The sequence below is a fragment of the Myodes glareolus genome, chromosome 13, assembly GCF_982192425.1.
Source record: "Myodes glareolus chromosome 13, mMyoGla1.1, whole genome shotgun sequence".
In the NCBI taxonomy this organism is placed as follows: Eukaryota; Metazoa; Chordata; class Mammalia; order Rodentia; family Cricetidae; genus Myodes; species Myodes glareolus.
In genome coordinates, this window is record NC_142038.1 from 66,269,001 (window position 1) to 66,413,179 (window position 144,179).

The window sequence follows — 144,179 nt, forward strand, 5'->3', positions numbered from 1 at the left end:
CTAAACTGGGACCAGTGCCTGAGTATTCATCAACTACGCAAGTGAAAGGCGGTAACACAGTGTTCCTCTGGGACAGTGGGGGAAGGGGCACACTGACAGTCATTTTTAGACAGCAGTTTTAAACAAAGTGAATATTTCTTTCTTTTTTTTAAGTTTTTATTTTAGGGGTGGGTTAGAAAGATGGTATGGTGCCTAACAGCAAACACTGCTCCTCCTAAAAACCTGAGTTTCATTCCTAGCACCCATGTCAGGTGGTTCACAACTGCCTGTAACTCCAGCTCCAGAAGATTCGATGCCTTTAGCCTCTGCAGACACTGCATGTCATACCCATCCCCACAGAAGCTCACAAGGTAAACATGATTAAAAAAAGGAAATGTCTTTTAAAAACATTTTAATGTTTAAGTCTGGTTTTTCAAGACCATATTTCTCTGTGTAGCCTTGGCTGTCCCTGAACGCACTCTGTAGACCAGGCTGGCCTTGAACTCAGAGATCCAGCTGTGTCTGCCTTCCCCAAGTGCTGGGATTAAAGACATGCTCCACTTCTGCCCAGAAAACTATTTTTTAAGGCAGGATCTCACTCTGTAACCCTGACTGCCCTGGATCTCACCATCTCACCACATTGCTCACACCAGCCCGTCTATTGTCCTGAAACTCACAGTACTTGCTGTCACCAATTTCTCCCTCGTTAAAACAACAGAGGTGTGTGTGTGTGTGTGTGTGTGTGTGTTAAATACCAGAGAATGCACCAAGCACTCTGAACTCTTTAAATTTTTATTTTTGAGACAAGATCTCACTAAATTGTCAAAACTGACCTGAAACTTACTACAGCCCAAAGTGGGCCTTGAACCTTGGTGTCTCAGAGCTGGGCTTACAGGTATGCGCCACCCAGTCCTGGGATTATAGGCATGAACCACCATCTCCCACTCCTTATTCCTTTTTGAATAGTGTTCTTTTTCAATTTGATGGTATTGTTGGAAAGTGCAAACTAGGAGGCAGGCCCAGCTGGAGGAAGTAGGTAACTAGGGGGTCCCTGGGCACTCCTCCTTACTCTGCCTGCTTCCCAGCTGCCTCGAGGTGAGCAACTCTGCTCTGTCACACCCTTCCCACCATGCTGTTCTGCCCCATCTCAGACCTAAAACAACGCAGCCAACTGACCATGAAGGAATCTCCCTAAACTGTTTTCTCAGGCATTTGTCATTGAGATGAAAGTATCTAATAGAATAAGAATACAACATAATCATGAGTCACGCTTTTTGCCTTTTTAAGGGGGCCAGGAGGCTCTCCTGTAGCTCATTGTGTATCTGAGGATGACCTTGGACATCTGATCCATTTGTCTTTGTGTCCCAGGGACGGGAATTGCAGGTGGACACCATATGTGTTTTCTTCTTTTTGTTTATCGCTTTCTGAGATTCTTCTGTGCTCAGTATGACTTGAATGAAATGTCAGTGATTGTTCTCACTTTCCCCACTCTGTTATCCAGCTTTGTCTTCACTGATCACATTAGCAGGTAATACTGCACAGCTCCCAGGTAAAAGAAACAGTAAAGGAGAAGAGAGGAGAAACTTCTGAGTCACACAGCAGTATCTGTCAAAACAATGTTTTCAACTGTAGTTCATGACCTCTACAGTTGTGAAATCAATTCACGAGTTTTAAAATCCAGTATATAATAGGAAAGGAGGAGCACATAAGAGAATAGTGTAATACAAACAGAACAAAAGCAAGGCCTTAGCAAACATTTGTTTCTCTTGTACACCCAAAAGTATGTGTGTCTTGGTGAAATATATCCTAAACTGAAGTCACGGGGAAAGGAAGGGAAAAGGAAGGGGAAAGGAGGCCACTTATATCAGTCTGTTTGTGTGATTGCAATGCAATGCTGTGGTTGGGTAACTTTATGGAGAAGAGGTTTATTTGCTCTTGTGGAAATGATCCAAAGTCCAAGGACTGCCTCTGGTAATGGACTTTGCCTTTGTGATGGCAAAGTCCCAATGGTGGCAAACAGAGTCACATGGCAAGAGGCAGAGAATGTGCATGTGTCCATTCAATCTCTTATAAAGCCACTGAGAGTCAACCATGTTGGGTCCACTACCCTAACCTTCTCAAATTGAATTAAACTTTTTTTTTAAAGACAGGGTCTCTCTGCACAGTTGGGGTGGAGGGGTAGGGAGGCAAACTAGGAACTTGAAGCAATTCTCCTGCCTCAGCCTTCTGAGGGCTAGATTATAGATAGAAGCCACCACACCTTGTCCCCTTCTTCAAGCTTTAGATAGGGTTTCATGGATCCTGGCTGGCATCCAATTTATTGTGTAGCCAATGATGATCTTGAACTTCTGATTGTCTTGCTTCTGAGTGCTAGGGTTACAGGTGCATGCTACCATGCCCGCTTTACGCTGTTTGTGGACTAGACCCAGGACTTCTTGCACGTAAGGCAAGAACTGCCATGGAGCTACTCCCCTATCCCATGCTCAGCTCCTGCTGCTCTGTTTTGCAGAGCTGGTGACCTAACCAAATGCCCCACGTATCTTGAGCAAGTGCTGGACCACTGAGACAGCTAACTCCTGCTTCTAAATTTGAATTTCTGTAGTCTAAGGCAGATTAGTATGAAGTGAAGATCAAATATATCTATGCAGAGAAGCATAGGCCATTGAGAGTGAGGCAATAAGAACATGAGATTTACTCAGTCTTACTCCAGTATTTAAGAGTAAATTGCTCAACCACAGCTTGCATTTAAAAACTGTTTTTGTTGGGCATGGTATATGCCTTTAGTCCAAGCACTGTGGAGGCAGAGGAAGGTGTAGCTCTGTGAGCATGAGACTGGCCTGGTTTATAGGAGTGCCAGGTCAGCCAGGGCCAGAGAAGCCTTGTCTCAACAAACACACAAAAATCATTTTTAGTTCAATCTGCTATATTTACAATTTCCTTTGTCTATTTGTTTACTTTTGTGGGGTGTGGGTATAAAGGAGTGGCACACATGCCACGGGACACAACCACTCAACTCCTACTCCAGGGATCTGGCGCCCACTGTTGGCATTTTCCACTCACAGTCATGTACTTAGCTACTTTTTGACCCAGAGGCAAAAACTACACTCAGGCCACCAGCAGGAAGGAAAGAATGATGAAAGGCTCACTTTGTTTCTTTTAGGATGGAAGGCTTCCCCTCACAGCAGATTCAGTTCCTTAAAAAAATAGGCTACATTTATTGATTTTTGGGTGACTATGAGTTGGGGATCGAGCTTGCCATGACATCCATGTGGTGATCAGAGGAAAACACACAGGAGTCAGTTCTCTCCTTCTGTCATGTGGCCGCTGTGGTCTAGGCTCAGGTGGGCACCTTGGCAGCAAGAGCCTTACCTGCTGAGCCACTTAGTCTCTCCAGCCCCCACAGTGGATTCTGAAAGCACATCCTCCAGTAGGCCATGTACCAGTGGGGTATCTTTTGACCTGTTATCCGTTTGGTATGGATGACCAACCTGGTAGGGCTCATACACGGGCATAGCACCAGTAGGAAGGCTGGATAGAGTTCAGCCAAATAAACCTCTTTAGTTATAAAATACTCAGTTTTAGGCATGTTTTACAGCAAAACAAAATGAGCTACTGTAGCCAAAGACCCAAGAGAAACTCTAAGACAATTTCTCAGAAATTGTCCTGGGCAATTTCTCACACCAGATGATGGGAAGGGAGTGTGAAATCAGATTAGCGGATGGCCGGCAGCCGACTTTCTGGGATAGCACAGCAACAGGCCTGCAACCAAAGGTTCCTTCACCCCTGGTAGCGGGGGCTCACTCTCATGACCAGCTCTTTCCTTTACTCACTGTGGATTTGAAGGCAGCCTACTTTTCATGATCCCTAGCATAACGACCTTCTTCTTTTTCTCACTCCCTCCAGTTTGACCATGATAAAGTAACTAATCTAGAGCCAGAATGCTCAATTCTAGGGTCTACCTGTGATGACACCCAGAAAGTTGGCTACCAGCCATCCCCAGGTTGTAAAGTGGGCATGACAGTATAGTCTTATAATCCCAGTGCTGGGGAGGTTGAGGTAGCAGATCTGGAGTTCAAGGGAATTCTGGGCTGCATAAGGAAATGACAATAACAAATGGTAAAGTCATGATGACTCTGGATCCTGGCTGAGGTATTGTGACCTGGAGAGTTGCTTACCTTTCTTACATATGGAATGAAGAAGCCAGACACTCATTTTGAACTTCTCTGCCCGTATTTGGTCTTTATGTGGCATTCTAAAACTTCTTCCCTCACTCTCCTTGATCTTTCTCCCTTTCTTCCCTTCTTTATTTTGTGTACTTTTGTAGTCTCCTATGTAAGGACTTTTTGGGAGGTCCTCATGGAGGAACACAGCTATGAGGATACCCTCCACAAAAGAATAGTCTCTTCCACCATGCACACAGCTTTGGGAGCAAGACACAAAGTGGAGAGGAAGGGACACCTGCACAGCCAGCCAGATTAGCTGAAGTAACCTTGTTGATACACATCACAGCTAGATGGCCCTCTATCCTATTTGTTTTGTTTTGTTTTTGAGACAAAAGCCAGTGTAGCCAAGACTGGTCTTGAACTTGCTAGGGAGAATCTGTTTCTGTTTTCTGTTCTCATCCTCTCTTTCTTTCTATCTCTCCCTCACCCCCCCCCCCGTGTGTCTGTGTGTGTGTGTTTACAGATGGACCCATGTGCCTCTGTGTGGACTAGAGAACTCTATCTGAACTTCCACTGAACTGGGAGCTAATCTGGTGTGTACATGATCACATTTGGCTTCTTATGTGTGTATTGGGGATTTGAATTCAGGTTTTAAAGCTTATACAGCAAGCATTCTTACCCACTGAGCTACTTACCTTGCTACTCAGAATCATGGTATCAACTGCTAGAGATATGATAATAAACATAGTTTCTAAGCCTTTTTTTTACATTTTTACTTATATTCTGAGTTTTGCTTGCATATCTGTCAGTGTATGACTTGTGTGCCTCGTGCCCAAGGTAAGGAGAAAAAGGCATGGGTGTCCTGGAACTGCAGTTACAGAGGGTTATGAGCAACCATGTGAATGCTGGACACTAAATTCAGGTCTTCTAGAAGAACAGCCAGTGCTCTTAACTGCTGAGCCATCTTTCCAGCCTCAGTCTTTATGTCTTATTCTCAGTGAACACCAGCTTGAATCTTATGGAGTTCAGGCAGACCTCAAGCTTGCTATGTCACTACAGATGATCTCAAGCTTCTGATTCTCCTGCTTCCACTTCCCCAGTTCTGGGATTACAGTCTGTCTGTATCCCACCATACCTTCCAAAATAATGAATTATCACTCTCCATTTAGACAAGGCATTCTTTCACATGTCTTATAGAAAAGATACATTTATAGGAAAACTTCTTCTTCTCAAGTAAATAGCTCACATTTGGGACTCAAAAGATGGCTTGGTGGTGAAGAGCACTGACTGCTCTTCCAGAAGACCCAAGTTCAATTCCCAGCACTCACATAGTAACTCACAACCAATTGTAACTTTAGTTTCTGAAGATCTGAAACCCTCTTCAGGTCTACAAGGGCACTGCATGCCCATAGAGGACAGATGTACATGCCTGCAAAACACTCTTACACATAATACATGAAAATAAACAATCTAAAATCAAACCTCACATTTGCAGTAGAAAACAGATCACACCAGCTTCCTGTTTATTAAAGTCTTTCCTCACAGGGACTAATGTGTGTTCTCCTTAAGTGCTATTGCCATGCAGCAACAGCTAGCCAAGATTCATGTTCTGCCCAGGCTCTGTGTCCTATTAACATATGGAAGTGTACTCGGATAGGACTCGCCTCCCGATAATACTGTGCTTTAAAGTAGAGCTAAATAATAGTGACTGTTGATATTGATCAACACTCAAAAAGGGTCCAATGTTCATGTTAGCCCTAGAGAGCAAATGTACTGATTTGGTTTGTACAGAAGTAAACATTTAGTTTATTTTGCAAGTTTATTTTTTGTCATCCCCCTCCCTTGTAAGCTTTAAAAACAAAACCAAATGACATACAATCAAAACACCTAGTCTTTCTTTCTCTCCCTCTCTCTCTATTTGAGAAAGGGATTTTTTATTTATTTTGAGCAGGGTCTCAAGTATCCCAGGCTATGACAGAGGATGGCCTTGAATGTGATTCTTCTAGCTCTGCCTTCTAAGGACTGGGATTATAGGGTATTTATTACCATGCCTGGTTTATGAAGTGCTGGTGAACAAGTTTAGGGCCTCCTGCATGCTATACAAGTAATTTATCAACTGAGATATATCTCCAGACTTTATAGTTTTTCTCTTTTTAGGCATGGTCTCATTTTGTAGGCCAGGCTATCCCTGTAACTGGAAGGAATCCTCCTGCCTTATCCTGTCCAGAGTTGGGATTGCAGGTGTGAATCACCATGCCAACTTTTGCTTTGCATTTAACGACATTCAGAAATAATTTCGCATGCACACCACTCATTGTACACTTTATTTATTAATTCATTTATTTATTTTGTTTTTCTAGACAGGGTTTCTCTGTAGCTTTGGAACCTGTCCTGGGACTAGCTCTTGTAGACAAGGCTGGCCTCGAACTTGCAGATCTGCCTGCTTCTGCCAGAGTGCTGGAATTAAAGGCCTGTATCACCACTGCCCGACCACTGCACACTTTAAATTTTTCCCTTTTTGTTAAAAGCCACTAAAAAGCCTACCAATGAGGGGTGGCCAATCAATAAAGTGCTTGCTACTACTCAAGGATGAAGACCTGAAGTCAGATTACCAGCACCCAAATAAAAAGTTGGGCCTGTGGCACATGCATGTAATCCTAGTGCTGAGTATGTGAAAATATGAGAATATTTGGAGCTTGCTGGACAGCTGTAAACATAGACAAATAAGTGAGCTCCAAGTTCAGTAAAAAAAACCCTGCCTCAAAAATTAAGGTGAGGAGCTAAAGGAAAGGACAACTGACATTGACCTCTGACCTCCAAGTAAAGGGGGGTGGCACTCCCCAGTAATTAGAAGGTAAAGGTGGCCTTGAATTCTAGAGTGATCACATCCACATAGGGTATACAGTATAAACATTCTTTTATTTTTATGGAAACACAATCAAATGAAAGTATTCATAGAGAAATAAGAGAGAAATGAATATAAAACTTAATACCAACCCCCAGCACTCCAGAAGCCAAGGCAGGATGATCACACATTGCAGGCAAGCCCAGACTACACAGTGAGAGTGCCTGTCAGAAAAATGTTACATAACCTTAGCCAGGCATGGGCTAGTGGTACATTCATCTTCCTAGGACTCACAGGAAGATCAAGGGGATCACAAATGTACAGGCAGCCTGGTTACACAGTGAGTTCAAGGCCAGCCTATCTTGTATGAATCCATACTAACAAAGCCCAACATGGTGGCACTGGCCCTTAATCCCAGTACTGGAGAGGCAGAGGCTGGTGAATGTCTGTGAGTCTGAGATCAGTCTAGTATACAGACTGAGCGCCAGGCCACCCAGTGCTACACAGTGAGACCCTGTCTCAAAATAAATAAGTAGTTAGAAGAACAATTAATAAATGAAGGGTCACAGTGGCTAACTTGCTCTCTTCAAATATTTCTAAGGAGGCAGCACTCTCATCCTGTATTGCTCTGGAAAACAAAATCTAGACAAAGGGCAGAAGCCATAAGCAAGCACATTCTAGCTCAACCTAGGGTGCTGACTAGGTCTTTGCTCTCCTTAGTGACCTCTGGATAAACAAGGATCATTTTAGAGGTTTGAGTGAGAAATGTCCCTCATAGGTTCAGGTGTTTGACTATCTGGTTCCCAGGAAGTAGGACTATTTGGGGGAGGCTAAGGCAGTGTAGTCTTGCTGGAAGAAGGAGCCACTGGGGCAGGCTTTGAGAGCATGTAGGCTTGTCCTGCTTCTGTTTGCTCTCTGCTTCACACTTGCAATTAAAGACGTGATCTCAGATGCCTGCTCCTGCTGCCTTGCCTTCACCTTACTGCTGCACTTTTCCTTCATGGTGGATCTTGTCCTTCTGCGGCTGTCAGCACCAGTAAACCCTCCCTTCCATAAGCTGCCTTGGTAGGGTGTTTTATCAAGCAACAGAAAAGTGGCTAACACAGTCATCGAGGTTAGGTTAGAGATCACTTGGCTGGAATACTGTAGCCTATTATGCTACTTTGAATATCAGACTTTCCTGTTCTTTGTTGACCTTCATTCCATCCAGAACCTCAGCAAGGAATAAGATCATGTTTTTGCATTTCTATGAAAGATTTCAAAACGTTCCAGGCATGTCCACCCCATGGTCAGGATGGTTATGAATTCAGACAGATACATTTGGGGATACCAAAGTCATGCTGCAAGGTCAAGAGGGCAACACCCGGTCTAGCTGATGTCATTGGATGCAGAGCCCAGGTCTTTGTTGGAACCCTGTTATGCTCTACAATAACTGCCAAGTCCTAGCTGATCCCATTCATAGTTCTGATGGATATTTCTGAGAATAAACAGTACAAAATATCCCATGGTCTCAAGGACATAATTTGAAGATATGTCTTACTTTCAGAACCATAAATGTCATGTTTCTACTTCTTGGAAATTGAGACTGAGAGTATATTCTTAAAATGGACTGAATTCAACTTGCACTACAACTCTCTAGAAGAAAACATGTTATTGTTTTAAGACATTCATTCTGGGATGGAAATATAAAAAAATGTAAGATCATAGGCCAAGTAGCATGCAGAGCATACTACGAAGGAGTACACATACTCTGAGTTAGGAATAAGGAAGGAAGGTGGTAAGGATAACAGAATAGAATCCATGGAATGGGCAGAGAAGAGAGAAATTGGGGGGCAAAGCTGAACAGATGGAGAGAGCAAGGACTGGTGGGCACAAGAATGAGCACAGCAGAGTGGCTGAGACCCTGTCCATTTCAGAGGGCTCTTAGGTAAATGAGAGAGATTCTCTCAGATTCCAATCCATTTGTGTTGGAAAACAGACAAACCTATAGATCTGAGTGATGGCAATACTACTTTATATTTGAATGACACCTTCTATTTTTCAAAATGCTATCTCAGTGAGAGACACTGTCTTGAAAAACAAGGTGGGTGGCTCCTGAGAAATAGTATCTGAAGTTGACTTCTGGTTTGCATGTGCATACACTTCATACACACACACACACACACACACAGAGAGAGAGAGAGAGAGAGAGAGAGAGAGAGAGAGAGAGAGAGAGAAAGAGAGAGAGAGAGAGAGAGAGAGAGAGAGAGAGAGAGAGAGAGAGAGATATCATTCAGAAAGTTAAACATAGTGGTACATGTATATGGACCCAACACTTGGGACACTGAGGCAGGAGAATCCCAAGTTTGAGGCCAATCTGGACTGCATAGCAAAACTCTATCTCAAGAAACCCACAAAAGGGAGGGGGCTGGAGTGCAACTGGGTTGGTAAAGCACTTGCCTAGTGCTGTGCTCTGTGTGGCTCCAGGAACCGATCTCACTGGGGTGGCAGGGAAATAAGAACAGATTACACACAGACATACTTACACAGAAAAGCTGGGGTTGGTGATCCGGATTCTCAGATAGAGAAGCCATGGCATCCTATAAGCTCAGTGAGTTTACTATATACAGTCAAACAAGGAGATAGGATACTGCAGACAGATGAACAAAGGGTATAATATACAGCTGAACAATGAGGCAGGGTTAGCTAATCTTGTAGCAATTCTGTAGGAGAGCAGTCTTCAGGCTATAAACAATCAGCGGCAGAAAGCTAACACAGACATTTTCAAACACACTGTCAACATTCACACTCAGACTAGAGGAAGGCTTTACCACTCACTCAAGGCACTGGGTCCTTGACACGGCTGTGCTCATATCAAACATACACTTTCCCTCGGGATGTTACTAGCATTCAGGAAGTGCTGAGTTCAGTCCTCAACAACAATACCAGGCAAGGTAACACATGCCTGAAATCCAGCACTTGGAGGGCAGCAGAAAGCTCAGAAGTTTAAAGCATCTTTGGACTACATAGCAACTTTAAGATTAACCTGGGTTACATGGAACTTGTCTCCAAAAATTAAATAATAAAGTTCTATTGAAATGGTAAAGCTCTTGGCTGAATTCTCTAGTACACCTTCTTGATTCTATCCAAATCAATTTTCAAGTATTTATAAAGGATACTATCAGAAAAATACAATTTATGGTGAGTAGAGCAGCTCAGTAGTGGAGTACTTGGTTGTATCTCAAAATAATAAATATTAGGAAACAAAACCAAAGAGAAAAATCATCTGGGCCCGAGAGAGAGAGATCATCCATTTACTAAAGTGCATGCTGTACAAGCATTAGGACCTGCCTTCAGATCCCCACCACCCACGTAGAAAGCCGACTGCAGCGGTATTCATCTATAATTCTAGCCCTGGGAGCTAGAGACAGGAGGATCCAGGGAGCCTGCTAACCAGCTAGTCTAATTGAATCAATAAATGTCAGCTTCAGTGCAACCCTGTCTCCAACAGTTAAATATAGAATGACAAAGGAAAACAGTGGCATCAACCTCTGGACCATATACATATACACACAAACATGTACACACAGACACACACACACAGACACATACACCCCCGAAATGATGACAACAGAAGGAATATAATAAGATCCATTAAGACTAAAACCTGGCTCTAAAAAGTCCCAAAGGATGAGGCTCTGGCATCCAGAAATTCAGATAAAGAGAGAAAGGATAGTAAAGGGAAGAAAGGTGCTTCACTGGGAAGAGCAGAGGTCTAATAGTGTAAACTCTGTTTTCCAAATGCTTACAGCAATCTTATTGTAACACAAGAATAAGAAATGTAGGCAAGAGTGAGTGTTCCTATGGCAGCAGCTCAGTTCCTGTTGACCTGGTTGATTATCTCTTGGGTCATTATCTCAGTCACGTGAGCTACGTCTGGGACTGTCTCCGTGCTTAGGAAATTGTTTTTATCCCTTATCTTAAGGTGTGATCTGTGGGAAAGAAAGGCTTGGGAGAGCTCAGAAGGATAGATGGAACAAGATGGAGCTAAAAAACACTAGGCAATGATTATGCCTCACTTCATATCTCAGATGTCAAACCATATTTGCATTTTCTATGGTAAAACTATGTTTCATTTTATGTGAGACAGGATCTTACTTGACAGTTCAAGTTGGCCTCGAACTCACAGTAATTCTCCTGCCTCAGTTTGAGGCCTAGGATTATTAGAGATGTGAGTCACCATGTATAGCAATATCCTTATACTTTTGTAGAAAGACTACTTCTTGTTCTTAAATTTTTAAATCAATAAAAACTTGATATATATTTAGATGTGTTATCATCTTATCTATTTACTTATTACTTATTTATTTTGCTACCCATAAACTAGCTATGTAGCAGAGATTGACCTTGAACTTCTCCTCTTTCTGCAGCCACCTCCCCAGTGGAACCTCCACACCTAGCTTTATTTGGTACTGGGTATCAAACTTATATTTCACTCTCATTTTTTTTTTTGTATTGCTAGAGATTGAACCCTGCAACTTGTTTACCTTAGGCAAATATCCAGTCACTAAGCTGCATTACCTGTGCCAGTATCATCTCTGAAATTAGAAGGTTTAAGCCTGGTGTAGTGGCACAACCTTTGATCCCACAGGCAGAGGCAGGTTGGTTGATCTCTGTGATTCAAGGCCAGCCTTGTCTACCTGGAGAGTTCCCGGGTCTTCACTTGGAGACCCTGTCTCAAACAAACAAACAAACAAACGAAATTAGACAGCTTAGTGCTCTGGTTCTAGACCTGTTAGTACAGCATTGTAAAAAACAAACAAAAGAACACCTAGATAATTTAGACACTTACGGATTAGGACATTTGTCCTAGCAAAGAATGAAGAGGCCTGGATCAGCTTCTGCTTCAGTCTTTTGATAAAGTCCAGAGTATACTTGAATATGCAAATCATAATCTCCAAGGTAAATAAAAGCCCAGAGCCAGTTTTGGATCATAGATATTGCTACTGCTTATCTAATCTTTGTGGTTTTTATAAACAAGGCTATAGACGCACAAAGGGTAAGGTCAAGTCCAAAGTGAGTGAGCTGTCATTTGGCTTCACAGGCTAGCTTATGACCACATCTTTCAAACAGGATATAGACAAAAGGAAAGTCCAATGACTGCAGTGGGGAAAACAAACCATGGAATTCCAACTGAATGGCCCTGTTTGCCTGAACTATCCAAACAACCGTGACTACATCACTTGCTTTTTGTTTTTATTTTATTTGTTCTATTTCGGAAACTGAGGGATCATCAGTTAAAAGGGGCCAGGCTATAGAGATGGTTCATCAGTTAATAGCAAGCACTGCTCTTCCAGAGGACGTGAGTTTGCTTCCCGGCTCCCACGCTAGGTGACTCATAGCCACTTGTAACTGTAGCTACAGGGGACCAACATTCTTTTCTAGTCTCAGAAGTCACCTGGTCTCAAGTGGCAGATACACAATAACACTGACACCTACCCATAAATAAAAGTAAAAATATTTCTTAAAACAAAATAAAACCACAAGAAGCCAGTAATTGCAAAGGTAGGAGGATCAGAAGGGCAAGATAATCCTCACTACCTAATGAGTTCAAGGTCAGTCTACGAAACACAAAAATGTCTTAAAGGAAGAATTAAATCATACAAACAACGTATCTCATTTTCTACCCAAGGACAGTTTATGTCAATTTTAAAATAGATAATAGGAAGTGGTGTTTTGTTCTAAAATAAGAACTTCATCTCTTGTTGTTTAATATTGTGTTTAATATGTTCAATATTATAAATTCTATCTGAAATTTACATTTCATGGCTGAAGAAATGGCTCCGTGGCTAAAAGCACTTACTGCTCTTGCAGACTACCAGAGCTTACTTTCAGCATTCACATCAGGCAGTTCACACTACCTGTTAATCTAGCTCCAGGGATTCTGACACCCTCTTCTGTCTGCCACAGGCACTGTACTCACCTGGACTTTACCACACACACACACTATACCACAACACCCACCCACCTTAACACAATACCACTCATAAATATACCACACGTATACACACCAACACATACACAATACAACACACACACACACACACACACACACACACAGAGTCTTAATTAGGATTTCTATTGCTGTGATAAAACACCACTGCTGTGTGATAATTCCCTTATACACTGTAAAGTTTTATCATGCTTATTGTCTAAATAAAATGTTGATTGGCCAGTAGCCAGACAGGAAGTATAGGCGAAACAACCAGACTAGGAGAATTCTGGGAAGAGGAAAGGCAGAGATGCAGTCACCAGCCAGATATAGAGGAAGCAAGATAAGAATGCCTTACTGAGAAAAGGTACCAAGCCATGTGGCTAAACATAGACAAGAATTATGGGTTAGTTTAAATTGTAAGAGCTAGTTAGTAATAAGCCTGAGGAATAGGCCAACTAATTTATAATTAATATAAGTCTCTGTGTATTTATTTGGGATTAATGGATTAGGCAGGACAGAAACTTCCATCTATACACCACAACCAAAAAGCATGCCAAGGAGGAAAGGTGTTAATCAGCTTAAGCTTCTACATCACAGTTCATAATCAAAGGAAGTCACGACAGAAACTCAAGCAGGGCAGAAACCTGGAGCCAGGAGGTGATGCAGAGGCCATGGAGGAGTGCTGCGTATTGGTGGGCTCAACACAACTTGTTCAGCTTTCTTTCTTATAGAACCCAGGACTACCAGTCCAGGGATAGCACCACCCATATTGGTCTACCACCCCCTACATCAATGACTGTCTTATTCAATGTTCTACTGTTGAAGAGACACCATGACCATAGCAACTCTTGAAAAGGAAAGTATTTAATTGAGGTTTGCTTACAGTTTCAGAGGTTTAGTCCATTATCAGCACAGTGGGAAGCATAGTAGCACACAGGCAGACATGGTCCTTGAGGAGCTGAGAGTTCTACATCCAGATCTGCAGGCAGCAGAAAGGAAAGACACACTCTTGAGCATTTGGAGCCCCAAAGCCCATTCCCAGTAACACATTTCCAACAAGACTATACCTCCTAATCCCTGTCAAGTAGTGTTATTCCTTACTGACCAAGCATTCAAATATATGAGGCCATGGGGACCATTTCTATCCAAACCACTGCAATAACTAATAAAGAAAATGCCCTACAGGTGGATATTATAGAGGCATTTTCTTAACTGAGGTTTCTTTCTCTCAAATGACTTTAGCTTGTGTCAAGTTGACATAAAACTACCCAGCACGTACACCACGCATACCACACAGACCCCATACAGAACCATACATAATACACCACACATATACCCTCCACCACACAGATACACACATATCACAATACTCCCACATACACATGCCACACAAATAAATGATTTTTTATAAGTTGATGTATTCTTTATTCAAAGTCAAAAAGTGTACCATATTGTACATTATTGCAAAAATTCACTGGTACAAAAGACTTTGCAGCTGGTAAGAAGGCAACAAAAGGTTGATTTTAAAACTCATCACTACAAATTACTGTTACAGTACTTTTCAAATTCAGAATTCAAACTGCATTTTCTTTTTCTAAATTGCCTACAGTATTCAAGGTTCCTGAAGTTTAGGTAGCTGTTTCAGGAGGAAGAGAAGAGATACTGAGGTCAAGGGATTTCTATTTCTCTTTCGATGCTCACATACTTCAGGGCATCAGCCTGGCTAGAAGTGTAACCCAAAACCAGCTCTTCACCAGCCTGAGGGCTCTCAATAAAGATGCATACCCTGTGACCAGCATTAATCATGGTAACTTTTTCATAGCAGTTTGGATTTACTGAATGGTTAGCAAGATGATTTGTTGTCCTTGTGGGTTATGTCATTGTTTAAAATGATCAGGAAGCTGCACATGTATTTGTCATATACTTGCCCTCTTCTGTCTGCTTCATTCTGACAAATAATCTCTCCACAGTATTCTGAGATGGACTCATTTTTTTTTTTTCTGCACAGGATCTTTGATAAAGATCCCCACCTGCCACATTAGATGGTGACAGCAATAAGTGCTTTTTAGAGTCCCACCAAATACTGCAGTCCTTGTAGGACATGTTTTTGCTGTCCCAATAGTTAGCAGCTCCACATGTAAGACAGAGGTCAGTGTCACACTCTCAGGTAGCCAGGGTTATACTGTGCTTTGCAGCAATGTCCAGGAAAGCGGCTTTGATCCTTTTCCAACTGCATCTTCCTGCAGTGTGCAACCCACAATTGGCATTTTCTTTTCTTCTTTTTTGGAAAAGTATCCACATCCTCAGTGGGGACACATGCTGACACTGGAGTGTTCATGTCTTAGTCAGGATACATGCCGATAGCGGAGTATCCATGTCCTCAGTGGGGACCCATGCTGACACTGGACTCTTTGACTCTGAACTCATACACTTGTTTACATGTTTTGATTCCAATTAGCCTAGCAATGGCACAGAAGTTATTCTCAGAAGAACTGATGAACACCCTAAATAAACCCAGAGACTCTAGCACTACTCCACATAATATTCTCGGGAGCTTCAGTATTTGGTTTCATCTTTATTGGTGTTTGACATTGAGAATTTGCTTCTGAGGAGCTGCAAGTTACTTCTTTTCTTTCTTCTTCTTCTTCATTGTTCTCTCCCCTTCCAGTCCCCACTTCTCTGACTCTAGCACACTGATGGTGGAGGTGTGGGATGTGCTATTACTGTTATTAGGAAGTTTTCCTCTTCTGTGGCCCCTGGATATTGGGGTGGTGTCTTTATCCACTCAGTAGTGAGGGTAGGAGCAACCTCCTTAGCTCTCTTCAGATGCTGGTAACACTGTTCCATGAAGCTTGTTATTCAGACCTGTTTCTGTGTTCTGCTCTTATGTGTTGGGTGTTGCATGGGAGGGATATAGGAAGCAGTCAAGCTTAAAACATCATCTACAGAAAAGTATATGAAGTCAACGTAAGCTTTGCTCCCTCTGAACACATTTAGCATTTGTTCCATCTATGCTTGGGGTGCATTTAGGAGGCAGAGCACCTGGTAACTGCTGCCTGCTGAGTGATGGACATATATATTTCTTCTGCTGTACCCTCATCTGGAAACATTGAGGAAATAGCTCCAAAAATTTAATTAGCAGAAGATTTCTGAGGTGGGCAATTTTATCATCTTGACTATCCTCTAGTTATTTCTGGGTTTTCTTTCATCAGGATCATCTCCATCATCATTGTCATCATTATCATTAAGAACATTTACCAACTCCACAAAATTCACCATTTATAAATCTACATTCTCTGTCTCCATGCATTTTTCCATCCCAGTTTTCACTAGTTCTTTGGTTTGAAAGTGCCATCCTGATCTAGAACTTCATTCCCCATACAAAGAATAGTTTGTAAAACAGTTCCATCTTCCACTATAAAATTCTGCTGTCAGGGAGACAAGAATATATTATGGGCCCGATGCAACTGCATTCAGGGTGTTTAGCCAGATGACTTGTGCTGGAAAATCCAGTCCCTGGGTCATTGACATTCTTGTTCATGATGTGTGTTGGTTGTATCCTTCATTGCTTCTATTCTTGGTTTAAGGCTTCCATTCTTTTCAAAATTTTCTGACAATTGTAAATAAACAGGTCTTACTTCATTAGCTCTTTTAAACCTCTTGAACTGTCTAGGCTCATATAGTCTGATTTCACATATAGTCTGAACCAGCATGGTTCCTTCTCAGATTTCTTCCCAGCCTGGTCCATGATGACTCTGTCCCACACACCAGCCCACACTGTCCCCACTGCCAGGACTTCACTGCCTTTGATGTCCCACTGGGTATTGGACGTAACTCAACTGAATGCCAAACACAGCGACCTGCATAAAATAATTCTTTTTTTTTTTTCATTTGGTAATTACAGATCTGAAGTGATTCTGCTTTTATTTCTTTCACGTTAAGCCAATCATGGAATTTCACAGTGATTTCTGGGGTGGGGCAGAAGGAAAGTGTATTCAGAATGATCGAGGCCATGGCCTGGTTGGCCTGAGAAGGTGCAAGCAGGGGGACCTCACTGGGGAAGCTGGTGGAGCACCGACTGCCCCGCTGGCAGGTAGGTGATGTTCCGAGAGCGAGAGAGCTGATAAGCAATGTCCTCAGCTGCTTCCAGCTTCTGCAGCTCAATCAGGTCAGGAGTTGGCAATCAGTTCAGCTGCCTTGGCGTGGCCCTCAGCAGAGATGATGGGTGCCTTCTTCTATTGCTCAGCCTTTTCTACCGCAAATCTGGCCCTCTCCGCTTCCTGCTGAGCCACCTGTTTGGCTTCCACTGCTTCTGTGAACTCCTTCCCGAAGGTCAGATATGTCAAGGACAAGTCATCCAGGAGGAGCCCAAATGTTGCTGCTCTCTCTGTGAGGTCATCACTCACCTGCCGGGAGACCAGCTCTCGCTGGATGATCAATTCTCCAGCATCAAAGCGAGCCACTACTGACCGACGTGAGGATCTCTGTGGTGATGGAAAGCAGCACCCGCTCATCATAGTCCTCGCCGATGCTGGTGTAGATACGAGGGAGCTGGCTGGCCACCGGCTGGAAGAGGATGCGTAGTGTGATGCTAACGTTCTGCAAATCTTTGCTACCAGTGATAACTGGTACATTCCGTGGTCGCGAGCAGCAGTCAAAGATAATTGGTTTCTGTACCCAAGGGATGAGAAAGTGAGTCCCTTCCCCTACCACGACGCCCTGTACTCCATGGAATCGGTCAAAGATAACAGCTCTGTGCCCAGCATCCACATTATACAAGGCGGAGTTCACCACGCCTCCTGCCACTGCTAAAGCCAGGCCAAACTTTCCGATGGACTCAAACACTTAGGCAGCCATGATTCCTTCTGTTGCACCCACTCACACCTGCTTTCACTCTGACCTCCACATGAATTCCCCCCATAAAATAATTCTTAAAAAATAGTTTGCTTATTGCTGACCCAGCCCATTTCTATAAGAGAAAGAAAAATCAGATCCCCAATAATGCATGCCCAACTAACAGATAGTATAGACATTTTCAGATTGACTGGAAAGACTGACTGTTGAGGCTGGGCATTGCTCACCTCTGTAATGCTAGTACCTCCATGGAAGCAAGCACAGGGCACATACACATATGTAGCAAATTCATAGGCATAAAATTAAATAATTAACTTTCAAAAATTAAAAAAAATTCTCCAGTAGTTTTTTTAAATGGGTATGAATAGGGGATATAGGACTTAGTTTGTTGTAACTTTGACATTAGCTAGAACTCCCCACCTCAAGGCCTCAAATAGCCAAGTCTGACCTCAAACCTTTTGAAGCTTGTGGCAATGATGTATTCTGAGAATATCTCTTATATTTTAAGAGACTGGAACTTTTGCTGATCCTCACAGCCAGAGCTATTAATACACCTAGGATTTTTAGACTACTAGCCTACTGTGTACTCAAACTGCTTGTTAAACCTGAGGTTAGCAGAACAATATAACAAGCAACATTACTTGTTTTGGATTTCCCATGTAATCAACTTTTACAACCTTGCCTAATTACAGTTAAGGCATACCTATAATGTTATGTACTCTTCCATACCTGGCCCAGATACTGCACATGTGTCATTTGCTGAAAGCAGTAAATACAGAAGTTGAAAGCAATCTAAAATCTAGCATAAACAGATGCTGGTTGATCCTCAATGTTTATTTCTGAGTCAGTTGGAAATAGTGACTTAATTCCTGGAATAATTCTGTTATTATATATTTCTGTAAGTTTCCCATTCCATCCCCATGTGATGCTTTTTATGTTGTTCAATAAAGAAAGAGAAAGGCCTTTGTTAGGAACAGACACATAGAGGCAGAACAGACACACCGGGATACACACAGAGGCAGACACAAATTCAGACTCATGCAACAGACAGACAGTAGACAGAAGACAAAGGGAACAAGAAACAGAGAATTCAAATCTGGATGCACTCTTGGTTTAATGGCTCCAAGGGGAAGTGCTTTTATTTCTTTCCTTAATTTAACACTGGTTCATCATTGGTAACTCAGAGCTAATTACTAATCCTTGAAGCAGCTGAAGATGAGCTTTAACTTTTGATTCACCTCTTAAGTATTAAATTACAGGTGTGTACCACCACAATTAGATAACTAAAACTTTTTGTTGTTTTTTAATTAATTAGTTAATTAATTAATTTGAGACAAGATTTCATCAAGTAACTCTATGTGGCCTGGAAGTTCATATGTTGACTAGGTTGGCCTTGAACTCACAGAGATCCAACTATGTCTGCCTCCTGGGACTAAAGAAGTGTACCACTGGGCCAGGCTGGATAGTATTTCAAAGTATTTGAAAATCTCAAAGTGAATTTCCCCTTTTTTTATACTTGAACCTGTAAGTAATTATCCACTGTACTTATCTCCCTTCTTCTGTTTTCTCCCTTTTTCTTTTGTTGACATTTTTGTCTTACTTTGCCTGCCAGCACAGAAGGATTTGTGCAGGAACATTACTAGAGAAGTAGGCTTGAGTCTTGATGAGTGAGCCCGGTTCAGAACCACGGAGAGCAGTCAAAGCCACCCAATTTGAGAATCACAATTTGTGAATATCATGGTTGGCTTTGTTCTAAGGTTTTTAAATTGAGTGTGTGTGTGTGTGGGGGGGGTGCCACATCTATTCCTGTCCTCATGGAGACCAGATAAGGGCACTAGATTCCCTGGAGCTGGAATTACAGGTTGTTGTGAGCGATCAAATGTGGGTGCTGGAAACTGAACTGTAGACCCCTTGCAAGAGCAGTAAGCAGTCCTAACCACTGATCCAGCCCTGGCCTTGTTATGAATAAGGGTTTGGAGCAGTATCTGATGTATGTGAAGTTTCTGGAAGTATCTGCCTGTGCCTCACTGTCTGACTTTTGTATGAATGGGAGTGCCTTTCCTTACTGAATCATCTCACTAGCTTAAATAACTTAAAAGTCTCTCTCTCTCTCTGTATCTCTCTCTCTCTCATGTGTGTGTGTAAGTTGTGCCATATGTGTGCAGATGCCTTCGTTTTGGAACACAGTCCAAGAATGGAGTTCTGTGAGGAGAATTCTGAGTACTTGTGAAAAAACTTCAAGAAAACAAGGTAAGAGTCTTGTACCTCAATTTGTTCAAAATACAGACTTGTTTTTGGAATATGTTTTCATGTTCTACCCTGGTAGAACAGACAGAAATGAGTACCTGGCTCTTGTTATTTGTTTATATGCCTTGATGGAAAAACATGGTTTTTGTATTATATGACTTGTTCTTGTGGTTGTATACAGATTAAACTCTTGAGAACTTTACTCATATGACCTTTCTTAACCCTCAGAATATAAATTGTTTGATGCTCCAAATAAAGTTGGCTATTGCATGAGACTTTAGTCTGCCTCACATATTGGCTCCACTCTCTCAAGTCCCACTACCTCTAGAACAGTAAGCCCCAGCATAGGTCAGAAGAGGGCTTTGAACCCCTTAGAGCTGCCATCTGAGCCAGGTTCTGGGAATCAAACTCTGCGTCTTCTGGAAGAGTAGCAAGCACTCTTAGCTGCCAAGCTGTATCTTAATCTCCTCTATAAAATGTTAACACTTGGGAAGTGGAGGCAGGAGGATCATGACTTCAAGGACAGCCTTGGCCACGTGAAGATCTGTCTAAAATAAAACAAAAGATATGGGCCAGAGTTAACGTTAGCACAGGAGGAAAGGGCTTGGTCTAGTAATAATAAAGTTGTCTGATATTAAAAGCTGCTAAAGAATATGAATCAACACATAGTATACAGGTTTACTGTATGTGAGCATATAACATGTGCATATATCGTGTGTGTATATGTATGTGTTGGGTACTGGATTGAACCCAGAGTCTGTACATGCCATTGCAGACACAAACATTGAGCTACACACGCCTGTCCTGACATATCTCTCAAGCTACACAGGCCTGCCCTGACATTCTCTCTCTCTCTCTCTCTCTCGTGGTTTTAGGGATTAAACCCAGGGCCTTCGTATCCTAGGCAAATGATTTACTACTGAGCTACATTCACACCCCATAAATTATATATTTAAACCTTCCTTTTATTTAAGTTAGCATATTACAAAATATTTGAGTGTAATTAACTTAAAAGTTTTCCCCTCTTATTTTATGTGTATAGGTGACTTCCCTGTATGTGTCTGTGCACCATGTGTGGTGGTGTGTAGAGCCCACAGAAGGCACTGGATCCCATGGGCCTGGAATTATAAATGGTTGTGTGTTACTATGTGTGTGCTAAGAACTGAACCTAGGTCTGTATGTTATAATTATATATTTGAGATTACAAATTTTTATAATTACTAATTACTATGTTCAACAGCACCATCTACTGTTGGAAGAAGTGAAAGCAGTTACAGTTTTGTTGTACACTTCATTTGATTTAGAATGATTCGAAGTAATTACAAAGCATTGAACAGTAGACTTAGGTCTTCAACTTTAAATGAACCCCAAAATTCTAGCATCAACATAAAATATTTACTATGAGTATATGGTGTGTGAGTGTAAGTGCAGGCATGTGCGTGTCACAGTGCACATGTAGATATCAGAGGGCAGCTGTGTGGAGTGCTTCCTTCCTTCTACTACGTGGATCTTGGGGACAAGCATCCTGCCCATCTTACTGGCCTCTAGTCCCAATTTTGTTTTTTAAAAATACTTTTTAGGAGCTGGAGACATGGTTCAGGAGCTAAAAGAACATACTCTTGCAGAGGACCAGTGACATTCAAACACATATAACGAAATTTAAAAATATTTTTAGGGTTTATTTTTAGTGTTACCCTACAGAGGTCAGAAGAGGGTGATGGATTCATTGGAGCTTGAGTTATATGTGGGTTATGAGATCTCAGACATGGATGTTGGGAACCAAACTTAGCTCTTCTGGAAGAGTGGTAGTGCTCCCTTCAAACAAAACTATGTATATAGACACTTTGCCAGCATGCTTATGTCTGCCTGGTGCCAGAAGAGGGTGAAGAAGCTGAAGAAGGTGTCAGGTCCTGGAGACAGTCACTGGTTGTGAGCTGCCATGTGGGTACTAGGAATCAAACCTGGGTCCTCTGGAAAAGCAATCAGTGCTCTTAACCACTGAGCCATCTCTCTAGTCTTACAGCAGTGTTCTTAACTATTAAGTCATCTCTCTAGTCCCTAACACCAACTTTCTAAGCATAAAAAACATAATGTGAGACTTCAGAAAGATAAATATCTTGTAAAATGACAAGCATCTTGCTATAACACTGTTTTAGTTAGGGTTATTATTGCTATGATGAAACACCATGACCAAAAACAACTTGCAGGAGGAAAGGGTTTACTTTCTTCACAGTTCTCTATAACACATCATCAAAAGCAGTGGTGGCAGGATCTCAAGCAGGGCAGGATCCTGTAGGCAGGAGCTGATGCAGAGGCCATGGAGGGGTGCTGCTTACTGGCTTGCTCCCTATGGCTTACTCATCTTGCTTTCTTATAGAACCCAGGACCACCAGCCTAAAGATGGCACCAACCAAAATATGCGGGACCTTTCCCCACTGATCACTAATTAAGAAAACGCTTTACATCCAGTTTTTGAAAACATTTTCTCAATTGAGGCTCCCTCCTTGCAGACAATTCTAGTTTGTGTCAAGTTGACATCAGATTAGCCAGCACAAACATTATATATGAGTGTAAGCCAAAATGTCTGTAGGTGTGTTCAGAGCAAGAAAGCTTGGTGGGAAAGCAACTTCCTCACAGTGAAGCCTCTGGGATGAAGGGAAGCTAATTCTGTTTCTAACTTCATGTTGATTGTCCAGGAAAGTTAATTGCCCCATCATTCACTTCCTACATCTGAACATGGTGACTGAAGGTGGTATAGGGAATTTCAAGTTTGCAGCTTTCCTGTGTCATCACTCACACTGCTGACTGGCAGTGATCTACGCATCTGTAAGTATCCTGGTTCACTAAGCCTGGTAGAATGGTTCCTTTGGTCAGTGTGGTGGTTTGACTGACAATGGCCCCAGAAGCTGATAGGGAGTAGCATTATTAGGAGGTATGTCCTTGTAGGAGTAGGTGTGGCCTTGTTGGAGGAAGTGTGTCATTGTCAATGGGCTTTGAAGTTTCAGATGCTCAAACAAGACCAAGTGTCACTCTCTCTTCCTGCTGCCTTCAGATCCAAATGTAGAACTCTCAGTTACTTCCCCATCACCATGTCTGCCAGCAAGCTGCTATGCTTCCTGCCATGGAACTAAATGGACTAAACCTCTGAACTGTAAGCAAGCTTCCAGTTAAATGTTGTCCTTTATAAGAGTTGTCATGGTCAAAGTGTCTCTTCACAGCAATAGAAATGCCAACTAAGACAGTTATCAGCAATGAGTGGATATTTATTCCCATCTCACTGGGAAGATATCGCGTGGATTTGTATGAGTATACTCTGTGACATACAATGGTGACGGACTTGCCTAATGACTCAGTTTTGAGGTGTCCCATCATTGAGCTTTGTTCAACAAGTGTTTACTCATTTGTGTCCAACTTTGTCCCTTTGGCTTTGAGGGTAGGATATGACCAAGCTATGGACACAGTGAGTTATTCAAAATACATGTAATATAAGCATAGTCAGTGTCCAGAGGAGGCATAGAAACAGGAGAGCATCAGCTAGACCTGCAAACAAATCCTGCATAGAGTCTCATTCCTAGCACAGTGTGGAGACACCTAGTTATTGACTTGTACCTATTCTCTTCATTCATTGGTTCTTCTGACTTAGCAACAGAACCCTGGACCTTAATATTTCCAGCCCCCTTGGGAGAGAGGGGTAGTCTAGAACTTACTAGGTTCAGTGAGTTGTGAAATTATTGAATGACAGTTTTGTGATTTGATTTTGTTTCTAACAAAGAAAACAGATTTCTTTATTATATTGCAAAAAAATAGTGGGCATGGCACTAACTGAAGAACCAATAGCTTGATTTGATACCCTCCCTCTTCTTTCTCACAGTACTGGAGACTAAACCGAGAGCCTTGCTCATGGTAAGCGAGCACTCTACCTCTGGGCTGTATCCACACCTATGTCTTCACTTTAAACAGCTAGAGGCCAGGCATAGTGTCACATTCCTGTAACCCCAGCAGGAAGAGACAGGAGGATCAGGAATTCAAGGTCTACCTCTACTACCTGGTGATTAGTAGGTAGTTGAAGACTACATTAAATTCACCTACTTTCTATATGTATGTATGTATACCTAGGAAGATGCTGGCTGCCAAGCCTTATATCCTGAGTTCTATTCTCAGAACCCACATGGTAGAAGGAGACAAAGGTTGTCCTCTGACCCCCACATATGTATAATGTGTATGGGCACATAAACAAATACAAATAAATAAATTCCTGTAATAAAATTTGAATATTTGGGTCTCTATGTAACAGTTCAGTCGGTAGAATTGCTGCCAAGCACAAATGAAAGCCTGCTTTAAATCTCTAGGACCACACAAAATGGAGAAATCCTAGCACTGGGGAAGTGGAGGCAGGAAGATCAGAAGTTCAAGGTCATCCTTGACTGTATAGTGAGTTGGTGGCCAGTCCATAAATAATAAACAAACAGAATGCTATTGGTTACAGACATGAAGAACCACATCCAGATATCCCTGTGTTGGGATTAGCTATGATGGTTTCTGTATGGCTGCCTCCAGGTAGACGATGAGTCTGTTTTCAGTAGTAAAGGGGATAATTATTGGATAGGGGCATTCTTAAAATCGTAGCTATGGAAGAAGGCAATGTGTGGTTATACAGAAGCCAATGATTAGCTTGTGGTGGGATATATGATTTTGGTATTTGGCTGGTAAACATTTCCATCTCTAGTCTGATAGTCTTAAATCCTATCTTCCTTCCTAGAAGAGAAGCGCGATCTATGACCACGATTGGCCATGGCTAACAACATCTAACCTCCCTGGAGCTTGATTGACTCAGGGCAAGGCAGATAGTCTGAGTGGAACAAATCACAAGCATTCCCTGGTACTGACAGACTGATTCTGGGAATGAGAAGTTCCATTTTTGTTTAATTTGTTAAAATGAGAGTGTGGGATCTGGGCATGTGGGCAGGTCCTATACTGCAGAGAAAGGCCCCGAGTAACGAAGATGAAAGCAGAGATATGAGGGGAAGTATGGGGCCCACCCCTTTCCTATGAACTGTACTTCTCCTTTACCTACACTTTAAGCTAGTATAACCTTAACTTCTGGTTTATTTTTGTTTTTTTTTGAAAAGGTTTTCTCTGTGTACAACAGCTTTGGCTGTCTTGGAACTTGATTTGTACACCAAGCTGGGCTCTAACTCACAGAGATCTGCCTGTCTCTGCCTCCGGAGTGTTCGGATTACAGATATGCCCCATTACCTCCTGGCTAATTTTTTTTTTTAATAACTGGGGATCAAACCCAGAACTTCATGAGAGAGAAGTGCCCTATCAGCATGTTTTATATTTATTTTTTTAAGACAGGGTCTTATGTAGCCCAGACCTTTCAGAAATCATCCTGCCTTAGCATCTCAAAAGATGGGATTACAGGTGCGAGTCAACTCCCTCTCTGTCTCACAGACACACACAGACACACACACACACACACACACACCACACCCCTTTCAAGGCTGGCCTTGAACTTGTGCTGGTAATCCTGCTTCTGTCTTCCAGTTGTTGAGATTATAGGTGTAGTTACCACTGCCTAGATATACTTTTTGATGTTGTTGTTAAATACAGAGTCTTATGTATTTACAACTAACTTGTTGCAGAATATTATTTTAAGGTGTGTTACATTTGTTTACGCTCTGGAACATTTATTTAATGATGTAAAGATGTGTTGCTTTTGTTTATGCTGCATTTGTTTAACTCTGTGAAGCTGTGATTCTCTGCCTGTCTAAAACACCTGAAGGGGCGAATAATGAGCTGAATGGCTAATAGCATGGCAGGAGAAAGGATAGGCAGGGCTGGCAGGCATAGTGTAAATTATAAGGAAAGATCTGGAGAAAGTGAAGGAACAAGAGGACAAGGAGAGGAGGATGTCAGGGGCCAGCCACCCACAGAATAAAGTAAAAGTAAGATATGTGGAAGTAAGAAAAGGAAAAGGTCCAGAGACAAAAGGTAGACAGTGTTTTTAAAGTTAAGAAAAGTTGCCTAGAAATAACTCAAGCTAAGGCCGGGCATTCATAAGAAAGTATAAGTCTCTCTGTGTGTGATTTGGGACCTGGTTTGTGGGTCCCCTCAAAAGCCAAAAGGAGCCAAACAGTAATAAAAAAACAAACAACAACATGCTGGCGTCCCAAGTGTGGCTAGAGTAAAAGAAAATCCAACTAGACTAACCTGGAACTTGCTACGTAGCTGAAGATGGCCTCTACTTTCCCAGTGCCAGGATGGCAGGCATGTTTTACTATGCTCAGCTTACATATCCCCCAGGTAAGGTCTTGTTTTGTACTTCAGGCTGACAATCTTGTTTCAGACTGGATTTTTTTTGCGGGGGGGGGGGGGGCTTGTGTTCAAGACAAGGTTTCTCAGCATAACCCTGGCTGTCCTGGAACTCACTTTGTAGACCAGGCTGGCCTCGAACTCATACAGATCCACCTGCTTCTGCCTTCTGAGCGCTAGAACTAAAGGTGTGCACCACAACTGGCAGTTCCAGCCTGGAATTACTCGGTTGGAATTACTGACATGTGTTACCACATCTGATTTTGTTTTTCTTTCCAGATTTATTTATAGTATGCATGCTCATATCTATGTGCACATAAGTACAGGTGCTCTTAAAGGTCAGAAGAGACTGTCAAGTACCCTGGAACTGGCAGTTGTGGGCCACCTAATGTGGGTGCTGGGAATTGAACTCAAGTCCTCTGCAAAAGCAGTTATTGCTCTTAACCACTGGAAAATCTCTATCCCCACTAACTTCTGTTTTGATGCTGTAAAAGTCTTGATTAAAAAGTCTGATGCCACTGGGCATGGTAGCACATATATTTAATCCCTGCACTGAGGAGGCAGGCAGATCTCTGAGTATAAGGGCAGCTGGGTCTACATAGCAAGTTCCAGGCCAGCTGAGGATACATAGTGAGTGAAACTTAAAATAGTCTGGTAAAGCTGGGTTGATGGTCGCGCACGCCTTTAATACCAGCACTTGGGAGGCAGAGGCAGGCGGATCTCTGTGAGTTTCAGGACAGTCAGAGTGGTTACACAGAGAAACCCTGTCTCAAAACAAACAAACACCCCCCCCAATGTGTTAAGGTCCTTAGTGTAATGTCATCTCTTTTAAGCATTTCTACAGTTCAAATAATACTTTGCCAAGAGCTGATCAGGGTAGGAAGAAAATAAACCCACTTCCCTTGAGCCAGGGTCTCATTGCACACAGCCCTGACTAGCTTGTAACTTGTTACATAGACCAGGGTGATTTCATACTCAAAGAGATCCACATGCCTCTGCTAATAGCCACCGCTAGGCCCAGTCTCTGGCCTGGTAAAACTCTGTTTTCCCCTCTGTCTTGTGACAAGTCTCTGGTAATTACCTTTTAGCTATTCCCTTTTAGGCTTGGATCATGTCCTTATGGGGGCTGACAAGTCTGAAGTATGCGAGAATGGCCAGACACACAGTATATAAGTACTGGTTTCTCCACTGCCATAAAGTAAATACTCTAAAAAGGAAAAGGAGAGGAGGAGCCGGACGTGGTGATGAAAACCGGTAACCCCAGTACTTCGGAGACTGAAGCAGGAGATCCAAGACATCCAAACAGCCGAAACGCGATGTACGAGAAACAAGTGCAAACACCCTAGCCTGCGTCTTTAAAAAAAGAAAGAAAGGAAGGAAGAAAGAAAGAAAAAGACTGACGACATTTAAAGACATCCCTTCCTAGAGATCCAGAAAAACGTTCCCCTTACATTCCATGCTAACTAAGGCGCCCTCAACAGAACATCTTTCTGCTCGGTGATTGAGCACGTATGTAGCAGTCCGCTTCTAAAAGTGTGACGGTGCTCAGAGGATACAAGATGTCCCAGGCGCCGCAGGCGGAACCCCTAGGCACCTGGCCCTCAGCCCCTTCTCAGGCAAGCGGTCGCCGCCCACCTCGGGGAAGGCGGGGCGACCAGTCAGAAAGTAGCGCGAAGTTACATCAGTAGCTTACTGAAGCCAGATGAGATCTTTGGGGACGCCAAGAAGGCCAGGCCTGCGCAGTCAGCCATCACCTTGACAGACGCGCCAGGCACCTGCCGGAGAACTGGCCAAAAGCTGCTCGCCGGGCCACGCCCATCCGCCTCACAACCCCGCCCCTGACCGGTAGGGAAACCCACTCGTCACAGTATTTCCGGTTCCAATCTTCCAACTGGCTTCCGTAGCTCCCGTTTTCCAGTCCTCCGCCCCGACCCCGCCCCTACCGCGTCTTTGACACAGTCACGTGAGGGGCGCGCGCGAGGCTTGCCGGGAGTGGTGCTGCCGGCGGGTCAGGGTTCGGCCCAACATGGCGGTTCCTGTCGGACAGTGACCAAGGCTTTGCCGTCGGGAGGACCGAGTGGCGGTGGTCGGCGTCCCCACCTGCTGGGGTGGGATGCAAAGCTCCGGGGAGCGCTGAGAGGAGGCAGCGACGGACCCGGGACCCAAAAGCCGGAGCAGCGGCGGCTCCGCGCAGTCAGCTGCAGGCTTCGGAGTGGGGCCGCACCCGGCCGGGCAGGCGGCTGCGGCTGCGGCAGGCTCGGCTCCGAGGCGGGGCGGAGGCCGGGCGCCCGGCTGCGGCCATGGCCCAGTGCGTGCAGTCGGTGCAGGAGCTCATCCCCGACTCCTTCGTTCCCTGTGTCGCCGCGCTGTGCAGCGACGAAGCCGAGCGGCTCACCCGCCTCAACCACCTCAGCTTCGCCGAGCTGCTCAAGCCCTTCTCTCGCCTCACTTCCGAAGGTACGTGCTGTTCTTCCTCGTCCATCGGGCTGAAGCCGGGACGTGGCCGGGAGAAGGAAGTGGGGAGCAAGTGGAGGACGGAGGGGCGGCTGCCCGGGGCTGCGGCTGGCGAGGGGCGGCGAGCGGCTGTCAAGACCGCGCTCTCGCGGCCGCCCGGCTACGGACGCTTTCTTCCTCGGGACGAGCCAGGTCTTTAAGTCGTAGAGGTAAACTTGAGCCCGACACAAGGGAGTCGAGACTGTTGTTAGCAGTCACCCGACAGGATTGGGCACCTACTGGACATTTAAGGTAGCAAGATGCAGCCTCCAGAACGGAGTTTCAGAGTGAAGGAAGATCTGCCACGTCCCCTCGTCGAGTGTTAAAGTTCTCTTGTTCATGAAATTGGTCTAGCCTTGGAGTTCATCCTGGCTGAACTTCAGTTTGACTTTTATTTTTCCCTTTTCGACCATTGCAACGCGTTCTTAGCTCTATAGCAGTTTGCCAGTGTCAGGAGAGCAAGCACAAAGTATGGCATCAGTAATAAAGGATAGGGGGCTGCGGTGTCGCCCGGTGGGCAGAGTACCCACCTAGCATGCGGGCGGGAAGCTCTGTCACCTGGGTCCTCAGTACCACCTAGCTGTCTCTCTCCTGGGATCAGCACTCGGAGGCAGAGGCAGTAATAGAAGTCTAAGACTTTCCTGGACTGTGCAACGTATTTGAGGCCAGCAGGGATACCTAAAGAGAAAAAAAAATAAAAATAAAAAAGTTTAAAAAAAGACAAAGGATAAATTGTAGTAACAATGTTGATGTTTCAAGTTATCTAAATTTATGGGATTAGAACAGTTCATGCATTTTTGTCCTTTTCATATTGATGACTAATCATGAGAAATACATTCATATTTAATAGTAAGCTTCTTCAGCATTATTTTTCATTTTTGTTAATTTCTAAAATGGGTTTTACTCTAGGCCAAGTTGGTCTGGAACTCACTCTGTGTAACTAACTTGCAGGTCTCAAACTCTTGAGAGTTGAGATTACAGGCTTGAGCCACCATAAATGGCTCTTTCTCTAGCTTTTGCTTTTTTATTAATGATAAAAGATCATACTTAGAATTTTATTCAAGGGGCCTAGAGAGATGGCCTAGTGGTTAAGAGCACATATAGCTCTCACAGAGTACCAAAGTTTGATTCCCAGTGGTGGTTCAGAACTTCCTGTATTTCTAGTTCTGTGGGGGAATCCAACACACACACACACACACACACACACACACACACACACACACACACACACACACACACACAGAGAGAGAGAGAGAGAGAGAGATTCTTTTAAAAGTTAAATATTTTTTAAGTATACCCCAAGTGTAGTTGAACCGATATCTTTGTTGTTGTTGTTGTTGAGACAGGGTTTCTCTGTGTAGCCCTCGCTGTCCTGGAATTTGCTCTATAGATCAGGCTGGCCTCTAATTCACAGAAATCCGCCTGCCTCTGCCTCTTGAGTACTGGAATTAAAGGTGTGCACCACCACCACCTGGCTTAACCGATCTTTCAAACAGAACATACCAAAAAAGCAGGTACAGTTCCTTGGAAGTTTAAGAGTTGTTTACCATGGAGGGGTCACTTGTAAGTTTTTGTTTATCAAATAACTGGTGTTATTTAGTTACGGTTTTTATCCAAAAAAAAAAAAATAGTGTTATACTGTTGGTTTGTATATCTACATGCCTCAGGCAGTCTTTAGGAGACTTGATGGTAAACATGCTAAAATACGTAAAGAAAAAAGTAGCAAATGATGTTTTCTCTTGGTGCTGAAGATTGAACTTGTTTATACCTCTTGCACTAACCTTTTTTCTCTCCCACAAAGGTATATTCCCAGCCTTGGTGGGATTAGTTCTAGTAGTTTAACTTAATTGACCCATATATTTCCAAAGTTTTGGCAGATTTATTTCAATTAGTATCCAATATAAAAGATGCAAATGGGAGGTTTTGCAAAGTTTTTTAAATTCTGTGTTCTTTATGCGTAAATACCCTCTTTTGTGAGTAGGTGCATTTTTCTGGATTCTGTAGGCCTTCTATGATGGTGTTGCCTTTATTGGACAGTGCAGTAATAGAGGTGTTCTGTTCTCTTGCTGCATGTGCAGTGAGGCGGTTGATAGGTGGTAGAAAGACAAAAGCAATCACTGCTTATTCGGGAGTTGGGGAAGGAATGAGGTAGAATGGTATTTTAGTTCCTCTTGTTCCCATGATAAAATACTCTGACAGAAGCACCTTAAGAGGGAAGGGTTTACTTTGTCTCTCAGCTGAAGATATTGTCCATCATGGCTAGAAGTGGAGAAAGCAGGAACCTGAAGCATCCATAGTCAGAAGCCAGGAGTGATTGCAGACTAGAGCTAGCTCTCGGTTCCCATTTTATACAGTCCAAGATCCCTTTTAAAGGAGATAGTTCCTCTACAGTCAAGATGAATAACCATCATAATCAAGATAACCCTCCAGTGGCAAGCCCAGTCTTCCAAGTGATTGTAGAGCCTATCAGGTTTGCAGTTAAGACTACCATCAAATGGTTAGGTCAGAAGGTATAAATTGTAGTCAGTGGTTAGGGGAAAGTTGTGGGAAAGTTGTCTTCTGGGGTACAAAATGCAGAGTAGATGCCCGGGAGAGGAGAAACTGGTGTTTCAGGAAGGGACCTCTAGATTTCATTTCTAGTGGTACTTATGAGGCAGTCTTGAGTTCTTGAGCTAGGCCTGTTTGACAAATCATTGAGTTTGTAGTCTATAAGGTTCATATGAATTGGTATGAATTTTTAAAAAGTTTAAGTTGGATGGTACTTGTCTATAATCCTAGTGCTTTGGAGGCGGAGGTAGGAGACTTGCTTGCTTGCTTCAATTACATAAGGAAACACTCAGAAAAGAAGAAAAAGTTCAAAGATGATTAAGATACAGATTATAGTGGCAGCATAAAAAATTTGGTACAATATCAAGTTGGAAGGGGACTGGGGGTACATATGGGAGGGGTTAAGGAGAGGTGGACGATGTGAATAAAAATATATTCATAAAAATATATCATGTATGTAATTCTCAAAGACTTAATGGAAAATAGAATATTCAAGAATTTGCCCTGACTTCTGAGATTAGCCTTGGCTTAGAACAGTCAAGTATTTACAGGAGACTTATCTTTAAGTTTCAGTAGAAAAACACATAGTTTAAAGATATACTGAAAAAATGTTACTAGAAGAAATTTTGAGTACTCTTTTTTGTGACAAACCTTAAAAGTAGCTATTAGGCCTCATGCACATATAAGTTAGATGATAGCCATTTAAGGTTGCTCGCATGTTTTAAGAATTAAATGCAATGACTATGCCAATTAAGCACAGTTGAAAGGTTTTGTGTATATTCTTTTTTTATTGATATTTATTGAGCTCTACATTTTTCTCTGCTCCCTTCCCTGCCTGCCTCTCCCCTCTCCCCTTCAATCCTCCCCTCAAGGTCCCCTTGCTCCCAATTTACTCAGGAGATCTTGTCTTTTTCCACTTTCTACTTCCCATGTAGATTAGAGCTATGTAAGTCTCTCTTAGTGTCCTCATTGTTGTCTAGGTTCTCTGGGATTGTGATTTGTAGGCTGGCTTTCTTTGCTTTATGTTTAAAGACCACCTATGAGTAAGTACATGAGTACATATCTTTCTGTGTCTGTGTTACCTCACTCAAAATAATGTTTTCTAGCTCCATCCATTTTCCTGCAAAATTCAAGGTGTCATTATTTTTTTCTGCTGTGTAGTACTCCATTGTGTAAATGTACCTCATTTTCCTTATCCATTCTTCAGTCGAGGAGCATTTAGGCTGTTTCCAGGTTCTGGCTATGACAAACAAAGCTGCTATGAACATAGTTGAGCACATGTCCTTGTGGCACGATTGAGCATCCTTTGGATATATACCCAAAAGTGGTGTTACTGGGTCTTGAGGAAGGTTGTTTCCTAATTTTCTGAGAAATTGCCACACTGATGTCCAAAGGGGTTATACCAGCTTGCATTCCTACCAGCAATGCAGAAGTGTTCCCATTTCCCCACAACCAACCTCTCCAGCATAAGTTGTCATCAGTGTTTTAGATCTTGACCATTCTTACAGGTGTAAGATGGAATCTCAGAGTTGTTTTGATTTGCATTTCTCTGATGACTAAGGATGTTGAACATTTCCTTAAGTGTCTTTCAACCATTTTAGATTCCTCTCTTGAGAGTTCTCTGTTTAGGTCTGTACTCCATTTTTTTATTGGATTATGTGATCTTTTGGTGTCCAATTTCTTGAGTTCTTTGTATATTTTGGAGATCAGATCTCTGTCTGATGTGGGGTTAGTGAAGATCTTTTTCCATTCTGTAGGCTGTTGTTTTGTCTTGTTGACTGTGTCCTTTGCTTGACAGAAGCTTTTCAGTTTCAGGAGGTCCCATTTATTGTTTCTCTCAGTGTCTGTGCTGCTGGGGTTCTGTTTAGAAAGTGGTTCCCTGTGCCAATGCATTCAAGTGTACTTCCCACTTTCTCTTCTATAATGTTCAGTGTGGCTGGCTTTATGTTGAGGTCTTTGATCTATTTGGACTTGAGTTTTGTGCATGGTGATAGATATGGATCTATTTTCTTTCTTCTACATGTTGATATCCAGTTGTGCCAGCACCACTTGTTAAATATGCTTTCTTTTTTCCATTTGATAATTTTGCTTCCTTGTCAAAGATCAGGTGTTCAAAGATGTGTGGATTGATGTCTGGGTCCTTGTTAGTTTCCATTGGTCCTCTTGCTTATGCCAATACCAGGCTGTTTTCAGTACTGTAGCTCTGTAGTAGAGTTTCAAGTCAGGGATTGTGATGCCTCCCGAAGTTCTTTTATTGTTCAGTTGTGTGTATTCTTGATGTTTGATGTTGGTTTTCTTTTGGACTTTTGAGGGACCTGGCCACCCAGCTCCCAAGTAAATCACACAGAGGTTAAATCTTATAATTGCCTGGCCTTAGTTTGATTTACTTGTTTCTTGCCAGCTTTTCTTAATTTAAATTATCCCAACTACCTTTTGACTCTAGGCTTGCTTTTTTCCTTTTCTTCTGTATATCTTACTTTCACTCTTACTCCTTGGCTGGCTGGGTGGCTGGCCCCTGAAGTCCTCCTTTTCCTCAGTTCTCCTATTTATACTCCCTGCCTGTGAGCCCCGCCGTTATCTCTTTTCTGCCTCGCTATTGGCCATTCAGCTCTTTATTAGTACCATCAGGTGTTTTAGACAGGCAAAGAATCACAGCTTCACAGAGTTAAACATGTGCAGCATAAACAAAAGTACCACACCTTCAAATAATATTCCCCAAGAGATTTGTGCTCCAGATTTAACTTGTATTCACTATTTACACGGTTTGTGATCCTAGTACTTTTTTATTCTGTGGTGCTGGAGATTGAACTGGGACCTTATGACACTATGACTTGTAAAGAATACTGTAGTTAGCTGTCAACATAAAACAAACTCAACAGCATCTTTGGAGGTTCTGTGTCTTATATTGATATTAGGGTTTTTTTTTTATCTTTTAACCCTTAGAAGTCCTTTGAGTTGTTTTTTTTTTTTTTAAGATGGGATCCCGTATATGAGAATGTGTACATCTGTGTCTGTTGTTTTTTTTTTTTTGATGGGATCCCGTATATGAGAATGTGTACATCTGTGTCTGTTTTTTTTTTTAAGATGGGATCCCGTATATGAGAATGTGTACATCTGTGTCTGTTGTTTTTTTTTTTTAGATGGGATCCCGTATATGAGAATGTGTACATCTGTGTCTGTATTCATTTTCATGCTTCTTCTTTGGCTCTTTTTCTTGTTTGGTTGTCTTGTCATTTTCAGATTTGTTTATTTTTATTTTTTGTATTTTAATATTCCTTAGCTGCCTATTTGTTTTCTAACTTGAGACAGAAAGGGTGTAGATCTGGATGGGAGAGGAAGTGGAGAGGAATTGAGAGGAGTATGGGGAGGGGAAACTATAATCAGAATATACTATATGAAAAAATGTATTTTCTTTTTGGGGGGTGACAAGGTGTTGGGTTTTTTCAAGGCAGAGTTTCTCTTTAGCTCTGGAGCTCATCCTGGAACTTACTTTGTAGACCAGGCTGGCCTTGAACTCACAGAGATCTGCCTGCCTCTGCCTCCTGAGTACTGGGGTTAAAGGCCTGTGCCATCATCACATGCCGGAAAAAAATGTATTTTCAATGCAAAAAAAAAAAAGGTATAAAGCAAACAAAACAAAACAAAACAAAAAGGCTAGGGATGTGGTTCAGTTAGAGTGCTTATCTAGCATGCCTAAAGCCCCATGTTTGTTTTTGCCACCATAAAAGAAAAACACAAAATATATGTGCTGCTCAGCAGTATCCTCAGTCCCCTAATATTTTTTGGAGATTTGTATTGGCCATCTGCTTCATAGTTGGTCATGCCTTACTGTTTATTTAATAGTAGTTCTCTAATAATTCTAAGTAGTATTTCATTGTATCATTTTAGACATGTTTTAAGAAAATTTCACATTAATCGATAAATTACAGTTTTGGAAGTATTGTACTAGTTTGTTGAAATGGGTTAAATTTATTTAAGTGATTAAAAATAGTGAATGTAATTCTATAAACCTTGAATAGTTTTCTGCTTGGACTAGGAAAGTTTGGCAGATCAGTTTAGGAAATGTCTTTGAAAGGTAGCTTCTCTAATTTGTTTTCTTTCCATTTCCCATCTTTTTCTCTTCCCCTTCTTCCTCATCCTCATCCTTCCCGCTTCTTTCTAGACATGGTCTTATTTAGGTCTGGCTGGCCTTGAACTTCTGATCCTCTTGCCTCCACTTCCCAAGTGGAATTATAGGTGTGCACCACTACATTTTCCTTTGTTGTTAGAACCATTATCATCATTTTTAAAATTAAATTTCCCTTACTTGTAAACAAGCTTTCCTTTTTCTTCTTTTGATGTTCAGGGGCCAGAATCTTTAATGGGTGACTTGTACCCCAAACCTGAAGTATTTCTTCCTAGCAATATTTTCATTACTTTCCTGTTGTTGTGACAAAATACCTGACACAAACAACTAGGGCATTCTGACTTTAGGATGCAGCATACCATGGTGGAAAAGGCAGCAGGAGTACACGGAGCTGCTCATACTTCATCTGTGCTGAGAAAGCATAGATACATGTCAGGAACTCAGCTCCCTTCCTCCTGTTTTCATTCATTTCTGAGGCCCTAGTCTATGGGATGGTGCTACCCATATTCAGAGTGGGTTTTCCTCCTTAGTTAATCCAGTCTGTAAACTCCCTCATAGTCAGGCCCAGATGTTTGTCTCCATGATGATTCTAGATCCTGTCAAGTTGACTATCAATATTGACCACCACACATCTTTCCCTTGTCAACTTGATACCCAAAGATATCACTTTAAGCATTTTAATCTTTATCTTATGTTTATGACTGCTGGCCTCTAAGTGTGTCTGTGCACACATAGGTACATACAGTACCCTCAGAGGTCAGAAGAAACTGTCTAATCGTGTGGGACTGAAGTTATAGATGGTTGTGGGTCTCCACATAGATGCTGGCAATCGAACTCAGGTTATCTAGAAGAACAATTAGTGCTCTTAACCATTGAGCCATTTCTCCAGCACCCCCCCATATGCCACTTTTAAGCCATAATCTATCCTTTGTCACTGTAGATGCAAATTTCAGTCTAAATTCAAAAGTCCTTATAGTTTCTAACAGTACAATACTATTCTGAAGTTAAGTGCAAATTTCTTCTGATGATCACTCTGGTGTTGTCTTCACAGTGAGCCCCTATAAAAGAAGTTACAAAAACAGCAACCAAATAACATGCTTCAATTTGGTATGACACAAATACTCCCATTTCTAAAGGGAGGAATGAGGGTATAGCAAGGACAGTTTGTACCAAGGCAAGACTGAAACCCAGTGGGGCAGACATCAATCCTACAGCTCTTTGTTGGGTATCTGGAACTGTGCTCCAAATGGCTAGGGTATCTCCACCTTTCCTGGTTTGCCAACTGCAACACATACAGTCTCTCAAACCGGTTTCACTCCATTCCTGTAGCTTTCCTCAGCAGATATCCCATTGTCCTGGCCTTTTTGTGGCATCCCAGGGTCTCCCAGTGTTGCTGAGGCTTCACCTTCCCAGCTTCACATTGTGGTCTCTTAGGCTCTCTTAGCAGGGAATCAAACCCTGGCACACATTGCTGTGTCTCAGTGGTGCTTTAGAACCTTGGCCTGTGCCCTTCACTCTTGCAACTCCCATGCCTGTAAAATTAGTACCATGTGTATGATGCTAAACGTTACTAGCTTGAGATGTAATTTAGGCCCCTTGGATTACAGTTGAATTGTTCTCTGGGATGATTCTGGGAAGACAATTTCCACTATAGTTGTTTTTGAGTAGGGCACCCATTCAGTAGCGTTCTGTTTAGATTCCTTTAAGGGAATTTGGATTTTCACAAGATGTACTAAAAGGATGGAGTCTTGCTCTCTGAGCACTTTTCCTATTGTTTCAATTCAAAACAGGTTTCTCTGGAATTGTGCAAATCTCTTTAATAATTACATCTCTTTTCTCACTAACAAGACTTGTCTATAACTTATTTTTATACTTATGTATTTTATTGTTTGTGCCTTATATATTATACTTATATATTTTATTGTATGTGTTGTATATGTCGTTTCCTGGCTGCCCAGACCTGAATTAATTATTTGTATAATTATTATTTGTGTAATTAATAAACAAAACTATATTAATTACAACACTGTTTGGCCAATGGCTCAAGCATATTTCTAGCTAGCTCTCATATCTTAAATTAACCCATTTCTATTAATCTGCATATTACCACAAGGCTGTGGCTTATCAGGTAAAGTTTTGGGTCTTTCTCCTTCAGCAGCTACATGGTGTTTTCCTTCCACAACTACATGGCATCTCTTTGACTTCACCTTATCTATCTATCTATCTATCTATCTATCTATCTATCTATCTATCTATCTATCTATCTCAATTCAGATTTCCCACTTGGCTGTACTCTGCTAAGCCATTGACCAAAACAGCTTTATTCATCAACCAATAAAAGCAACACATATACAGAAGGACATTCCATATAATCTCCTCTTTTCTGTCTACTTAAAAAGAAAGGTTTTAACTTTAACATAGTAAAATTACATATACAAAACAGTTATCAAGCAAGAATCATAGTTGCAGTATTTCTTTTGAGTCTAAAGTTTCTTATCTAATTTATCCTTTATTGTAACTAAGGAAAAAGTCTTAACTCGCAGTCTTCAAAGACCCTAGAAGGATATAATATTACCTAGGTAAATAGAAACTGCATTGTAAGCAACTTCCAAAACTCTAGAATTGACAGAGGCATCTTGCTGCCTGAGCAGTTACCCAAAGTTCTTCTGTAATGTTGGAGCACCCATCTTCAGCCTAACAGGCCCATAATATCTGGCAGACTTTTCAGTGAAGCAGGAAATTTGAAAGACTGTTTTGCCTATACTGGCAGTTTATCAGTCACTTTCTTCTATGTCCTGCAGAATGTCTGGCAGTTTCTTCTGTGAAGCAGGAACCCTGAGGGATCATTATGTCTTTTGGAAAGTTCAGCAGTTACTTTTCTATGAGTCCTGCATGTCCAGTTTATACAGCATACTCTCAAATAGTCCAGGCATGAGCAGTTTCTTACCCAAATGGCTAGCCTTGTCACATTGAAGGCAAATTCCTTAATGAGTTTCTTCAGTACCCATCAACTTCTTGAAGTAGATTGGTGCCGACTGAAGCAGACATGTCTCATTGTCAAGAAAAGTCTAAGTTCTTGAAACCTTTTAAATGCCTTATTCTGTAGGTCTCTGAAGTGTTGAAGAGTATCTGTCTAACTGAAATATATCTATATATCTAGAAAACCTTACTAACATAACCAAAAGGTTTGATTATTATAGATGACTGTCTATTAACATGTATTTCTTAATTATACATTGCATTTTTAAATGAGCTAACTGCACAAATAATACCTTAAACAAGAGTAGGAATACATATACACAGTGTAGCAAAATTGACCTTTAATTTCTATCAATAGACCAAGATCCATACCAGTGCAAAGTATTCATCACTATATCATATTCCCCCCTTTTTAAAAAAAATTTTTTTTTAGAAATTGACTGTGACCATTAATCACTTATAATCAACCCTTTTAAAATGAAAACAAGCATTTATAAACAATCATTTTGGGAATTTGGGCATTGTTTTCTCCAAACTGCTTTCTGTTGTTTGTTGGGCAAAGTATTTTTAGGGTTCATGGAGACCAACCACATTAACCTGGAAGGAGTTCACAGGTTCTCATCTTCTGTGGAAACAAACAGAACCTCTTTTCCAAAGTAACATATCCTTAGACTCAAATTTTGAAGTCAGGACACCTTTAAAATATAAATGTTGGTTTAGCTTGGCAGCCCATATAATGAAATGTCTCTTTGTACTTAACTCATTCACAGTGAAAAAATGTAAAGAAAACACATGTAGTGAAAAATGTAAAGAAAGACTAGATTATATATATATAATATATCTAGTCTCTCTGTGTATACCCCATCTTTACATGACTTATCTTTCTTTACTCTATTACATTCTAATATTTATTATCTTTACTCCTTTAATCTATGACTGTGCTCTTCTCTCTCTCAAGTCTGTATATATTTTTCCAACACTGTGACCCATTCAGAGGCCTTTTTTTCTGAATCTGTTTTATTGTGTACCTGTAACATTTTCTGACGAGGAGTGCTTTTTTTAAAACACTAAGCAGGCATGGCTAGGACCAACTCGGCTGCCCTGCCTGTTGTTGGCCATGCCACATCAAACATGGGGTATGTTCACCGCCCCAGCTCCAGTGATGCAACAGGTCTATGTTGCCATTAAGCATATCGTAACATGCTGCGCATAGACCCCATGTAAGTGCTCCATAACAGGACCGGCAAGAACCAGAAAGCTGAATCTTAAAGGAGCCGTATAGTTTTTGCTGCTAATGTTGAGACAGGGAGCCTTTTATTAAAGGAATTGTGCCTCTGCTTGCCTCTAGCAAACAGAGCCCACCCAAGAAGATGTTGCTTCCAAGAAGCCATGCATAACTCTGTTCTTTTGTGTCTAGAATTCTTTCCCAAAGCTCACCAACACCAACTCGACTGAGAGGGAACAAACATAGGACCAAACTGGCTTTTTGGGAACCTATTCTCTTTGGATGAATACCTTGCTCAACCTAGATATAGTAGGGAGGAGGACCTTGGGCCTTCCCCAAAGCAATGTGCTTTACCCTCTCAGAGGAGTGTATGGGGGATGGGGTGGGGGTAGTAAGTGGAGGGAATGGGAGGAGGAGAGGGAGTGGGAACTTGGATTGGCATGTATAATGAAAAAAGATAGTTTTTTTTTTTTAAAAAAATAAGAAAGTATTCCTTCCCAAGTTCTCTCAGGTTTTATGTGGATGTAGTTGCCCTACATTGGGCACCATTTTGTAAACAGAGACTGCTTGTGTCTTTCCCGAAACTATATTAATTGCAAACTGGTCAATGGCTCAATCATATTACTAACTGGCTCTCATAAATTAACCCATTTCTATTAATCTCTGTATTGCCACAAGACTGTGGACTACTGGGTAAAGTCTTGGGTGTCTTTCTCCTTTGGCAGCTACATGGTGTCTCTTTGACTCCCCCTATTCTCACTCTATGTATCTCTGTTTGAATTTTCCACTTGGCTGTACTCTGCTAAGCCATTCTTTATTCATTAACCAATAAAAGTAACACATATACAGAAGGATATCCCACATCAGTGTGTATGTGTGTAGGTGTTCACATAGAGGTCAGAGGAACTTGTGGAAGAAATTGGTTCTCCTTCCAACCAATGATCATGTAGAATCCAATGATCAAACTGCATCTATGGCTTAGCAGCAAATGCCTTTACCTGCCCAATCATCTTGTTGACCCCCTGTCTTCAACTTTAAACTCCCTTCTCCCAAAAAAATGCCATGTTTTCTTTCTGTTTTGCACCACTTGTTCTCTCTCACTATAGACCTGGGTAAAAGCAGTAATCAAGACACAATCTGAATGCTATCCAGCTTGGTATTTCCTCAGCCAACCAAATTAGTTCATTACTTTTGAATTCAGCCTCACCGAAGTTCTCAGAACATAGGTAGAGGCAGCCAGACTCTTTGTCAGAATATAACATGAATGGCTTTTACTCTGTTCCCCTTTGAAGACCCATAAGCAAGGCCTCCACTGCTACTGTTTTTCTTAGCAGTCTGATTTTACAAATTCCCACCAGAATGGCCCATTAAACTCTTCTTACAACATTCTTGGGCTTTTTTTCCCTTTTTTTCTTTCTTTCTTTCTTTCTTTCTTTCTTTCTTTTTTTTTTTTGGTTCTTCGAGATAGGGTTTTTCTGTTTAACAGTTCTAGCTGCCCTGGAACTAGCTCTGTAGACTATTCTCACCTTGAATTTACAGAAATCCATCTGCTTCTGCCACCCGAGTGCTGAGATTAAAGGCGTGTGCCCCACCCCCTCAGAGTTCTAAGCCCTTTGCCATTCTTATGCCTCTCAGAGGCCTGAGGATCACATGGTCAGGTGTTTCATTACAGCAGTTCCCTTTCTGCTATCAGTTCTGTATTAGTCACTCTTTTCAATGCAATGACAAAATACCTGAGAAAAATACTATAAAGGAGGGAAAGTTTATTTTTGGCTGACTTTAGAGGAATTAGTTCATATTGGAAGACATGACAGCAGGAACAGAAAGGAGGCTGTCTGGTCACTTTATATCCATAGTCACCAGAGAGATAAATGAGTGGAGGTGGTCAGCTTACTTCCTCACTTTCTCTTTTTTATTCAGCTTAGGACCTGAGCCCATGGTGTGATGCAGTCCATATTTCAGGGTGGGTCTTCTCACAGTCCTTAATCCAATGTAGACTCTCCAATCGAGAATCAGGTGTACTCAGGTTTGTCTTCTGGTGACTCTAGATCCTGTCAAGTTGGCAGTATTAACCGTCACAACTACTCCTATGTTGATGTAAGTAGGTCATTAATCTCTAAGGTGTGTGTGTGTGTTTCTAGTGTGAATCTGGGACCTGGAGTATGCTAGGAAAGCATACTATTGCACTGTTCCCAGCCCTACATTTTTGCTGCTTATAGTATTTGTCAATTATGAAATAACCTTAAGGAAAATACTTGCAAAATGTGTTTCTAAAGGTTTCAGAGTGTATCATAGTACTTACAGTTCTCTTTTCCTTTGTTTTTCTCTTTCCCTTTTTCCTTTCTCCTTTTTTTGTGTCATAATTATACAGTTTGAAAGTTTTAATTACTGAAGGAGGTCTGTGTGTATTTAAATGAGAAAACAATCATAGATGATTGCATAGAATACAATAACTATTCATCTCCTATTCAGCTACAAAATCCCAACCTACACTTTTAAATTTTTTTGTGTGTACATGTGCATATGTGTGTCCACAGTGTGTGTGTGTGTGTGTGTGTGTGTGTGTGTGTATGTATGTATGCACACAGGGCAGAATTAAACCTTTGGTGTCTGTCCTTGCCTTCCACCTTGTTTGAACAAGGGTCTCCTTATTTGCCCCTGCATGTGCTATGCTAGCTGACCTGTGAGTATCCCAGAATCCCCTTGTTTCCACCACCATGTCTTTGTTCTGGAGATCCAAACTGCATTCCTCAGCCCTGTGTTTGATTTTTTTTTCTTTCTCTTTAAAATTTGTAAGTTAGATTAGAATATTCTTTCTTTCTCTTGGTTTTATTTAATCTTTACACAGTCAAATCAGCCACTGTGTATACGTTTTGTACATATACTTTAAATTATTTTTTCATCATTGTGTATGTGTGTATGATGTGTGTGAGTGTGAGTATGAGCATACCATAGTGTACATGTAGAGATCAGAGGACAACTTCAGTGCTTGGGTCCCTCTTCCTGTCTGGGACTTTGGAGATTCAGTTCAGGTCATCAGGTCTTTACTAGCTGAGTTGTCCACTGTCCCACATATGTTACTCAGAATACACATGCTAATATTCATTACACATGTTATTTTAATATTTTATTTTATTATTGTTATCTATTTTTGTTGAGGCAATGCACCTATCCAATTTTGTAATCTAGACTGGCTTTAAGCTTATAGCAAGGCATTCCTTTGGCCTGAGTTGCATGAGTAATTGAATTACAGTTATAAGTCATAATACTTGCATAATACTTTAATATCTTATAGGTTTTTTTTTCTACCTCTGAAGTGTATACCTCACTGTGTGACCCTGGCTTGCTTGGAAAATGGTTTGTAGGCCAAGCTGCCTTGGAACTCAAAATAATCCTTGTGCTTGTATCTCCCAAATACTGGAATTGTGGGTATGTGTTCTACATCTGGATGAACTTTATGTTTTTAATTTAAAATTTTAGAAGTGTCTGAGGAAGCCCAGGAAATTTAGGAGATGTAGTTTGTAACTGATTAAATTATAAATAAGCCTAGACATCCAAATGCTTGTTGGGAGCCAGGCATGGTGGCACATACCTATAATTCCAGCAGGCTGAGACAGGGGGAATCATTGTATATTCAAGGCCACCCATGCATCATACAAAGATCCTGCCTCCAAAAGCCAGAAAAGTGACTGGACACTTTATGGGTGGTGGTTTTCGACAACTCTAAATGTAGGGGAAACAGGACCTATAGGGAAATTGTGACCTTCAGCATTGTGTGAGAGGAAGGAATATTTTTTCCCCCTTTGAGACAGAGTCTCATGTAGCCCAGGCTGGCCTTGAACTCCTGATCCTCCTGTTTCTACTTTCCAGGTGCTGGGATTATGTGCCACTCTGACTGGCTAAGAGGAAGGGATTTTATGATTAATAGGTTAGGTATTTCTTTTGGTTTGTAAGGAAAAATGTAAACCAGTTGTATTCTGGGAGAATATTCTTTTAATTCTTAGCTTCTGATTTGAGATTCTTTCATGTTTGAAAACCATTAACCCAATTTGATTTATTATACGTTATACCAAGTTAATTTAAAATTTCTTTCTCTTTTTTTAAAAGTTCACATGAGAGATCCTAATAATCAACTGCATATAATTAAAAATTTGAAGATAGCGGTAAGCAACATTGTCACACAGCCACCTCAGCCGGGAGTCATCGGGAAACTTTTGAATGATGTCGTTTCTGGCAGCCAACCTGCAGAAGGATCAGTTGCTAATGTGATTACAGCAGGGGACTATGACCTTAACATCAGTGGTATGTAACAAGTGTTGTTATTATTTTTTAAACTAAATTTTTTTTGTTAGGAAAATAATTCTCAGTCTTGGAGACCTTTCATCCAGTGCTTTAGGGCTACAGGGTGCTAGAGCTGGGCCTACATAGTGCTGAAAGACACGCCCAGGAACGTACTTGATGCTAGCACCTGTAGTAAATATCCTAGGGTAATCAGTGTTTCATGCTGAAACTAATAATAAATGACAGGGTTTTTTTATGTTATTAATCTTGCTTGGTGTTAAGTGGAAATGTTTATAAAATAGATGTTTTATAAGTGCTTATACTGCTTTAGGTAGTAAATGTTTTCGTGATAAGACTGATAAGGAAGATAATACATTAATATGTGCAGTGACTGTAACTTTGATGTGATTATTTTCCAGTATCTGAAAGCCTTTACTTATTAAAAATACATCAGGTGAATTCTTAAAAGGAAAACATTAAAAGTATGTTAATCTAATTACAATCTCTCATCTGCTTAAAAACAGCAGCTTCTTTGTTTTGGGTTGTTTTAATTTACTTTGATACTTGTATGCTTCCTAATTGTATAGCTAAAGATCTTCCTGTGCCAGTGAGATGGCTCAGCTGGTATAGTGTTTGCCATGCAAGCCTCATGACTGGAGTTTGAGGGCTAGAACTCATGGGAATGTGGTTGGAGAGAATTGACTTTACAGCGTTGTTCTCTGACATAGGTGCTGTGGCACTTACACACACCATACATTAATGGTAATAGTAGTATGGTAGTGGAAGTAAACCAGATCTTGTTGCCATACACAGAGAACTTACTGACAGGCTCTAAGTCACCATGGTTATTAATCTATAAGTATGTATGCTTAGAAATATGTGTAGAATTACTGTGTTTTAGTCTGCCATATCTTTCTTTACCATTAATTTTAATTTCAGCAACATAGATCATTCTGATAATTTCATTTTATCTTTTTTATTTTATAGTGTTAGGATTTGACCGAGAGCTTAAACATGTTAGTTAATCACCAGTGAGCTATACCAGCCAAAAGAATTTTGAATTCTTATATATAGGATTAATCAGTTTCTGGCATAATGTATTTTAATGTGAGGAAAAATTTTGCATATTTTCCTGAGAAATGGTAGAATTTAAGATTTGTTTTTCTGTCATCAGTGTTGAAGTATGAAAGGCAATAAGTCAGATGCTAGTGTCTTACTTTTTGGCCTGGAACAGAGATTCGCTTGCCTTAGCCTTCAGAATGCTGGGATTAAAGGCATGTGCAACAATGTATGATACTCTGCTTCTTGGACTCTTTAATGGTAGGGTTTTTTCGTTGGTTTTTTTTTTTTTTTTTTTGAATTTTTGAGACACAGTCTCATTGTGTAGCCCTAGATGGCCTGGAACTTACAGCAATTTACCTGACTCTTTTTCCTAAGTGCTGAGATTAAAGGTGTGTACTGCCATGCCCAGTTCTTAAGACTTCAAGCTTTCTGTGTAGCTAAGGATGCCCTTCAACTCCTTGATCCTCCTCCTCTACCTCTCAAATGCTAGAATTTTAGGTGAGTAGAACCTCCTCCAGATTCTATGACTCTGTGTTATAAGGTCTTTCTCTTCTCTTTTTCTTTCTCTTCTCTTTTCTTCTTCCCTCCCCTTCCTTCCCCTCTCCTCTCTTCCCATCCCCTCTGAGACAGGGTCCTGGCTGACCTGGAACTTGTGACAGTCTTCTTGCCTCAACCTCTCAACAGGCCTGCACTGCTAAGCTTAGCTAGGGTCTTAACATTTTTGGTTTTCAAATTTATTGATTTCCTGCTATACACTTTTCATTGATACATAGAGATGTATAAGCCATGCCTTATAAGCTTACAGTCTAGTAAAGAGGCCATTATTAATCAGTAATGATACTATATTCTGATTTATAGTATGTTATAGAAATAATGATTGTAGTAATATGGCCTATCTGCCATGCTAAAGTGCTAAGAGGCTATAGAGAGGAATTGCCTATCACGTATGAAAAATACTTTTGTGAGGGTTGTTTTTGTTTGTTTTCCTTTTCTTATTTTGAGACAGGGTCTTGCTAAGTGTGTTAGTTGCTTCTCTATTGCTGTGACAAAACACCATGACCAAGGCAACTTATAAAAGAAGAAAGCATTTATTTGGGGGCTTGCTTATAGTTTTAGGGTTGAGTTCCTGACCATCTTGTTGGGGAGCATGCAGGCATGACACTGGAGCAGTAGCCAGAGAGCTATATCTTGATGCAACAGCTGAGGTGACTAAACTGATGTGGGCTTTTGAATCCTCAAATTCCCCTTCCCCCATTGAGACACCAAGCAGTTCTACCAACTAGGGACTCAGCATTCAAACATGTGTACCTGTGGAGACAATTCTCATTCAAACCACCACATTAGTTTTCCTAGGCTGATAGCCAGACAGGCTGACTGGCAACTCACCATATAGCTCAAGCCGGCCTCCAACTGTTGTCCTTTCTACCTCTGTCTCCCCCTGGCTTTCTGGGGGTTATAGGCATTGTTTTAATTAGTGTAGTATTAGGCGAGCGGCGAGCTGTGTCCCGCCACCCGGCTAGCTTAGCCCCGAAATAATTACACAGAAGTTGTATTTATTTAAACACTGCCCGGCCATTAGCTCTAGCCTCCTATTGACTAATTCTTACATCTTTTTTTTTAATTTTTATTTTTTATTTTTTTTGTGGTTGCTGGGAGGCTAATTCTTACATCTTGATTCAACCCATTTCTAATAATCTGTATGTTTCCACGAGGTCGTGGCAGATTCAGCGTGTCTGACTCTGGCAACTCCATGGCGGCTCTCTCTGCCTGCCTTCTTCTCAGCATCCTGTTCTGTCTACTCCGCCCACCTAATTTTCTACCATATCAAAAGGCCAAGGCAGTCTCTTTATTTAACCAATGAAAGTAACACATAGACAAAAGACCCTCCTACACCATTTCCCCTTTTTTCTGTTTAAACAAAAAAGAAAGGCTTTAACTTTAACATAGTAAAATTACATATAACAAAACAGTTATCAAGCAAGAATTACAGTTATAATATTTATATTTACTTATCTTTTATCATAACTAAGGGAAACTATAACTATTTTTCAACTCCATCAAAGACTCCAGAAGGATATAATATTACCTAAGTAAACAAGAAATAAGCAACTTCTGAAGCTCTAGAAATGATAGAGACATCTTGCTGTCTGTACAGTCACCCAAAGTTTTTCTGTACCGTTGGGGCATCCATCTTTGGCCTTCAGGCCCATAGCATCCAGCAGACATTTCCATGAAGAAGGAAATTCCAAAGACAGTTTAGTCACTTTCTTTTGTGTCCTGTAGAATGTCTCTCAGACTCTTTTATGAAACAGGAACCCCAAAGGATCATCTCACCTTTAGGCAAGTTCAGCAGTCATTTCTCTGTGGGTTCTTTGTGTCCAGTTTATGCAACAGTCCAGGCAAGAGCAGTTTCTTGCCCAAATAGCTAACCAACTCCATAAGGAGCCTCTTTGATGCCCATCTTTCTCTCGAAGTAGCTTGGTGCTGCCAGGAGCAGATATGTCTCACTGTCATGGAAAGCTTAGCTTACTGGGAAAGATTCAGCATGTCTGACTCTGGCAACTCCATGGTGCCTCTCTCTGCCTGCCTTCTTCCCAGCATCCTGTTCTGTCTACTCCACCCACCTAATTTTCTGCCCTATCAAAAGGCCAAGGCAGTCTCTTTATTTAACCAATGAAAGTAACACATAGACAAAAGACCCTCCTACACCAAATTAGGGTTCCTATTGCTGTGAAGAGACACCATGACCACGGAAGTCTTAGAAAGGAAAACATTTAATTGGGGCTGGCTTATAGTTCAGAAGTTTAGACCATTATTTTCATGGTGGGAAACATGGTGGGATGCAGGCAGACACGGTGCCGGAGAGGTTCTACATCTGCATCAACAGGCAGCAGGAAGAGACTGAGACATATTAGGCCTGGCCTGAGCTTCTGAAACCTCAAAGCTGCTCCCAGTGATACATTTCCTCCAACAAAAAGGACACCTCTTAATAGTGCCAGTCCCTTCGAGCCTGTGGGGCCATTTTCCTTCAATTTCCTTCATTTTCCACATGCATGTACTACTGTGTCCAGCAAAGCATCTATTTTTATACTGAAAGTATTTTTCTGACCTCCAAAGTCCCTCTTCCTTTTTCTTTTTAAAAAAGTAACAATGATACTAGCATATAGATTGCTTAGAAAATATGGAAAGAATAGCGATTCTATTCTTTATCCTGCCAGCTTCTTTATTGTTTTTTATGGTGGGTATTTTCTCACAATGTTTTAGACTTACGTGTGTGTTTTGCTCGCATGTTTATGTGTATCATGTGCATGTTTGGTGCCCGAGGAGGTAGGAGGGAGGGCATCCATCTTCTGGAACTGGGGTTACTGACAGTTGTGAAATATCATGTGGGTGCTGGAAACTGAACCCAAATCCTCTGCAAGAATAAGTGCTCTTAATTGCTGAGTCATTCACCCATCTCCACTAAATTTCTTTTATTACATTTATATGTATCTGTATAGTACACACATGTGGAGGTCAGGGAGGATAACTTGTGGAAGTTGCTTCTCTTTTACTATCATGTGGGTCCTAGAAATTGAATCAGATTGTCAGGTGGGACAGCTATCACACTAGCCTGATGTTATATTTTCTAAGTCATTTTTTTCTTGTCTGTTTTTGTTCATCCTTCCTTTCTTCCGTGAATGACAGTGTCTCACTCTGTAGTCCTAATTGGTCTGGAACTTACTATGTAGACCAGGTTGACTTTGAACTGACAGAGATCCACCAGTCAGTTTGATTCCAAGTGCTGGAATTAGAGGTGTGAGCTATCACACTTAGCATCTTTATATTGGTATCCATGTCTTAATCAATTTTAAATAATTGATAAGGACCTAATTTTGGAGAAGAGAGTAATTGTTTTCTCCAGTTTTTCTTCATCATCTAATGTTTCTGTAATTTCTGCTAATTTTCACTGCTTACAATATTATGACTAAATATTGTTTAAAGCAGGGTCAATTATTGGGCCTGCTTTTGTTTTTCTCGGGTGTTAATTAGAAATTTAATTGCTGACCAAAAGCAAGTTGGGGAGGAAGAGGTTCATTTGACTTAAACTTCATATTGCTGTTCATTTTTGAAGGAAGTCAAGACAGGAACTCAAACAGGGCATAATCCTAGAGGCAGGCGCTAATTCAGAGGCCATAGAATAATATTGCTTAATGTCTTGCTTCCCCTGGCTTGCTCATCCCACCAACCCAGAGATGGCACCACTTTTCCCCATTGGTTACTAATTGAGAAAAATGCCTTACTGTTAGGTCGCCTGGAGGCATTTCCTCAACTGAGACTCTTCCGATATGAAGACTCTAGCTTGTATCAAGTTGATATAAAACCAACCAGTACAACTGACCCCTTGTCAGCTTGACTTACAGTCATACCACTATTAAGTCACTGCCCTTCCTTTCTTTTTCATCCCCAAGCTCTTAAACATCATACAATCTTTTCAAACATATTAATATTTCAGTCTCTTTAAAGTAACCAGTCTCTGAAAATCAAAGTCTTTTCAAATTCAAAATCTATCAACTGTGGGCTCCAGTAAAATAATTTCTTCAAGAGGGAAGAATCAGGACACAGTTACAATCAAATCAAAGCAAAACCAAATTCCACCCATCCACTGCCTGGGATCCACTTACGATCTTCTGGACTCCTCGAAAGAACTTGAATCACTTCTTACACCAACCTCTGCAGCACATATACAGCTTGTTGTTGCTGCTGTTCTTGATGGTCATCCCATTATACCACTATCTCCCAAATGCTGGGGTTCTCTGCTGCAACTGGGCTGCACTTTAGCCAATGACCTCTCATAGGCTCTTCTCATGGTGCCAAACCTCAACTTTTCTGCACGACTCCTTTAATCCTGGGCCTCCAACTGCCACTGAGACTGAACCTTCATCAGTGGCCCCTCTTGGCCTCTCACTTTGCCAAACTTCAACTGTTCTCCACAACCCCTTCATGCCTTCAAAACAAGTACCACCTGGATGACTCTTACACATTACCAAGTCTGGCTACCATCATGAGGTACAACCTTGTCAGCCTCTGGAACATAGCTTCGCTGACTCTCAGACACTTCCCAGAAGATTTTACCTCAGTGATACCTCAGTGATGCTTGTCTCTTAATCATTGCTAAATTTTCTGCTCCAGCTGACTAGCATTGAGTATCCCAGCAAAGCAAAGTTTTCAGTTTTATGTTAGCCTCCGCACTTTTCTGTGGATACCCAGGCCCCCGCGCTTTCCTGAACTTGAGTCCACGAGAATGGACGATTGTCCTAAGGGTTTAAACAGACACACACAAAGAGACCTGCTCACTTACCAAAGAGTAAATGGCCACTTTATTAAACTCAAGTCGGGTATTTATATTAGTGGGCAACGGGGGCAAAAGGGCACGGCCCCCTCCCATCAGGAGCAGTAGAAGAAGATTACAGGTGCCTGGTGCCTCAGGCCAGAAGCAACTGGGGGAGCCAGCCAGGCGTGGCAGGCATATAGGGCTCGCAGCTGGAACCTTGTTTACAGGTGGAATTACCATAACAAAAGAGAGCCAAATTCTTTTTAAACTATACCCTCAAGCCAGTGCTAGTGCAGAATCTCCAGGGAGCCAGAGGTCAAACGGCCCTGCGAATTGCCAGGAAGAAAAGGGAAAAAGACCTGTGTACCTACAGTTTTATAGTTCTGATATCTTATTAATCACAGCCAATTCTTCAGCCCTAGCTAACCAGAACCACAGAATCTTAAATCAAATAGCAGATGGTCCTGATAGTCTTTAAACAGCCCTTTAAAGCTTCACAAGCCAGGCCTCCATCCTCTGCTCTCCTCTCAACATTCTCATCTTCCAAACTCCTAAGAACATCCCATTGAGCTCTTAACACTCACTGCCTCATCTAGTGCAAAGTTCCAAAGTTCTGCCACAATCCTCCCCAAAACATGGTCAGGTCTTCACAGCATTACTCCACTATATTGGTACCAACTTGTCTTTGTTAGGGTTTCTTTTGCTGTGAAGAGACACTATGACCATGGCAACTCTTATAAAGGAAAAAATTTAATTGAGGGTAGCTTTTAGTTTTTGAGGTTTAGTCCATTATCGTCGTGACAGGATATGGCAGCATGCAGGCAGACATGGTGCTAGAGAAGGAGCTGAGAGTTCTACATCTTGATTCATAGGGAGCAGAAGGAAAGACTCTGTCCTGGGCATAGATTGAGCATGTATGAGACCTCAAAACCCGCCGCCACAGTGACATACTTTCTCTAACAAGGCCATACCTTCTAATAGTGCCACTCGCGATGGGTCAAGCATTCAAATACATGAATCTATGGGGGCCATACCTTTTTATACCAACACATTCTACTCCCTGGTCCCCATAGCCTTGTAGTTATATCATAATGCAAAATGCATTTAGTCCAATCTCAAAGGTTCCCATAGTCCCTCACATTCTCAACAGTGTTTAAAAAATCCCGGAGTTAAAGTCTCTTTTGACATTCATTCAGTCTCTTAATTGTAATCCTCTATAAAATCAAAATCAAAAAGCAGATCACATACATCCAATATATAATGGCACAGGATATACATTACCATTCCATAATGGACGAAATGGAACATAGTCAGGAAATATTGGACCAAAGCAAGACTGAAAACCAGCTGTGCAAACTCTAAACTCTACATCTCCTTGTCTGATGTCAAAGTTCTCTTCAGATCTCCAACTCCTTTGAGATTTGTTGACTGTAACACATTTCTTTTTCTTTGGCTGTTTCCACTCTCTCTTAGCAGTTTTCCTCTGCAGGTATTTCATGGATTCAATATCTCCAACATCTTGGAGTCTTCCAGGCAAACTAGGCTTCATTTTCGCATAGCTTTACACAATGACCTCTCTGGACCAACATTCAGTGACACTTCTGACACATGCCTAGCCTCAGCAGCTTTCTTTAGTCACAGAAGAATATTCCATAACCCCTTCCTTCTATCCTTGGCTCTAAAGCCAGAACCATGTGACCAAAGCTGCAAAGTTTTGCTGCTTTCTAAGGCTGGAACATTGCCCCTTTGTTCAATTACATCTTTATCAGCTTTCTGTTTTCCATGGTTTCCTTCACTGCCGAAGTTTGACTGTCCTGGAACTCGATCCATAGACCAGGCTAGCCTCAAACTTAGAGACATGCCTGCCTCTGCCTTCTGAGTGCTGGGTTTAAAGTTCTGAAATTTCAGTATGCTCCACCATGCTGGGCCTAAGCTGTTAATTTCTTCTCACAAATTGGAAGCTTAACTGAGCGGAATCTTACCCTGAGGTCACCACTCCATTTTATTCTATTTAATATCTTTAATCTGTTTATCTCCTTGAATACAGTAGTTCCATTCTACTTCCTGTGCCCCTTTTCTCCTCAGATTGTATATTTTGTATTTTTCCTTGCTCAGCTTGCTTATAAGAGCGAACACTAATTGTTAGGGTCCGAGAAAAGCCCCCAAGGAAAGACCAACAGCCACGGATGCAATAACAAGAATGCTTTATTAATTCCAATGTTGGGGTGGCACTTGGCAACCCCCTAAAAAGGTTACAAGCTTCTTTTAAGTGGAGTTGGAATTTCAGGAATGGTGGATTAATCTGGGACTGATTGGTGGAGGAAAGACTAGTCTAGGGGCTGATTGGTGGGAGGCCCTAGTGGTTAGGGGCCTTCTAGCAGCAGGGTGGGGAAAAGCTATCTTTATTTAGGAGACTGGGGCTGGGACACCTGCTGAACTAGCAAAGGAGCTTTGGGTGCCTGCTGAGTGGTGGCTTCTAAGTTGTGGTTTTCCTGAGGACTGTCTATTTAGCTCTGTCCGATTTTAGTGAACCGAAACTAAGGCCTGGTCTCTATTGGGGCTACTAGGAGAGCCTGTCTTGGCTCTGTCCCGTCCCAAGCCCTCTCACTACACAACATAGTCTATACTAAGCTTTTTTGAGATTTTTTTTGCCAGGGCAATTAATCCAAATCTCTTCACTTTAGAAGCAGCCACATTCTTAGCCAAAACATCTCAAGAACAGTCTCTAGGTCACATACTTAAATTTCTTTTCCTCTGAAACTGCTTGTGCCAGCCCCCCTACCATATAGTCACCCTCAGTACCACTGTCTTCCATGCTCCCACCAGTGTGACCCATTAAGCAGTGCTTAAAACATTCCACTGCTTTCCTAACCCAAAGTCTACATTACTTCAAACAAAAGCATGGTCAGGTCTATCACAGCAATACCCCAGTCCCTGGTACCAACTTCTGTCTTAGTTAGGGTTTCTACTGCTATGAAGAGACACCATGTCCACAGAAATTTTTACAAAAGAAAACATTTAATTGGGGCCGGCTTTACAGTTTCAGAAGTTTAGTCTGTTATTGTCATGGTGAGTCATATGGCATGCAGGTAGATATAGTGCTGGAGGTGAGAGTTCTAAGTCTTGGTTTGCAGCCAGCAAAAGGAGAGATTGTACTGGCCATAGCTTGAGCTTGTCTGAAACCCCAAAGCTCTCCTCCATGGGGCACTTCCTCCAAGGCAAGCATTCAAACACATGAGTCTTTAGGGGCTGTAGCTGTTCAAACCACTACAGTAATCATCTTTAAAATCATTTTGTTCAGAGTCTTTGGAGTTTCTTAAACTTCCTGAGTAGAGCTTTGAATTTGTCAGGTCAGTTTTCAAGTAATTCTTTATGAAGATCTTTCAGAATTTTTTCTCTATTACTGTTGTCACCAGTAAGGATAATATTATCCCCCAGGGAGTTGAAAATTGCTTCAGGAGCAAAATATTTTAGTTGTTACAGGGGGTTCTTATTTCTCATAAGGTTTATATCCCAGCATGTTCATTGTATAATTTCAAACATTTTGGGGCCAGTGGTATAGTGTAGGGAATGAACACATGCATAGCATGTGCATGACCTCAAGCTGAAGAAAAGATGGGAGGGAGGGAGTAATGATGGGGGAAAAAAGTCTAGAGACAGCAGGGAATGGTGGCTCATGCATGTAGTCTAATTGGGCTGGAAGGTTGTTCCCAGTTTGGGACCAGCCTGGCATATAAAATGGGACTCTGTATCAGAACAAAAACAAAAACAAAGCAGAAAGCCTAAGAACATTCATTGGTCAAAGATAACAAAGCAGAAGTTGAAAATGTTCATCTACTTCATCCTGAACTGCTTACTCCAAGGCACTTTCCACAGTTGTCATCCTAGAGATTTTCTTTCTTTTTCTCACTTTATTTTGCTTTATTAATATTATCCTTATTCTGTGAATGTATGTGTGTATGATGTGTGCACCATGGTGCATGTGTGGTAATCAGATAATCAGAGAACCTTGTGAGGTTTTTTGTAGGTTCTGTGGATCATACTCATTTTCAGGCTTACATCAGGTAGCAAGCAAGGGCTTTTATCTACTGAAGCAACTAGTCAGTTTTTCTTTCTTTATAGTCTTTCATTCAAATTCTCATCTCTCTCTCTCTCTCTCTCTCTCTCTCTCTCTCTCTCTCTCTGTGTGTGTGTGTGTGTGTGTGTGTGTGTAGACAGATCTTACTCTGTTATATAATTTGCACTGGCCCTGGCTCATTTCCCACTCAGGGCTTGATTCTCTTGTTTCAGCTCCTGAGTGTTAGGATTATAGCAAGTAACTGGTCTTGATTCATCGTTACCTGTTTTGATGTATTTCTTTGATTTGCAGAGGAACCTTCCCTAGTAGCTTTCTGAGAAGGGTGTATAGAAGATAATACTTTTTAAATGTATTTTTTAAGTAATTAAAGAATTCTTAGAATGCTTTTATTTTTTTGTATGGGTGTTTTATATGTATGTATGTATGTGCACCACATGTGTACAGTGCCTGTAGAGGCAGAAGAGGTCATTGAATCCTCTGGGACTTGTTGTAAAAGGAGTGGTAGGCTGCTTCCCACCGCCTGGCTCCCGGCTAGCTTTACCCGAAATAATTACACGGAAACTGTATTCATTTAAACACTGCCCGGCCCATTATTGGCTAACTCTCACATATTAGATTAACCCATCTCCATTAATGTGTATTGCCACTTGACTCTGGCTTACCGGCATGAGTCTAACCAGTCCGTCTCGGAGAGGAGAGCCATGGCATCTGCCTGACTCTGCTTTCTTTCTCCCAGAATTCTGTTCTGTCTACTCCACCCACCTAAGGGCTGGCTTATCAAAAGGCCAAGACAGCTTCTTTATTTAACCAATGAAAGTAACACATGAGACAGAAGACCCTCCTACACCAGGAGCTAGAGTTACGGATAGTTGTGAGCTACCCTGTAAATGCTGAGAACAGAAAAACCTGGGTCCTCTGGAAAAGAAGCTAATTCTCTTAACCATGGCATCTTCTTTCCAGCCCCTTAAGATAAAATTTTTGAGAAGTTAATGAAAATGTATTTTATGGTTGACTTACAGTTTACTTGTACCAGTTAGAAATGTTTTTCTTTAGATTTGATACTTCTAGCTTTTTAGTCTTGTTCTTTAGAACCCTACTTATTCTCAGCTTTAAGTAACTTAGAAGAGGCTCTTTGCTATGCTGTTTGTGATGTACATAGGGGAGTAAGGAACTGTAACCATCTTTACATGCACAGTCTTTAGTCATGCACAGTCTTTAGTCCTGAGAATGTTCTTTAATTATTTATTTCTCCATTTGTTTTTTTCCCCTAGAGCTATTCTTAGTTGGCTGTAGAATATAAATTGATATTTAGTATTCTGATCATTCTTATGAATATCATAGATTTTTGTCCTTTTTACTTTATATTGGCTCTTTTATTGACATTTTAATGTTTGCTATCTTTTTAAAAAGGCATTTCTTTGAGACCAGATGTTGTGGCCCATGCTCTTAATTGCAGCAGATGATTAAGGATCACTGAGTTTGAGTTTGAAGGACACCCTGGTTTACATAGTGAGTTCCAGAACAGCCAGGGCTACATAGTCTGAGACCCAGTCTCCACCCCCTACCCCAAGATATGTATTTGATTTCTGGATTTCTCTCTCTCTCTTTAAGAATTTTAACTGAGGATATTGATAGATTAATTTTAATTAATTATTAATGGCTTTTTAGTTTTCAATTTTCTGCACCCTTTCTCTTATTCATATTCTTTTCCTGTTTGGTCCTTTTCATGTTGAAAAATTCCTCACATCTGTTAAAAGCTTGCTTCCTCTTTCACATTGAGGTGTTAAAGATGTTTACTGGATACAGTGAAAACTCATCAGTCAGTTCTTCATTTTGTGGTGAGACTTTATAGACTTAGAAGTATCTGGTTGTCAGTTTTTATTATTTGTAATTGTTTTCTTTGGGGACATTTAGTTTCTTTAGAGATGAAATTTTTAAATTGCTATTTGTTAACTATAGAGCAGATTTAATTTTAAGCATCTTGTTAATGTGGCTTTCTCTAGATAATTTATAGGAATAGTGTAGTTATTTGACTGTGAAACTTATCTAATTACATTACTTGTGTTTTCAGAGGCCTTCCTGCATTTCTATTTAGAGGGTATGTGTCCTTTGCTTATAAAAGCAGGCAGAGATATTACTTTAGCTGACCTGTTTAGACAAATTTTAGAAAAACCCAACTCTTAGTATATATAAATTTCTTCAGCTTTCCCCCTATTACTTCAAAATTACTCCTTTAGTTTATCTGGCTGCTGAGACTGAACCGCAGGCCTTGCTAAGTATAAGCACTCTACCACTGAGCCTCATTTTATCTCCGAAACCTTGGAATGAGATACAGTGAATATGGAATTAATTAGAATGAGATTTCATAATGACAGATTAATACTCTGGGGATTATTTTAAAAGTAAATTTATCTATTCCAATCAGTGTTAGTTATATGCCCAGAACTTAGCATTTAGGTTTTCTGTTAGAGTGAGTTGGCATTCTTTTCATTCATTCTGTTTAAGCTATAAATGTTACATGTTTGCCTCATAAGCCTGGCTTAACAGTGCCATATTTTCTTCATCAGATCGGTCAATTAAAGCTAGTGTTCCTTGGTACAGTAATTGGAAAGACACTTTCATGGAATTGAAAGAATCCTCGTTATATACAGGTATTTCTTGTGATGGGTCTCTTTTTTCCAGATTGTTTTCATGGTATTCCTTACTATTGCCCACTGACCTCTTTTCCACTACTTTTTTTGTATTTTTGCTGGTTAATGCATCTCTAATTTTCCTGTGATGTGGAGGTGGTCTTATGGTTCTCTTTAAACTTTTACTTGTTCATCTATTGTCTATTTCTTAAGTCCATACATTGCTCTGGAATAGTTTAGTTTGAACTGCATGTTATTTTGATAAAAATTAAAAACATACTGGCAAAGTGCATTGTATAGAGAGATGCTAGTTTCAACACCCTTTGAAGCTGAGGATGGCCATGAACTCCTCATCTCTTGCATCCACCCAAGTGTTTGCTTGGCTTTTTGAAGGAAACAGTCACAGGGTATCATGACTGCTTGTCAATAAAATCATGACACTTGTCAATAAAAGCAAGGAATTGGAGCAAAATAGTTTTCATCCCAAGCTATGTACAAACATTTTTAAGGTGAGAAAATTGTCATTAGGTGTTAGTCTTGTGTTGAACATGAAAATTTAAAAGTACTATTTCTCTCCACTTCCTACAAAAAGCATAATTTGAAAAATATAGCAAAAATAGTTTATTGTAAGTTAACAAAGTTAAAGACAGACAAAGGAATCACATTCCACAGCCCCTCAGAAAAACATGTAGCTGAGGGGAGAATTTACTTGTTCACCTGAATGTGACCTGTGTGAAGGATGTAAACCCATTTCTGCTTTGCTTCATGCACCTGTGCTTAATGTCTAGTGTCTATTTCCAGTGCTTATAAGTATGTATCTTGCCCTTTTCTTTTTTATTTAATTTAATTAAAAATTATATATAGTTTTAACATATTAATATATGTTTATTGAGTTCTGAGGTCAAATCATGAAATACAGTTGGGAGCGTAGCTCACTGATAGAGTGCTTATCTATCATGTATGACATTCTAAGTTGAATCTTTAATGTCAGAAAAGCTGTGTGTGGACACCTGCAGGTCCTGCACTTGGGAGGTTGAAACAAAGACCAGAAGTATCAATTAGTTTCATTTCTGTTGTTCTGGTTAAGAGAAAGGATTTATTCTGGGGGAAGAAATGGCTTCTAAGCCAGCCAGTCACATTATTTTGGCAGTACTGAAGTAGAATGAGAATAAAAAATAGGGCCAGCCTAGAACACCTCTAGTTAAGTATTTCCTCCAGAAAGGTTCCACCATCTAAGGGTTCTATAACTTTCCCAAACAGTGCCTCCAGCTGGGACCAAATATTCAAATACATGAGTCTATGGGTGTATTTTATATTCAAATCACAATAAGGACTGTAAGGTCACCCTTAGCTGCACAGTGGGTTCAAGCCAGCCTGGGCTATATGAGACCCCTGTCTCAGACATAGAATCAAAAGACTAAACCCATGGTTGAGTAGTTGAGTTAGCCTCCCTGCATATCTCCCTCCCTCTCTCTTCTTCTCTCTCTCTCTTTCTCCCTCTTTCTCCCTCTCTCTCCCTCTCCCCCCCTCTCCCTCTCTCTCTCCTTCTCCCTCCCTCTCCCTACGCTTCTCCCCTTCTCCTATATTTCTCTATCCCTTTCTCCCATTCTCTTTTCTTCATTTCTGAGTGATAATTAGTTGTATTAGGCTTTTTTTCTTGTGATTATGCTTGGGATTCAGCAGAGGGCCTCATGCATGCTAGCAAGTGTCCTACCACAGAGCTATATCCACAGACCACATATGTTAGGTTTATCTTTTTGTTATTTGTCTTTGAAAACTTTTCATGTATTTTTCCCTTTCTTACATAAAATGCATACCTTTGGTACCTACTTTGTTTTGTTTGTTTGTTTGTTTGCTTGTTTATTTTGAGACACAATCTTGCTCTATAGCCTTGGTTGGCATTGAACTCATAGCCATTCTCTTGCTGCCTCAGACTTACAAGTATGAGCCTCTGTGTTTAGCTTTGGCTGTTAGAGATTTTACTTCACAGCCATATAGAGTTTTCTCTTTCTCGTTTAGTTACATAGTATACCATTTAATGGATAGATCACACGTAGCTTCTGCAGTATACCATTTAATGAATGGATCATAGTTTAGTCCTGATGATATAAGGGTCTTCTAGCCTTTTTTTTTCTTCTTAATTTCCCTCCCCTTTGTTATAGAGTCATAGCCCAGGATGACCTCAAACTCCTGATCTTCCTGCCTCTAACTTCTAGCTGCCAGGAGTGCAGGTATTTGCCATCACATTCAGGTTAATACAGATAATATAGTATGGCCTGGCTCATAGAAGATCTACTACCAAACAGAAACTTGTTCATATGAATACAGTTTTTTCTTTTGCTGTTGTTTATTTTGTTAATTTTTTAACATTAGTAAGGCAATAAAGGTAAAATAATCAAAATTGGTATATATAGTCATTTCTGTGAAATGGGCCATTTTCAATGAGATATTTTACTTAATGACAATTTTTGGTATCTCTTTTCTTGGTATTGATAATAAATCAATAAATTTTTTAGCTCCAGATTATTTTTAACTGATTTGGAGGGAAGATTATGTTCTGGTTGGTGAGAAAATTAGTTTCCTATTGTGACAAATACATATAATTGTGTTATTCATTCTCCATTTCCATGAAGATTATAATGTAGCTGGGAATTGTCCTCCTAACCATATTGCAAATGTGAACTTTTTTTCTTTTTTTAATTCTAAGACAGAGTTTCTCTTTGTAGCTCTGACTGTTCTGAAACTCTCTTGTGTTGACCAGGCTGGTCTCAAACTCAGTAATCTGCCTGCCTCTGCCTCTACCTCTGCCTCTGCTTCCTGAGTACTGGGATTAAAGGTGTGTACCACCACTGCCTGCTACACATGAGTAGGACATTTCTTATATTTTTTGTTTTGTTTTGTTTGTTTTTGAGATAGGTCTCTCTTTGTAAGTCTTGGTTGTCCTGGATTCTGCTAGGTAGACCAGGTTGGCCTTGAACTCACAGAGATCTGCCTTCCCAGTGCTGGGATTAAAGATGTGTGCCACCACACCTGGTCACAGTAAAAAAAACAAACAAACAAAACAAAAATACCATTGTATTTGGCTGACTTGTTGGCACAGAAGATAGTCTACACAGGTAATCAAAGGCCAGGTAGGGCTACACAGTTAGATCATATCTCAAAACAAAGCAAAACAAACAAAAAACAAATAATAAAAAGCTTATTTGGCACCAGATGAGATATGGAATTTGGTCAGCATATATTTTTTTTTCCTTCTACATCCTAGTCATTTATGCCTGGTCCTCCAGCTTCTACCTTACAGGTGCTAGGATTACAGGCATATGCCATTATGCCTGCCTAAACAGCTCTATCCTAGCACTCTTCCTTTGTGCCTTGGTCTCTCTCTCTCTCTCTCTCTCTCATGCAACTGTCAGACTGGTGTCAGATTTGTAATTCTCCTGCCTCAGTTTCTTGAGTGCTGGGATTAGAGGCTTAAACTACCTTGACCAATTAAGCTTATTATGTTCAGATTTTTTTAAAGATGTAATGTGAATTGCTAAAGAGTTGACTTGATTATAAAATAATAATTCTTTGAAATTCTCTTTAGAAAGGCTTTGTTGGGTCAGTGAGATGACTCAGTGAGTAAAGGTGCTTATTTCTGAAAGTGTGACAACCTGAGTTCATTTCCCAGAAGCCATGGTGTAACAGACCCAAACTGAAAGTTGTCCTCTGACCTCCACATGCATACAAACACATGCACACCGTAATAAAATGTGTGAACTTTTAAAAGGCTTTGTTATAGTCATACTCAAGTCGTCAAGCTATTGAATCTGTCAGTCACACCCATCTTGACAGTTTGAGCCAGGTGATTCTCTGTGTCTGGAGCTGTTTTGCTCTGTGCACTGTAAGATGTCTTTGGTTTTCTGACTTCTTTCCCTACGCACCAGTAGTCATGTCTCCTTCTCTGTTTTGACAACCACAACTACCTTCCCATACTGTCCAGTTTTTCCTGAGGGGTAAGCCAATGATGTACAGCATGATCTCTTAGAGTAGGGTCTCTATGACTGTGAGCTAACTGGTATGAGACCTAGAACTTAGTTCTAGTCACTGTGAGCCAGGAGTGATACCTTCATTCTGTTGACCTGAGTACTGTATATAAATGGATTTGCATGAATAGCTTAAAATATACATGCTGCATATGTTATATAGCTCTTTAAATATGCGAATGACTTGATGTATTTATATAAAATGATGCATCCACAAATGAATTGTGCTGTTTGCTTTTATATCATATATCTTAAAGAACAGGTAAAAGTACTTGTTTATTCCTAGAAATTATTATCTTTATTTTATAAACTGATTCTATTGAATTCTAACCATTTTGCATCTTGTTAATTTTAGCTACTACTCCATGGTTTGAATCTTACAGAGAGACATTTCTGCAGTCCATGCCAGCATCAGATCATGAGTTTCTGAACCACTATTTAGCATGTATCCTTTACGTCATCTGTAAGCCAGGAATTTGTTCATTGTGGAAACAAAGACAAAATACTTGAGAAGTTATAGAGTATGGAGAAATTATTTTTTATTGGTAATGATAACACATTCAAAATTATTTTCTGATCTGGGTAGTTGAGATACATGTATGAATGTAGTGTGCGCATGTGGTGTATGATTATCTGAGTGTGCAAGTGTGTATGTTTGTACACATGGAAGCCAGAGGAAGAGGTCTTCCTTAGATGCTCAGGCTGGCCTTGGACTCACTATAGTGCAATCACAGTTCTAACTTGGAACCCTCTAGTCTCAACCCTGGTATTACAAGCGTGTGATATGAGGCCTGGCCAGATAGTTTCTCCTAAAATTTATATTAATAAGACAGTGTTTATCAATGAGCGATGATTTCCCTGACAGTATGATTACAAGGTATGTTGGTGGCGTCATCTGGTGAAGCTGAACCTATGGAGCAGTTTTCAAAGTTGTCACAAGAACAGCATCGAATTCAGCACAACAGTGATTATTCCTACCCTAAGTGGTTTATCCCAAATACACTTAAATATTATGTGCTTTTGCATGATGTAACTTCAGGAGATGAGCAGAGGTAAGCATTGCTTTTTAAATTTTAATTATTTTATCTTTTAAGGTGAATCATTTTTTTTTTGGTTTGTGTGTCTGTGTACATGTATGCATACGCTCATGTGTTATGGCATCCGTGTGGAGGTCAGATGACATCTTTTAGGGATTGGTTCTCTTCCACCACCACAGGGACCTGGGGATTGAATTTAGGTTGTTGGTGGCAAGTGCTTTTTTTTTCATAATAGTTGGTTATGCATCACCAATTGGTTGCTGGGAATTGAACTCAGGACTCTGGAAGAACAACCACTACTCTTAACCTCTGAGGCATCTCTCCAGCCCTAGCAAGTGATTTTACTTGCTGAACTAGCTTGTTGTGCTTTAATGAAGTCTTGGAATATAAGAATAAAAATAATTTTATGTTTATGACTTTGGAGTTTACTTTGCCTTTTGTTTCAAGGTATGGGTCAAATTAATCTTGTTGTATACTATGTTTGGTATCTCATTGCATTTGGGACCTCTAATTTATAATCTTGGTTTGAACATAAGTGATCACTGATTAATTGGATAAATGAGATTGAGCCTCCTATGCACAGTCCACCATTGAGCAATAACCCTAGCCTCTAACTAATTTCTAATAACTTAAAATTAAGAAACAGAATAAATACTTCTTGTGGAGTATTCATCTTTAGCACTTAAAAAATGTCTAAAGCGGGGGTTGGAGAGATGGCTCAGAGGTTAGAGCACTGACTGCTCTTCCAGAGGTCCTGAGTTCAATTCCCAGCAACCATGTGGTGGGTCTCAGCCATCTGTAATGAGATCTGGTGCCCTCTTCTGGCCAGCAAGCGTATAGACAGACAGAACACTGTACACGTAACAAATAAATAAATCTTTGAAAAAAAAAATGTCTAAAGCCCAGTGGATAAAGAGTAGTATTATAAGTAAAAAATAGTGTGAATTGGCTATTAAACTTTTATTGACTTAGTTGAACATGGTTTATTAATATTGATTGGTGATGTTCAATTGACATTCATGATTACGCCAATGGTTCTTAATTTTATTAATTTTGTTTAGTGTGTGTGTGCATGTGTGCGTGTGTGCATCACAACCTGCAAGTGGAGGTCAGATGACACCTTGCAGGGCCTGGTTTTCTTCCTACCATGCAGGTCCAGGAGATAGAACTCAGTTTTTAGGTCTTCAGACTTAATAGCATGCACATTTATTCACAAGTCATCTCAATAACTCAGTTCTTAGTTTTTTAGCAGTATTATTAATAAAGTGAGTAGGAGTTTGACTTGTACTTAAGTGTATAGATATTAGAGCATATTTCTGTATTTATTTATATACATTGTTTTATAAATTTTGCTAACCTAGCCTTAATAGGATATTATGTGATTTTGTTGTTTGCTAGGGTATTTATTTGTACAGTATCATCATTTGGTCATGAATAAGCCTTCAGATTTTCCAGGTGTCCCCTTCTCCCAAGATTGACTGAAAATACCTATTTTAGCTAGACTTGGGACTAAACATGTAGCTGAGTAATAGAGTTTATCTTTTTGAGGGTTCAATGTTCAACTTTGGAAGAAATAAAAACAAATATAAATAAACAAGCAGATTGAACCCAGTGGAGCTAGAATTTCATTTCTCACAGTTGTACCATTTCCTTCTTAAGTTGTCACATTTCAACTCATTTTCTCTACCAACAGCTCACATGTGTAGTTTTCTTTCTTTGTTTTCCTCCCTCCTCTCCTTTTTCTTTTCTTTTCTTTTTTTTTAAAAGTATATTTCATGTAGCTTAGGCTGGCCTCAAACTTGGTATGTAGCTGAAGATGACATACATGTTTTTCAAAATTTAATTTTTTATTTATTTCCTTATTTTTTTTAGTCTGAGAAGTAGCTCAAGTCTCAACTTCTCTGTAAGAACGAAGGGTGGTCTGTATAGTGAGGGCTTCGTCTGCTTTGCTATAGTTCTTTCCTTTTCTTCCCTTTCCTATAAACATTTCTTTGGTATTATAATTTTCATTTATTAATAAATGATTTTAAAAGATACTCTCATTTTGCTTTCTGAGGGCGAGTTTCCATAGTTGACAGAAAGCTGTTAAGTGTATGTTTGAAGTGGCTCGGGAAATGGGCAGTCTCTGCGGTAGCTATTGTGGAAGCTCCAAGATGGTTTGTGCTGTAAAGAAGTTAGTTTTGCTTTTTGTAGTTTCCCCAGATGAGTTTGGCCATTAGAATTGCCCATACAACAGATATTACTGTTTGATTAGAATCATGAGTTTTTGTTTAAATTTTTATAATCTTTAATTTTCTGTTTTGCCTTTTTGGGGGGCATTATTCTTGGATTATTTAAAATATCTGTTTTTGACTGGAGTGATGCTCATGGTTAAGAGCACCTGCCACTCTTGCAGATGACTCAGGTCCAGGTCCCCGCACCTGCGTGGCAGTTTGAGACTGCCTGTAGTTTGGCCCCAGGGGATCTGATACCCTCCTAGCCTCCTTGAGCTCTTGCATGCAGGTACAGTGCACATCAAATCCATGCAGACTTACATACATTTTTTAAAAAATCTAAATAAAGTAAGCGATGTTGTCAGTATTCACCAGATGTCTCAGTGCAGAAAGGTGCTTGATGCTAAGACTGATGACCCGAGTTCAGTCTATAGAACCCATGTAGTGGAGGGGAGAACCAGCCTGTGAGTTGTCCTCTGGTGTCCACATATGCAATGCTGTATGTATCATTTCCCTCCCTACAGACATAAGCATAAAGATAATATAAAGAGAAATAAATAAAAAATTAAGATCTATTGTCTAAGGTCTACTAAATTCTCTCTGAAGTCTAAGGTTATTACCAAGTTTTTTCTCTTTTCTTTAGAGCTGAATCAATTTATGAAGAAATGAAACAGAAATACGGAACTCAGGGTTGCTATTTACTTAAAATTAATTCTCGAGCACCAAATCGAGCATCAGATGAACAAATTCCAGATCCTTGGAGTCAGTATCTCCAGAAAAATAGTATTCAACACCAGGTACATTTGAAAAACTGATTGAAACCACACAAATTGTATTTTTGTAGATATTTCTTTTATATTTTGGGGGTGGGTGGACACATAGTCTTACTCTGTATAACTGACTGGCCTTAAATTCCCAGAGATCCACCTCATCTCGGCCCACAGAGTGCTAAGATTAAAGGTATGAATCACTAGGCCTGGCTTTTTGTTTTCTTCTTCTTCTTCTTTTTTTTTTTTCATGACATTGTACAGACAGACTGTGAACTTGTTATGTAGCCCAGCTGTCTGTCTTGATTTTAATCATCCTGCCTCAGTAAGTGCTCTTAAGTAGTGAGCCATTTTTCAAGCCCATTTTACTCATTTTGATATATGGAATAATGCTGACTTTCTTTCAGATTATGTTGAGAGGGAATCTTTAGATACAAAAGAACCCATACCACCTGACTGAATGTAAAACAGTTTTATTTTTTGTTTTTTATGGTCCTCTTTTCTTTTTCAGGACCATGCTCAAAATAAAAGTAGTACTGAAAAGTTCAGTTCATAGCTGTCTAAGGTTCTGAAAGGAAATGCCCCAGTCTGATTCTTTAGTTTGAGAACTTTTAGTAGAAGACAGAGATATTGGAGAGAATATAATTCAGAATCTTAGGAAGCCAGAGTTTGAGAATCATTAAAGGTTACCACCTGACCTTTAAAGTAATGTTTTCACTTTTTGAAAGCATGTCTCCTTAAGTGAGGAGCAACTTGAGGACCAACTGTAGTTGCTCTTTATATTGCTGTCCACATGGCCTGTTTAGTGGACCCCTGTCAGTGTTGAATTTAGATAGCTTTTAATGCTCTAAGGATAACTATGCTCTGTTATATTATTCCAGGCTAGAATACCTACTTTTTGACGTCTGTCTGGAGGGAAGGTTCACATAGAGTTTCCTACCTGGCTTTATCTGTTCCTATTAAGTTCTGGCACTCAGAATAATAATAGCTCATTTTTATTGGTCTCATGAAGTAGTCTAGGGTTTGAGGATGGCCTGAGAATTCACTGCCTTTCTAGAATGGAATACTGTGTTGGGTATTTTTTTACAGTCCTTCAGAATATTCAGAATCCACTCTAGCTAGCATTTTTTTTATGACCTGGGAGATTTTGAAGTTGTCCTTTTTCTCTCTTGCCTTATTTTTTAGGATTCATGTACATATTTATGTGCCTATATAAATATCCATGTGCATGAATATTGAGATACATTTGTGATACATGTCATTTGAATGCAGAAGAATTAGCATAGTTAATTGAGTATGAAAAGGAATTAAACTGCAACATTGTGGATCATGATGACAATACGATAGATATGCTGAAATTAGAAGACCAGAAGAGTATTCCTTCAGCAAGTATATGAAGCCATATTCAGCAGAAGAATCATATGCAATAGTGTAATATTTAAACATGATTAATTATATTGCTAATGCTTTTGTATTTTATTTTGCTAGGAATCATATGAAGATGGCCCTTGTACTTTGACCTCCAATAAGAATTCTGATAGTAACTTGCTCTCATTGGATGGACTAGATAACGAAATCAAAGGTCTTGTTATATTTTCTCTAAATTCCCTTTTGACTGAAAGTATTTTTCATTATTAAAGCACTCTAGCCTTCACAAATAAAGGATGGGAACTTTCAGTACCAACCCCTTTCTATACTGGTGATTGGGTTTAAGACTTTGCAGATGCTAATTAAATACTTTATTTCTGACATATTCCCAGGCCCCTTTAAAAAAATTTTAAAGATTTATTTTAAATTATGTTTATGTGTGGGGATGTGTCTGAATGCTGGTGCCAGAAGGAAGTCTGAGATCCACCCAGAGTTGAGTTATATACAGGTGGTTGTGAGCTGCCTGATGTGGGTGCTGGCAACTTAATTCAGGTCCTCTGCAAGAGAAGTGAATACTGCTAACTACTGAACCATCTCTAGCCTACCTTTCCTTTTTCAAATTTTATGACTAAGTTATTGACTATGCTTTAAATTGGGATTTTCTTGTCCTGTCTTCCAAAGTAGTGGGAATTTAAGGTATCTCTCTGTATAACATAAGCTGTCCTTGAACTTGGAATTTTCTTTCTCTACCTTCCAGGTATTGGGAGATAGACATGCGCCAGCACACCTGGCTCAGAAGTCTGATTTTATGCAGTCCTTTGGATTCTGGTTTTTGTACTTTACATTTGAATTTGTGTTATAAGAATAGTGGATCATGAGGGCTAGAGAGAGGGCTCAGTGGTTATTGATCTTTCAGAGGACCCTGAATTAGATCTCAGTACCCAAGCCAGACCACTCACAACTGCCTGTACCTCCAGCTCTAGGGGAACCTACCGCCCTCTGCTGACCTCCATGAGCTTCATGTACACACAAGTAAAATAGTCATGACTGGACAATCAGAATATTAATATCACACTAAAAAGGGAATAATGTTATTAGCTTTATCTTTTAAAAAGCCAGGGAAATGTAATACATAACATAATTTCCCAAATTCATATGATTTTTAGAACTATATTCCTATATTTTAAATTGTAGTTTTGGTAATAATGGTTCTAATTTTTTGTTTGTTTGTTTTATTGGTCTTACCGTTGGTCCAGGCTGGCCTGAAACTCACTGTCTGCCTCTGAACTTGAGATCCATTTCTCTCAAATTTCCAGTTGCTGGGCTTATAGCCTTGTGCCACCATGTGCAGCTGTTGTAATATAACACAGCTCTTTAAAGCAGGACCCTCCCTGCTTTGGGAGTTATTACTCTGTTTCTCAATAAAACCTTGCTTGCTCTCCAAAAATAAGGTAATTCACTACAGTATTTTAAAACTGAGTTGCCTAGATTCTTAAGCTTAATATGCAGGCAGCAGTTACTAACTCAAGCACCTTAATTAAAAATTTTTATTGTACACATTTACGTATGTGGGCATGCATATTTGTTTCTGCTTGTGGGTGCAATGGCCTGTGTGTGGACTTTAGTACCTGTAGGGAGTCGGTTTTTTCTTTTCATGTGTGGGTTCTAGGAATCAAACAGTTGTCAAGCAGCCTTCTCTGAACCATCTCTCCAGTTCACGTGTTTAATATAAAATGGGAAAATGTTAATGATATTTCATCTCAGATACACACAGAGGGAAGTTCTGTCATTTTTTTTCCTTTAATAGTATGGTAGTTTTGTTACATTTTGTGTTGCGTTCTGAGAGTAAAAGAGAGATTTGTTTTTCAGTAGATGGTTTACCAAATAGCTTCAGAGTTCATCCACTTCAATTAGACCAGTGCGGTGACCCTCCTAATACCGATGGCTCCGATCATACAAAGTCTGCTTCAGTGCGTGAAAACAAGAAAGCAAGTACTGGAGTGATTCGTGGTGCTTGTTTAACACTTACTGATCATGATAGAATTCGACAGTTTATACAAGAGTTTACATTCCGTGGCCTTTTGCCTCATATAGAGAAAACAATTCGGCAGTTAAATGATCAGGTAAGACTTAAGGTTTTTAGGTTATTAATCTTCAGATTAAGTCAGTGAGTTTAATACTTTAATAAAAGTTTTGTATTTAAAGTTTTGTTTTGATTTTTGTTTTATAATAAGCTGTAAAAGCTACCTGAAGTCAGTATTAGTGATAAAGTTCTTTTTAAAACTAGAGAAGCCTTACTCATTTTCAGTTGGATTTTTTTTTAGTTTTTTGAACAAATTATTTTTTAAGACTTATCAGTTTTAATTGTATGCATATGAGTGTTTTGCCTGCATGTATGTATATGTTCCATTTCATATTTGCTGACCACAGAGGACATAAGAGGGTATTGGATACCCTGGAACTGGTATAACAGGTAGTCCTTAGCCACCATATAGTTGCAGGAAACTGAGCTTGTGTTCTATGCAAGAGCAGCAAAGTGCTCTTCACTACCAAGCCAGTTTTACAGCCTGTATATTAGACATTAAAAAACAAAACAACTGTTTTTAGTTTTATTTTATGGATATGAGTGGTTTGCCTGTACATATGTATACACATCATATATGTGCCTGGTCCCTGAAGAGATCAGAGGTGGGGTGTTGGATTTCCCAGAACTGGAATTACAGTTGGTTGTGAGCCACTGTGTTGGTACTGAGAGCTGAAGTCAGATCCTCTACAAGAAAAACAATTGCTTATATCTGCTGAGCCATTTTTGCAAACTCTAGACGGTTTTTCAATTAGTGTTATTAAAATAATTGTTTACTTACTATAAAACTTAATTTTTTGTTTGTAGAAAATACTTTAAGCCTTTATATTTATCAACATGTTTAAATATTTTTTTCTAGCTAATATCAAGGAAAGGTTTGAGTCGATCTCTGTTTTCTGCCACTAAGAAATGGTTTAGTGGCAGTAAAGTTCCAGAAAAAAGCATTAATGAGCTGAAAAATACATCTGGGTTGTTGTGAGTAAGATATCACTATATTTCATTCTACTGCATTTAACTTTGTCTTGTGTTTGACTACAAAACAGTGCTTGTCTCTTTAGTTTTTTAATATTCATATTGGTCAAAACTTTAAGTTATCTAAGAAAGATACTAATTAAATTCTAATTTAAAAAACAACTCTAATTGTACATTTTTAGAAAAATATTTATTTTTATGTGCATTAGTGTTTTGCCTGTATGTGTGTCTGTGTGAGAGTACCAGGTCCCCTAGAACTGGAGGTACACACAGTTGTGAACTGCTATGTGGGTGCTGGGAATTGAATCCGGTCCTCTGGACGAGCAATCAGTGCTTTGTAACCACTGAGCCATCTTTCCAGACCCTCTAATGGCACTTTTAAATCAAGTTTGTTTGTTTTTTTTTTTGAGATGAAGTCTGACTCTGAGCTCAGGATGACTTGGGACTTGTGATAATCCTATTTCAGTTTCCCAAGTACTGGAATTACAGGTGTGAACTACTACCATGGCTGATTTATTGGACATTGGAAAATAAACTCTTCAGCCAAAAATACTACAGGTGCTCTCGCCATTGCTTTTAGTTGCTCACCAGAACTAAGACCCATTGCTGTGATTACAGAACAATGAGAAAGTAAACTGGAACTGACCAGAACAGTTTCTTCCTAGTGGTTGGTTAGCTTTCATAATGTTAGAAGGTGAGATAGATAGATAGATAGATAGATAGATAGATAGATAGATAGATAGATAGATAGATAGATAGATAGATAGATAGATAACTGGGGAAAAATTCATCAGTGAACTTACTCAACAGAGGACTCTGGATATCACCATAACCACCTGCATATGCCCACTGGTCCAATAGTGGCATGTATGTTACGGTGGTAACCAGTTGTTTTTAGGTTGGATTTGACCTGCACCAGGAATGAATTCATGGCTGTTGTACTGTAAATTTGTCAACAAACCATGGCTAAAGTAGTGATAAGCAAAAAGAAACCTTAAAATAACTCAGAATGTCATTTTACTTTGAATCTGTTCTCTATTTGTAAGAAGATGAACTTAGATTTGGTATTCAGTTCTAGTTCTTTTTTTGTCTGAAGTGCTTTGGTATATTTATATTTTTAAAGGCAATATATTGCTGATTTGCCCCATTTTGCCTTCAGCTTGGAGCTTTTCTGCTTCAGGCTCCTATGTGTCGGTGAACTACCATGCTGGGCTTCTCTGCCTACTGTTTTGAGACAAGGAATATATTTAGCAAGTTTTGTTTCTTTAAAATCTTGCTTTAATGGAAAATGACACGAGTCTATTTTGATTTTTTTGGAATTGTATATAAATAAGTCACCTGGTATTATTATTTATTTCATAACTAGTCCCTGGGGCAAATACTTGTCTGTAGTTGAGAAGCTTCCAGGACTATAAATTAAACATTAATTAACGTTTAGACTTAAAATAGTTTTGAGAATTGACAGTCTTCCTTGAAGATAGGATTTTTGCAAAGCAGATCAAATTCTTTCATGTTCTGGGTAGTTGAAAAGTTTACTAGACATTTTCTGTGTGATGGGCCATTCTTTATAATATATTATTTCCTTATGTTCTAGGTATCCACCAGAAGCATCTGAGCTTCAAATAAGGAAAATGGCTGACTTGTGCTTTTTGGTGCAGCATTATGATTTGGCTTACAGTTGCTATCACACTGCAAAGAAGGATTTCCTTAATGATCAAGCAATGCTTTATGCAGCTGGAGCCTTGGTTGGTACTGTTTGTTTATTTTGTGGTGTTGTGTTGGGGACCAACCTCGATACAAACACCTCTCACCAGCATAGAGGCTTGGGGATTTAGAAATATAATAAAGACTATGAAGATGCGAATGAAAGTGATAAAACAGAGAAACATAGGATGGTATCAGGAGGGAACTCCATGAATACTGAAAATTTGCCTGTGTTTAATTTCCAGCTGCTTAAAATACCCCTGACTCCAAAAGGTAGGAGTAAGATAAAAGACTGCATTAACATGATACAAGGAAATGAACAGACCAATTGAAAGTCATGGGCTACATTCATAGTTAAACATTCTATTGCTAGAACAAAACAAGTCACCAAGTCACACTTGAACCCTAGACCAAAGCATTTTATAGGCAAACCACTTCCTGGGTGGAATTCAAAGTTATCTCCATAAAGGGAACTGGAACTTAGTTGGGTCCTTAGACTTTTGTTTGAGGTAGAAGCACAATAACCTTGAAGGAACTAGAGGAAAGTTCCAACTCTCTGACCTCCACAGTTGAGTATCACGCTCAGGACCTTGCATGGCCTAGACAATGGTCTGTGACTTGCTGAGCTATATTCCCAAGTCTTTGATGCATTTTAGAAAATGAAAATTGTCAACATTTTGTGCATATGGACTTCCTCTCCACAGAAGTGCCCCCCCCCTTTCCTTCTTCCCCTTTGTACAGTTCTGGGATAGGTTTTACTTCCTCTTTCACCCTCCTGTTAGGAGCTCCTCTTCAATCAATCCCACCAGGAGAAAGTGTTTGGTATTCAGATTGTGTCCTCCAGCTGTGCTAAGCTGTCCAGCAAGCTGTGTAGATCACCTTCCAAGTTACCAGGTCCTGGTTTTGTTTGTGCTTGATTAAGCAGCTGAATAGGCTTCAGGAAGATTGTTCCAAATTTGTTCCGTTCAGGTTTATTGCTTCTACAATAGCTTTTATAAACTGCAGGTATTTTCAGCTATTAATGTATAATGTTATAATAAATATACTTTATTTTCCAGCACTAAACTCATTTCTCATATAGATAATACCTTTGCTTAAATTTTTGAAATGTAGATTAAAGTAGGAAAATTGTACAGCCACATAGTGAGTGCAGTTTTATGTATGTGTGTAAAAACAGACCGAATATAGATGACGTTTTTATAAAATTACTGCTTAAAACATTCTCACCTACTAATGGCATAGTCATTTTGGTTTATATAAGTACACTCTGATGTCTTCGCAACAAAATTACCTCAGAACAAATTTTTCAGGATTTACCTTTGTTACGACTATGTCAAGATACACCATTAAATTATGCATAACTCTGTAGGGGTTTTTTGTGGTTTTTTTTTTTAAGGCAGGACTCTGTTTAGCCTGCCTAGCCTAGAACTCACTGTGTAGACCAGGCTAGCCTCAAACTTAAAGAGATCAGCCTGCCTCTGCCTCCTAAGGGCTGAGATTAAAGATGTGGGCCATCACACCCTGCAAAGACCAGAATTTTAAGTCAAAACAAATATTTATTTGTTTGAGTCAGCATTAAACTGTGAAATTTATACATTTATGCTCTGAGATGTTTAGGTTTACTGAGTGTTAAATATGCGACTGTTTTTCCTCCCTTAGGAAATGGCAGCAGTGTCAGCCTTTCTTCAGCCAGGAGCTCCTAGGCCGTACCCTGCCCATTACATGGACACAGCAATTCAGACCTACAGGGATATCTGCAAGTAGGTGACCACAGTATTTACATTTTGCCTAATTTTGGGACAGAGTTGGTGTTTATAAGTAGTTTGTTTTTCTTGCCTTAGATTCTCAAATGAAGTTAATTTAGTCAGAGACAAGTTGAAGGGAAAATAGTGCTTATCACCTTCTCGTTTCAGTTTCTAGCTGCCTTGCATTTGTGGATGACAAGTTGATATATGAACTGTTGAGGCTCTGTGCTACATTGAGGGTAATTTTTGTTGTGGAACATTTTTGATTTTACCTACTATTAAGGCAGAAATTAGCCATTTTGAACTTTCCTTGTTAATTAGGAAAAAACATGAAGAGTCAAGTAATACAGACTTGGGGAAAAATGAGAAGTAGTGAGTATTATTAGAATTCTTAAAAGGCAACTGGACTGGGCCAGAGTCCTCAGAAGGAAGCTCTTAGGTTATTTAGTAGGTAGGCTTTCATGCAGGGTGGCTAGGTTTTGTAGTCATGGGGACATTTCTAGAATTATGAGTTATAGGAGTAAGTTCCCTCTATAGTTTTACTGGTAAAGGTCAGTTTGTGTACATAGAGAGCATTGGAGGATAGATAGAAAGGGATGGAGATAAACTGATATTAGAAACCTTAACTGTCGTTTATTCTTTCTTAACTGGAATTAAGGTTTATGTAGTACTAAGTGAAAATTACTGCATATTTGAGTAGACATTCATCATTATAAAAGCTATTTTTTAGTACATTAATCAGACTTGTTTTTTTGTTTTTTGAGACAAGGTTTCTTTGTGTAGCTTTGGAGCTTGTCCTGGAACTTGCTCTGTAGACCAGGCTGGCCTCAAACTCACAGAGATCCACTGTCTCTGTCTCCTGAGTGCTGGAATTAAAGACACGCACCACCACCACTTGGCCAGACTTTTTTTTTTTAATAGTGCTAGATTGAACCCATAACTTTACCCACTGAGTTACATGCCTGATGTTTCTGTTGTAGAATAGATGCATCAGTAGACAGAGATAGAGAAATCATTTTGAATCTCTATCATTCATGTAGAGGTAATAGTAATAGCAGTGCTTACTGTGAACCAGCATTCAGAGGGCTGGCAAGATACAGGGGGGAAAGATGGCTGCTGTCAAGCCTGACAACTTGAGTTGATCCCCGGGACCCCCATAGTAGAGTAGAATTAACTCCTGAAACATGTCCTGACTTACACATGAATGCTGTAATGACAAATGCGTTTGTGCCCCACATGTGCATCCACACAAATAAATATAAAAAAATACAAATAAAAATGTAGTAATTTCTTTAAAAATTTAACAATTTATACAATTTAAGAACTGAGCCTTATGTGAGTTATGAACATTGGAAGTGTATCTTTTGTGTTCATTAAGGCAGACTTACATATTTAGGAATACCTACTTAAAAATGTAATTTGTGGAAAGTATGATAAACCAGCAAGGCATTTGTTTGTTTTGTGGGGTATGGGTCTTATGTTTTCCAGGCTGGTTTGAACTTGCTCTGTAGCTGAGGGTGATCTTAAATTTGTGATCCTCTGTCTCCACTTCTGGAGTGCTAGGATCACATGTGTAAGCTTTGGGACCTGCTCTTACGTTTTCTTTTAAATGACAGGGTCTCACTATGTAGCCCAGCATAGCTTGGAACTCACCATGCAGACCATGATGGTCTTCCACTCACAGAGATCCACCTACCTCTGCCTTCCATATTCTGGGATTAAAGACATGTGATATCATGTCTAGACTACAGTACATTTTGAGAGTAATAGTGACCCCACCCAACATTTTTATTTATTTTATGTTTCTCTTAAGTGGGTTTGGGCATACTATGGTATGTTTATGGAGGCCAAGGACAACTTGATGGGAGTCTGTTCTCTCCTCCACTTGCCACTGGAATCAAACTTAGGGCATTAGACTTTGTTGCAAGCAACTTTACCCACTGAGTTATCTCACTGCCCCCACTTCTTGTGTACAAAAATTACTTTATTACAGTTGTTTTTTAAAGACATTTCCTTTGCTACAATACAAAGGATACTGACAAACAAAATACTACATATAATTTGTTTTCACTGTCATGTTCTGAGAACTTGGTAATAGCTTTGCATGTATAACCTATACGATTGGTACAGATTATCTGTGAACTGTACGGTATGCTGGACCAGAAGCATACTAATAACTACTGTACAATAGCCTTACCAGTTAGTGCTGTGGATCATTTCCACCAAAAGGAAAATGCACATCTGTAGTTACAGTTGTCCCCTTTTTGGAGACAAAATCTTATAATGTAGCACAGATAGTCTTGAATTCACCATCATTCTCCTGTCTCAGCCTCCCAAGTGCTAGAATTGTAGGTTTGCACTGCTGTGTTCAACCTTGCATGTGTTCTTACTTTAGAATTGTGTGGTGAGAAAAAGTGTTGGCTGGGGCTCAAGCCTATCATTTGCCAGGCCCCCTGTTTAACCCAGCACCTCTAAAGGGAATAGAGGTTATGAGGACAGACTTTTTTTTTTTTTTTTAAATCTTGATCATTTTGTTAGAATTTGAGAACAGTAGCAGCAGGGGAGACAGACTGGAAACTACTGGAAGGAGACAAGAAAGAAATAGCCTTGCCTTTTGAGTTAGGGTCCAAGAGAGCAGGCAAATTAACTTTTGAAGATTGACAAGCAGCACCCAAGGGTGTGGGGCTGGGTTGGCATAAGACGAGTTCTTAGAAAAAGTGAGAATGTGGAGTTCGTAGTAAACATGCTAGCACTTTGACATGTATCCAAAAGGGGTTGGAAAAAGGAAACGGGGGCAGGGTTAGCTGTGAAGCTCTGCAAGCAAGGCCGGGACAGACTTCTTGCTCAAAATCAGCTGCTAGTGGACTCCTTGAATGCATAGTAACTTGGATGTGCTGAAGAATTACTATGATGCTGATTATTCTCCTTGTCTGTTTTTGTTTAGGAATATGGTGTTGGCTGAAAGATGTGTGTTGCTTAGTGCTGAAATTTTAAAAAGTCAAAGCAAATACTCAGAGGCTGCAGCCCTTCTAATACGGTTGACAAGCGAGGTACTGGACTTGTAATGTTTGATTTTCTTAGTGTGTAAGGAGGTAAAATTTTTAGCAATTGCCCTGCCTCAGCCTTCTAAGTACTGGGATTCCACTTATGAATACCATACTCAGCTAGTCTATCTTTTATAATTTGAACTTATTTATTGAAAATTATGTTTTTAAATTTACTTTATGTTTATGAGTATTTTGTATACATGTATGTATGTTCTTCATGTGTGCCTGGTGCTCTCAGAAGTCAGAAGAACGTGTCAGATCTCCTGGAACTAGTGTTAACTGACGGTTATGAGTCTCTATGTGGGTACTGGAAGCTGAACATTGGTTCTTTGCAAGAGCAACCAGTGCACTTAATTACTGAATTATTTTATAGCCCTAATTGAATTAATTTTGTTTCTGTAGTCTCAGTCTATTTTTCATTATTAACTAACCACAACCATGCATGCAACATCTTGTTTTGTAAGTTCTGTGCTGTGTACCACTAAGACATGCATATGTTTCAATCTGACATAAAACTGGTACTAACAAAATCACTGAATAATGTTTAATCTGTTTTTACTGATATGACCATTTAAAGAAAACCATTAAGCTTTAAAAATGCATCCAAAGTAGATAAATCTAAAAGATGACTGGCCATAGTAACCTACTATTTGGATTCATCCAAAGCATCTTAAATAATATATCAAATTAAATGATAATAAATTTAAAACCTTTTACCCAGTACATGCTGTCAGCATCCATCTATCCTTGCTCAGGAAGAGGGGCTTTGCAGTGTTTGAGGTGATTCTCTTCATCCGTCTGTCACCGGATGACTGGCCATTGTTAGTGGGCTTCATGAAATTCTTATTCTCTGAAATATTCTTTTATTCATATCACAAAGGTCCCCCTATATGCCTACTAGTTTCATTTTAATTTATGATAACTGCTATTGTGTATGTATGTGTGGTGGCACAGAGTGTTAGAGCCCGTGGGCCCCAACATAGATAACTATTTTTCTAACTGGACTGGTACGGAGGCGCAAGGAATAATCAGACACAGCTTACAGGGTCATCACGGAAAGGGCATCTCAGGCTTCTTCCTCCTCAAGATCTCCCAGCGTTTATTCTCCAAATAGTTTAAATCCCATTACATAAACTGAGCAGGGAAAATACACCAGCATTCTGTCTTCTAGGCAACCAGGTGAATGGTGTTTTGCCATGTCCGCATCTACCTGCCTGCTGTGTATGCTAGCTGTCACTAGGCTTGAATCAGCATCTCTATAAGGCATCCTCCAAATTACAAAGAAAGGAAGCAACAACATCCTGACCTTTTGTTAGGCAGAGACAGCCTGTCTGCAGGGCTACGTGATCACTTCAGATCGGGCCTGTGGCTTTAGCGCCTAGCTGCCACACCATATAGAAATATGGGCCTACAACAGAGGCGGAGCTTAGAGTTGTTTGTGGAGTCAGTTCTCTCCTCTGCTTTATGTCAGTATGATGGGTCCAATTTAGGTGGCCAGGCTTGTGACAAGTGCCTGTGCCTGCTGAGCCGCTTCACTTGACCCCCTACTGCCTTTTACATCACCACTCTTCCTGCTTTGTCTCTTTGTCCGTGCTTCACATAATTTGCTGATCATGTCCTTCAGATGGGCCTTTCTTGTTCTCCACCTTGCTCTAAATGTTTCCTTTCTACTCTCTCATATACTACTGTAAAACTTGGCATCATATAGAAGTTGTGTTTAATCTTGAAGTTAGCCTTCTACTTTTTTTTCCCTTTTTTGAGCCAATTATGGTTTGTATTACAGGCTGATCTGAACTATGTCATTCCACAGTCCATGCTTTCCTTGGATTCATTCCTCTTGCTTTCGCCTTCTGAGTGTCGAGATTACAGAGACATGAAACCACATCCTCTTAGATTTTACTTTTTTTAAAGATTTAATTTTCTTTTTAAGTGTGTGTGTGTGTGTGTGTGTGTGTGTGTGTGTGTGTATGTTCATGAAATGGTTCATGAAAGTGCAGTGCCTTCAGAGGCCAGAAGGTTTCAGATCCTCTGGAACTGGTATAGGCAGCTCAGCTGCCTAATATGGGTGCTGAGAATCAAACTCTGCAAAAGCAGTCCTCTTCTATGCTTGTAACTACTCATCTTGCGAGCCCGTCTTTTGCATTTTTATCCTTACTATCTAACACTGAGGTTTGCATATGATAATCTAGATATGTTTGTTAAGCTGAATGAATGCCTTTAAAAATATTTTTCTAAAATATTAGTGTCACATGTGAATTTAAAGTGTTTAGAAATTGGTACATGTGATACAAAAAATGCTTGTCAAACTGAGTAAATGCCTTTAAAGAGATTTCTCTGAGACATTACTGTCATGTGTGATATTTAAAGTGTTTAGTAATTGATATATGTGATACACTGACCAATAAGCATGAACTGGTGTGCCTTAAGTTACTGTTCTATTGCTGTAAAGAGACTGTGACCAAAGCCACTCTTAGAAAGGAAAGCATTTAATTGGGGCTTGCTTAGAGTTTCAGAGTTTAGTTGGTCTAGTATCATAACAGGGAACATGGCAGCATTCAGGCAAGGTCTGAAACAATAGCTGAGAGCTACATCTTTTTCCTTAGGTAGAGAGAAAAAGAAATTCTGGTCCTCAGGTGAGCTTTTTTTTGAAGCTCCAAGCCAACCCCTAGCCCAGACTTCCAACAGTATTGCACCTCCTAACCTCTCTAATCCTTCTTGAATAGTGCCACTCCCTGGTGACTTAAGCATTCAAATATATGTGCCTATGGTGGCTGTTCTTATTTAAACCACCACATTATGTCAGGGCATGAGCTGTTTGGTAGTGTTAAATCCAGCCTCTGTGTTCAGACTCTTATTTTAATAGCTAATCTGATTTTGACTTTGAATGCTATGCTGTTTTTCAACATAGAGTGTACAAAGTGATACAGTGTAGAGTGTATCAAAGAGTGTACAAAGAATTTATGATCCAGGAGTTACTATAGAATTTTGGTTTTTTTTTAACCTTGTTTAAATATATTTGCCTTTCTTTCATATATATATATGAAAAATTTCTTTAGAGCACATTCTTCTGATTATATTTAACCTTGTTATTTGTTTTTAAATCCGACCTTGTTATTTGTTTTTAACTTTACTTTCTCAAATCTTGATGATTTGTCATTTATTGCTTTAGGGCATGGGTAGGAGCAGGATCTAGTAATGTTTTTCTGGAATTATGAATTTGCAGTGATCTGTTGGACTTTTCTTCTCGCTCCCCCCCGCTTTTTTTTTGGCTGGCTTCCTTTACTTAAGAGAATCACTTTGTCCTGGAATCCTGGCACACAAGTCCTGAAAGAATTTCCTAGAAATGTCTCAAAGTGCAGGGATTCTTTGGCCTTTCCGAGCACCGTTGGAATGTCCAAGGCTCCCCAGTAGGCAGGCAGGAGGCAGCTAGGAACTCTGCATGGGCATAGTGTTCTCCCGCTCTACCATCCTAGGTGTGGTCCTGGGTGCCAGCAGCCTCCACAGAAAGAGCTGGCAGGCAGGCTTTCCACCAACCCAGTCCCCAAACCCCCAGCTCCACCCCCCCCCACTTGGCCTAGCCCAGCAACCACCTTCTCATGGTTCCCCCACACAGGCCCATTGCCAGCCAGGCTTGACCACGCTGGGAAGGCCCCACAGCAGTTGACCCACCACTTCACCGAGGGACCCAGTCCTCCCGCCTCCTTGCCTCCCGGCCACCTTTCCTCCTGTCTATGGCATTGAACTCAGAGTCTCATAAGTGTTGTCCCACTGAACTATATTTCCAGCCCCTCCCATATATATATATTTGTTAACAATAACTTGATTTTTAACTGTATTTTTTATCCTGCTGTTTTTGCGTGTGTGTATGTGTTTGGTACACATGCCATGGCATTCATAAGGAGGTCAGAGGACAAGTTAGTAAGTAGAGTTATTCTTTTCACCTTTAAATGCGTTCTGGGGAATAAGCTCTGTTTGCCAGTTGTTGGTGGCTTTTTTTTTTTAACTTATAAGCTGATAATCCGATCTCATTGAGCCCTTTTTTTGTAATAACGTGAGAGTAAATATCTGAAAATCATAGTATGTTTGAAGCCAGTAGTCTAATTTTATTTTAGCTTAATTAACTCGTGATATGGACTTAAGATCTTTCTTGAATTACTCGGTCCTGTGGTGTTAAATTTGAGAATGCTAAGTTTAATTATGTGGGTTCTTAACTGGACTGTACATTGAGTCACTTAAACTATTACAGATTTCTAGAGAACATCCTTTATGTAGGATATCCAGGATCGGTACCTATACAAATTTTGCAGGTGAATGAGAGAAAAAGGGAGGGGGCCGGAGGGAGGGAGAGAGACAGAGAGAGACAGAGGCGCGGGGTCGGGGGGAGAATGAATATGTGTATATGTATGTGTGTGTGCACCAGAGTCCAGAATCGCTGGATTCCCCTGGAGCTTGAGTTACAGTTAGAGTTGGTTGTAAACTTCCTGACATGGGTACTAGGAATTGTACTGAGGGTTCTTTGTAAGAGCAGTACATACTCTTAACTGTTGAGCCATCTCTCTGGCTCCATAAACCTGAATTCTTAACCTCCATTGATGAGAGTATTTATTTATAATTATGTTTTTGGCAGCAGTTTGTCTGCAGTGATTAGAATTTGAAATACATGCATAATTTTCATTAATGTCTTATTTCTACTTCCATAAATTTGTATAATAAAAAGTATTTAAATAATTGTTGATTAGTAATTTAATAATTATTTTTATGACTGAGTGTGGTAGCACTCAAGAGACAAGAGGCAGGAGGACTGTGGGTTTAAGACCAGCTGGGGGGGCTGTCCAGAGTCCTAGGTCAGCCTTAAGTTATTTAGTGACTTCTTATCTCAAGAAGTAAGAGCAGGAACTTAGCTCAAGGGTAGAACACTTGTCTTAGGTTCAGTTCCCAGCAATACATGCACAGGCACCTATACATGTACACATGCACTCATAGAAATTCTTACTAAGTATCTTTTTTGGTAGTAGCAAAAAAAAAAAAAACCAGTGTATGATTAATTGGTGATTATAAGTTAATGATATTTTTACATATTGGAATATAGTACTTATTTAGAACAAATAAAAGAACTACCACTTATTTATAAAAGTGTATGTTTTTATACATGTATGTTATAGCATAAGCCCTCATATATGGAAAGAGAAACTGAGAAAACAGCACCAAATTGGAAACAGTCCTTTGCAAATGAATTGTACCATGGGATATCAAAGATTTTTGCTTTTTTTTTTTTTGTACAGTTACTTAAAATAAAGAAATACATTTGTATGGGAGAATGGAAATATGGCTCTGGGGTTAAAAGCACATATTACTCTTACAGACAACCTGAGATTGGTTTCCAGCACCAGTGTTGGGCAAATGATGCCTCTGGCCTCCATTGCTGGCACTTGTGCACATAGCCACACACAGTCACACATACATACCCATATTTGTATTTTAATAATTTTTTTTTACAAACGCTTGTCCTGAAAATCTAAAAATGTAAGCTCTTAAGATTATATAATTAATTGATTTGCATTCTCTTTAGAACCATTTGTTAATTATATACTCCTGATAATTTTTTCCACCAGCTTTTGAATATGAATTCTTAGAGCAGACATTTGAACATTTAGTTTTAGCTTAAAGTAATGATAGCTGCTGTCTGCTGTGTGTGTTCTGCATGGTCTCCTCAGATCTGCTGCTTCTCTAAAAAGACTGCTGCAAAGACTGTTTATAATAGTGGTCTGTTTGATGTAACTAATTTGTTGAAACAATTGCATTTAAAAGTCAGTGTTTTCTGTTTTCAACTTTCCCTGGGGAAAATAATGGCAGCAGAACACATGGAAAGGCCTGGTAAGTTCAGCTTGAGGCTGAGGACCTAGAGAAAGTGTTGAGGGAAAAGTTGATTCTTAATCAGCAACCTTCATCACTTTCTCCCTAATCTCTGAAGTGTTAGCTGACCAAGAGGGGATGCAGTGAGGATGAGTTGTTCCAGCTCCTGGGCAGTCAGGGTCAGGCAAATGGGAACTATTTGCATTTTTCTGATTTACAAAGAGCCTGTGAAGAACTTCTTGCTGCAGGGCTAGCCTTCTGAACATTTTAATGAAAAGCAGGCATTGCCCCTTTAATATTATCGTAAAAATTGAGAATTCCTTTAAATAAATGTTCTTTAAAGAGTATAAAGTCATAAATTAGCTTACATAATAATCTACACATAATCTAGCCTATATTCTTTGGGAAGGGGTGCACATTAAATATGCTATTAGTCACCAGGTAATATCTAGGACAAACTAGATTTATAGAAATATTTTCCTGTGTTTTGTGTTTTTTAGTTGGTCTTTAATTAGAATACCTGTATTCAGGTCTCAGTTTTACTGCTCAGAAGGGATTGAAGTTAGAGACTTATTATACACTACACATCCTAATTGGCCATTTGAATTTATTGAAAGGAACAACCAAAAGTCCTTTATTAGAAGTCTTTTTAAACAAAATATGTGCTATTTAGAGAAAGAATTGGGATTGGCTGACACTTTTATCTCTGCCCTCTTCTTCTCCAAGCTACGCTGACTGTGTCGTATACCAGGAGACAGAAGCTTTCTGAGCTGCTCCTTTATGACACTAACCATTCTTCCGTTTGCACATTCACAGGATTCTGATCTCCGAAGTGCACTTCTCTTGGAGCAGGCTGCACATTGCTTTATAAACATGAAGAGCCCCATGGTTAGAAAATATGCTTTTCACATGATCCTGGCAGGCCATCGGTTTAGTAAAGCAGGGCAGGTGAGCATATTTCCTTTAAGAGGTTGTTGCAGCTGGAAAGATGGAGCTTTTGCTGTTTTTTCAGAGGACCTGAGTTGGGATCCCAGCACCCATGCTGAATAATTCACAGCTGCCTGTAACTCCAGCTGCAGAGGATCTGATACTTTTTCATGGAATGCCAGGATGCCTGCACTCATCTGTGAACATAAACCCACATGTGCATACATAATTAAAAGTAAAAACCAATCTTTTTAAAAAGGTTATTTTTTCATTTATTTATAAAGTGTATTCTGGTCAGTTTTGTTGTTGTTTTTGAGACAGGTCATACAATGTAGCCCTGGCTGGCCTCATACTCAGAGTTCTGCCTGTCTCTACCTCCTAAGTGCTGAGATTCTTGTCATATTTTTGTATGTTTATTTATTTTTTTTGTGTGTATACTCATGTGTGGCGTCACACTGGTGGATGTAATTCTCATCCTTCTGCAGTGTTCAAACTCTAATTGTCAGGCTTGGTGGCAAATCTTTACCTTCTGATGACTCTTGCCTTCCCCCACTTGCCAGCCTTTTATATTTAATCCTAAAGTTGAAATAAATTCTGCTTTTAAATATTTTTTTTGGAAAAGATGTGAGATTTGGATTTAGACAGATACAGGCTTAAATTTTGATGTTAAAATAGCTTGATTTTGGTTATTTTTCTGTGCCTCAGTTTTGGTTTTTAATTTTTCATTTCTTAGTGTGTGTTTGTGTGTGTGTGCTCACATGGTATTATATGCCTTTAGGGGTTAGAGGACAATTCTTCGGAGTCAGTCTTCTCATGTCACTTTGTGGGGTTTGGGAATTGAACTCAGACCTGCATGCAAGTGTCTCTGTTCCTTGACCAGTCAATCTCACTAGCCTTCTGTCTTTTTATATTCAGTATAGGACCCAAACTTTGTGGGATGGTACCCCTATATTCAGGGTGGGTCTTCCCTTCTCAGTTAAAGCTTCCTGGAAACACCCTCACAGATACTCCCAGAGGTGTGTTTCCATGGTGATTTTTAGATCCAATCTGGTTGACACTGATGACTATTATATATTACTTGTTCACAGAAAGAATTTGAAATAAAGCCAAAAATTGAGCAGTGACCATTTTCCTCAAAAGTTAATCTCAGAGAAATAAGGGGTGGGTGTAAGAATAGATAAAAACATACGCACACTCACACTGTGGATGACTGAGGAAACCTATGCTTCCACATAGAATTGTGTAATTGTGAGATCATCCTAATTGTTAGCTTCATTTTCTTTATCATATTCTCTGTTAGTGGGTAAAAGGCAGCTAGCTACCTGCTTATACTTGTGCATGTCTCTGCATAGGTTTATGTCTGTTTTCTCCAGTTCAAGACAAATTTAAAATATAATACGTTTCATTTATTTTCTTACAGAAAAAGCATGCTTTGCGCTGCTATTGTCAAGCCATGCAAGTTTACAAAGGAAAAGGCTGGTCTCTGGCAGAAGATCACATCAACTTCACCATTGGGCGCCAGTCCTATACGCTGAGGCAGCTGGACAATGCTGTGTCTGCTTTCAGGCACATTTTAATCAATGAGAGCAAACAGTCTGCTGCTCAGCAAGGGGCCTTTCTCAGAGAATATCTTTATGTTTACAAGGTAAATACTTCTTTTAGGAATAAACATTAAAATTGCTTTTAAATTACTATATTCAGGAAAAAGCCTGTTTACCACTAGTCCCTAGAGTATAATTAAATGGTTTTATTGCAAAGTATGTAATTAGCTGTCATAAAAAATTACGGAAGGTTTCCTGGTTATAGCGCTGTACTGCATGACCCTTACATAGTTTTTAAAAGAGAATTTTAATATTTCAGTAAATGTGGTTTTGTGGCTTTTCTTTTTAAAAAAGTGTTTGTAATTAAGATAGTCCCCTTTCCCCTTGAATCCTCTTTTTCTTTATTTTTTAATTTAACTTCTATCTATCTATCTATCTATCTATCTATCTATCTATCTATCTATCTATCTATCTATCTGATGTGTTTGGTTGTTTTACCTGCATGTCTATCCATTACATCTGTTCCTGATGCCTACAGAGGCCATAAGAAGTGTTGAATCCCCTGGGATAGGAGCCTTAGATCTGAGTCACCACGTTGGTGCTGGGAATCAAACCCTGGTCCTCTGGAAGAAGAGTCAGTGCTTTTTGCTGCTGAGCTATCTATCTCTTCAGCCAACCCCCCCCCCCCCCCCCTTTTTGAGCTAGGTCTCACTCTTTAGCTAGGCTGGCCTCCAACTCTTCACCTTCCTACCTTAGCCTTCCAAGCACTGCATTACAGGTGCACACCATCCACACAGGGCTTTAATTTCTGGATCACTTATTTGGTTTTTTTTGAGACAGGATCTCATAGACCAGGCTGGTCTAGAATTCTCTGGGTATCTGAGAATGAATTTGAAGTCTTGATCCTCCAGCCTCTTTACTTCCCCAGTGTTGAATTGTGGCCATGTGCTAGGCCTATTTTATCACGTTTTTATAGGATTGCAACTGATTTAACAAAATAACGGATCCTCTTACTATCCATAGATGCATGTGCTCTTTTGTTTTCCTGATAAAAATTGAGGCGTGGATATGTAGCAAGTGTTGTACTGTAATCTAGGTGGATAAAAACCACAGATCCCTGTTGGATGGAAAACTTAGAATCTTTTTTTATCTTCCTCACAGAAAGTGACTGCTCTTTTAGACTCATTAATTTGACCAGTTAAAAACTGGGCAGATAGACGCTAAATGCCTCAACAAGAAGCAAAGGTTGTACTAAAGGGCCATTTGAAAGTTTAACATGCAACAAAACAAAAAGCTTAACTAGTGGAGTACTCTTCAGGAAGTTTCTATTTCAAAACTTAATACTGCGAATTAAAACCAGGGCCCTGTGCCTGCTGGGTAAGCACTCTACCACTGAGCTATCTTCATGGCCCTTTTAGTTTTTGTTTTGAGTTGCTCAGGCTAGCTTTATATTTGTTCTGAGGCTGAGACTTCTGATTGTTTGGAGTTAGTTATAGGTTTGTGCCATCGGTTCTGGCTGGGAAGGTTCTCTAGAAGTAGAGTAAATAATGTCTGAAGTTCTCAATTGTAATCTTTTATGACTCTGATATAGCATATAAACTAGCATTCGTATGTCTAAATTTTCTTGTATAACATTTTCATACCTGTGCATTAAAAATTAGGAAACATGAAAAAATGTAGTTTTCTTAAAAACTATTTTTTTCCTTCTGTTATATTTCTCCCAGAATGTAAATCAGCTGTCACCAGATGGCCCTTTACCACAGCTTCCCTTACCATACATTAACAGTTCAGCAACACGGGTTTTCTTTGGCCATGACAGACGACCAGCAGATGGTTAGTAAACTCTCACTTGGCCTAGTTACCTAATGATTATTTCTTTGAAATGTTCTGTCTCCAGTTAGAAATTGATTCGCAGTTGGATATTTGAAAATAGCTTTATGGTGCTTCATCTATTGTCCAGTCGTTAAAGTATAATCACTACGTTATTGCTTTTCTTTCCAGTCCCAAAACTTAAAACAATAAAGACCAGACGGTCGGGATTCCTCACAGCAGCTTTTCTCAGTCAAGAAGTGCTCATCATGTAAAACCATATTGTGATAAACATGGATATATAACTTAGTTTTTAATTGATTCTTTTTTTTTCTGTCCTGATTAAAGGTTCCCAAGCTAGCTGGAACCAGTCTGGCCTTGAACTTGGAGTAAGCCTTCTGCCTCTGTTTCTTAAGTCTAGGTTATAGCTGTGTAACATCACACTTTAGGTTTTTTAACTTTGTTATTATGAAAACATACATAGAAGCAGAGAACATGGTTTGCTTCTTTGCTTGTAAGCTTTTTTTTTTTTTTTTTAAATGTTTTTGAGACAGAGTTCCTGGAGTCCAGGCTAGCCTCAGACTTACTTTGTACCTTAAGATGTCCGTGAGCCTATCATTTTTCTCCTCCCAAGTACTGGGATTACAGGTCATGTGTCACCGTGCTTAATTATATATTGTTCTGGGGATCAAATTTAGGGCTTTGCATGTGCTAGGCAAACCCTCTAACTAAGCTATACCACCATCCCTTTTAAATACACACAGGATCTTTTCCTCGGGTTTGAGGCCTGAAACGGCATCTATTTGTATTTCTCCTTCAAATCTAATTTGATGGTTTTTTTTTTAAATCAACTTTTGTAGCAAATTGTTTTGATATATTTACATAAGTAATATATGCTGCAGGGTCTGAATGAACTAATTCTACATGTTTAACTTTGGATAATGGAACATAATGTTGAGTGGAAAAAAATCATTTATAGCTTGAATTTGAAATACAGAAACCAATTCCATGCATTGTTTATGTGTATACTTCTGAAAATTTATAAGAAAAATATGCGAACATGTCTGAAAGTGATGCCAGCAGAGGTAATGGGGATGTTAGGATTGAAACGGGTGCAGAAAGAGCATTGACTCTAGTTATGATGTTCTTTTTGTAAACAATAAAATAAAGTCAACTCATGAGATGAAAGTGGACTTTAATTTTTTAAGGTATGACTTAGACTTCCTGGGGAGCCACGTGGTGGGAGGGGAGAACTGATGCCCAAAAGTTGTCCTCTGACCTCCACATTTGTGCCAAGTATGCATTCCTCATGTAAGTAAGTAAATAAATGTAATAAAAAATGTTAAGATACAAGCAATGGGGCTGGAAAAATAGCTCAGTAGTTAAGAGCACTGGTTTCTCTTCCAGAGGACCCGAGTTCAAGTCCCAGAATCCATATGGCAGTTTACAACCTTATGTAATTCCAGTTCTTGGGGTTCCAAAACCTTCTTACCTCCACGTGCCAGACACATAAGTGGTACACAGACAAACATGCAGGCAAAGCACCCATAGACATAAAATAAAAATACTCAGATTAAAAAACAAAAAGTTATGCAGTGGTGGCACATGCTAATCCTAGCTCCCTGGAGGCAGAGGTAGGCGGAGCTCTGAGTTCGAGGCCAACCTAGTTTACTGATTGAGTTCCATGACAGCCAGTGCTACACAGAGAAGCCTTGTCTTGAAAAAGTCCATACCTTTAATCTCAGCACTTGGGAAGTGGAGGCAGGAAGATGTTTCACGTCATCTTTAAGTTACATAGCTTGTTCAAGGCTAGCCTAAGTTAGATGAGCCACTAATCAAAAACAAAATTTTCATCTATAACCAGTGTTTTATTTATTTTTCTATATGTTGAAATATTTTATGTAAAAATTGTGGAATTTAGGGAAAATAATATTATTTTAGAGCCAGGAAGAAAGAGATATCAGTATTAGAATCAAAGTTGTTGTTAGGCCAGGACTGAGTAGATAATTATATATCAGAGAATTAGAAATTGGGCAAGAGTACATGTATATGTGTGTTTATTTGGATACCTCTGGTTCTTATATAAAGTGTTTTATGGGAGGCACATGCTCATCATGTTTTTAAATGTGAAATTTGCTTATCCTTTTTTTCTTTTTAAAGGTGAAAAACAAGCAGCCACTCATATTAGTCTTGATCAAGAATATGACTCTGAATCGTCCCAGCAGTGGCGAGAACTTGAGGAGCATGTTGTGGCTGTGGCTAATAAAGGGATAATTCCATCCAGTTTCTACCCCACACAGTATTGTTTGAACAGTTACTCCGATAACTCCAGATTTCCACTTGCAGTTGTAGAAGGTGGTGTAATTGAACTTAAAAATGTTTTATGTGTATGAATGTTTTGCATGCAAGTGTGTATACACACCTCATGTGTGCCTAGTGTTCCTGGGAGGTAGAAGAGGAGGATGAATCTCCTAGAATTGGAGTTAGAAATAGTTAGGAGCTGCCTTGTGGGTTCTCTGCAAGACCAGCAAGTGATCTTAACCACTCTCCAGCCCAATATTTGAGTGTATATTCATGACTTTTTGTTCTCTTTGGAGCAAATTCCAGATAGTTTATGATCTGCCACATACTGGACTCCATGGGCACAAAAATCACTTACTATGTACTTTGTAAGCAAGTGGTGAGGCTCTAATGTTCATGTATATTATGTGGTGCTGGAGTACCAAGAGAGTGGCATTAGGGACATAAAAGTCATTTCCAAACTGATTGAATCTGGTGACAAAGACAGTCTAGGCAAAAAACACTGAAGGTCTGTTGAGAGACAGTGTTAGGTTTACAAAAGTTATTAAATGTATACTTTTCTTTTTAGAGCCAATTACAGTGGAAGTAGCTTTTAGAAACCCTTTAAAAGTTCCACTTTTGCTATCTGATTTGTCGTTGCTGTGGAAGTTTCAGCCTAAAGATGTCAATGGGAAAGACATTGAAAGAGCCAGAGAACGAGTAAGTTACTAACAGGTGTCTGTGATATGCATGTCTCAGCTACAGCCCAACATTCTGCTGCTGTCTTACTCTTTTCTCCACTTGGGTATAAAAACCACATGTAGTTGGGTGGTGGTGGTGACTCTCAACTTTAATCCCAGCACTCAGGAAGCAGAGGCAGACAGATCTCTGTGAGTTCGAGGCCAGCCTGGTCTGCAAGAGCTAGGTCCAGGACAGGTTCCAAAGCTACAGAGAAACCCTGTCTCAAAATACCAAAAAAAAAAAAAAAAAAAAAAAAGAAGAAGAAGAAGAAAGGAAGGGGGGGAAAAAGTGCTTACTCTTGGAATGCAAGAATACAGAAAAACAGGTTCTTAAAACTATCTTCCTTTTATTTAGAAGTAACTACAGTAACATTTTGTTGTTTATCTTTACACTGATTATTAATTTTTATTTTTTCTCATGTTTTACATTTCTTTCTACTGTTCATGTTGCTTTGTTTATTTATGTTGTTTGGTATGTGTTTTCTAGTGTTTTAATGTCAAATACCTCCTCTTTATGTTAACTGTTACAGATGAACCATAGACTGCGGTCATTTACTAGTTGGTTTAAAGGTCTCCATGTTTACTATCACAGTAATTTAAACTGTGGTAGAATTTTGGATAAAACCCATGACCATTTGTGTGTTAACTAAGCCACACCCACATATCCTATGGTATTTTTATGCAAAGCTTTTAAGTAATTATTTTGGCCACTGTTAACTGTGAGCAGCTGTACTTCTCTTGGGGTCTTATGTCTTGATGCCTACATCTTTGCGTAGATCACTTACCCACTTGAGTTGAGTCAGGCTGAACAACAAGTGGGGGTGGAAAACACATTTCACAGAGCTTAACCCAGAGGCACTACCTTCAGTTAATGTTACTCTTTGTAAATCTGGCCAGTGAGATGTTAATGATTTGTTATTTTATTCATTTGTATGTATAATTTTATAAACTATAATTTGTTCATTAGGTTACAGGTGAACCTGAAATGATTGGAACTGAAGTTATTTCAGAATTCTTAATTAACAGTGAAGAATCTAAAGTGGTAATTGTTTTGTTTTTCTGTCTTTTGCCTTTCTAAGCTTGTAAACTGAAAACAAAATGTAAAAGATAAGCTCAATTCCTTTAAATGTTACATAATCTAGCTTTATAAAGTCTAAACTTTGAAATATTAGAGAACTGGAATTGCTCCAAAGATATCAATAGAAAAAGTAGTATTTGTCTTTGATTAAGTTTCCAGAGAAGCCAGGTACAACGTTTTACTGCTTCTTAGTATGGCAAATGTACAGGCACTTAGGTATGCATATTTGTTTGTTTATTTATTGAGACAGGGTCTCACTGTGTAGCCTTGGCTGGCCTGGAACTCATTCCCTTGAACTCACAGAAATTGCCTGCCTCTTTCTCTCAAGTGTAGGGATTAAAGTGTGTGCCACCACACCCAGCCCAGAGTTGGTTTGTGGTTTTTGTTTTAAATTAATTTTTTTTTTAGGGCTGGGATGTTTTTAATGTTGTGCAAAGCCAATATTACAAAAGAAATCGTATTTTTTGAGGATCAAGACATAATTTTTGTTTTTTGTTTTTTTTTTTTTGGCCCAACATTCTGGTGCATGACTTTATTCCCAGCACTCAGAAAGCAGAGACAGATCTTTTTGAGTTTGAGGTCAGCATGGTCTACATAGCAAGTTCCAGACTAGCCAAAGCTACATAGTGAGACCCTATCTCAATAACAAAACCAAACAAAAGCCCAAAGCAATTACTGAATTTACAGATCTTTAAGAAAGATGCTTTTCATACTTAACCAGCAGGGAAGATCACCACAACTAAGAAAGTGATTTCCCAGGGGCAAGCCTCTTTCATTGCAATTGGGATTTGCTGTGGCCCTGCAATTTCCCCAGTTGGGGGAAACTCCACTGCATACTTTGTGACAGGTGGTGGACTGTATACATGCTTTTCCCTGAAGTAAAAATTAAAATAAAAAAAGAAAATTACTTTTCCTTAAGAAATAATTGTCATTTTAAAAGTTTAGATCATGAGTTAATTCTGCAACATTCCAAAATTGAGGTACTGTGCTATTTAAGATTCTATGAAAACATAATAAGAATGACTTCAATATTTCCATAGGCAAGACTGAAGCTCTTTCCCCATCACATAGGGGAGCTGCACATTCTGGGAGTTGTGTATAATCTTGGCACTATTCAGGGCTCCGTGACAGTAGATGGCATTGGTGCTCTTCCTGGATGTCACACAGGTAAAGCTATAGCATCGATAAGCAGTTAGAAAAGTAACTCTTAAACCATCCCATAGAATACAATTAATGAGTAGAGGTTTTTTCTAAATAGGTCTAATGTGCCTTTCAAGCATATCTAGCCTTTTGACATTGCCCATGTTACATTGTCATCTACAAAGTTCCTATTTGAGAACTGCAGTCAAATTACACACACACACAAAAAATGTTGCCAAGAAAAATCTCATAATATTTTAATGTGTTGGACTGCAAGTTGGACACGCGTGCCATATAATAGATATAATATCTAGACATGGATAAGCATATGAATTTAGATTATTTTAACTTCTGGCATAGATTCAAAGGTAAGGGATTTTATTCCCTTGATTAAAATTTTTGTTATTGATCTCAATTTAGCAAATTGTGACTAAATAAGTTACACTTGTTGAAATATCTGCTGCCAATACAAAACAACCTTTATATATTTTGTTTTTAATGTTTTCTTTCTATAAAACAGCATACTAAAACCAGTTTCTTCTGTGTTTGGATATTAAATACTCAAAGCCACCTGTGGCAGTACATGTCAGTAATCCCAGCTTCTTGGGAGGCTAAGACAGGAGAATTACAAAAATAGCCTGAGCAGTTTAGCCAGACAGTGTCTCAGAATAAAATTTGGGCTATTGGTGTAGCTTCTTAGTGGTACATCTGCCTAGCATGAGGTCCCAGGTTCGGTCTTCAGTACTGACAAAGAACAAAACAACAGGGAAAAAAAAATCACTTGAAATATTGTTTCTATGCCCCAAAGTAGCAGAGTTAGTTTTAAGCTGAGATTCTTGGTGCCCTAAATAGTATTCTCTGCAGACTTTGAAGAAAGCTAAAGATACATACATGTACTTTACATGGTTTGGTGGGTTTTGTTTGTTTGGTTTTTAAATAATTTGGAGAACTCTACAAGATCCTAATACTGCTTTATAATTAATGTATAGTTGGTTTAGGTTGAAAAGATGCTAAGAAGGGAGTTGTAATAAACTGCTGTAGTTCCAGAACTTTACTTTTAGTAATGTGTCTTCCTAACAAATTAAAGTTGACTGCTATTCATGTGATGGGTGTGAATTTAGCATTCATACAAGCTGATTATTAACAGTGAGAGTCTCCTGGAACACTTGCTCTCCCTTGCCCTTGTAGTTAAGATTTTCACTTGGACATAAGAGAAACTCAAATAGACAGGATGAATCAGCGGAAACACAAAGCTACACATATTAATACACAAAAATTGAGGTGATCTTTTGCATTTTAGTGCTATATTTATGCTTCCTGTTCGATAAGTGTGAGGCATGGAATTTGTAAGTAGTCTTCCAAATTGATTACATTTTTAAAGCAGTGTGAGTATTAAGGATTTTGTTTTAATTTTGCTTTCTCACTGGTTCTTAACTCCTAATCTAGTATCATGGAATTATGATAGCCCATAAAATATATCTTACAGGGTGCTAAAACAAGGTACATTAAAGATCATAATTTATTGTAGTGTGTGACAGTGACTCTGAATTAACATTAAAATGAGACCCATCATATAAACAGAATTTTCATGCCGTTTTAGTACTTTTCATTCAGAATGTTCATAGAAATCTGGGTACAATAATTTGTGGGAATCCTACATTATATATCTAGTCTGGACCTGTCACAGTGACCAAAGGCACTGAGTAGCCTTCAGTAAAGATGGAGTTATATGTCCATCCTAGCCCTTTTACACGTGTGAGTACATGTTTACTTGGTATTGAAGATAGTGAAGAAGTTAAAACTATCTGTATTATAATTTTCATTGTTTAGCCTTTTGAGACAATGCAGCTAAGTATACATCTTCAAAATAGTGCTATTTTTGGTATAAGTAAAAGTAAATAACCTATTTTATGATTTTCTTTAATATTTTCTCATAGCCCACATCAACACTGGGCCCAAGACAGTTGTTCTTGGATCTTTTTTGGTGAATAAATACTGGTTTTTAAAGACTTCTATTCAGTGATATGTAGCCTTTATGCAACGTAAGTAAGTACAGAACAAAAATGAGATATTGGATAGCATAGTATAGATGATATTAAACATGAAATTAAATTGAAGTATACTTACTGTTGTAATTACATGTGTTACTCAGCAATTACCTGGAATTTTTCTAGCATTTATGGAAATTTATAGTATTCATAGAATTCGAGTTAAATCATCAAACCTATCATTATTTAAGGGTATTGATTTTTTTTTAATTTCAGGAAAACATTCTTTGAGTATGTCAGTTCGAGGGAGACAGGATTTAGAAATTCAAGGTCCACGACTTAACAACACGAAGGAAGAGAAGACATCTGTCAAGTACGGCCCTGACCGACGTTTAGACCCTGTAGTGACTGAGGAGATGCCGCTGCTGGAGGTATCACACTTCTTCCCATGTCATGGCCATGACGATTTACAAAGCCAGATGATGTTTCAAAGAAGTTAATTTTAGGTTGAGGTTATTGTACTTTTTGTTGTTGTTTTGTTTGTTTTAAAGCGGGGTTTCTCTATGTAGTCCTGACTGGCCTTGAACTCCTTGAACTCACAGAGATCTCCCTGAGTGCTGGGATTTAAACTGCACTTTTAAACCATTGTTAGCTAAATAGTTCTCACTGACAGAGGTCAGGCTATGAGCAAATTGTCCTTGCCACCACAGCCACACTATAAGATATAATCTTTAACGTACTAGTAGAAACTGGGGGATATTTGTAACTCGGCACTTTGGTTATCGAACTCGATGACCCTTTTGCAATTTATAAAAATAATACATGAGTGAATGCTCATAGACAGTCTAAGCAGTACACAACTGTGTGGGGATGAATGCATCTGGAACCTAACCCAGACTCAGACAACATGACCTGTATATATGTATATACATGACATGTATGTACGTGAATGGAGCTGTATGCTATGCCACTAGTAAGGAGACCACGAGGAAAAGGTGTTGATGAAGGAGAGGAAAGCAGTAGGATGTGACATGTGAACAGAAAGGCTGTGTGTGGACATGGAGGAGTGGAGTACAGGGTGTAGCCAGGGGCAGGGGGGAGAAGATGGGAGAGTCAAGGAAAGGTTTGTTTATAAGTACCTTAATGAAATTTAAAACTGTGTTAGTTTCTAGTTTTCCCTGGTAGGTATGACCACCTTTCTCCAAAGGATGCTTGTGATCTGATCCCAAAATGGTATTTATGTTTTTAGACCTTGTGATCCTTATAAATAGCATCATGTCACATGGTTGGGTGGCAGTAGTGTTATGTATTAAGATGAAACCATTGTTGAGCTGCGTGTATTCTGCTCAGATCTAATACAAAGGGGCAAGTCTAATGGTGGGGGGAGGATAGTGGCCCAAGTACTGCTTTCTTGATAAATATTTTACGCATGTTTTAACTTTATTTGGTATCTTTGTCTATGTTGAGGATTTTTACTTATCTAAAATCATATTTAACTTTTTTATTTGTTGATTTCTGTGTTCTGTACTGACTCTTTTAGTCAAAACTTTTCAGTTAAGTTAAATTTTATTGGTTAATTGTGATGCTGGGGTTAAATCCAGGGCCTCAGATGTGCTAGATACACGTTCTGCCATTGAACCAGCTGTCTTTTTACTAATGTTTGTATGTTTTAAAAATTTTATTTTTTCTATTTATTTTTGGTTTTTCTTCACATTATTTATTTTGCATAAGTGTATGGATACATATACTAGAGTACACTTGTGAGGTCAGAAAGCAGTTGTTTTTCTCCTACTGTGTGAGTTTGAGGGTAGAATTTCAGCCAATACCTTCACCTGCTGAATGTCTTGCCACTTGTTTGTGGAGTTTGTATAGCCCAGGTAGCAGTCCTGGGTCTGCTAGTCTTCCCACCTTTGTCTACCCAGTGCCTGGGCATCCTGCCTGTCATATTTGTGTTTTAAATTGAAGTAGCATGTTCTCCTGAATGTCAGAGGAGTAAGAACAAAGTTTGTTTCTAGTCCTAGTACTTTTAGTATGGTGCAGGGTACGGTACTCATTATGTCATCTGTTTACTGATATTCTGAAAATATCCACACTTCTTCCCTGACAAAGTTTTTATTTGTTTGTTGAGATATAGGGTCTTACTATATTAGCCATGGCTAGCCTGGAACTTCATATTTAGACCAGACTGGCCTGAGATCAGCCTACTTCTGCCATTTGAGTGTTGGGACTAAAGACATGGGCCACCATGTGTGGTTGTTTATTTGTCATTGTGTGCTACCTCTTTGATTCTGTGGTTATTTCCTTATTTTGGTGTTTGTCATATCTTTAACGTGGTAATCCCAATTTCCTAATCTTCCACTTACCTATCAGCTTTACGTTCGTACAATGATAATTCATTGCCGTTGTATAGTTGTAGCTAAGATTGGCTAGGAATGAATTGAGACAGATTGAGTTTAAATGCCATGTTAAGTATGCTCTCTTTTATAGCTTAAAGCCATAGACTTTTATCTGGAATTCTATAGGTAACAGTTTCTGAGGGCTTACTTTCAGAAGCAGATATTCTAATCACTATAGTTAAGTTTTTAAAATAAATTAGTAAAAGTCACCAAAACACACTTAATTTTACTAGTTTGCAGTTTTTATAATTGATTTGTTCCTTTGTTATTAAAGCTAAGTTTTAATAGTATAACCAGCTGAGGGATAGTGGTGGCGCATGCCTTTAATCCTAGCACTCAGAATGCAGAGGCAGGTGGTTCTCTGTATGAGGTCAGCGGGTCTGCAGAGTGAGTTCCAGGACAGCCAGGTCTGTACAGAGAAACTCTTGTCTAGAAAAACTAAAGGCGGGGGGGAAGTATAACTTTTTTGTATTTCTTTAACTTACTAATTTTACCTTTTTTTGAAGAACTTTATACATGAACCCTGTCACTCTCATTGCCCCTAACTACTCTAACTTCTCCTATGTTCTCCCTCCCAAATCTGTGATCTCTTTTTTATTGTTGTGTGAGTGTGCGTGTGTGTGTGTGCGCACGTATAAAACTTTCTGAGTTTATTTAGTTTTGCACGTGTGTACGTGTCCAAGGCTAACTACTTGAGATTGGATAACCTATGTGAGAGCTCATTCCTTCAGTCTCCTTAATTGTCAGCCATTGACATCTGCAGCTCTTCATCTGGGGTGCAACCATGTGGAGTTTCCTGTCAGCGGTTTCATGTTAATGGTGCTGTCATTATGCTGGTCTTGTTCAGGCAACCATATTGTTTGCGGGCATAGGGGCAACTTCTGTTATATATAGAAAACACCAATAGCAAACACCCTCGTCTTTGGCTCTTACAATCTTCCTACCCCCTCTTCTTTGATGTTTCCTAAGCTTTATATGTAGATGTTGCAAGTCGTGTTCTCAGATGACACACAGTTAAAGACAGAGCTTTATTCTCAGTCCCAGTTCTAAGTGTCTATCCTTAGAAAACCTCCTAACTCACTATGTGAACCAGGTACTGTCACTGGCTTAAACTTTGTGGAACTTAGTGGCTTTTAAATTCACACCCATTCTGTGTTTGGAACTGCTTGTATAGCTCATGTTTGTTCTTGTGTGACAGTTTGAACGTTATGCATCTGAGCAGGGTGTTAGGAAGGAGGCAGCTTCTTACTCAATGTAGAAGCAACTAGTTTTTTGGCTGACCAAACAAGTCTTGTAAAGAATGAACATTTGTGTGTATTTGGTATTGAGATTAGGACCAGAGATCTTGCGTGTGAATGCTGGGGTGTGTTTTCAAGAGTTTTGTTTTGTCCGTTGTGTGTTAATCTCTGGGGAGTCATTAAATTTCTAGTTTTGGTTTCTTAGCATTTGAATAGTCTGATTTATGCCTAGCTTTTATCCGCAGTTTGAAAAATCCTCCATTTCTCAGTTTGGGTTTTGCCCCTTTGAGTTACTAAAAGCTTAGGGTTGTGTGGAGTTTTTGGATTTTAAAGTTGTGAATATGGAATCATGGGTCTCTGTGTTATCCTGTGAGAGCCACAGGTAGTTACTGATACAGTTACCTACTTTTAAACTTGACAGTAATAACTGTTATAGGACTAATTTTCATCTAATTTTTACAGCCATTTAAAATAGCCTTTAACTTGTTCATAATCTACATAGTCATGCAAGTTTGACAAATTAGTCATATTGTTGTTGTATTTTAAATTCAGAATTTAAAATCTGTGTGGCAAAATAACATTAGGTGCTTGATTCAAAGGTAGAGCTATGAAATAACTTGTTCTTTTAGAAAACAGTCTCAGCGTTGCTCATTAGAGACTCAGAATTTTAACAGTATAATAATATTTTTTCCTTCCAATGCAGGTGTTCTTTATACATTTTCCTACAGGGCTCCTCTGTGGAGAAATCCGAAAAGCATATGTAGAATTTGTCAATGTCAGCAAATGTCCTCTGACTGGACTGAAGGTTGTGTCTAAACGTCCAGAGTTCTTCACTTTTGGTGTCAATACTGCTGCTCTTACACCGCTGAGCCCCTCGACCTCGGAAAACTGCAGTGCTTACAAGACGGTGGTTACAGGCTCTCCCTCTGCGGGCACGGCACTTGTGTCATCAGCGTCCTCGGTAGACTTTGGGACCAGCACAGGACAGCAGCTGGAGGCCATTCCTGTCCCCCTTCCTGACTCCGTGCTGCTCCCCGGAGCTTCTGTCCAGCTGCCAATGTGGCTTCGTGGGCCAGATGAAGAGGGTGTCCATGAGATTAACTTTTTATTTTACTATGAAAGTGTTAAAAAGCAGCCTAAAAGACGGTGGGTCACTTAAAACTTTTAAACTGTAAAATCTGTACTTAGTATGGTTACGTATTTGAATAAATAGTTGGTACTTGTTAATATATTGTACATAATTGTTTACTAAAAGTCACCATTTTCCTGGCAGGGTGGTGCATGCCTTTAATCACAGTGCTGGGAGGAAAAGGCAGGTGGATCTCTGCGTTCAAGGCTAGCTTGGTCTACAGAGCAAGTTCTTGAATGATCAGGGCTACACAGAGAAACTCTGTCTTGAAAAATAAACAAACAAAATAACATCTTTCAAATTGTACATGATGTTTATATTTAAACTTGCCATAACTATAACTTAATTCTAGGTAACTCAGAATGGAAATAAATTAACTACATAAAGTTCTTTTTTTAAGTAGAAAATGGAAAAAAAATACTTCAACATTTTTAGTTGTTTTCAGTGTATAAACTTTCTCATTCTTTGATAGATTTAAATGCTGTATCATTTGTATATCAAGTCCCCTCCCATACAGCTTCCTTTTGTAAGAATATAATTTTGGTATGTATGAGAAATGTGTGTGCAGTGGTGTTGCAGTGGATAAGCACTTAAGATCTCCAGCCTCCCTGTTCCATACAACTCAAGCCCATCTACATGTTGCACAACAGAATTCGAATACTATCATCACCTTTATAAAATTAACATTTGTTTGATTCTAAAGAATATCTAAATGTCATGGGAAACAGTATAAGGGCAAAAATAGGAAAAGTGTTGGTACATTTTGGGCTCTTAGTAAAGTAGATACTCCTTAAGACGATGGACAGACAGTGCACTCTAGCCAGGAAGCCCAAGTGGATAGGAGTCAACCACTCCAGCGAGTAGTTTTATCTACAGATAGCCGTTTACCAGTTAGAGAAGAATAAGAACTGAATGTTTTGCCACGGTACAAGCTGTGGGGAAGAAGTTGAGTAGGGTTTGGTATGGTAGCACATGCCTATAATCAGGGAGGTGAAGGCAAGATCAGGAGTATAAGGCTACCCTGAAGCAATGCAGACTTTGACTTAAAAAATTAAACATTACATTTGAAATGTGCAACTTCAAATATTAAGTTAAAAGTTGTGGTTTCGGGCCTGGGAGTACGTACCTCAGTGGTTAAGAGTTCTGGTGTTCTTCCAGAAGATCCATGTTTGGTACCCAGCATTCATAACTGCTTGCAATCCAGTTCTAGGTGATCTGGTACCTTCTTGGTCTCTTTGGATACCCAGCATATGTGGCATGCACACACATTAAGAAAAAATTGAGTTGTGGTTTTGTTGGCAATTTTAATTTTGAGACCTATTTATTTTGAGACAGGATCTCATTATGTAGCCTTGGTTAGCCTGGAACTCACTGTAGACCAAGTTGGCCTCAAACTCACAGAGATTATTCTACCTCTACATCCTGAGTGCTGGGATTAAAGGCGTGCGCACCCATACTTTTGGGAGCATCTTTGGGACCACTTTTAAGAGAGAAGATGTATTTGTTGCTATGTGAAGATTATTTTCACTATGATGTAGTTTGATGAGCAGGAGAAAAGCCTAGAGCCAGTATTACTGTTAGTTTGCTTCAAATTGAGAACAACTGAACTGAACGTAGTCTAACTATAATTTTACCTTATTGTATTCTTTGTTTTCTGGTTATATGCAATCCTGGAAGTTACTATGTTTCTGGTTTTTATTTAGAATTAGAGGTTTGTAATGTAGGGAGAGAACCTTAGATTCAGTTTGCATGTGTTTTTAATTTTCAGACACAGAATTTTAAGACACACTGCAGTTATTTGTACTAGCCGATCTTTGAACGTGCGAGCAACTGTCTGCAGAAGTAATTCACTTGAAGATGAAGAAGGCAGGGGAGGCAATATGCTAGTCTTTGTGGATGTGGAAAATACTAATACTGTAAGTTATTTTAAACCTGAATTTTATTTTAAAGTCTGTTGAGGAATGTTTGTTCTTGGTAAATGTTTTTTTTCTCTACAATTTAGCATAAGTAAGAATTTAAAACTATTCACATGAGCTTGTATGAAAACATCTTAATATTCTCCACTGGCTTTGATTTTTGTGAAAGGGTCTGATAATCATATGGTACATCGATGTCAGGTGTAGTATTTGGTGATGCAGTCTGAGAGGTAGTGAAGTGTGTGTGGTTCTGTGAGGATTTTACTTTCTGTATTAACAACCCTGTTCTCATGTGCTCTGACAATACCATTTCCTTTATAAAGGACATTTCTGTCTGTATACTCTAAATGTCAAGAAGGTGTGATTGTAAAGCTTACAGAATCTCAAGTTGATCAGTTCAGATACTTATCAAATGTTATTAGTTTTGTAATACTTTTAGTTTCATGAATCTGTGAAACCACTTTCTAGGAAACATTGGGGTTTATTGTGCTGAAATGTTGGTAATTTTCACAAGACTCTTCATTATTTGAGTAGAAAATGTTGATAATTTCTAATGTCAGATTAGCTCTCATTTAGGAAAACAAAACTTTTATACAATTTAAGTTACACACTAGTTGGAGATTTTTTTGTTGTTTCTTGTCTCCTTCCCTCCCTCCCTTTTCTCCTCCTTTCCCTCTCTTCTCCTTTCATCCTTCCATAGTGACTCACTGTGTGTTAGTCTAGGTAACTTTGAATTTGTCAGCCTCCTGGTTGCCAGGATTATAGGCATGTGGCAGGTGTCACTGTGTCCAGCTAATTGTTTGTTTGTTTTTTACTTTTTACCTTATTGAAAATGATTTATTTCTGGAGAAAACTCATCAGAAGAAATAAAAGTGCCATACCCTTCTTCTTCTTCTTCTTCTTCTTTTTTTTTCTTTTTGAGCGAGAGAGAGATCTGGTCTTACTTTGAATTTCTAAGCCCATACTTCTACCTCCTGAACACTGAGATTATAGCACTGAGATATGGCTTATAGAATGCTAGGAATTGGACACAGAGCTTCATGAATGCTAGGCCAACTGAACTGTCACCCTGGCTCAGAAGGTGTCATAATTTTAGTTAAAACTCCACAACAGATTTATTCTTTCTCTCTTGAGTCAGGGTCTCATTCTGTAACCTCTAGAAGTCTGAAACTTGAAATGTTGCCCATAAACAGTAGTCCTTTTGCTCTAGCCTCCCAAGAGCTGGTATTGAAAGTGAACTGTCATACCTGGTTTATGAATAATTTTGATTATTAAATTCTACCAGAAATAGTAGATTCTAGTAACTTTATGTAATGGATAACTGTGCATATATAATATACAAATTTATTTTATTGTTGCTTTCTCTAAAATTTTGGAGAGGATTTAAATAACTTTCTAAGATATGTATTGTTGAATTATTTCAAATACATATTGCATTTAATGTTTTTATTTTATTTCTGAAGATTTGTTTTTATTTTATATATATGAATATTTTGCCTGCTTATATGTAACTAACTGTATGTGTGTCTGGTGCCCATGGAGACCAGAAGAAAGGGCTGAATTCTCTGGAAATGAAGTTATAGATTATTGTAAGCTGCCATTTGGATGCTGAGAGTTGAACCTAGGTCCTCTAGAAACTCAGCAAGTGCTCTTAACTGTTGAGCCATCTCTCTAGCCCTCCTCCTTATTTTATTTATTTTCCTCTACTGAGAATTAAATGGGGCCTTGTACCTGAGGCAAGTGCTCTACCATTGAGCTCCATTCCCATCCTCTAATTACTTTTACTTGATTTGAGTAGATCTGATTTTGTCCTCGGAGTTTTTTTATTCAGTGCTTTTAGCCTCAAGTGACTTTTTTGTGTCTTTGACAGAGTGAAGCAGGAGTTAAAGAGTTCCACATGGTGCAGGTGTCAAGCAGTAGCAAGCACTGGCAGCTGCACAAATCTGTGAACATCTCTGAAAACAAAGGTCTGTATCCTTAGCCTCACACTGATTATTGTTTGGAGACTTGTGTTAGTTACTTGTGGTGGTGGTAACCAAATATATAAAGATGCAACTTAAGGGGAGGAAGGGTTTGTTTTGGCTACAGTGTGAAGGGATACAGTCCATCCTTACAGGGAAGCCATTGGGGTAGGAGCATGACATGCCTGGCCACACTGCATCTTTGTCAGGAAGCAGAGAGAGTAGGTAGGAGATGGGGCTGCCCAAGTGACCTTCCACCAGCAAGGCACCACTAGCTGTGGACCACTTATTTAAATACACTAGCAATAGGGATGTCTCACATTTGAAGAATAGGAATTAGCTGCACATATGGAAAAATCTGTGTTCAGAGTGCATGGCATATTCATGTTTACTGGAGAAAAAATTGTTGTGATTTTAGTGTAAATTATGCTGCTAATTCATGTAGACTTTAGTAGCCAGTAAAATAAATCAGCATTTATTTCTTTTTACTTATTTTTGTGTTTGTGTCTGTGTGCATTTATTTTCCACAGCACACATGTGGAGGTCAAAGGACAACTTGGAGGAGTCAGTTCTCTCCTTCCTCCATGTGGATCCCAGTATTAAACTCAGGTCATCAGACTTGGTAGTAACCACCTTTACCTGTTAAACCATCTTTCTGGCCCTATAAGAACATTTTAAAGCCAGATAAAGTGGTAGGAAATACACTATGTCAGAAATTTTTATAAGTCATAAATGTGGAGAAGCACTAAAAAGAAATGATTGAGAATACTGAAAGGGCGTGATGAAGTGTAAGACCTTGGGGGTGCCTAGTATTCCCAAGTTCTAACCTTTCCAACTTAGTGTTTAAGACGTCAAATGTCAAATACAGACACACACACAGAATCATAGAGTCACATATGCTTGTGTATCTTAAGAGTCTGAATTTTAAGCTTTTCAAGTGGTTAATGAATATCCATTTCATTGAAAAGAGAACAGATTTCTTTTGTTGTTGTTTGTTTTTTGTTTTTTTTGGAGACAAGGCTGTCCTAGAATTTATTGTATAGGCCAGGCTGACCTCAAACTCAAGAGATTTGTGTGCATCACCACACCCAACCAAATGAAATCTTTTTTATAATTTTAAGTTGCTTTCTGTTTTGATGAAGGAAGTTTGAATAATGAATTGGGCATTGCACATGTTATAACCTGAGAAACATTTTTATTTCTAGATGCCAAACTTGCCAGTAGGGAGAAAGGAAAGTTTTGCTTCAAGGCAGTAAGATGTAAACAAAATGAAGGTAAATTTGTTTTACTTTGATACTTTATTAAATGTCCATTTTGTATCTTATAGCAGTAACATGATTAGTTTGTTTTCCTGTGTGTTTGTTGTTTTTTTTAGCTGCTGTACAGTCCTCCGAAAAATACACTTTTGCAGATATCATCTTTGGAAATGAACAGGTATGCAGTGATGCACAGTACTTTGATGTAATTGTCTATTCTGAAAAAAACTGTAGCATCACGAATAATCATCTTTGAATAGTGAGCATCTGAACTTTATATTCTTTTACAGCCCACCTTTAATCCAGGCATGCCATTTGGACATATAGTTACATAAAATTAACTTTTGAAAATACCCAGTCATGGAAACACAGTGCTTGGGATTTTAGAAAAGCCAGAATTACTTGAGGAAACGTTTCTGTTTAGAAAAAGTGACCATAGTGCAGCCATTTTTTTTTTTCCCCTAAGTGGGCCCTCTGTTTTCTAAGTCTACTTCAAAGTCTTTTCTCATGTTGTCATCTTCAAATTTGGGCATATCACATAGTTCTGAGACCTGGAAACACTGGGTAGGTACCTAGGCTGTCTTAGAATTGGAAAGGTTTTTGTAAACACTTGATCATAATATGCATGAGTCATCTAGAGCAAGTTTTCCAATGTTAAGAAGTGTGCATTGGGGATCTTATTAAGATGCCAGTTCTGGGGGTTGGAGAGGTGGCTCAGAGGTTAAGAGCACTGGCTGCTCTTCCAAAGGTCCAGAGTTCTGTTCCCAGCAACCACATATGGCTGTATGTAATGAAATCTGGTACCTTCTTCTGGCCTGCAGGCAGAGCACTGTATACATAATAATTTAAAGATAAAAAGATCCAGTTCTGATTTGTCAGGACTGTGGTGGAAACCTAGGTTCTGCGTGGTTGTCAGTTTCTAGGTAGTACTGCAGACCTTAGTAGCTCAATCTTTAGACCTTGGCTTTGAGGTCCAGGTATAGAGAATTTCGTTAGAATAAAGGCTTTTTCTTCCCCACTTCTGAAGCCTTATTGTGATCTGCAATAGAGTTTGGGAATATGATTTTTAAAAAATGTTTTGAAGACAGGGTATCATGTAGTTCAGCCTGGCCTCAAACTCCATATATAGCCAAGAATGACCTTGAACTACTCCTCTTCCTGTCTCTATATCCTGAGTACTGGGATTACAGGCTTATGTCATCATACCTGGTAGTCTTAAAGGTTTATGGCACTGTGTCTGGTGGGATTGCAGCCCTATAGGAGCATATCTGCTAGACCATTTCTGGTGGGTTTGCAAGTCAATGGAATCATGATTGGTGGGGTTGCGTGCCTATGGCACCATGTTGGTGGGATTGCAGTTTTATAGCACTATGTCACCATGTCTGGCTTTCCTTGTGAAGGTGGAGTTTGAACCCAGAGCTTTGTGTTTGCTAGACTCTCATTCTGCCACTGAACTATGTCCCTAGCCTGGATCATGCTTTAACATGTTGTTTTAATTAATTTTGTATGTGCTCACATACATGTGCTTGTGTGCATGTGTGCCATGGTGGATGTGGAGGTCAGAGAAGACCCCTTTCTGGAGTCAGTTCTCTTTCCTGCGTGAGTCAAGGGTCTCTCCATGTCTCTGCTGCTGTACTCTTTATGTTTCAGGCTAGCCAGCCTACAAAGTTTGGACTGCTTCTGGTATGCACCTTCACTTTACCATAGGGATGCTGGAATTAAGATGTGGGTTCTAGACATCCTCTTGAGGTTATCAGACTTGTGTGACAAGCACTTTTGCCTTTTGAACCATCTCCCTGCCTTATGTATTTTTAACCAGCTCTACTGTAATCTGGAGAGGTTATCTAAGGAGCCACCCACTCACTTCTTTAATAATTCCAGACATCCCTAAAGTACTACATTTTTCTCATCAGGAGTTTGCACGTTGCACATTTTCTATGACAATATTTGAGGAAGCAGCTATTTAAGGAACATCTCACAACTACAAAGGTCCAATGATTGCAAAGCATGTATGATTTTAAATGTTAAAATTAGTAGTATTTCAGGTCTTCACTTGTATACTTTTATCATTTCTTTTTCTATGTTGTCTTTTTGCTTATTTGTTTATTGTGATGCTGGTGATCCTAGGACTTAAACCTAGGGCCTTCCATATGCTACACAAGCACTCTATCACTAATTTATACCCTAGCCCTCTGTTTTACTTTGTACTTTGAGAAGGGTCTCACTGAGTTGCCTCTACTGGGATTACAGGTTTATGCTATCAGACCTGGTGGATGACTTTTTAATTTTATTTTAAAATAATTTAAATTCTACAAGCATCAGTTGGACCCTTAAATTATATTAAATCTGCAATTTTTGTTGTATTTGTTGTTAAATAATATCTTAATTGAGCATCGAAGAAGGCAGACAAAGACCCTTTTTTTGAAGTATCTGATTGAACGACACCACGTACTACAGATTAAGGAGAAAACTGTGGGGATGATATTTTACCAGAAAAAGTTCACCAGAAGATGAAAAAAAATGTACTCTTTTGCTTGTTTTTTAAGTGGTTAGGATGGGTGCTGGTAACTTACCTCTTATATTTTTGGTTGTCAGCCTACCCTTTAACAGCTGAGCCAGCTTTACATATAAATGATACATGCAAAATAATCCATAAAATTGCAAATGTAGGGATTTTACCATGAGAGAGTATTCTATGTTAGGGGAAATCCTATAGATTTGATCTTTTCTCACATTGCTTCTTTCAAGTAGATAGAAAGGGCAATTTAATACCAGTGATTATCTATGTTACCTCATTAGATGCTGCCAGGATAGTGTGTCCTCGTAAGCTTTTAGTTAATTCAGCCAGATGCCTCAAAAAGTACTCATGCACAAAATTATTTAACAATTACAATAAAAATGAGTTTTAGTTCTAGGATCTGACTGATGTTTTTAGGGAGTTAAATGAATGAGTAGCACTTTTGTTTTGTAGAATTGTAGTTTTTATTCATCCTCCCGGACACTTGGAAAATCATGGCAATATAGACTGTTTTGGTGTAACACCTTTTAAGGTTATGAGTAATTTGCACTAAATCTTTTAGATACTCAAATGACCTTCACATTCAGCTGCACAGACAAGAAATTAATGAGTAAACTTTTGGGTTTATATTTGTTATAGAACTGTACATTTTGGCAGGGAATATTTAAATGAGTAAGTTTTGACAGGGTATTTAATTAAAAGACTTATGTAGACAAGTGATTTTTCTTTCCACAGATAATAAGTTCAGCAAGTCCATGTGCAGATTTCTTTTACCGAAGTTTATCTTCAGAGTTGAAGAAACCACAAGATCTGCTTTCTGCACATACAGAGAAACATGGAGCAGAGGAAGCTGTGCGGTTGATTCAGAAGTGCAGTGAGGTGGACCTGAACCTTGTCATATTATGGAAGGTAGTGCACTACATGCTGCCAGCAAGCCTCACTTAGAGACATTTAGGTTTTACTTTTCATTTTGTGACAGGGTCTTTCTGTGTAGCACAGGCAGACCTCAGACTTTGTGTGCTCCTGCTTTAGCTTCAGGAGTGCTGGAAATAGAGGTGCATCACACCCAGTCTGAATATCTGCCTTCTGTCCTTCTTTTCTTTCCTTTGTTGTCTGGTTTGTTTGTTTTTTAAGACATTGTCTCACTACATAGCCCTGCTAGCCTAGAACTTGCTATATAGAACAGTCTGGCCTTGAACTTAGAGGGAGATCCATTTTTACTTGAATCGAAGCTTTGTGCTTCTCTGTTTAGATCTAGATATTTTATTTTCAAACTGGAGAACAGTTGTATACTCATATTTTTTCTGATTAAAATTTTCACTTTCAATATTGAAATTAGTTTATAACTATTAATAGTTCCATAGTGACTTTTTGAATGTTTTTGTCTAAAGAAAGGAATTCAGTAAAAGCTGATCGCTTTCTTCTGTGGGATAATGTTGTTTCTATGTATCACCAAGAATATTGTGGACATGCAGGTCAGTGAGAACAGGATCCATTAAACTATCATGAGCATCTCCAGACACTATCAAGAAGGAAACTACTCTGTGAGCCTGTGGGTACTCAATTCCCTGCTCCAGCAGCCATGGACTTCTTATTGTTTGTGTTGATTTTTTTTTTTTGCCTTCCTCCCTTTTTTTATTTTTACCTTTATTCATTTATTGTTGCTGGAAGTAGTTTATATTTTTGAAACAATGCTGACTCTACACCTACTTATAAAACTCTACTTGAATAAATTGCATATGTTAATTACAGAATAAGATTTATGTTAAAATGACTAGTTGTATTCTGTTATGTATTAGCTTGAAATCATAGGCTCTTGAATGTTCTTGATGCATTTAAGGTAAGATTTTGAGTAATATGTGTTGTAACCTGTACTCAGCTGTCAAGTCCACAATCATCTTGATGGGGAAAAAAATTTACTTTTTTAAAAAACAGCCTGCTGGTCATATGTAAAAGAGAACTTGAGGTGTATTAAAGAATATGATACAAAGCTTGGTAGTGGTTAGTACCTGGAACTGCATTTATATTGAGTTGAGAAAAATGTCTATAAATTAAAGAGAATTTAAAAATACTTTTTTCCCTTTTGTGGTTTTTATTTTTCTGACAGGATCTCATATAATCAAGGTTGGCTTTGAACTTCTAATCCTTCCAGTACCTCCCAAGTGCTGGGATTTCAGGTGTGTGTTATCACACCTAGCTAGCTACTGAATTTGTGAAGTCATCTTAATTGTGGGAGATCATGCACAGGAAGGGGAGGATTTGTGAATCAACACTATTCAGAACCAGACTCATAGCCTGGGCATCAAATGGTTTTATTTTGAGGCAGGTTCTCATATGTAGCTCAGGTTGGCCTGGAATTTTATATTTAAAAAATTTCTGACATTGTCTCAAGACTTTATCAGTGAGTTCCTGTAAAGGTTAAACCAGCATTAGTAGCTGTTCAGCTACTTACTTCTTGGTTCTGGATTGAGTGGACTATGGGCTGTCCTGTGCCTTAGGACAGCAGTACTCAAGTATGACCCTGAATGACAAGCTGTCACCAGTCAGTAAGTACAGAAATTGAAAGTACTCAAGCTTTGAGACTCTTGCAACAAGATGGAGTCTCTTGAATCAAATGAAAATTTGGCTTATTTTTAAAAAAGCAAGTCTCTGGGCTTGGTAATATACATCTTTAATCCCAGCACTTGGGAGGCAGAGATAGGTAGTTTGAGGCCACCCTGGTCTACAGAGTGAGTTCCAGGACAACCAGGGCTATACAGAGAAACCCTGTCTCGAAAAACAAAGTCCAAACAAACAAACAAAAAACACAGCTAAATCAGAGCTGGAGAGATGGGTCAGCAGTTAAGAGCATTGGGCTGCTTTTCCAGAGGACCCAGGTTTGATTCCTAGCACTGACAGGGTGGCTCACAACACTTGTCCCAGGGCATTCAACATTTTCTGGCTTCCGCAGGTACCAGGTGCACACACATATAGTGCATAGACATATATGCGAACAAAATATTAATGTGTATGAATAAATAAAAACAAAAACTCCAAATAAGTCGTTAATAAATATAGAACAGAGTCAAATTCCAAAGAGAGAAAATATATATATATATATAAATTGGGACAAATATTTTAAAATAGATTAATTCAATTTGCTAATAGAAAAAAAATCTTTTTAAAAAGCATATGTAGCCAGATGTGCCATGTACTTTAGTTCTCGTATTCAAAAGGCTTCAGTTTGATTCCAGCCTGAGCTACATATCAGATTTATCTCTCTGAAATACTTGGGTCAGTCAAGTTTTATTTAAAAAAGAAAAAAAGCAGATTCAGAGGGATGGGTAAATGCTTTTTGATTGAATGTGAATGGATAAATAAAGATTGAAATGCTGACATAGGATTATTGATAATTGATGGATATTAGGTGTCATATTTTTTTCCCACCAGTAGTTAAGATGGTTACTTTTGGGGTTTCTGCCACGAGTGAAAAGTGACATTTCTTTTGGTTACATTTTCAGGCATACGTTGTAGAAGATAACAAGCAGCTTATTTTAGAAGGCCAGCATCACGTTGTTCTTCGCACTGTTGGGAAAGAAGCCTTTTCACAGTCTCAGAAACAGGTGATGGCAGTTGCTGGAAGGCCATTCTGACCCTTCCGTGTATGCGTATGGTTGTATGGTTGTGCTTCCGTTGTACTTGTGATCTTTTTCTGCCATGTCCTCTCACCCCCTCTACCTCTGTCTTCTCTATTCTGAGGTAGGGTTTGTTTGCTCTGGCTGGCCTCAAATGTGCAGCCTCTGCATTGGCCTCTGGTGGTGGAGTTAGGGGCATGTGTTACATGCCTAGTTTGTCTAAATATCCTTCTTTGGCTACCATTTATGTCTTTTATCCTAATATGTAGAAATTTTTTTGGTGTTTTTTTTTTTATGGTGAGGATTGAACCCTGAGCCTCACACATGATAGCCCACACTCTACCACTAAACTATACCTTTAACCCTTATTCAGTACAATTTAGAAGTCATGTTGTTTAGATGGCTTAAATGTATTAATAATAGATTTTAAAACTTTTAATTATATGTGTTCTTTTTGTTTTATAAGTGAACATTTTGCCTGCATATATATGTCTGTGCACCATGCACATGCAGTGCCCTAGTATTGAAGGGGCGGGTGGGCTGCTTGTCATCCCAGCCACCTGAGAGGAGCGTGGGCCCTTTGTTCATCCCAGCCACCTGACTAGCTTATACCTGAAATAATCACACAGAAACTGTATCCATTTAAACACTGCCTGGCCCATTATATCTAACCTCTTCTTGGCCAACTCTCACATCCTGATCTAACCCATTTCCACCAATCTGTATCACACAAGGTTGTGGCTTACCAGAAAAGATTCTAACCAGCCATCTCAGGCAGGAGAACCATGGCATCTGCCACACTGCCCTTCTTCCCAGCATTTAGTTCGGTCTGCTCCACCTATCTAAGTTTTTCTCTATCAAAAGGCCAAGACAGTTTCTTTATTAAAGCAACACATAGACAGAAGAACCTCCTACACCATCCAAGAACTGTCTATGTGACCGCATGCATGCTTGGTGCCCATGGACTATGTCTATGCATGCAGTACCACAGACTTGGGAAGAGGGCATTGGATCCTGGAAGTGGGGTTATGGATGATTCTGAACTGGGACCTCTAGAAGAGTATTCGTGCTCTTAACCACTGAGCCATCTCTCCAGCCCCAATAGTGCATTTTTTTAAGCTTTAAAAATTAAAGGTAGTCTTAAATAGAGAGTCTTTGCACATCAAAACATTCTAATCCAAGATTGGAGTCAAGAAAAAGACCCCAGCAGCTGTCCAGAAGCCTGCTTTTCTCTCCTCAGCTCTGTGTTCTGAAGTAACCCGGACTGTCTGTCTGTCTTAGAAGTCACAGCAGAGCTGCTGTGCAGCTGTCCACAGGTTCACTGTCACCCTGTCCATGTTATCACTGCAATTTTCAGTGGACATTTCCGTGCAGAAGCAACTACTCTCTAATCAAAAGAGCAGACTGACTCTCAGGCTGACGGGGGAGGACTGCAGGGTGAGCTCTAAGACCTTGTGGTACCAGAGTGTGAAATGCCCACTGCTTAGGAGAGCATGCTGGGCTGAATTGCTTTATGTTACAGAGTTTTGCTGTTTTATCCTCAAATATTCTATTCACAGTACACAGTAGAATCAGCTGGATTTTTCAAGAGGCTTTTAAATGTTTTTTATAATTTTAAAGTAATTTTTATTTTCACTTTCCTCCTTTAAGAAAAAACAACTTAGGGAACCTTATGCAGTAGCTCAGGCTCACCTCAGTTTTGTGTGTAGCTGAGGTTGACCTTGAGTTCTTGATTCTCTTCTACCACTTGAAGTGCTGGGGTAACAAAATATGGGATTATAATGGCACCACTGTGCCTGTTTTATAGGGTGCTGGGGCTTGAACCTATTCATGCCAGGCAAGCACTGTACCAGCTGAACTATTTCCAGTACATGTTAGCCTTTGAGTAATGTATTTGAAATACTAAATCTATGAAATAAATGAATATATTTTCAAAATGGAAATTTTTTATTTGTTTAATTCTTGATCCTCAGCTGTTAAAACAGCTGTGGATAATTGAATATCCACAGCCTAAGTACTGAGCAGTTTTATTGAATGAGAATCACATCAGTCATGAAAATGATTGGTTATGGAACCCAGTGTAACATATAAGAAAGGTATTGAAGTAATTATGTAAGATCATAGAGCTAATATGTGGAGTAGTTAGGTAAACTAGTGTTTATCTCAGGTTATACTGCAGATGTCAATAGCTGCCAGTTTAAATAATAGCAAAGAAGAAAAGGTACTTCATGATTTAAGTTCTCTTCACTGTTTTTTAAGAGTTTGTACATACTGTGACTTATATAAAGCATCATTTCATTATTAGTCTTTATTGTCTATTCTCAGGAGCCCCCAGAAATGGAACTATTAAAGTTTTTCAGGCCAGAAAATACTACAGTTTCCACAAGACCATCGGTAGAACAGCTTTCTAATCTCATTAAAACAAGTCTTCACTACCCGGAATCATTTCATCATCCATTTCATCAAAAAAGGTATGGGGCTTATTTTTGTTAAATTTCTTATGTACATGTACAGATACCCATTCTTTAAAAATTAACATTATTTTGGTAACAGCATTGACCCACACACCAAAAGAAATTTAAAATAATATGAGTCTTACATGATTTAACCTTTACTATAATTAGTTTTTGTGTCTGTGTGTGTTTGCGTGTGCATGTGCAGGCGCGCATACATACACAACTTCAGTATTACTGAGGATGAGTGTTGCCCCAGACAACTCTCAATGTCAAAAACTTTCTATCTGAAGTGTTAAGTTTTTTTCATAAAGCCAAAAACTAGGGGAAAAGATTGTATCATAGACACAAATCAGACCTATAGCATGACTAACAGTGGAACTCAGTTTTAGACTATGTCCTTCCCTTAAGACTTTTTTTTACATCTGTTTATTGTGTGTGTGTGCGCGCGCGTGCCTGCCTTCTGTGGCATTCACATGGAGGTCAAAGGACATCTTTTGGGAGTTAGTTCTCTCCTTCTATCATGTAGAGCCCAGGTATGAAACTCAGGTTGTCAGATTTAGCAGTAAGCTGAGCCATCTTGCAAACTAACTCCTCCTGGAGAATCTTCAAGTACTAAATAGCATAGGGAATGATTTATTTATAATTTTGATAAACAACTTTAATGTGTAAACAACGTTTTTAAAATAGAAAGTTCTAAGCTGGTCGGTGGTGGTGCAAGCCTTTAATCCTAGCACTCGGGAGGCAGAGGCAGGTGGATCTCTGTCAGTTCAAGGCCAGCCTGGTCTACAGAGCTAGTTCAAGAACAGGCTGCAAAGCTACAGAGAAACCCTGTCTTGAAAAACCACAAGAGAGTTTTAAATCTGATGACACTTCAAAAGGTTGCCCATTTGCAGGTATAAAGGCATAGAGTTTTCTTAGAACCAGTATGTACATAACAATTGATGTTCAAAGTTTTGGGGAAGTCACCCTTGGTAGAGATGGGAGAGGGATGTATGATGGGACAGAAAAGAAATGATGAAAAAAGGAGAAAAGCACATCTTCAGAGAAGGCTAGAAAAGAGCAGCTAAAGCAGGAAGACCAGGATGGAGGTGATGTCTCAGCAGTGGGCGGTTGGAGGGAGAAAAGGGCTGACAGTTAAGTGCTCCAGAAAGGCCGTGATGTTAATTGCTCTGAGGACTAGATGGGCTGCAGGGTGGGAGGGCAGATATCTACATCTCTTCTTTCTAGTAGCATTTTAGTAAGGTGTGAGTAATTTAGCACTTGAGGATTAGATGGGACCTGAATAGTCGTAAATTCCTGGGGCTTCACTTTGGCTTGTTACATACACATTTGTAATTTAAATGAAGGAGAGGCTGCAAACTAGAAACCTGCTCTCTGGGGCATAGCACCAGCACAACCTAAGCCACATATGTATGCCAGGAAAACACCTTACTTAACAGTATTCCTTATATAAAGTGTAAATTCTGATATTTAGTATGGAGAGATTGTATTAATGTATTTTATTTACAAAGTAAATTATCCTAGAATGATTTTGTGACTCACTTTGTTTTTTTCTTACTTGAATTTGATTTTAAACTTGTGTTCTGTTAAGTATTTTTGTGTTATTTTTAAGAATCTAGTTTCTAAAAAGAAAGTGTATGACGAATGGCTTTGTTCATCTTTGTTCCACAGCCTTTGCTTGGTACCAGTCACCCTTTTTCTTTCTAATTGTTCTAAGGCTGATGTGGATGTAATAGTTGATCTGCGGCATAAAACAACAAGGTAAGAATTTATTTTATGAGATGCTGTTTAGTAGCCTAAAGTTTAGTATTATTTAAAGCAGTTCAATGTTTTGAAATTATGCAAATTATTGCCTAACATGGATAAAGTTAACTCAGGCAGTGTTAGATTTGTTTATATAGTGTCAGAGAAGTGTTAAAGAGCTATTAAATATCAAAGGCTTTTTTCCCCCGACTTGAAAATAATACTTAATAAAAGAGTCTAGATTATATTGCGATACCCAATACTCCTAGAGCTAGCAGGTTTGTCTCGGGCATTTTTGTATTAGGAAATAAATCTCAGGCTGGAGAAATGGTTCAGTGGTCAATTACACTTGCTGCTCTTGTAAAGGATCTGTGTTTGGTTCCCAGCATCTCTGTGGTATCTTACAACCATCTGTAACTCCAGTTTCAAGGGATCTGATATCTTCTTCTGGTTCTGCAGGTACCAGGTACACACATGATTCAATTACACACATGCAGGCAGTGTATCCATACACATAAAGATAAGTAAATACATCTTCAAAAACACAAAAGAAAAGTCATATTAAACATATGCTTAATGCTTTCATATTACACTCTAGATGGTGCCTTAAAATCCAAGCACATAGTAGCCTGTATGTCTGCATATCACAAACCCATTGAGTTGTGCTGTGTTGCTGAGCACTAGATTGTTCCTACTTTCTAGTTTTACAATGTTTACTATTATGGACATTCTTTTACACACAGTTATTTTTTGTATGTGGATATCAGGTTAAGAGCTCAGTTTCAAATCAGGTTCCATTGTTTACTAGATGCCATTATGGGCATTAAATGAAATAATCTACTTTTAGCATTGTTCCTAGAAAATAGTAATAACTGTTAACATATGGTTGATTGTTACCGTAATAATGTTATTAATAATGGTTCATTTCATAAACAATTCCTAGAAATAAAAGGATTTGATGAAAGAGATATAAGTAAGATTTTAGAGGGAAAAAAAACATTAAAAAAATGACAACTTACCGTTTCCTTCCTCCTTTAGTCCAGAGGCATTGGACACTCATGGATCATTCACATGGCTTGGACAGACACAGTATAAGCTCCAGCTGAGAAGTGAAGAGTCTCGCAGTTTGCAACTGAAAGCATGCTTTGTTCATACGGGTGTTTATAACCTTGGGACTCCAAGGGTATTCGCCAAGTTATCGGACCAGGTTACAGAATTTGAAACAAGTCAGCAGAACTCCATGCCTGCTCTGATTATCATTAATAACGCGTGACAGCTGAGAGTCACAGAAAGAGTCCGACTCTGTGGAATTAGTTTTACAGCAGCGTTTGAAAGACCCTCTTGTTAAGGAAGTTCTCTGATCACTGCAAAATACTGGGACTTGGCACTTAGCTGACACACAGTACACTGGACTGAGAATAGAATTCCAATTTTTTCTTTTACAACTGGTAATAATGTCCATGTTCATAATACATAATTTCAACATATCCATACACTTTAACAAGCCGTGTCTTAAAAAAAAAAGTCGAAGTCTGCTGTTGCAGCTTGTGGAATGGGTGTGACTCTGAGGAGATGGTTTTGTAGAAGGGAAGGCCATGCTGGCAATACTGCCATTAAGCCATTCATGTGCAGTTCCCAACTGTACTGTGAGGGTCTGTAGAGTGTTAAATACAGGTTTTCCTGCCTTGCCTCATGCAGTTCTGTAAGATCGGTATTGAACTTTGGTTATGGGCATTTGTATTTCAGTCCGGTATCCCAATGGCTTATATATAACTGTAAAAAGAAAAGCTTTTCTGATGCTTTGAACATAGTTTTGGAAGGAATTTGACCTTATTCCCTTGCTCATCTCTGACTGTCACACTATTTCTCAATAAGATTTTTGTCATTAAATCATATTCTTTATTATATAACTTTAACAATTAAGTTGATCTGTTTAAAATATAAATCTACTCAAGTTAAAAATAAGCTTTTCAAAAATGTATTATATTTATAACAAATTTACTGTAAATAGAATAAAGACATACTATTCACTGTATAAATTTATTAGATGCTTTTTTTAAAACCTGGTTTTGTGAGCACTTAATATATTCTTTATTTAAAATAAATGCCACCTGTGTACAGTAGGCACCAGCCTAGTTTCCTGTGAAAGCTTCATCGCCATTGTTCACAAATGAAGCATGGCCTTTGCTCTTGAAGAGCAAATGAAGTTTTTCTTTGCATGTGTCCTGTCTGGTACTGTATTCAGGTCTACATGGGCTGGCCTCATGCCAGTGGGGAGGTAGGTCATCATTGCTTCCTACACCTACTGTTCACAGCTGCATAGGCGCTGGTCACCGACTTCCTGAAGGAAGAAGTACAGCTTCTGAACTGAACAGGAAATAGCTCCCTAAAACAGTACCTAATTAGTTCTTACTGGTGATCAATATTCAGAGCAAAATGCAGAGCTGGGAGATTGGCGTTATGGGGACTACTGTGCCCAGAATCTGTTCCCTTCTGAAGTAGCAGTCTAGAGACAGGCACAGATTTAATGTGCTTAGAAGATGAGATGTATAAGTCAGGAGAAATTATGTAAATTGAAGCAAGCAGAGAACAAGGTGAAGTAGGGGAAAGGTAACAGAACTGCAGACATGGTTGAGTCTGGAAAAAGAAGGGGAAGAACATAGACAGTGTTAAGAGGACCTCACGCATTCCAGATGATTGTCAAATCATGGTACTTCTGTCTGAACAACACTCTCGGCCAGAGGCAGATGTATTTCCTCCCCAACAGCCTGCAGTACTGGAGCTGTCATCCGGGACCTCGTGCACTTAGACAAGTCAGCCCAGTTCCAGAAGAGTGGCAGTACTTAAACCGATAGTGACTTCAGAACAATGAAAGAAACCAGTAGAATATCCGAAAGGGTTGAGTAGTGTGTTGTGTTTTATTTTTTGAGGCTGGTCTTATGTATCCCAGATTGGCCCTGAACTTAGTATATTGCCAAGAATAACTTTTAATTTTTTTTTTTTAATTTGTTTTGGTTTTTCAAAGCAGGGTTTCTCTGTATAGCCCTGACTGTCCTGGAACTTGCACTGTAGACCAGGCTGGCCTTGAACTTGTAGAGATCTGCCTGCCTCTGCCTCTGGAGTGCTGGGATTAAAGGTGTGCACCACCACTGGCTGATAACCTTTAAATTTTGATCCTCTGTCTCTACCTTCCAGGTGCTGGTATTACAGGCACGTATGGCTGCACCCTGTTTCTGCAATGCTGTGGCTGGTACCAGGGGTTCAGCAGTTGTCATAAATAAAAGGCTAAAAGCAACACTGGTTTACCTGGCAGGAGTTTAAAATCCCCAGTACTATCCCAGTCTTGTATAGGGAAAGAGTTACACTAAATAGAGCATGTGTTGAGAAAGCATTGCAAAGCCAAAACTGAGCCACACCACAACCCTAAGCTACAACTTTAAACCCAGCAAAAATATACTCTTGCAGAAAGGGAACTGAAGCATATTTTTAGACTAATCCAGAGCATTCGGTTCAGGTGGCTGTAAGTTTCCCCATTCATTCTCCATATATGTATATGATCCCACAGTAAAAACAGTGGAGCCAAACCTAGTCCTTGATTCCAGTGTAGCCAGGAAGTGGGTACCACCAACTCCAAATTTTCCAGTAGTGAGAATTCAGTGAACTCCTATGAACTTCTACTTGGAGCCTTTATAGAGTCTGTAGGTGGAGACAGCAGGAATGTAGATAAACTAAAAAGGAGAGAGGTGAAGGCTGGCCTGTTGTCAATCCAGAGAAATGACCCTGGTGTATTTGGGGGACTCAAGCAAGATGAGACTACCTGGGAGAAAAGCAGACAGTGCAGGGTTAGAGGATTTCTTTCTTTGCAAGGTTTTGCCATAGCCAAGGGATTCTTGAAACGAACCACATCCACAGGAGGGCACTAGAGTACATTTGTGTGTCAGTGCTGTCATTAACTTGCCCTTAAAACTGAAATTAGTGTGGTGAGAGTTGACACTTGAGAGGAAAGGTGGACGGCTTTTGCTTTCTAAAGATTTTTATTCAACCATTTTTTTTTAAATTTTTTTGTATGTGTGTATGCTGCGTGTGTGCAGGTGTCCTCAGAGGCCAGAACAACCAGGGTCTTGCACCAATTTATTCATTCATTTGTTCATTTTTGAGACAGGGTCTCATGGAGCTGACTTTGGTCCCCAGCTTGTTGAGGATGACCTTATACTTCTGATGCTTCTGCCTTCTGGGTATTGGGATTACAGGTGTGTGTCTCCATGCCTGATTTTATTTGGTGCTGGGGATGGAACCCAGGGTGTCATGATAGATAGATAGATAGATAGATAGATAGATAGATAGATAGATAGATAGATAGATAGATAGATAGATAGATAGGGCATCATGGTTTTCCACATCACCCATTTTTAATACAGTACTCAAGCTGAGCATTGTAGTCACTGACAGTTACCCTTTGACTTGCCAGAGGTCATCTTTTAAAACCTTTAAATTACATCTTAATTAATTGTGTTTGTGTATGCACATGAATACCCATGTACCATGGTGTGGTTGTGGAAGTTAGGACAACACGTGAGAGTTGGTTTTCTACTTCCACCATGTGGGTTATGGAATCAAACTTAAATTGATCACAGGTATGGCAGCCATTGCTTTTATCAGCTGAACCTTCTCTCCAGCCTCTCATCTTTTCCTTTTTAATATATAATCTTCAGCCAACCTCCCCTTTCCATCATCCCAGGACACTCACCTCGCCCTATGGCTCTATTCTCACTGTCTGTGTGACAGTTTCTAGCTTCCAGAGCTACCTCTGCACACTGGGCAGAGAGCAGGGTTATCTTCTGCATCTTTCCCTATGATACTTTGTACCAGCCATAAGCCAACCCCGTGCATTTTAAGGTCCCAGAGAAAGCCAATAATAGAAGTTTGGCGGTGAACCAGAATTAAATGAAGACTTGGTAAGAAAATCTAGGTGTGAGTCTGTTTCAAAGGAAATGAAATATCTCAAATAGCACAATTTTCAAGATTAAATAAGCCATTTCTGTCAACCCATTTATCCCAAAAGGCTTTCACCAGCATATTGGAGTGAAGCAATTTGAACTGTATGTAATAAAATATTTGTAGCATATCATAATATGCTACAAGCAACCCTCTGGCCTTCACACAGAACAAGTTGCCAGCTTTGTAACATAGGACAAGAGGCATCTAACTCTTTCTTCCTTGAGGTGCATCTGTGTTCCTGAAGGCAATCAGAAAGCAAAGGTTGGGTGATGCTCCTAATTGTCTCCCCAGGGAGACAGGTGTGTTCCCTGAGGCTACCCTTGGGCATTTAGGAAACTGTCTCGAGGAATATTGAGAGTGGCAAAAACACTTTGAGAACATACTTCTGGAAAATCATGCCGAGAGAATAATCTTAAGTGACATGAAGAAATTGTCAAGACTTTTGGCCAAGTGCCAGGGAGGATGGGCAGAGTTGGAAAGCTCTGGTGTAGTGTTGCAAGCAGGTCCAGGTAGTATTTGTTGGTATTACACCTGACAATCATCAGGTAGAGGAGTTTGTTCTGCAGTCTGCATGTCTTTAAATGAACGACAAAGCAATTCCAGACTTCCCAACCCATCTGTAACTTCAGTTCTAGGGGCACCCCAAGCCCTCTCTCTCCTGGCCTCCGCAGGCACTGCATGCATGTGGTGCACACAAATCCATGCAGGTGCACACACAAACACATCAATTTAGACCTTGAAACGTTATTTTTATGGGTCACTGAATAAATTTATAGATATAAAAGATGTCTATCACATATATACATACACATATACATGGCATTTTCTGAGTCACGAATGAAAAATATACAACTTTAATTCCCAATAATGCCATCCCCTAGCTGATATAAAATTCAGAATTTAATTTCTAAAGGTAAGATTTTTCTTTTAAAAATTGTATCCTTACATTATTCCAACATAGGTTTTGCTGTGTTTTTTTTTGTTTTCAAAGGAAGAGTTGAAAATACTACAAAATGGGTTGGAGAGAGGGCTCAGTGGTTAAGAATACTGGCTGCTATTCCAGAGGACCTGGATTCAATTCCCAGCATCCACACAGTGGCTTACAGCCATCTATAACAATCCTTTTCTGACCTGTATGTGGTGCATGCACAGACAGACTTGCAGGCAAAACACATGCACATAAAATAAAAACAAATGAACTAGAAAATAGACTGGGAGTGTTGCTCAGTGCTAGAGTGTGTGCCAAGCAGGTGCAAGGCTCTGGGTCTGATCCCTAACACCCATGCCACCCCCAGCTACAAAAGGAAAAAGCTGGGGTATTTCTCTCACAAATAAGAGGCTAAAGGCAATGCTAGTTGGCAAAAGTTTCCAATCCTCGTAATGCCACCCAATCTCTCACAGGGAAGGAACTACACTAAATATAGAACGTTTTGAAAAAGCATATAAAGCCACATGGTGAATAAGAAAGAAATAACAAGCTGTGAACCAGGTGTCAGATCCCCAAATAGAAAGTTCTGTGAGGATGTGGGTGCTGGGACTCGAACCAGGCTGTCTTCAGGAGCTGTGCGTGCTCTAAAACCATGGAGCCAGCTCTCCAGCCCCAGCAGTAATTTTTAAAATTAAAATTTTAGTTAATATACAAAAAAATGGGTTTGTTGGGAATAGATGTTTTGAAATTAAAACTGCAGTCTTTAAAACCTTGTCTTAATTTACTTGCTTGTAACTGGTTATGAGGTTTATGCAAATGAAGGTCTACAACTTCATTTAAATTAAATTCAAATTTTTACCTATTAAACTCTAAATGCACAGAATGGGTTGCTGTGGTCATTTTGTTAAGCCCAACTGGTGTAGAAGGGCTGTGCTCAGAACAAGATGGGCTGCTCCCCTCAAGAGCTTTCAGAATGTGTCACTTACTCCCACATTCCCAAACTGCTTGTAGTACACAATTCCAAAGCCTCGACTTCCCAGAAATGTGTTTCTTTAATCAAAAAGCAAAAAGGAAATGAGTTTATTGTATAAATGAATTTATAATGTATGTATAAGGGGTGGATTGGAGCCTAGAGGGTATTTGCTGAGGTGTCCAGGTTCTTGTATTCTAGAACTAAGAATTGGACCAGAGCCATGTGGATAGTTCCAGAAACAGAGATAGTTTATCAAGCCAAGAATGGAAGCAGGCTGAAGAACCAAGACAAGTAGGAGCTGTAATGACCTCCAACATGGAGGAAGGTGAGCCCATGCAAGCCATCTGCATAGCATCCAAGTTTTCCTGTTTGGAAATCTAAGGGTTTTTCTGCACGTGTTCTGTTTCATTACATGTAGCCCGAGGTGTGGGTGTTGGTCTGTTGGTCTTCCTCTGCTATTGGTTTCTGTGCTAATCTCTGATGCCCTGTTCCCTGTCCTGGTCTCATGCCACATAAAGGACTCTTCTGATGAGGACTTTTTGGTTTATCCTTATTGTTATCTTTTATTTTTAATATAGGGTGTCTCTGTAAAGCCTTGGCTAGCCTGGAACTCGCAGCAATCCTGCTTTGGCCTCCCAAGAGCTGGCTCTACAGACTTGTGTCCCATGGCTAGCTTCTGGTGAGTTTCTTTTCTTAAAAAAGGGTTTTTACATGTATGAATGTTTTGCCTGCATGTATATGTGTGTACCATCTGTGTGTCTAGGCCTGTGGAGGCTGGGAGTCAGATTCCCTAGAACTGGAATTATGGGTGGTTGTGAGCTACCATGAGTACTTGGAACCAAACCCAGGTCCTCTGCAAGAGCAACAAATGCTTTAAACCATTGAACCATCTCTCCAGCCTGTCTAGTGAGCTATGTAAACTATAGAATCAGTGCTGAAGAGACAGCTTAGTGGTTAAAAACATGTGATGCTCTTATAGAAGACCTGAATTCAGCTTCTAGCACCCACAGCGGGTCGCTTACCAGCCTCCTGTAACTCCAGTTCGAGGAGATTCAAGGCCTACTAGACTTCACAGGCCCCTGCACCAAATGTGCACACATAGAAAGAGAGGGTGGGATGAGCTTCTAACTCATTAGTGATTAACTCTGAGTCAGCAATAATGAACCAGTGTGCATTAAGGAAAGAAATCAAAGCATTTCCCTTTGGAATCATTTAATCAAGAGCAAGTCCAAATTTGAATTCTCTACTTCGTGCTCCCTGTGTCTTCTGTCCTCGGTTGTATATGTCTGAACCTGCCCATCCCTATGCGATTCTGATGTGTGAGTTGTGTCTGTCTCTAACAAAGGGTTTGCCGAGCAGTGCAGAAACATTACATGGGGAAGGAATGAGATACAGAAATCTTCAGCAGAGTTTTACAAGGTTTTAAGTCACTGGCTCCACCTGGCCAGATAACAGACATCATTGATTGTCAGCCAGTAACTATGAATTGTTGCTTTCAACCTTTATGGTAGATTTTAGGAAATCACTTTCAATGTCTGTGTTTTCTGCTTGCAGCAAATGACACACATGCATTATCTGGGTCAGGGACATGGAAGAATACATAACAAGACTACAGCTGTGCATTAGCTTAGGTTGTAAAAGTTGACTGCATGGGAAATCCAAGGCAGGTAAGGTTAGTAGTTGCCGTGTTCTCTTAGAGGCTGGATAAACAAATAGTTTGAGTACACAGTAGACTAGCAGTCTTAAGTGACTACAGGGTGTATTATTAACTCTGGCTGTGAAGTCCAGCAAAAATTCCAGTCTCCAGATATAAGAGATATTTTTAGGGTATTGCATTGCTGAGGGGGGTATCTTAATTAAAATTAAACTGTAGAATCATGACTTTTTGTGGCATTTGATCCATTAGGTCTGTACTGGTTCCCCTAGGATTTGTTTATAAATTTCCAGGTTATTCTGAAATCCTGCTTTCGATGGCTGTGTTGGTGCCAGGCAGGTGTGCACCGCAGCTCCAGTCAGTTTGGTTCCTAACCTGAGGAATTTGGCAGCTGCTCTGAGACGAGGTCATGCCCATGTGGCTCTATCTCCCCAAACACAATGTCAGAAACAGGTGGTGTATTTGATGAACAGAGTAAAGCGAGCCGAGTGTCAAGAGTTGACTCATAGAGCATCAAAGTTTGCCTTCCTTGTGGTTTTGACACCTTGGTAAGTGAGCCACATTCTTTACTCTCTGTATTTTCTGTTGATTATCCTACTTCTCTGCCATTACTGAATCCACAGCTAACTCCACCGTATGCTCACAGGGATCAAACCTATGTAACACACACAGAGCGTTTAAAAATCAATGAATCTGGTGGTAAATACCTAAAGGATCAAGATTTTTTTTTTTTTTTGAGAAGTTTCATGAAGTCCAGGCTGGCCTCAAGCTGGCTATGTAACCAAGGATGACCCCATGCTGATCCTCTAGCCTCGACCTTCCAAGTGCTGGGATTTCAGCGTGTGCCAGCATGTATGATTTTTAAATGACATGACAATGGCTTTCCCTTAGCAGCTTTTGCCAAACTGTACCTGCTAATTGTTTCACAGTATTTGTACTGCACCCATTGTATTTTTCACTTTCTGACAAATCTAAATCCCCAATCCCACTAGCGGCCTAGAAAATTTACCACTCAGACAAGGTGACATAAGTGGTACACTACCAGGAGGGTACACTTGTACCGCCAGGGTAATTCTCTAATAAAAAGAGAAGAGCAAGAAATGACTGGCAGGTGAATGTATATACACCAGGAACTGTGCTAGACAATGTGCATGTTTTCATTTATACATTAAATAAAATATATGGCACAGTAAACATTCAAAATCTCAAAGAAGACTAATGCATCTAGTTTTGTTCTTAGAGCATTTTTGTTTTACTAGAACAAATAAGTACATTTAGATCCATCTCACCTATGAAAGTGCTCGGAGAAACTTAAAATCTTCCAGTCCTTCATTTTAGACAATAAAAATGCAAAACATGATAATGGTATTTTACTGGAAACTTATCAGAATGGCAATGATTTCCTCCTATAAACCAGTGACTCACTTAATATCACAGATAAATTCCCGTTAAGCCGTCTGAGGGCAGCTCCTGCAGGGCACGGACAGGGCTCGGCCTGTGACAAACCATAGTTCAGATGGACTGGAGTGAGTGGAGAGCATGAAAACTTAGAAGCATCTGCAGTGGAGCGAGCTCAAGTCTGTCTCTAAAATTAAGTGTAGCCTTGACACAGAGCACCCCGGTGTACTGCTGTACAGCGACAGGTATAACAGCTAGGGAAATTGGACCGGGGTGGCTCCCCACATGAAGGAGACGCTTTCAGCTTTGCCCTTCAGCTTTTTTCATTGGCCCTTAGCACAAATGCCTGTATTGTGTGCATTGTAACAGTAAGATTGTTCGGGACCATCCACCTAAATTAAAGACTCTTTGAGAACAGAGGTTGAATCCAATCCTGCTGTATATGCCTGGCCCAGCATCTTGCACACAGCAATGATATATAAAACAGAATTTACTTGTTCAGCATTTTTTTTCATTTATCAAATATTTATTGAGTTGCTACTGTATGCCAGACATCGTTCTAGACTATGGGGAGCTGGCACCATGTAAAACAGATGGGGAATCGAATTTCATGTGGTCCAGCGTCAGCATGAATGATTTGTCAACTTATATAAACATAATTCAGAAGACAGAGTTAGGGACTTGAGACGTAGGCCAACTGCTCTTATAAGCCGTTCTTGTTTTTTGTTTCAAGACATGAGGTCATAATATAGCCAAGTCTAGCCCCAAACTCACTGTGTTGCTAAGGATGACCTTGAACCCCTGATTCTCTGGGAAGACAGGCATGAGTCACCACATCCAATTTATTCAGTACTGGGGATTGAACCCAGAGCCTTGAGCAAGTGAGGCATGCACTTTACCCACTGAAATAAATTCCTGGACTTGTGAGTGGTGACCTGAGTGAAGACAGGACACAGTGTGAACATGTGTGAACACCTGTCTGTGTTCATGCATGAAGCTGCTTGCTTAGGATATCTCACTATGTCTTCCTCCAATATTTTACTAAGAAAAATTATTGAATATTTATAAAACATGAAAAATACAGAAAAGCTACAAACCTACTGCTTAGGTTCTACTACAAACATTTTTTATCCTTTCATCCTCTATAGTTCTGTTGCCATCTTGCTTTTCAATTCATTATAAAATAAAGCCATTAGTGTACTTTACTTTAATACTTGGGAATATATCTCAATTCCCCCCGCCCCTGTTTCACTTTCCTTTTAATAAAATGAAGTGGACTCGTGGTATTTTATGTTTATTTTATTTATGTATGGGTGCATGCATGCCACAGTGGTCAGAAGATAACTTCTGGGAGTTGGTTCTGTTATTCTATGATGTGAGTTTCAGGGATTGAACTCAGGTCATCAGGCTTGGCAGCAGACACCTTTACTGATATTTAAATTTGGCTAACGCTTGCAGCACATAGCCCAAGTTTCTATTGCAGTATGGGTGGTTATCGTCATCCCTGGAAGTTTCCCATGTCCTGAGTCATCAACCCCTGGCCCCTCTGTCCTAAGGACAAAGCACTGTCAGATTGGTTTCCACCCTAGATTCACCATACATGGTGCTTTATGTTTTTAAGATTCATTCAAGGCATTGCCTGCACACACAGTTGAAAGTGACTTTCAATCAAGGGATATTTAACAATGTTGAGAAGCATTTGGGGTTGTCACAACTGAGAGGTTGCTGCTGGCATCTACTCTTTAGAGACTGGAGTCTCTGGGTGTGGGGGTGCACCCATAGTTCTAATACTTGAGTGGAAGCAGGGGAAATGAACCAGTGGGGACATTTCTGACTACATAGTGAGCTCAACATTAGCCTGAGCTACACAAGACTGTCTCACACCTCTCTCCACAGAGGCCAGAGATTTCCTTTCACCCCAAATCGCCACCACCATCATCCCTGTCATGGACATCACTACAAAGAATTATCCAGTTCTGTCCATTGTATGGAGGCTAAAAAGCACAGGTGTGAAGCATTATCAGTATCTTTGCACCCAGCAGCTGTTATTGCTATCCATAATTTATTAAATGTGGACCTTTGACTAATTTTAGACTTAGGATGTTTTTTTCAATTTTTTAAAAAGAACAGCATTTTTAACCCTACCCCACTTTTTGTGTGGCCCTTGATCCAGAGAAGGTTCTGGTTGTCACCTAGTTTTATCTGTCCCCTTCAGGAACAATATTCCAAGAGCAGAAATAAGCCTGTTGGAGAGCAGGTGGAAGAGGCAGGCTCTCAGAAATAGTTGGTTGCCCTTTTCAAACAAAAGTTATTGGCTGTGATAAAGAGAAAATGAGATTTGTAGAGACGCACTGGAGAAAACTTACATTAAATGTCTCATAAATGTAATGATTGCTGTTTTGAGCTGCCTGGTAGATTTCCCGGTCAAGATTGCCTCCAGGCTAAGTTTCTGTAAGCTGTGATTAGCATCCAGATAGCTGCCAGTCACCTTAGAAAGGACAAAGCAGGCAACTGCTCTCCTAGCTCAACTGTGAGCTTGCCAGATGACCCAGTGGGTAAACATCTGAGTTCAACCCTCAGGACCCGCACGGGAGGAAGGAACTGACTCCTGAGAGCAGTCGCATGACCCTCTGCACAATATATCAATATTCATTTTAACCTAGATATTGGAAGACTGTAAATCATCATTGGTAACATTTTCCAAACTTCTGGAGAATTCTCTCAGTCCCCAGTACCTGTTTCATACCCAGTACCTGTTTGACACCAAATAAGATAGTCTGCCTGAAACCTGAGATCTCATGTGAGCATGTGAAAGGCGGGATGTTTGGGATAGAAGCGAGAATGGCCACCGTGGAAATCTACAAACTCTAGGTGCTCAGAAGAAGAAATGCTCCTGCACTGGAGTGGGGAATGTGGTATTACAGAGAAGGGGAAGGAGAGAAAGAGGGAGGGAATGGACGGGGAGGGGAGAGGGAGGAGGGGGAAGACAGTGGTGTCATATCAGACAGGTTCTTTCAACTGCCCTGCTTGACAAAAATAACACAGGCCAGCTGGGCAGTGGTAATCCTAGGACTTGGGATGCAGAGGCAGGCAAATCTCTGAGTTCAAGGCCACCCTGGTCTACAGGGTGAGTTCTGGGATAGTCAGGGCTACACAAAAACCCTGTCTCGAAAAATGTGGGCCTATTCCATTTTGTCTGAAGGTCAGAGAGTTTGAGGCTGTTCAAAGTTATTGACAACAACTGTGGCTACACACCCTGATCTATGGTGTGGTTATTCGGATTTTGGACTTTAAGGTGGTCCATAGAGGTGTACCCTCTCCACCCCGACCAAAGGTCAGAGAATTCAGGCATACCTTTAAATTAGGAAGTTTGACCTGTGGAGTGACTGCTTTCAGGAGAGTTGGTCTAGGGTGGATTCACTGCCTAAACAGAATGCTTTTCTCGTGAATTATGGCTTGATGTCTCAAAGTATTGAAGCAAGTAACTGTTCTAGTTATTCTTTGTATCATGTTAAAGCACTCTTTGTCTTTTGCCTTCTTTTTATATTGGGGTATAAAAATGTATGGAAAATTAAACATGGGCAGACTCAGAACTCAGGACTCAGAACTCAGGAGACTGCGTGGCCCTCCCCATACTGTCTTACGTCTCTGTGACTCTTTCTTATCTCTGTTCCTCCTACCTAACATTTCTAATCCCCATGCCCCTACCCTGGAATGTATGAACCCAACCAAACCTAACTGAACTATGGCTAGGACCACGGTAAAAGTCACCCCAAAAAGGTAGCTTCCTACAGAAAAACAAAAACAAGTAAATAATAAAAACACAGGCTATTAATTGTCCTTACAATTAATACATGTTACCCATCCAAGTATCACTGACAATTAGGAACTAAGCATTCCCTATTAATAATTACTACTCTAGTGACATTTTGTGTCTTCAAGGGACTAAGCTGAAGAGGTTAAAGGTTAAATTAACGAGGCCATGAGGTAAAGGACTCCATGGGGGCATGACCACTGTCCACCATGGTTGATGGGAGTTTAAGGCCCTGTTCATATGTTTATCCTTTTAACATACATATAGATCACAGTATCTCATGAAAATGTAAAAACTAATTTTGAATAATTTAGCACCCAGTTGGCATTTTACAAAGATTTCTCTGTGTTTGTGTGTGAGTACACATGTCTATGTGGGTGCATGCACCTGTGCTTGTGTGCAGAGGCCAGAAGAGGGGATCAGAGGTCCTCTGCCCCTCCTTGCCAGTTCCTTTGAAGCAGGGTCTCTCACTCAACCTGGGTTCATGATCCCAGTGATCTCCTTCTCAGAGAGCCTCCATCTCAGAGAGCTAGAATAGCAGACGTATATAAGATGCCCGACTGGTTGTGTTGGTTCTAGGATCTGAACTCTGGCCTTCATGGTTATGTAAGAAGCTCTCTTAATCACTGAGCTATCTCCCTAGCCCCATGATCGGCATTTTCACAAAAGAACCTTTATCATTTCCAGTTAACAGTATATAACAGGAGGCAAAAGGGCAAGGAACAAAGACCAAAGTCACCCCACACAAGCAGCTCGACTGGACCTGTTCAAGCCGTGCCTGTGCACACACAGCCTCCTAGGTCTGTGGTATGCTTTCCCAAACACTAGTCAACCCCCATACTGTGTGGTATTCTGGTAACCCATAACATACCACACCTACTCAATGTGTTAGGAAAATTATAAGCCTACCTTTCTTGGGGACAGAATTTTCACAAAATGACCACAGGCCTCTAGCTGCAATTATTGACATAGTTACAGTTGAAACTACATTTCCTTAATGTTCAATTCAAAACAAAATACACAGCAACAGACTACACTAGGCATGACTGGCATTTCTTGGAGTTTGTGATCAGGGCTAGACTGCTAGGGTATTGGCAGGAAGCTGTGGGTATCACTGTGGTCCTGTAGTAAAGGCCGGAGATGCATGTGTGTGAATGCCGTTCATCACAACGCAGGCGTGAGCATACCGGGACACTCTCTTCCTGTCGTCCCTTCTCCCCCCCATGAGCTCAGTCCAATCAGAAGGTCCTAACTCACACTGGTCAGCGGTGTCATCACCACTCTGTGCCCCAGAGGCATCTGTGGGTCATCACACATTTACAAGTTGACTAATTCACCAGCTATACTTTTTCTTTTCTACAGTCTTTGTTTGTGGACCAATGGGTTTAATTGGAGTTATTTACATGAGAATGGGTAAGGTGTCATTTACAGGAACAGGGACAACTTGTTAGTGCCCACATCACTGAAGAAACACGTTTCCATTCCCCAGAAACTTAACTGACTCCTCAGGGTGAACCACCTCCTGAGCCCTCACCTCTAGCAATGGTTGTAAGTCCTCAAGGGGGTGGGGGAGCCAGCGTTCCCTGTAGGCTTCCTATGGATCTCAGAGAGGGGAGGGGTTGCTGCAGATACTGTGGCCTGAACAGCTGTCTGAATCCTAACATGAATAAGGAAGATTAATATCAGCCTCCACATGCACATGTGACCACACCCGCATAGCCACACATGAACACTTCTCACACACACAGAATGTAAAGGGAAAATTATAAATGTGGCAGCAGCTTTTGTCTGAAGTCTGTAGTAAATATACCAAAAAGATAGCTTCCTGTCTCTTCTCTGCCTTTAAACTAGTGTCCAGATGCAGAATACGCAATGCTGAAGCATGGTTGAACCAAAAGTCAATACAACTTCATTACTGAGGACAAGCTTTTTCGTGAATTCAACACCAAGGGTGTGAAGTGTGCTGGCGTAACTGATTTGCCATAGGCCGTCAACCCCTGGAACATGCAGAGGGGAGATGCTGAAGATTTTGTGTCTATTTGTTCAGTACATACACTGTATGCAGAACAGAGCAAAAGGCACAGAACATGCAGAGAAACATGGGCAAAGGTCCAAGTGTAAACCTAGGCACTGGATGGGGACAGAGAAACTGCACACAGAGGAAGCGTCACGGTTCTGTTCCCCAAATAGACTGCATGTCAGTTTTAGTGGAAAGATGTCTACAAAATGGTGTTCACTACCTCTGTATTGAACATGTGTTGGGTCCTTCTAAGTATATCAATAGAGTGGATGTTTCCAAAAGGAAACTCAGTTTGCCCACTGTGTACACAACAGTCATTAGTCCACTGAATATTTGTAACAGTACCGGGAGTGTCTCCAGGGGCTGCTGGAGAGACGGTTCAGTGGCTAAGAGTCCTTGCAGCACCCAGCACTCATTTCATGTGGCTCACAACTGCCCCTAACTTTGGCTCCAGGCATCTGATGTCTGAGCTCTCGCCCCACTTCATCTGCTCTTTCTCAGACGTAAGTATCAACAAAATTTTAAAAGACTCTTTGAGACAGTGTCTTACTATATAGCCTTGATTGGTCCGGAAATCATGAACTTACAGAGATTTACCTTCCTTTGTCTCCTAAGTGCTGAGATGGCAGGTGTGTGCCTTCATGTCTGGCCTATGTCTTACCTCTTGCTGTCTTACCACCTACTTTGCAGGTAGGCTAGGGGTTTGTTCATGGCTTCCTTCAGGGCACAGGAATGGTGTAGACCCAGGTCAGTAGCCTTACTTCTGCTCTTTCTTTAGAAGCTATGTTTGGGGATAGCATATTTGAAGGGCTGTAGGAATCAAGAAGATATTTCCCAAGTCTGTCTCAAAGTCTGATCTCATTGTCAGCAGCGCTGGCAAGGAGAGAAGCTGGGTTACTGGAACACCAACGACTCAAAGCAAGGCATTTGCAGAACCCTTAGCCCCACAGAACTGTCCACCGTGGGCTTTGTACCCCACATCTGTCCCCTTCATAGCTGATGTAGAATGTGCTTTGGCCTCTAGAGCGTCAGCTAGTAAATCTGTGTCAGTCTCTCCTGCCCCCCTCCACCGAGGAGCACAGGAGCTGTCACTCTGGGCACCTCCTCCCACTTGTATTGCACCTGGCAATGTCAATCACAGGCCAAGCAGATGCTCGCAAATCACTGTTTCTTTTGCCTTCTATTTTGGCAGCAATATAAAACTCTTAGGCAGGTTTGGGAGAAGCTGTGTCGAGCTGAGGCAGGCATGAGTCATCCTGGGTTGGGGGCGGGGCAGATGCATGCAGGGAACTTGGCTTCCATCTTCCCTTTACAAAGCAATTCTAAATAAATGCAGCTGCTTCTGAAAGTGATGTCCAGCCTGCTGTGGCCAAGAAAAAGGTCGGTGTCCCTATCTGGTTGGGGACCTGTTTGGTCTCTACTAGTATGCAGTATTTCCTCTTCCATACCATCTTCATTTCTTCTTTTACCTATGTTAATCTCCTCTTTACTTCCACAGTACACAACCACTAACCAACATTCCGAAGGTCAGACACTGTGAGGATGAAAACCCCACACTGACAAAGTCACTCTGCCCTGGCTATTTTGAGGCTCGACTGTGCCTGATCTGGCAGGAGACTCTGCAGGTGCAGTCACTGTCACATGTGTGATATATCAGATCACACACCACCCCCGAGTTCTGAATGCAACTAAGGGCATCTGTTACAGACGGTTCATCTTAGTCTTGCCACCTTCAGACACAGTGTGTATTTACTCTAAGGACAGAATCTTGCTGTCCGTTTTATGGGGGAGCCTTTTCTCCTCTCTTGTCTTTCTCATAATTCTGCTGTTCTGCAGTTGGCACATGAGGAGTGGTGACCCATGGGCACACTTCTTTTGCTTGAGGACTCTACCTGCTTCAAAGTCTGACCTTCAAAGTCTAACAATGTCTTCCCTTGACATCTCATGTGTGACTAGACCATCCCCTTACCTAGAACTTTAACCCATCCCTATAAAACCATTAAACAATCTCCTAGGAGTGGGAACTGTAGCAAAATTAATAAAAGAGACAGATATTGGGGTCCAACCTGAAGGTCAGAAAAGCAAAACAGCCAGCTGCTAGCTCTTACCTCTACCTCAGTCCAAAATGGCAATACTGTCTCCAGGAATCTCAGAATGACACTGTCTGAGAGCTGTCTCCTCCTGTTTTATATTCCTCTCTAGTGTAGAAATCAAAGGTGTGCACCACTACCACCCAGTTTCTATGGCAAAGTAGTATGGTTACTGAGATTAGAGGTGTGTGTCACTACTACCTGGTCTTTAAGGCTGACCAGTGTGGCTGTTTTACTCTCTGAACTTCAGGTAAGCTTTATTTATTAAAATACAAATGGAATTTCAGTACAGGGAGTGCTGAAGCTTTCCTATTTGCCATTTACAGTGTCAATCTCCCAAATGAGAAGTCTGAAAAAATATGAAAAGTATAAAAATCGGGACTGTTGAGATGGTGTGGTGAGTCAAGCTCTTGCCATGAAGTTCTCGCCACAAGATTAGGTCAATGGAAGGCACTTCCAGATGGAAGGAGAGAAAAGGTTCCACACAGCTGTCCTCCAATCTCCACGTATGTACATGACACACATTCCTGCCTTCTAGCATGCACACAGCGCACAACAGAGTAGTCATGGACTGCATAATGGTATTCTGGCAAATGGTGGATGCAGATGTAGCCACCTGGGTGTGTTCAATGCTGAGACGTTCACAGGATATTGGGAGTGTCTAAAGGTTGATTTCAAAATGTGGGTAAGTAGCACACTGACAACCCCGAGGGACTACGACTCAGAAATCTGATTTGTGCTCCAAACAAACCATTATATCCCTGGTGCTTTGATTAGCTTTAGCATTAATCTGTTAAAAAGATATTTTTAATGAAACAGATGCCAAGCTGAAGCCTGACTGGATAATGCTGCTTGTCCTATTTTTAACCCAGCTCAGCTGCTGTGATTACACAAATTACCCATTTTCAGCAGGATAGGATATTGTTTTCTATAATTAAAATGTCATACAAGGACTGGCAAGATGGCTCAGCAGGTAGGGGTACCTGCTGCAAGCGTCATGACTGGAGTTCATGGACACACATGATAGAGGGAGAGAACCCAAATCAGAAAATCCTGCTCTGACTGCCGCTTGTGCACCCCCTCCCCAACGCATAAAAAAATAAATGCAATAAAAATTTAAACATCATATACTATCAAAAAAAACCATCATGTAAATGTATAGAGTGTTGCAAATTTTCTGTTTTGAAAAAGCTTCAGAAAGGGTTCTTGGTGCCAATATATATATATATATATATTTAGCTGGTAGAGTGAAGGGTCCGTATTTGACAAGAGTTGCCTACAGCTCTGTCACAAGGATGGAGATACACAATTCTGGTTATATATATATATATATATATATATATATTATATATATATATAATATATATATATATATATTTGAGCAGGTGACATGGCTTAGTGGGTATGGACTCTTGCCACTACGCAGGGCAACCTAAATTTGATTCTAGGACCTGCCCTTGAGTTCTTCCCTTGGCTTCTATTGATGCTGTAACTGGGAAGACAAATAAACTCTTTCCTCCTGAAGTTCCTTTGGGCTGAATGTTTTATCACCACACTAGGAGGCAAACTAGGAAGGAGGGAGAGAGGAAAGGGGAAGGTGGGAGCAGGAGAAAGGGGAGGGCACTAGGGTGATGAGTGCTGTCAAACAGGTGATATACTTCAGAGAAAACTGTCCTTATGAAACTCACCGCTGTGCACAAGAATGTACACAAAGACGTTTACTAGGGTTAGAAATGTAGCTCGGGTGGTAGAGTGCTTGCCTGGCACAGTTTTGACCCCCACCGCCCCATAAAAGCAGGTATAGTCATGAAGCACTTGGAAAACAGAAACAGCAAAAATCCTAAATTAAAGCTGGCTACAGGTTTGAGACCAGCTTGGGCTAAATAAGATATTTTCTTAAAGTTGTTTTTAAATAAAACCCAATAAATTTAATACTAAAATTGGAGTATATAAAGAGTGTGTTAGACACAAATACCTGATCCAGTAGAAGTACAAACCTTTGCCCATTAGTTTGGATTCAAAGAAAGTAGAGTCTTGAAAACTCAGAATCGAAGTGCTTTGCTTATATTTATACTGCACATTTTTTACTAGGAGTCCATGAAGAACTAGAAAGATTTTAAAGCAATCTAGTCCCTGCCCGGCCACTAATGCTGTGACTGACAGCAGCTCCCATCAGAATTTTAAGTGAGGCTTATTGCAAAACATTCCCATGTTGAGCATGGTGGCACACACCTTCATACCAGGACTCAGAAGGCACAGGCAGGTTGATCTTTGTAAACTTGAAACCGGTCTGGTTGATATAGTGAGTTCTCGGCTAGCCAAGGCTATATACTGAGTCCCTGTCTGACGAAACAAAACAAAACAGCCACACTTCACTCACCTCTTGAGGACTGGAAAGATAGCTCATCTGTGGGAGCCCACAAGACTATACAGTGAATGCACAGCTGACAGACCAATAGGCAGATCCGCAGGAAGTGTATACGTACATGTCCACATGGAATAACCCATTTTGCAGAGCTGTGGGAACACTTGTCTTTTGGAAAAGTCACTGTCTTCTCTGTGGAAACCTTACTGAAGTCATGATTCTTCCCTTCGAAATGGGGTGACTTCTACACAGGCAATGGACTGGCCTTCCTCCATTCCCTCATACCTTGAGGCTTTGGAGCAAGGGCATTCACTCTTTGTTCTAACAGTCAAATTTCCAGAGAGTCAATCCCATAAAATTACCTGCTAACAGACCTCATAGAAATTTTTATAGAAGACAGGCACTGGAAGAAAGGCAGCATGTCCTACCTTTTCTAACAAATAAACCTGGGTGTCCCCAAAGCTGGTGGTTATCACCAAAGAGATTAGATGAGGAGAATGGGGGGAAATCCAGGATTCAGGGATATTTAGTAACTTTATCTAATGGTTTGGAATGCCGCCTGTACTTCCCCTTGAATGCTGGCCCTTTCCTGGGTCGGGTCACCTGTTCCAGAGTACTGCTTCGTCAGGCTCTACCCGCCCCTTCTTGTGATTTTGATATGCATATTATCATTATCCTTGCCTATGGAAATTTTTAACTACGTCTGTGAAAACTAGAAACCTCGTGGCTTACTCTTCTTCTCTTCGCTACTTCTACTTCTCCCCCTTACTCTCCTTTCTTCTCCTTATTCTTCCCCTTACTCTTGGTCTTCCTCTCCTCCGCACCCCCTCACTTCATTTTTTCCCCTTGCATGAAAAAAAATAAAGAAAAAGCAGAGGTAATATACTTGAGTTAATTTTTTACCCCCAGATCCTCGCTCTGGCATAGACATCCAATTCTAAGCCCTGAGGGGGTACTGAGGCTGGTACTCAAGGCCCCCTGATACTCATCACCTAAGAACATACACTGTTCTTGTAGAAACTCTGAGATGCATCCAGGACCCATCATGTGAGGCTCAGTGACTTGTCACTCTCGCTCCATCTCTTCTCAACTCTATGGGCTTCTGCACCCATGTGGACACACCCACAAAAGCATGTAATTAAATCTTTAAAAAGCATCACATGAAGGCTTGTAAACTTTTTTTCTAGACCTGAAAATTCTAAGGCAATTGGAAAGTCTACCCAGATCTTCTCTTCGTGTGATTATGATGTTGATGGCTTTCTTCACTTGTCATACAGTTTAAATTCATTTAGTGTATGCTCAGAACTTTCTCTGTTGCTACTAATACTTTATTTTTTGAAGTCTTATTATAATGATCTGTTCTGTCCCTTTAAGAGACAAGCCACGCCCACTCCCTCCCCCTCTGCTGAGGCAGGCAGATCTTCCTTTCTACTTGCTGCCTGAGTCTCTTCCTTTTCCATGTCCCTCCCAAAGAGGCAGCTTCTGCCTCTCCCCACTTCTCCCCTTCTCTCTCTCTCTCTCTCTCTCTCTGCTCTTCTCCCCTTCTCCTTTCCCCCTCCATAACCTACTAATAAATATCCAACCTCACTCTGCATGGCATGCCTATCTGTCTGTCTCTCACCCGCCACAAGGTTCCCTGCAGTGTGGTCTCATGGCATGCCCATCTGTCTGTCTCTCCTTGTGGCCTGCTGCAGCCACTTGGGGAACTGCCTGAGACTGGCTGATCTCGGGACCCACTGCCCGCTGCCTGCCACCACATGGCCCACTGCCTGGGTTGGGACCTGCAGTGTTTCTGCCTCTGCTAGAGATCTAGGGATCCTATTTTTATTTTTACCATTACACTTATCAAAAATACAATGCTCTAAATGTTTACATTTACTTATTTAGTGTATGTGTGTGTATGCATGCATGCATGTATGCACGTGCATACACTCATGAATACTATGACAAGCATGTGGAAGTCAGACGACAACTCGCAGAAGTCAGTTCTGAAATTACCTGGGCATCAGCGAGCAGGAAACACGGAACACACAACAAACCCACTTAGGAGTTTATTAGAGGGGGTACATACAGGCGTTGGAATCCGTGTGCAGAGAGAGAGGAAGATGACACATCCAGCTTTTTAAAAGCTGCCTAGCACATGCACTCAGGGGGTTGGCCTGACTATGTCATACATTGATGATGCAGATAATGGGCTCACGCATGTGTGCAAGGGTTTAGCTGAGTCATACGTGGTATAACCACACATGTGCACACGTAGGTCACGTGGGGCCCTTTAACATTCAGACGTCTTCATCAACCAGGTGTCTTCATCAACCCCTCTCCACCTTATGTTTTGAGAAAAATGTCTCTTATTGATCTGGGGCTTACAAATTCGGTTAAACTAGCTGGCCAGGGATCCGCATGTTTCCATTTCCCTGTGCTGGGACTGCAGGGGTATGTCTCTCTATCTGCTTTTACATGGGTGCTGGGAAGCAAACTTAGCCCCTCACACTTGTTCAGCAAGCACTTTAATGATTTGCTCTCAACTCTCTCATCCTATGATTTTTGACAAAATGCATATCTACTATTACATTCAAGATAGTTTCACTGCCCCAAATTCCTCTTCTTACCCAGTCAACCCTTCCATTAAAACCCAGTAGTTATAAATGTCTCTGTTGTCTCCTTTATAGTTTTGTCAGATAATTAGAATCACAGTGTGTGTGTGCATCAATTTCAGACTGAATGAAAAATTAAATTTATGCCCTGGCAATGCTGAAGCAAGCATGAACAACCCATATATGTCAGGTTCTGTTGAACTTGTCCATATTGGGTTTCATGGTCTAAGTTGATGAGGACTACTGACCTTCCTCAAGAGGACAGCAGATCTCATTATAGAAGGTTGTGAGCCACCATGTGGTTGCTGGGAATTGAACTCAGCACCTCTTAACCCCCAAACCATCTCTCCAGCCCAGTTTCTTTCTTTTCTTTCTTTTTTTTTTAAACTAAGATTTATTATGTACACAGTGTTTTGCCTGCATGTGTGCCTGCAGGCCAGAAGAGGACTCCAGATCTCATTACAGATGGTTGTGAGCCACCATGTGATGTGGGAGTCCCCTTTGTGTGCTATGATTACCATTAATGAAGAAGGAAACTGCTTTGGACCTATAGCAGGACAGAACTTAGGTAGGCGGGAAAGACAGAACTGAATGCTGGGAAAAAGAATGGTGGAGTCAGAGAGAAGCCATGGAGCCCCCGGAGACAGACACTGGGAACTTTAGCCAGTAAGCCATAGCTACATGGCGATACACAGATTCATAGAAATAGGTTAAATTAATATAAGAGCCAATAAGAAGCTAGAGCTAATGGGCCAAGCAGTTATTTAAATAATATGGTTTCTGTGTGATTATTTTGGGTCTAAGCTAGCCGCATGGCTGGGAACCAACGAGCAGCCCCCTATTCCAACAACCATGTGGTTGCTGGGAATTGAACTCAGGACCTCTGGAAGAGCAAACAGTGCTTTTAACCACTGAGCCATCTTCCAACCTTCAGTCAGTTTCTTAACAAAGCTTTCTGCAAAGCAAAGGAGTGTGATTTCATGGAAGCCCAGTAGGCAATGTCTTTTAGTAAATCGTGTTTTGGGTATGGCTCCTAGGAAGGCATTGCGGATCCAGGCTGGCATAGATTTATGTTTTCTCCTAGTTTTGTGGTTTGCAAAGGGCATAAGGTCTCTGTCTCCATTTCTGTTTTTTGTTTGTTTGTTTGTTTGTTTTTGTTTTTTTTCCTGTGGGTATAGAACTGTTGGAAAGCTTACCCTTTCTCTGTAGGATTGTTTTGTTCCTTTGTCCTAAGTCAGTTGACTGCATTTGTAGAATGGATCTCTGGGGATGTTCTCTCTTCTGGCTCCCCCTCCCCCCATTTGACCATTTTTCTGCCAACATTATGCTGTTTTAAGAGCATTTTGTGACAGGAGATTGGCTGGGAAAGAATTGACAGGTCATACCACCATGAGAAAAGGGCCATGCATTTGGCACAGGGGACCCCTGCAGAAGAGAAGGGGCTGCTGCTCTGTAAGAGAGTTCCCACTCCACAACTTCTGCTTTGCTAAGGAGGGCAGTCCTGTGCTGGACCTTGTATGGCGCTGGGTAGACCGGGCGGTGCTCAGTGGTACAGGCTGTTCTTGCTTTGGATCTGTGATGCTCAGTTGTGTCCTGCTAGTGGATTGGAAAGAAACTCTATTTCCGCTCTTAAAATTGCATTTATTCATTTTTGTAGAGGGGTGTGTGTGTGTGTGTGTGTGTGTGTGTGTGTGTGTGTGAGAGAGAGAGAGAGAGAGAGAGAGAGAGAGAGAAGCACATAAGTGAAGGTCAGAGAACAGCTTTGTGGAGTCAGGTCTCTTTCCACTATATGGCTCCTGGGGTCAGGTTTGACAACAAGTGCCTTTACCTGTTGATCCATATCACTGGCCCTGCTGGTCTGTTTATGGTGTTATTTGGAACACTTTCTGATTAGGAATGCTTCCTACACCGGTCTTACTTTGTGGAACTTCCCCAATGGGGCCTCTTCCCCTTCTGGTCTCTCAGCCACGTGTGTCCTTCTCTTCACAATTCGTTCACTCAAAGAAATATCACCTACCTGTTTCTAAACGTTCTTCCTTTCCAATTTCCAAGGATTCCTTCCTTACCCAGAAATACCAATAAAGCCCATAAGCTTGAGTGCCCCTCCCCACCATTCTGCTCTCGGCATTGGTCCAAGCATAGAGCGTCATTGGTCACACTGCACGAATAGGCATGGATACAGTTACTGCAGAAAGCTACTAGGACGCACATCACTTGAGCTCATAGCTGTGTTTACCAGGCTCAGCTATTTAGTGACTGTGCCTGAAGAGAGGACTCATCACAGAGGGAGGAGCTGAAGGGGATACCTCTTGATTCATTTATGACCTTATTCATAGTGCATATTCCAGAACATGGCCATAGGTGATTGGTAACAGAGAATGAAGAAAGAGAGGGAGGGAGGGAGGACAGGGGAAAAGAAAAGGAGAAAAGAAGCAGGCACAAATAAAATTTCTTTCATATGGGCATTTGCCATCTGCATCTCATCTTTTGAGAACTCTCTGCTCACCTCATCTTATTTATTGATTGGGTAGTTTGAGTCCTTGTTTAGTTTTTTAATTATTTGCATAGTCTAGGTATTAATCCTTTGTCACATGTATAGCTAGCCAAGATGACCCAACTACACCGCTCCTGGTATTCACCCACAGGGCTACAAGTCAAACATCACATTAAGGTTTACTGCAGAACCACTCAGAACAGTTAAATTACAGAACTAACCAAAGTGTCCAACAACAGAGGTGTGGACAAAAAATTTTTTTAGAGGAACAAAGTCATGTCTTTAAAAGGTGGATGGATGTACCAGGATAATCACATTAAACAAATCTATCTTGGAAAGGCAAACATTGCATATTTATCTCTTTTGCGGTTCCTAGATTTATAATATCATGAATGTCTATATGATATGAGAGCGGTATGAAACTGTTTAGGAGGACAGAGGGGACTAAAAGGAGGCTGGGGGAGGGGCAATAGGAAGCTTGGGGGAGTATGCTTACAAATGATACATACTTGCATGAAAACGTTCCATTATTTGAAAAAGAAAAACTTTATAAACTCAGTTGAATTATTTCCCTTTGGAAGAAGAGTGTGTCCAGGGTGTACTGCTCTCACAAGGCTACACAGGAAAGTGATTTCCAGGGTTCAGCTATTCAGACTGTGAGAGACTACTGCGGCTGCAATCTATGGGCCTGGCAACCAATTGAGCTGGAAGCTGCTTTTACAGGGATGCAGGAATGTACCCCAGAAGCTGGATGTGAAGCTACAGGGTTAATACTGGCTTGGTTCTAGTCTTGCTTTTGACCCCTCCTTTCTGGGCTCTCCTTTTTCAAGTGGGAGTGTTTAGTGTGTATATATTTCCATATCACTTTGACTAATACGGCTGCCATGAACAGCTAAATAATGCCTTGCATCTCAGTAGAGACTTTAGACTTAAGACTTTTGGATAATGTTAAGATGGTTAAAACTTTGGGGACTTGAGGTTGCCATGGTGGCAATTTGCCTGTAATCTAACACTTGAGAGGAAGAGTCAAAAGGGATAGGAATTCAAGGTCAGCCTTGTCTGCGTGGTGCATTTGAGGCCAGTCCAAGTGACGCGACACAGACCCTGTCTCAATAAACAAATGAGAGCCATGGGTACTGTCAAAGTAGGACTGAATGTATTTTGCATTTTGAGATGCCCTGGCCTTTTGTGACTTTAACAGGATACTGTGGCCTGAACTGGGAATGTTTACTATGTGCTTTTGTCTTGAATGTTCCCTGGTGGGAGGCTATTTTGGAAAATTCTGGAAACTCTGGAAGGTGGAGTCTCTCTAAAGGAAGTAGGCCTCTGGGGTGAGTCTTTGAGGGCATATTATCTCTGTCTACTTCTTGTTGTTCTTTCTGTTTCCTGATCTGCCATGATGAACTGTTCTGTTCAGCTTTGTTACTTCCTCCACGCCAGGATGGCTGAAGCAATGTTTGATTCCACTGAATCAAACAGTGATTCCACTGAATCAAACAGTGGGCTCAGTAACTGAGACCAGCGTTAAAATCACACCCTCCTCATTGAGTTCCTCTTCAGGGGAGTTCTGGAAAGGGGAACAGTGAGGATTGTCATCCCGTGCCTCATTATGAAATTGGCTATGTTGAAGGCATGCCTGATGGGTTCCTTTACCGTCCTCTGTTGGTGTCCCTGCTGTAGTCTGACATGTCAGACAACCCAAGAGAAGGCAAAGACAGCATAGATAAGGATGTCTGTAGTTCATTGCTCTTAATTATTTCTTGAGTTTTATGTGTATGGAATTTACCTGTGTGCATGTCTGTGTACCACTTGTGTTCTTGGTGCCCATAAGCCTGAAGAGGGGGCCAGATCCTTTGGAAATGGAGTTAGAGATGTTTTTGAGCCACCATGTAGGTTCTGGGAATTGAGCCCTAATCCTCTGGAAGAGCACTCAGTGCTCTTAACCATTGAGCCATCTGCCTAGCTCCATATCTAGCTTTTTATTTTTATTTTATTTTTCCTTTGAAACAGAGTCTCATGTGACCCAGGTTGGAATGAAATTCATTATTTAGTTGAGGATGACCTTGAACTCCCGATTCTCCTGCCTTTACCTCTCCTGTGCTGACACTGGAGCATGTGTCACCATGTCTGACAGTGATTAATTTTTAATTGGCACATAAAAGTTACATATATTTGTGCCATGTAACATGGTGTCTTCATATGTTTACAAGTTGCCAAAGTGTTAATTCAAGCACATTAACGAATGTATTCAAAGTTTCATCTTTTTTTGGCAGGTTACATTGCTAAGAAAAGGTTAAAATTTATTTTTTATTTTTCCCTTTTGGAGTGGGGAAGAGTGGGAAGAGAAGGCACAGTGAGGGGGATAGAGAGAGAGAGGATTGAGAAGGGTGGATGAGCGTGCTAGCTTCTGGTGTGTACCAGAACAGTCCAAGGGATAGCATGCTGAAGCTGGGAGTGACGGCCAGGAGACCAGCAGACCTGGACTGTGAAGGCAGCTTGCCTGTGCTCACTCAATAGCTGAGGAAAGAATCAACTCTGGCTCTTGAAGAATTGATTCTTCAGGAATAGGAGAGACTATGCTGCCACCATAGAGAGATGGAAATGACTAGAAGTAGTTAGCACAAGACTTAAAACATGGTTCCCCAAAGTAACTACTGAGTGATTCCTGTGTACCAGGCAGCAGCCATGAAAATGTTTCACCCTGCCCTTGAGTTCAGAGTTGGGAGCATTTCAGGGATCATTATATTTTTGAGGTAACCTCCAGTCTGTTTTCAGCTGTATATTGATGTGTTATGGTGGAAAATTATGGCAGCGTTCGCGAAATTTACAACAAACATTCTAGCTCCATATTATTATCCTCAGTGTGGTGGGCAGCTTGACACAACCTGGAATTTGCTGGAAAGAGAGTCTCAATGAAGAACTGTTAATTTTGGTTGGTTTGTGTCTGGGAGGAATGTCTTCACTTATTGTTACAGGAAGGCCCAGTCCCCTGTGGGCACGACCACACCCTAGGTAAGGGGCTCTGAGGTGTAAGAGGAGAAAAATCACCAAGCAAGCAAGTAACATGTATGAATTCATTTCTCTTTGCTTTGACTGTGAATGTGATTGGTGAGCAGCGTCAGGCCCCTGCCATTGTGACTTCCCGGTTCTGTTGTGGGATAAAACACCATGACCAAAGACAACTTGTAGAATAAAGAATTTGTTTGGGCTGACAATTCCAGAAGAAGAGGAGTCCATCCTGACAAGGAAGGATGGCATAAAATGGCAGGCGCGGTGTCAGGAGCAGTAAGCTGGGAGCTCCTGTCGTCAGTTGAAAGCATAAATCCGAGACAGAGAACTGGAAGTGGGTAAGGCTATGTAACCTGGAAACCCGCCCTCATTGAGATACTTCCTCCAGCAAGGCTTCCCCTCCTAGCCCTCCCCAAACAGAGCCTGAGCTTGTGGGTGGTTGACACTCTTGTTCAAACCAGCACACCTGGTTCAAACCAGCAAGCCTGCTAAGCTACAGTGTATCATAGAACTGCAAGTCAAATAAATGCTTTTACCCCTAAGTTGTTGTTTGTTTGGTTTTGGTCAGGGTATATTTTTTTAAATCACAGCAACAAAAGTGAAGCCAGAAAGCCCACAGGACTTAGTTACAGCACGCCATAGAGCAGTGCTTGTAGGAGCCAGGGGTGGACTTCACTTATACTATGGAAATTTCTTAATAATACATTTATTTCTATTTTATGTATGTTGGTACTTGTATGTCTGGGTACCACCAGAAGAGGGCATCAGGTCCTCTGTGACTAGAATTACAAAAAATGAAACAGGGGTCCTCTGCAAAAGTGATTTATGCTCTTAGCCACTGAGCCATCTCTCCAGCCCCATGGAGAAACTTCTTAGTGACTGATGTACTGCAGTCAAACTTGCTGATGATTTGGGAGGTTTACAACCCTTGAAAATGGCTTAGGAAATAGCACTGACTCAGTACAGATAAAAATATGCCCCTCTTCCTGCTCACAGAATTTATGCTGCATTTGCAAAATCGAGCTGTATGAAATGCCCTGCAGTGTGTTTTAATTCCCAGCGAAAGACTGCTCGCTCTTCTCAATCGCTGGCTGGCAGGATGAGCGATGGCTGGCAGATCGTTTCCTCCTATTGTGCGGGACTCACAACGTGCACTGCGGTCCCTCCAATCTGGGTCACTATGAGAGAGACTGCTAGATCCTGCTCATTTCCTTCTCCACGGCATGGAGTAGAGAAGGAACTGAGGGAGAGTGCCTCTCAGGAAAGGGCTTTTGGGAAGACAAAGCGAGGCTTTGTGGAAGGCCATCCGGAGAGCAGGCAGTAAAAGGGTAAGGAAAGCACAGGGCCGGCATCTATTGGAAAAGTCATGAGAACGGGTACTGAAAATGGTTGATAGTACAGGGAAGAGCGGCTGGAGGAAAGGCAGCCCGGTCATTTGTCCCAGGTTTGAAACCTAACGATCTGTAACTGAAATGAATAAAAAGCAGAGGGGACCGATCACAAGGAAGCTAAGAATGTCCTAAAAGGAGCTTGTGTGGTACAGAGGCTAGGGAGCAAAGGAGACCAGCAGCAGAGACAGGCTGCTGTCGTGGCTGCAGCTGGGCCATAGGCAACCATGGGGTTGGAGGTGATGCCGCTGCCATCCTGGAAACTGTTCTTGCTGGACAGGAGGGAGAGGGCCCACAGGAACACAGGAACCTTCCAGTGCACAAACCTGAGCTCCTGTGCAATAGGTCCAGCCAAGCCATTCCACGGCCCTCTGGGGCGATGGCTGGTGTGGACGTGGGCTACAGCATCTAGGTTCTGAGCCTTTTCTTTTCCTGCTCCCCCAGCTTCTCGTTTTCATTTGTTGTTTTGTTTCCAGACAGACTCTGAAGTAGCATAGGATGGCTTCAAACTTACTGTTTAACCAAAGCTGGCCTGGAACAGCCTCAGGCACCCAAGTGATGGATTACGTGTGTGTGTGTGTGTGAGTGATCATATCTGACACCTACATCATCTTCTGCTTCTTTTTCTGTTCCTGCGACTAAGCACACCTCAGAGGCTCAATTTAACCTTTAGAAAAAGCAGCAGATATCCAGATGGTCCAAGCACAGTTGAATGTGTAGCGTCTGAAACCTGGTGGACAGGAGTTAGATTCTGCTGTGATCTGGGTAAAAAGACACGAAACTCTACGTGGCCAG

General features: G+C 40.2%; 1 protein-coding gene and 2 pseudogenes across 4 annotated transcripts; 1 reads left to right on the top strand and 2 right to left on the bottom strand.

The window, feature by feature from the left end:
- Positions 1-14,368: 14,368 nt before the first annotated feature.
- Positions 14,369-16,729, bottom strand: LOC146891818 (histone-lysine N-methyltransferase EZH2 pseudogene; annotated as a pseudogene).
- Positions 16,730-16,868: 139 nt separating this feature from the next.
- Positions 16,869-17,818, bottom strand: LOC125387476 (prohibitin 1 pseudogene; annotated as a pseudogene).
- Positions 17,819-28,364: 10,546 nt separating this feature from the next.
- Trappc8 (trafficking protein particle complex subunit 8) lies at positions 28,365-115,779 on the top strand. Of its 4 annotated transcripts, none has more exons than XM_048442670.3 (30): positions 28,365-28,834; positions 43,855-44,049; positions 57,050-57,133; positions 61,493-61,582; positions 62,015-62,189; positions 65,031-65,184; positions 66,643-66,736; positions 68,395-68,645; positions 69,465-69,580; positions 71,172-71,322; positions 72,941-73,041; positions 75,971-76,076; positions 82,743-82,874; positions 84,274-84,498; positions 86,119-86,227; positions 88,364-88,558; positions 89,073-89,203; positions 90,191-90,265; positions 91,342-91,468; positions 93,706-93,860; positions 97,767-98,209; positions 99,961-100,108; positions 101,979-102,075; positions 103,275-103,343; positions 103,445-103,503; positions 106,579-106,752; positions 109,344-109,445; positions 111,783-111,928; positions 113,585-113,674; positions 114,695-115,779. In XM_048442670.3, exons 1-30 carry the CDS (start codon positions 28,678-28,680, stop codon positions 114,927-114,929), a joined length of 4,386 nt encoding a protein of 1,461 aa, XP_048298627.3. In that variant the 5' UTR covers positions 28,365-28,677; the 3' UTR covers positions 114,930-115,779. The 4 variants fall into 4 exon arrangements, with proteins under 4 accessions (XP_048298627.3, XP_085556205.2, XP_085556204.2 ...); XM_085700078.2 differs by having other exon boundaries at positions 28,366-28,834; positions 68,392-68,645; XM_085700079.2 differs by lacking the exon at positions 57,050-57,133 and having other exon boundaries at positions 68,392-68,645.
- Positions 115,780-144,179: the final 28,400 nt, after the last annotated feature.

What these genes read in the sequence shown, in the direction of transcription:
- Trappc8 (XM_085700078.2), top strand. Translation starts at nt 28,678, where the DNA reads ATGGCCCAGTGCGTGCAGTCGGTGCAGGAGCTCATCCCCGACTCCTTC. An exon ending in TAATACGGTTGACAAGCGAG is followed by an intron (nt 76,077 to 82,742) that starts GTACTGGACTTG and finishes GCACATTCACAG; the next exon opens with GATTCTGATCTCCGAAGTGC. An exon ending in TCCACTTGCAGTTGTAGAAG is followed by an intron (nt 88,559 to 89,072) that starts GTGGTGTAATTG and finishes TTTTCTTTTTAG; the next exon opens with AGCCAATTACAGTGGAAGTA.